General features: G+C 39.9%; 5 protein-coding genes across 6 annotated transcripts; 2 read left to right on the top strand and 3 right to left on the bottom strand.

Annotated features, from left to right (window-relative positions):
• The first annotated feature begins 55,999 nt into the window (after positions 1-55,999).
• Positions 56,000-104,855, top strand: sema3fa (sema domain, immunoglobulin domain (Ig), short basic domain, secreted, (semaphorin) 3Fa). The gene is made up of 19 exons (XM_080890469.1): positions 56,000-56,418; positions 57,806-57,959; positions 84,094-84,254; positions 84,340-84,402; positions 86,658-86,777; positions 88,164-88,253; positions 89,263-89,356; positions 92,323-92,442; positions 93,785-93,924; positions 94,924-95,038; positions 99,462-99,531; positions 100,352-100,496; positions 100,588-100,810; positions 101,102-101,190; positions 101,326-101,367; positions 101,811-101,968; positions 102,149-102,210; positions 102,320-102,453; positions 102,549-104,855. The coding sequence occupies exons 1-19, from the start codon at positions 56,023-56,025 to the stop codon at positions 102,975-102,977; spliced, it is 2,805 nt and encodes a 934-aa protein (XP_080746595.1). The 5' UTR covers positions 56,000-56,022; the 3' UTR covers positions 102,978-104,855.
• Positions 104,856-107,211: 2,356 nt separating this feature from the next.
• Positions 107,212-110,953, top strand: gnat1 (guanine nucleotide binding protein (G protein), alpha transducing activity polypeptide 1). Its single transcript, XM_080891609.1, has 9 exons — positions 107,212-107,443; positions 108,460-108,502; positions 108,593-108,734; positions 108,830-108,987; positions 109,088-109,216; positions 109,323-109,452; positions 109,542-109,695; positions 109,780-109,996; positions 110,094-110,953. Exons 1-8 carry the CDS (start codon positions 107,338-107,340, stop codon positions 109,968-109,970), a joined length of 1,053 nt encoding a protein of 350 aa, XP_080747735.1. The 5' UTR covers positions 107,212-107,337; the 3' UTR covers positions 109,971-109,996; positions 110,094-110,953.
• A 1,551-nt stretch (positions 110,954-112,504) lies between these two features.
• On the bottom strand, positions 112,505-123,795 carry edem1 (ER degradation enhancer, mannosidase alpha-like 1). Its single transcript, XM_080891396.1, has 12 exons — positions 123,182-123,795; positions 119,695-119,767; positions 118,908-119,011; positions 118,531-118,702; positions 118,200-118,383; positions 117,891-118,065; positions 117,353-117,473; positions 116,639-116,809; positions 116,475-116,548; positions 116,244-116,340; positions 114,764-114,949; positions 112,505-114,673 (listed from the first exon to the last, which is right to left on the bottom strand). Exons 1-12 carry the CDS (start codon positions 123,643-123,645, stop codon positions 114,584-114,586), a joined length of 1,911 nt encoding a protein of 636 aa, XP_080747522.1. The 5' UTR covers positions 123,646-123,795; the 3' UTR covers positions 112,505-114,583.
• Positions 123,796-124,140: 345 nt separating this feature from the next.
• On the bottom strand, positions 124,141-131,211 carry arl8ba (ADP-ribosylation factor-like 8Ba). Its single transcript, XM_080891397.1, has 7 exons — positions 130,969-131,211; positions 127,974-128,054; positions 127,811-127,884; positions 127,622-127,715; positions 127,425-127,492; positions 126,930-127,000; positions 124,141-126,835 (listed from the first exon to the last, which is right to left on the bottom strand). Exons 1-7 carry the CDS (start codon positions 131,089-131,091, stop codon positions 126,786-126,788), a joined length of 561 nt encoding a protein of 186 aa, XP_080747523.1. The 5' UTR covers positions 131,092-131,211; the 3' UTR covers positions 124,141-126,785.
• Positions 131,212-133,246: 2,035 nt separating this feature from the next.
• LOC308402762 (tumor necrosis factor receptor superfamily member 3-like) lies at positions 133,247-139,002 on the bottom strand. 2 transcript variants are annotated; one of them, XM_080891858.1, is made up of 8 exons: positions 137,648-139,002; positions 137,491-137,559; positions 137,173-137,295; positions 136,946-137,077; positions 136,341-136,449; positions 136,182-136,252; positions 135,914-136,036; positions 133,247-134,142 (listed from the first exon to the last, which is right to left on the bottom strand). In XM_080891858.1, exons 2-8 carry the CDS (start codon positions 137,522-137,524, stop codon positions 134,006-134,008), a joined length of 729 nt encoding a protein of 242 aa, XP_080747984.1. In that variant the 5' UTR covers positions 137,525-137,559; positions 137,648-139,002; the 3' UTR covers positions 133,247-134,005. The 2 variants fall into 2 exon arrangements, with proteins under 2 accessions (XP_080747984.1, XP_080747983.1); XM_080891857.1 differs by having other exon boundaries at positions 137,491-139,002.
• Positions 139,003-143,229: the final 4,227 nt, after the last annotated feature.

Below are 143,229 nucleotides of genomic sequence, written 5' to 3'. Positions count from 1 at the left end.
TTAAAGCCTCCGTTGCCCTTTTGTGTTCCGAAAACAAAGCAGTAGGTCTTTATTTGTACTCCTAATTTGCTTTCTTTAATGTGTGCAGCTTGACAACTTTTCTGTTTTGCTTAATCTACCAAATGTAGACTAACAGTAATATAATGTGACAGCTATCAGGATTTCCCACATACCAAGTTATTACGAAGGGGGAAATTGTATGAAATGTTTACTGCATATTATGTAATACGTTTGCTCAAATGTCACATTTTATGCAGCAAAACAATCTTTATGCTCCACGATATACAAAATAACCTAAAATGAAATTATATTTTAGCAAAATACAATGTAAAGATGAAGAACGTACACTACCATAACAAAAGCATGTACTGTGCAGCCCTTTGCTTTTAAAGCATTTTTGTGGTCACTGTAAGTCTCTGTCCTTGGGGAAAGGGACAGCTTATGTGTCAGATAAAATCAAGCATTTGATCATATATTCATACACTGAGAGGTCCTAAAATTACTTCCATATTTTCAGGGATTTTTCTACCCTGCTAGCCTGCTGGTATGTTTAAATTAACTTGTATTCTGATTTAATCGTAGGTCACTGTATCTTCAGGCATCAATCAAATGAATACATTTTGAGGGCAACAGATTTAGCAGAGTAGGAGCCATGATCGTTGTATTTCCATGTAAATAGCAGTTTTATTTCCAAGATTCCTATTGATTTGGGTTTCATGTTCTTCGGTGACATCATTTTTAGACCTGTAAACTACAAGTTAAATAAAATGTGCGATTGTACAGTCAGAGTAGAAATTTAGGAAATTTGAAAATGCTGCTTTTACCATTCAGTCCAGATCCTGTATAATATTATTGTATAACAGTGTCAACAATGTCAGTAGGTGTTTATACTGTGATTCATGCACTGAAATAAATACACTGGGTGAGGGATTATCTTGCATTTTATCTCCCCTCACTGTCCCAAAGGGCTAAAGGGAGGCGTTTTGAGAAGGTATCTGTGGCCATTTTCATTTTTTTGTGGACTGATTTCCATTTCTCTTTTCTCAATTCTGTCATAAGACCCCAAAGACACCCCCAGCTTCCAGTGACAGATGCCATCATTATCCAGTCCTAATGGTCTACGGAATGAAAATTAATGTGCAGTTAGTCTGTGAGGATGAGAGGCCAAATAGAGAGGTAGCGCAGGGGGAACTGTCACGTTAGTATCCCCCGTGTGCGTGTGAAGGAGAGCTTTCAGACATTGTGGATGGCAGTAAAAAGTGGACAGGGAGGCCAATTATCCCAGCTTGACGCCTTTTAGCAGCAGGCAGGTGGAGCCGCAGTCTGGGGACACGGCACAAGAAGATACAGTCAGCAGGATTCTCAGATGTTGAAATGTGCTGTCAGACTACAGGGGTGAGAAGAGGAGGGAGAAACATCATTTGGTTGCTTTTATTGGTGGTCTGACACTAAACTGTTGCAGATGTGGAAATATTCTAAATGCAAAAAGATGCTAAAAAATTGGATATATTTACATTTTGCTAATTTTTCTGCCCCGGTATTTACACCCTTGCATCGAAAGGTAATTCACAGCACATCACTTTGTTTTTCCATTTTGCTTTTCCCTCTTCAAAGAGCCCCAGAAACATAACTCACATAGCATTATTAAAGATGGAATGGATTTACAATATGGTAACATGTAGGATGACTGTGTGGTCATCTCAGATCTCGTCTCTGTCCGTTATGACAAATGATCAAAAGCATATCCCACACAGAAAGAGTCCCTTAAGGAGTAGCATGTGTCTGTAGTCACCCCGTGCAAACAAAGAAACTAAACCACTGCAAGTTCATAGGAAACTCATTCTTGTCTGAGCAGTTTCCCCATCTGGTTTGGTCTTTCAAGTGTAAGTTGGAAAATTGTCTGTTATTGATTGTTAATCCACAACATTATCTTGAAAATGTCCTCATAATTGCGAGTTGTGGGACATCCTTCAGAGCGCGGCTCATGCTGAGAAATGTTGGACCCTTGCTCAGAGCAGAACGAGACCCACTGGCAGCCCTGTCAGTGAGAACATTACAGACATTTGGAAATGATGTCATGATCCTGCACTCCAACTCCAACTGACAGAGAAATGACAGAAGTGATAGCACTAAATTAATACAGAAAACAACCAGTTGGAACATTTCCCTCTATTTTCACAGCCTGTTTTGACTTCTCTTCCAAGTTTTGTGTAATTTACAGTTGTCTCATTTAATTATCACTCAGGAGGTTTTGGCATAAGCGGTTCTCATCTTTCTTGCCACGTTGCTTTTCTAGGCGCACTCTGCATTGACACTGCTTGGGAGGACTGTACGAGATTTACGAAGCTCATCTGAGCGATTCAGATTCAGATGTGATTCAAAAAGTCAAAAGTAGCCCTGCGTCATTTTTATATTAATCATCATCAAGAGTGGCAGTTGATTTGAATGCTCTGTGACTCACTATTGTCTCCTGACAGTTAAACTTAATTTCATTGCCTGAGGTAGTGTGGATGAATTTGATTAAAAGAAACGGGGGGGGGGGGGGATAAATAAGCAAAAAGCCTTAAATCCTCTGTTTTTTTGTTTTGTGTTGCTGTTTTGTTTTGTTTTGTTTTACATGGTTTCAAATTAAAACTCTGTTATAAAATTGTGTGCCGAATGGATTGGCAAACCTAATGGTAAAGGACAACATGATGATCTTGTGAGTATCTTTCCTAACTATTGTTTTTTATCTTGACCAACAATGTGCTCGTGAACACACTAACCATATGAGAATTTATGTTAATTGCATTGGGGGTGGGGATCAGGAGGGTTCTTATATGAAAGCTGAATGTGCATAATAAGGAAATGTCTATATTAGCTGCAGGCAGCAGAATAATCCCCTCACCACAAAAGCAATAAAAAAGTAATTATCTAATTGTATGTTCAGTCCTCACAAGATTAGATTTACATGCTGAGGGTTTCTTCGTCTGTCCTCAGGTGCTACCATATGTCGAAACATCTTTAACTCATGTCTTGTCTCATAAGGTGCATTAGTGTGGCTATTACATGTTAAGAGGTGACTTCTTTAACCTATTTCACCAGTCACCTGAGTACTTAAGAGGAAAAATACTCAAAGCAGGACAAAATTAAGAAAAATTCAACTCATCTACTGGAAGAATTGTCTTGTTTCAGCACAAAGCCTTCTTCCGTTCCTCATGGGAAGTCAAGCCTTAAATAAAACCAAAACTTGTTGGCTGCACATCCATGATGCAATTCTTTCATTCTGTCACATCCTAAAGGTGTTGGACTGAGATCTGGTGACTGTGGAGGCTATTTGAGTACAATGAATTTGTTGTAATGTTCAAGAAACCAGTTTAGGATGTTCTGAGCTTTGTGGTGTGGTCATGGTGTGTTATCCTGCTGGAAGCAGCTGTCAGAAGACGAGTACGCTGGTCATAAAGGGAATTTTGTGGTCAATACTCAGGTAGACTCAAACAAAGATCAGCTGGTATTTTTGGGTTGAGGCAGGATAAATGCTTTCATGCTGATTACAACAAATTCTGACCCTCCATCCAAATTTTACAGAAGAAATTAAGACTCATCGATTCACTGTTTTTCTAATCTTCTGCTGTCCAATTTTGCCTGTGCCAATTGTAGCCCCAGTTTCCTGTTAGCTGACACGAGTTCTCTAAACCCTAGAGATCAGAGATAACATCTGATATCTAGAAGATCAAACCCAAGACATCAGCAGCTTCTAAAATACTCAGACCAGTCCAGAAACAATGCCACATTCAAAGTCATGTAAAAGTTCTTCCCCATTCTGATGCTCAGTTTGAAAATCAGCAAGTCGTCTCGGCCATGTCTACATGACTCACTGTATTCAGCTGCTGCCATGCGACTGGCTGGTTAAGTATTAACAAGAAGTTAAAAAGGTGTACCTGACAGTGTGCCTGTACACAGCATTTTAATGAGATTCATAATTACAGTGTGGAGTAGTATGTACCCATATATCACTGAAAAGAGCTTTTTCCCAGACAAGTGCTTTTTTTAATGAATAAATTCTTTCACATGATTTCCATAAAATACTTCCCCCAATGGTTTTTATCAAAACTTAAAGCTACCATTATTTCAGTTACTTGCTAACCTAAAAAAAATCTACAAGTTTACTAAAATGCAAGTAAAGAATAAAACTCCAAAGCTAGGTAAGACAAGCAGTAAGAAGTCTTTAAGGATTCAAGTGAGCTGGCCCTTCCTTGGTTTCAAATTCTGTGTGACTAATAAGGTTCCTCATGGTCATCAAGTCCAGGCACTCAGATATTTATATTTTCATCTTTGTATATTATTAATGTCCTGTTTAATTTTTAATATAATATCAGCTTGAGTGAGCAAAGGGCTGAGGGCAACTTGAGGCCTGGGGTGGAAAAAATAATATAATTTATTAGCTGACTGGAAAGTTGGCCCTACACCCTATTATAACTAATGTCAATATGATGATTTTTTCATTTGTTATGGCCATACCTGGCAATAATGTTGTCAGGATGTTGCTATAATAATGATTGCACTTGGGAATATATTTAATGAGCTTAGCATATGGATTGTTTCAGGTCAGTTCCCTGCCTCAGTTTATTATTGCTATTCACAGTAAGTGGAAATAGCTGTCAGTGCAATCAGCCATTACTACTATACTGTGCACGACAGTTTTACTACTAGTAGTCCATTCTGACACCATATTAGTAGCGTTCTCTATATTATCTCCTTCTCGCACACACACAACTCCATTAAGTTCCCTCTTCATCTGAATTAATGTGCTATACAGTTGCAGTGATGCACACTTGCAGCAAAATTACAGTTAATGTATAAACTTATGCTGCCACAAGGGGAAAAACACACATCATAACGCAGCTTCCTTTTCTTTCTTTCTTTCTTTCTTTCTTTCTTTCTTTCTTTCTTTCTTTCTTTCTTTCTTTCTTTCTTTCTTTCTTTCTCTCCTTCATTTCTTTCTTTCTTTCTTTCTTGCAGTTTGAGAATTAACCTGCTAGTCACTTTGTCTAACAGGTATGATTTACCATGTTTGTATTTCACACTGTTGCTGCACGTTCCAGACAGGTCAGACTCTCCCACGTTATAAATGTTGCGTGAGCTCTTTTAGTAAATTGCACTCTGAGAAAAAAGTAGTCCATGTTCAAGACAGGCTAAATATACTTGCAGCATGTTCAATCAAGACCACTACATTCATTTTGTATGCCTGAAGTCCACTGCCAAACATTACAGTGGGCGCTCACAGACTCACCCCTCCTCTGGATGCCCTGTCTGCTATTTTACCACATACCAAATAAAGCTTCTTCAACATATCTCTGAAACCTTGTAGGTGAGAATGACAATCCCCTGCTGCTACTATACGTGTAATTTTTTTTAGGCTTTTACATAGTACGTATGCACTGGAACTGCTGAAGCAAAGATCCAGGTTGCAGACCCCCGATGACAGAAACATGGCTTTGCTCCTCAGCCTACCTGTGTTTTGGGGCCCTGTAAATGTGCACTGAATCAGAAGGTGCTGAAAGGTGCTCGCAACACCAGCTCTTTACCCCAAACTACAGTTCTACTTAGTCTTCCCTCTATGGAGGAAACCAGAGGACACATGGTTAGTTTCATCAGCAGTAGGTTTACATTAGCTTTCTCCAACTGATAACATGATCAGCAAAGTGTTGTACAACAGATGGAGACGCAGTGCTGCTGCTTTTTCTCATTCCCCCCAACTTGATCTATGCTAAGCTGGCTGCAGGATATTTCCATTACTGTTCTTGGCTTTACAACATTCGTGGCATTTCTATACAACAGCTTTGTTGAAACACAATCACCTGTGCTTGTGCCAATTTCTGGAAGGAAAACGACTGTACAAATCATTCACTATCCTGGAGGCACAAACCAGTACAGTAACATTACCTGCCACATCATGACTGTCAGCTTTGAGGGATTATAGCAGTCTGTAATGTTGCCTATGCTCTTACATAAATGAGAATGGATGGAGCTGGTGGGAAACATGCAAATGTTATTATCTACAATCTGAGCTCAGGCATTCTCATTCACTCTTCTTGATTTCCACTCTAATACGTAGGTCTCAATTTGTGGTAATCTACTAGACGCGATGAGGTTCGAAAACCAGAGCGGGCTCAGTGTTCATGTTGACTATCAGGAGTACAATTTGCTGCTCTGTTAGAAATGAGGAGCCATCATATGCAATTTTATATTGAACTATAGAAGACAGTGGATTGAAAGAAACACCATTTCTATGACAAATCTGAGCACAGGAGGGCTTCTGTGTCTTGTTAATGTAATTTGTCTTTACTTAGAGTCCTGAAGGGCCATTGGATGACAAATGGAGGCAATAAATCATTTTGTCTCTTTCTGTAGCGCAGACCTCAAACAACACAATACAGCAAGGCTGTAAAGTGCCTAATCATGTCAGTTAAATGCCTCCTTATGTAAATCTCCAAACTGCATCTACAACCCTTTATGTTTAAGATGACTTCATCTACCTACCAGCCTTTCATTCCCTTGCTTTTATGCATGTAAGTGCCTCGCACACTCACTGACAGCTGAGAAAGCCTCAACCTGAACCACTTCCACCTCCCCGGAGACAATACTGACAACAACACAGCCACTTGGGTCGGCCGCTCCCTGAATACTGTGTAGGTGTGCAAGCAAAGACAGGAGTGCTGTAATGTGTGTGTCTTAATGGCTGCCTGTTAAAGCTCAGGTGTAGCATGTATCTGCAGCGTTTGTTAGGTGATTTTGCTCTACCTTTTTGTTAGTCTTTCTCTGAAAGCCTGATAATGAACCTCGTTTTTTTTTTTTTTTAAAGTCTTTACTTTATTCTTTTACTGAAGAATAAAAAAGACTGAGTTTCTGATGACAACATAGGTATTTTGTTTCTTTAGTTACTCAGATGATCTGTAGTGTGATTAAAATGTATAATTTTATTTACTTATTCTATCAAAATCCTCACATATTATATTACCCTTCCAAAACACAGCCAAAGATAAGTAAAATGCCTTTTTCTATTTAGTCCTAACTTTTTTTACTCCTCTATATATCTTTGCTCAGTATATCTGCATGCAAATCAATAAGTGCACTGAAAGCTTCTTTCAAGTTGCTTCAGTCGCCCCTGCATTTGATCTCAGATTCTTACCTTTGAAATCTCAGACTTTTTCGGTCTTCCTGCAGTTCTTTTGCTCCCTAATTAGCGTCAGTACAGGGACTCTTGCCTTCTGTGCTTCCATATATTTTTTAAGCTTAACTTTTTGACACAAGCAAAAAGTTTAACAGCACAAAAGAGCCTCCTTTGCAGCATAACCAGAATACAGTGCAGTGATGCAGACATAGATGCACCATCATGCATGTCCTTTGTCATCAAGACAACCTTAATTTAAAATTTTCAGCTGAATACCTATATTACAGTACATCTTAGTCACATCTCATGTAGCATGCACAATAATAACTACTCTATACAGACTGTAATATCAGAATCAGAATACTTTATTAATCCCTAAGGAAATTGTGTAATATCTTTTCCTGAACCTGTGTGTGCAAGTCCTGAGCCACCCCTAATGTCTTTGTGTTTTGCTTCCAGGTTGTTAGAGCAATAGTTCTCCAGTGTTTCTCTGCTTTTTAACTCATTTCCAGTCCAGGTCTTGTACCTGACCATTTTCCGGAAATTATCTGTTGCTCTTATTGATGAGCGACTTAACACGAACCAATGAATCATTCAAGCACAAAAGTCCATAAAAGTTTCAGATATTTTTAATCCCCCCACTGCGCTTTCTTTTTGTACTTGGGTTAACGCATAGTTTTCTTTTTATTAAACTCTGCATTTATCTGTTCTCACACTGTTAGTCACAGGGCAAAGATATTTCTGTGCGTGCCCTGTGCATATGGCAGGAATCACAGTAAAGCTGACTTTGGCTCAACTTCTACTGCAAATTTCATGTAAGCAAAATACACAAATGCTACACTGTTGCTATTCAAGATATCAAAGGAATCTGTTATCAACCATGAATGCACTATGATTAGATTAAGATGTAGGATAATTCATGACCCATTAAGCCATTAGGATATTGGAAGCTTTATAAGTTTTCACTTTGTAGCATGATGAATAGAAACCAGCCACACAGGCTGGGAGAATTTTGGGCAAATAGGGGCGTCGCTGATCGGTCTCTAGGCCTGCGTGATGGGAGCTTAGGAGAATTGGCTTAGATGGTATTAAGTAGAATAAACACATTCATTTTGCCCAGAGGATTAATTTCCAATTTTTTAGTAATACTTTTTCTCTGGTACAGCAGCGAGGATCATGTTTATGGTTTTAAATTAAACTTCTTAATGGTCATTTCAAAGAATTGTCTTAATTTTTAGCAGAATTTCTCATTTATTAGTCACTTAGTTTTCATCTAGCTCTGCTATTACCATTTCCGTTTTTTCACATGATAATTACTTAGTATTAATATTGCTAGTGCTTAAGTCATGACCAAGGGTGAGAAGGTGTTGCCCTTACCTGTGTTTATCAGTGATGTGAACATAATCACATAATTAATCCAATTCAAGTCTATTAGAATTGTAGCTTACACTGACAGTGCTACCATACCAAACCAACAAAGACAACCAAGCTTTTTCTACTTAAAAGAAATACAGGGCATAGTATACAGCAGATTTCTTTTACTTTTTTGTGTTTTTTTCCTTTGCAAATAATGTTTCCTGCCTGTATTATGTGTAAAAATGACATGTTACAGCATAATTCAAATTAAAGTAAAATCAGATGTGGTCATTCTCACAGCCATTGTACAATTCTGCATGTTAGGCCAACTGGTGTCTCTGAACCCTGACAAAAACCTTATGACATACTCGCAGTGTGCTCGTTGCCAGAAAATCGGGGGCTCACGATTCAGGAACACAGAGAACATTAGTTGTCTGTGCCTGGGTGACTTCCAACAAGCTACAGTTCCTAGTTACTCCCAGAGTGTTTTCTTTGACGTGAGCCTAATCACCTTCATAGATCATCAGAACGTATCTGGAGTGGCTGAAGGAGAGCTCCACCTTTGTGCCAGGCCCGGTTGGCGTGACTTCCACTCCTGCAGCTGTTCATGCATAAATCAAATAAGAAAACTCGATGAAGCCTTATTGTGGATAGTGTGTGAGCTTATTGGACCGATCAGCACCAACGAACGCCTGTTTCTCTTCACTTGAAAATCAACCATCACCATAAAATTCCTCCGTAGTTTCTAATATCGTATCCTACAATGCAAACACGCCCACCAGAGCACAATGACGCATGTCTTGAGCTTGTTTTGTGTTACACTGTGTTCTCCTGAAATCTAAGAAGGTGTTTGATCTTCTGTTCTGCATCTTGCCAGGACCATTATATAGCCACGGCATATCAAATGGTTCAACAACGGCATGCTATTCCTCTGGCCTCGCCTTCTATTTGAATATCATCTGTCACACAGTACAAGAGGAGTCCTGCTCCAAATGAAAATGCCTATAGCATATGAAATTACACAGCAATTTATGCCATCTGTAATCGTTATTCATCATCTCTGTGTCCTGTGACAGCCAATAATTAGCAGTACTTTTTTGTCTTCCCTGCTCCTCTGGTGTCTCTGGTGTACCTGTATTCTGTGGGGGTTCAGTCACAATACAAACTTTGTTATTAGAGACAGCGCTGAGAAAGCCTACTACAGTGCATTTTGCTAAAAAGTGATTAAAGACGTAATCTGATGCACTTTGAGGGTTTTATAATAAGTTATGTGATGAATGTAAGTATATCCAATGTTGTCAGTGGTGTGCTGTTAAATAAATGATGCAGATAATACTATAAAGCTGTACTACAGCTCTTTTGTTTTTCATTTTTTGTCACAAAGGAAATAGGTCATGTATTTTTTCTCTTATATTGTGTGTAAGAGCAACACATGTGCCTCTGCTTTCCGTATGAGGGGCCATTTGCTGTAAGGCCAAAGAAGCATCAGGCATACAGCTGAGAAACCAGGAGACTAGCACAGCCCAATCATAAAGTCATAATATAATCATATATACTTACCAATTAATCACTGTCAAACCACTGTTGTGTGTGACTTGTTACAACGTAAAGTATTGCAGTAACATCACATTTGATATGGATAAAATCTCACGGCTTGACCTACAAATAGCATGATAAGCCTAATTCTATCCATTCATAGTGCTATTTTGTAGCTTAGGGAGTGTTAGATAACAGAGATAATTTCTTTCCATTATTTGTACTAACAGTGTTTATATTCAGAATGCATAAACATACTTTTCCCATTTGCATACCTGCATTACTTACGTGCTCTTACCACATCTATGACAAACTTTATTGCAAAAACTAAAGCCACACTTTTTCATTACCTCTAATATTCAGCATAGCTAGCGCTTGGTATACTTAGTTTGCCATATTTGCTTTCTTTTGCAGTAGATGCACATTGTTTTTATGATTTATTATTTTGTGCATAATAAGGCTAAGCTCTAGGCAATCACATAAAAATGTCAGTTTTTCTGACTGATAACAGAGCAAATTAAACATTGGCAAAAACATGCAAAGCAATTGCATCACAGATAAATAAAAGTTATGTCCCTGTCTCAAAGTCAGAGAAGAGGTTTAACCTAAAACGCTGCACTGCTGTACGCCCGCTTAACATTTCTGATTTCTCTGTGGATGACAAGCTTAAGCTCCAGCATACTTCAGATCACTACATCTGCCCAATCTCTGCTCGACAGCTGACATCATGCAGCTGTTGCCAAAAGGGAGGCTTTCCCCCTGAGAATGAGCTTTGCCTGCACCGTACCACTGTCACAGTTTATGCACGGTAACGTCGTAACCTGTTCTCACACAGATTTATGCACACGTGAGCACACACCAACATGCTTGTCCTATCAAGGCATCTGTGAACATGGAAGCCTAGAAACTGTCAAATAACATCTGTAACAATACCTTTTGATCTATTACTTTAATTAAATAGTAAAACAATCATTAACAGGTTCATAGGACTGTGCTGAGGGGATTTTTTTCTTCTTTTTCGAGAATGCGAAATGTAGCCTTACATGTTAGCAGCAGCTCTTATAAAAAGCTGTCCTGCAATAAGCGCCATATGATAAATATGAGTGAATAACTTGTTCTGTTTAAATGCTTCATGATGTACTTATTGACAGATAAACTTCTAAACAAACGAATCACATCCATCATACACTAGTTTATTTTGCTACTGAGGCAACAAAGTGCAAAGTCAATCATCTGATACAGCACATTATTTGGCATGTGCACACAGAGTACATATATCCTGACCACAATTAAAAATCAGAGGCTTTTTGATTAAATCTCGTCATAAATGTAAAATAATGGATTTGAAATTTCTATCAAATCTATTTTAATAAAATTAAAACACTGAAGCTGTGGCGGGACATGCACCTTTATGTCAGCACAGCAATCTGAGCAGAACTTATAGAAGTTTGATGGAGCACCTGGAGTCAACAGCTCTTCTCAGGTCACTACGTCAAATGTGGACCTCATCTGCACCACATCTGGACCTCATCAGGCCTTTGGCCAGTAGAAGGGAGGTGTGAAACAGCCTCACACAGAGCAAAAGGGTGTTGTGGAGAGGAAATGAAGAAGAAGAAGGTTTGGGAGCAGGCTGAGCTGGTCTTACCTAAGATCATGCTGCATTTTTTAATTAAGTTTTTTCCTGGAACAATGAAGACTTATCATAAAGCGAAAAATAATATCGCAAAAATAATAATAATGTTTAAAACATTTAAAGCACATTGTACAGCAATAATAGACAGCCCACTCTATGCAAGTGACTGGTAAGACTTAAATTCAGTGCTGGTCTTCTTTCTGTTTAATAAACTGTGACTCCAAAAGGCTGATTCAGTCCAGCCCCTGTGTTCTGGCTTCACTGCATATACATGTTGACAAATTCCACAGCTCCTTTGAGTTTCTTTCAGGTCATATAATACTACCCATATATCTGAAAGTGTGGTCTTCAGGGAAGGTAAACCAGTGCGAGATGTACAGGGAGCATCATGGTTACTGAGTGTACGCTCCTTTATACTTAGCTATGTTTTTCCTTCATATGATATCATCCATGCTATGTTGCACATTGTCTGAATATACACACCTAATCCTAAACATGAAGTGTGAAACTGTGATTAGAGACTGCTGGTCTGTCACCATACAAAGATATCCTATATACTGGATGTTGTGTATTAGGCTTCTGCTGCTGCTCATATGGGTCCCGACTTAGTTGACCCTCATCAAATAAAAGTCTGTCTCTCACTTTGTCACTTTCATACAGATGGAAGGGACATTTATTTGAAAGAAAGATTTTCAACTTCCTGTACAATTTACCAAACTTTTTGCAGCAGGACTCTGGACTGCCACTCTGTCCAACCTGTTCCCGGTTAACGTGTTGACAGTATATTTGACACATGTCTCACTCCTACTTCCTCACAGCCATAACAGACCTGAGGGCAGAGCAGGCGGCAGCAGCACATTTTGAAGGTTAACTCTGCTAATGAAGCCAGGCTGGGCAGCAGGACCCCAAGGGTTTTTGTGGCAAAGTCATCTATGTGCCACTCTGCTGGAGAGCTGGGCTAACAGAGTCCTCATGCTCGTTACCAAAATCTCTGCAGGCAGCGCTCTGAATAAGCCCAGAGCAAAACCATTGTTAATGAGAAATGACCCCTTTAGTTATTACTTCCCTGAGATGGAGCTGATCAAAATGCATCTAAGATCGTTTCCACAAACTGACCTTTATCTGATGAAGAGTAATCAAATTAATTTAAAGTGTGTTTTTGCTTTTGTTTTGAATTCTAAGAGCAGAAATATGATCATATTTCACAGACGTTTACAGTGCTAATAGTTTAATCAATGTCTTAGATATTTGTACTCCAAAAAAAAAATAAAAAAATAGAATCTTTAAGGAATCATACACCTTCCCCGAAAATCAACTTGAAGTATTTTGAACTCATGAAAAATGTTGGAACTTCTTTGAAATGTACTTTTCTTTTTAAAAAAAACAACAACAACATTTTAAACTAATTTTCAGGGATGCATTTAATGTCACAAGAACCTCATAAGATGAAAAACACATACCAGTGGTATTTGACACAGAACTGAGTGTTTGGGGTCTGTTAGCATGCACTACAAAAAAAAAAGTGACAGAATGTGAGCAATTTGTGAACTGGAGTCAAAGGGTCACAGGAGGAGGGGGTTTTACTCCTAAAACTGGCCTCATTGAGGCAGAGCTAATGTAGTGCGACTGGAAACTCAGTGTGATGAGGTGTTACAGGACAAGAGTTAATACTAATTCAGCGACACAATAAAGCGCTAATTAATAGCAGAATCTTGTTTCATAAACTTTATGTAAGATTTGCAATAATAGCATCAATCTGCCATGATTCTACCTAACACCGTTATGCATTTAAACATACTTTATTGCCATTTTTAATACATTTTTAGTATTACACAAATATCAGTAATGAGTCTGTGTCATTTACCAATCTTTTGTAGAATGATGATGATGAGGTGTTCACAGTCTGTGATGTGCTGTAACTTTCAGCTTGGATAACATTCCCCTTTGGACCTTTCCTGTTATGATTTTCTGTGATAGAAACAGCCATGCTGCTCTAAGTGGGACCTATCTGTGCTCACATCTGGAAGCACACAGGCAGATGAGGACCTTGTGGCATACAAATACAGCTGTCCACTAAAACACAGAAATGATTTATACACTCTGCCTACAGTGTGGTTCTGTGTATATTCTCTTATATATGCAATTCCTGTGCATGGGCATTGGCATCCATGTTTACCTTAAATGTGTGGGTACAACGAAAGTACACTGATGAGAGAAAATGGGGTACTTTTGGTGGTCTTATGAGTATTATTAACAATTTACATGCGGGAATGTTAGCCGGGGCTAAACACGAGATTGCAACTCCTGCCAGTTTATTCAACATTTCAAGAACAATGTTTTTTGTGATTTACAAGCCCATTCTCAGATCTATTTCAAACAATTGGATTAGAGTCCGTTTGCGGCCTAACCCAACATAGTTTATGCCCCAAAAGCAAACTTCTGTCACATTGCTTTTAGACCCATAACAAGAGATGAAAAAGACTTTTTGAGGATTTAACCTTAGTTCATGGCTAATATAGAAGATGGGGGGCTGGGCTGTGGCTTGAAATGGAAACTAATCCAGTGTGAAATGGGCCTTGAGGCAATCCATTGGACCTATCTAAAACAAAAAACATATCACTGATGTCATCAGGATCTCAGGGATAGAAAAATGACATGGCGTTCACCCGTGGCACTTAAATTTATTGTCCCCTTATTATTTTGTTCCATGATGAGGTATCATTAAGTCTCAATAAGCAAATCAGTATAGCAGGCGCAGCACTCATAAATAATGCAACTGTTTGAATGGAGACTCCACAGGCTCCGAACCCAAAGTGAGCCCCCAAAGAGACCTCACAGAATGAGCTTAGGGAGGTTAAAAGGCCTGTCGACAACATAAACAAAATTCTAAATGGAGAAAAAGGGTCTCTCTGCGGTTTTAATCCCATCTTCTCCCTTTTGCTCACCTTCTTTGCAGCTTTCACAGAAATATGTGGTCTCTTTCCATTTCCCTGCTCGCTGAAACAAAAAGAACAGTCTCACGTTGCCAAGTTCTTTTTCTACTTCTAATCCTCATCTGAAGAGACTCTCCAAAGAGCTTAAGGCAGCTGAAAGGTCACAGGCTGCTTTGTTAAAGTTAACACTGACCCAGGAACCAGAGATGCATGCAACCTATTTTGATGTGGTTTGAGTTAAAGTTGCATATTTATGTGTCATGTATGACGAGTTTATTTGCAAGTGTTCTAAAAGCTTTGATTTGCCCTGCTTCCACAAGTTCCCAAATGCAGTTCAACAACCTCCTAAAGCATAGATAATGTGAGCTTTGTACACTGTCTTCTGTCAATACTGAACTGCCCGTTTGTCATGTCAAAACAATCTTGATGTACAACTCCACGATAAAGCCATTTACTGCCTTTCATTCTTCATTCTTTATACTTGCTCTCCAGTAACCAGGTCATTTCTCACTATCTAACAACTCTCAGTCAACCACGTGCATTAGCTTAATCTTTGCTAAAGAATGTGATATTGATTGGTAGATTTCTATACTATGATAAATTTATGACAGGTTATGGACTTCCCTCAGAGGCTGCCAGCTCATCAGCTCTTTGACGTTAGAAGAATAGAAAACTCACATCCTATTCAATAAAAATGAATAATTGATGCTAGAAGCACTTATTACTCCATTCAGGGCCCGCAGACTTGTCAACCTTGAGTTTGTTGTTGGTATAAAGGCATTTTTTAAATTGCTTTGGTTAATTCAGTTGCTGGTTTGCACTACTTGCGTATTATAGCGAATGCATTCCACTAGTGATGTGCGGATCGATACTGAAATATCGATTCCTCCGATACCAGTCATTTATGTTCTAGAATCAATTCTCACATTAAAACATCGATATTTTAGTAATTTAGGGTAAATTTGTAGTTTATCATTAACAGAAACACAGTGGAAAGAAACTATATCATTTGGATTGTCTACATTGGAAGGAACTACTTTCTCTTCCGCCCCTTGGCGTGCGCACTCACAACAATGGCTGAGTGTAATTGGAGTTGTTGGACGTGCTTTACATCCACAAACAGCCGAGATGTGGTTTGCGATACATGTGGCAAGAAAGTGAGGTGTTGTGGCAACACCACTAACCTTGTCAAACACAGAGAGAGAGTAAAGCATATCACAGAATATGACAAGCATATGTTGAGGTGAACTAAAGAGGAGGAGTGGGATAGGTGATGCTAGGGTGAGACAGACGTCTCTCACGGAGTCCTTTAGTGCTGCAGGCAGGCAACGTGTTCAAATAGCACACAACTTCAGGTTTTTTATTTCTATATGATGAATTCTGCATTATTAAGTGATAAGAACAAGTAATCTGATGTCCTGTAATCATTATGACACTATAATTTGAGATACAATAAAAGATACAATAAATAAAATAAGCTTTTGTACAAAGTATCGGTATCGGATCAGTATCGTCGATACCACCCTGAATTTTACTTGGTATCGAATCGGAAAGGAAATCAGTGGTATCGCACATCACTACATTCCACGATTCACTGTTTTAAAAGCTGATCAGATATTCTTGTAATGTCCCTACATCACTAGAATTAAGTTATAAGGTTATTAAACTGTGTTAGTGCTAAGTTTACAGTGAGTCCAAATCAAACCCAAGATGTGAGTGGTATATAAAATGATCATCTGATAGGGAAACTCCTAATATGTAGTCAGGCTGTGAAAGGAATATCTTAAGGATGCTGTCAATTCCATATTTTGACAGTAAGAAGTCAGAGTACTTCCTGTTGAGTGTGGTTTGTCTTTTTTCATGACTTCACATCTCTTATGGACAGAATTTCTAGGTGCAGCCAAGGGTGGGCCTTAGGGTCATGTCTTTATGTGTTTGTGGACTATGGTGCTGTGCTTGTAACCTCCAGCTCAAACTACGTTGGAGTGCAGTGAAGAGTAAAGTAGCTGGGATAATAATTACCACCTCCAAATCAGAGGTGGATTAGAGTCACGGCTTTTCTCCTGTTAGGGCATCTCAGCAGTCTTTTAATCAGCTTCTGGCAGAGGTGGAGGTGATGGCTATGGAAAAGACAGTTTGGGAATCTCTGCCGAGACTTGGTGGATGGATGATCCCAAACAACTGTTGGACATTAAAATATTCCCTTTAAAGCCACTCTAGACCCTATGTTTATGTGGAGTATAGGGAAATAAATAATTATCATCTTTGTGACTTTGTGTAAGCTTGTCGAATCTGATATCATTCAGATGACAGTCTGATTATTTTACCTGGCATCTAAACAGCTTTAACACATGAGGATACAATAAACTAAAGAGAGCTCCCTGGTCCCAAAGTGTCCCTTTATTTGTGGCAGACTGTCCCTTGAGACCCTCATTAACAGTGCAGTGATGACTGAGTGAGTTCTCCATGGTGGAGATCCGCTGGGGGTCTCATAGAGGGTGATCGTGCCAGTAAGTTGGTGTGGGCAAGAGCTACTGACTTGAAAGAGCAGGGGACACTGTGGGTACATAGAATCTCTCCAGCGGCTCTTTTAGTCCCTATCAGGTATCATCACCACATGCCAGAGTTTATATAGCACCAAGCAACAAGTTGTGAGGAAATCTGATCCCGTTAGAAGCGACGGGTTGGCTTTCCTCAAGCAGGCAGCCCTGTGGCTAGCCACCAAGCCATGGTTTCCCCGGTACTTAGGGTGTGTGTTACCTCTTCGATAGTGCTAAACCATCCCTCCCCTCACCTCCTGCCCCCAGTGTGAAGTCTGTCCAGCAGCTCTCAGGTTTCACAGACACCGCTGGTAAAACCCTCTGACGACAGCCCTGTCGGCAGTGTATGAAGTAGAAAGAGGATCATCTGATGTGGGCCGCTCCCTGGATCTGGTGTGCATGGAATGCCTTGCAGAAAGAGAGGAGGACATTTCCACTTCTAAGAGGAGGACACTGCTACTTCTGATACTCCACTCATCTCTGCATGTAACACAATATCTACTCATACACCATGGCAGTGTAGTAGCCTTTTTTTACTCAGACTAAACTTGCGTCTCCTCCCTCTACCACATATCTGACTCCCTCCTATCAACGTATTCAGGTTAGAACAAGTTTAGCTCATCCCTCTAGATAAAAGGGGATGATAAAAATTATCAGAATATGTGGTTGGGAGAAAATGGAAGGCAGCTATAATATAAAACAGCCTCCTGTAATGTCAATTACTCATCTTTTCCTTAAATGATATGCTCTTACTCATTGTCAACCCGCACCAAGGAAGAGAAAAGAGGCGCCATCTGACGCTTGCACGAGAGGTCTCCTGACGAGTCATATCTCCATGGGCAAGTTACAGTAAGCAGACAGAAGCAGTAAAGAAGTAAAATGAGATAAATTCTGTTCGTGTGAAGTCCACTAGAAAATAAAGAGGTAGGATTTAACTCTCAAATGTGATTATGGGAATCATCCTAATGGGAACAAATCTGTTTTATGTGTTGGTGGATTGAGTGTGACAACTTCCTGAAGTTCTTTTGATATCTGAAAAGGGGAACACTCAGATTCTGGCAAGACATTTTGCCCGATCCACACAATGAGCCTTGATTCATTAAGAACTGATTATTCCCATACTTCCCAGTACATGAGCTCATTCTTGATTGCTGTGGACTGTTTTGTTTTTGCACCTCAGCAAGGCATGTCCTGACAGTACGAGATAGAAGAGCTCTGTCTTAAGTCTGAGGATTAGTCTTCGTCAACCATAGAAACTTTAAGTCCCATGCTGTTTCTTGGAAATGTTTCATTTTATGCCCCCAGGCATTTGTAATCTATTTTAGCAAGAGGCTCTCAATATAATGACAAATGCATTCACAGATGCTTTACAGAAGAGCCTTGTCTGCTCTTGTAAACTATCTTTATATGTGTGACAGAATTTCTGACAGGAAGTTTGGTAGTTAAGATGTAAATATTGTTTTAAAAGGGTTTACACATAGAGGTGAGAGCTACGAGTTTATGCATTGTGAAGTAAGTAATGTGTGGCATCGAGTACAGCGGCTACTGCAGTCTCACAGTCACAGCTGTGTCTACGTGTTTACTTTTTTGACTCACTTGAGTTCTTTTTAGAGCTCATTTGAGTAACCAGTGTCATTCAGAGTCACTGTACACTACAATTAAAAGTGATTTACAAACATGTTTTATTTATCTGTCCACTGGGCCTACAGCAACCATGACTGTATGCAAAGGAAAACTGCAGCTCTTCTAAAACTTCTCCACATCCCTTTAAAATTAAAGACTAGTGGACATTCCAGGCTCTAAACCCTTTATATGTCTCACTGTTATATGCCAAATAACACTTTCTTCAGCTTTTGCTGGTAGTAGCTTTAATGCATTGCCCTGCATTAAAATCAGTTTAACTCTGTACCAGCCTATAACACAGTTATTTCACCTGTCATTGCTGAATCACATGGTCTTTGTTCACTACATTACTGCCGGTCTTTTCCTCTGTGCAGGCCTTTTAAGGAATTGGTTGTTCAGCTTTTCCAGTAAGTTCCCTATTTTAATATTATGTTTATCAAATAGGCCTGAAGAATGACACAGATATCCTCATCTAATTGTTGCCAAGAAGAAAAAAAGAGCACATTATTCAATATGTCAAAGTGTTCCTTTAAATAGCTGGCTAAGCACTATGTGCTGATAAGGAATCATGAGAACATTTAAATGCAGTTACGCCTACAAACTGTACAATAACCCGAGCATTAAGGCGGATAAACAAGCCAAAATTCCATGCAAACAGTTTGGAGTGGCAACCAGTCGCTGCCAAGGTGGGTCATGTGTAACTGAGAATCTATGATAACCTGCAACAGCATTGCGTGTCACCTCCTTCCTTGACATTACGTCTACAGCTGGATTCCACCCAACTCACTCATAGATAAGACGTCTGATGAAAACAAAACAAAAACGGAGATCAGATCCCCCCCTTTAGTCTGTCAGCTTTGTGAGAACAGCCATCGATAAGGCCCGTCCATCAAGCCATAAAAAGCAACAACATCTCTGTCTTGTCTGTCTGCAGGAGCCTTATTTCTTCTTCCCGAATGTTTCATCCAGTACAGAGCATTCACACGCAAATAGTAACACATGGGAGCATAGAAAGAGAAAACATACATTTTTGCTTATATATTTTTATTTACTATCTACTACATACGCTTCAGGATGCTCAAGTTGGTATACAGGTTTTCGTGTCAAAACCTCTCAAAAATCATAACACAAACATCACAGTTTGAGCAACTCTGTCAGCATGAAAGAGGATCGCGTGAAATTAAATCTGGGTGCTTCGAATGTTATCCAGGAGATCTAACTCAAATACCCCCATCCCCTTCATGCAGCAACAAAGGGATGCTCTGATGATAATCTGTATTCTGTGTACCGCCAGCGAAAGGGAGGGGGAAGCTACAAGTGAGTTGAAAGCAGCAGGGGCATCTTTAGCAGCTGTTAGACAATGTTTGGGTGGGAGAGTGACTTTTGTTTGAAGTGGCAGATAAGGAACTGCAGACCAGAAAGAAAGAGGATGAGAGTCCATCACTACCCGTGAAGTAAATAGCGTGCAAAGCAGAGGGAAAACAGGAATAACATGTTCATCATAATACACGGGGGTTGAAATCAGACATTGATTGCAACAGGGCTAAAATCATAATCTGATTGCAGTGAGAAATGCTGGGACAGATCATTAAGGGATGAAGATAACTACACTTTGTTTACTACTGTGATTGCTCTTACTGGTGAAGTTAGTGCAGTTATATGTAATATCTGTTTTAAATGTCATTTATTGGCCTCTGGCTGGTGGTTGTATGCGAGCACTGGGAGGTTGTAAGCCCTAATTCTAAATGTCAGTCTAAATAATGTTATGTTACGATATGCTGGGTAGCGAAAGAATCACATTTAGTCTTCTATTTCAGACTATACATAGCACCCTGTTATAAAAAGTGGAGCATATTACTTTTTTAATACCCTTGCAATAAATACCTAATGTATTAGCTTTGCAAGCTAAGTTTCTTTGTCGATCAGCTACTTACATTGGATCATCTGCCTCACCCTATCCTTAACATCCTCCTAACCTTCTCGGTGGTCTTCCTCTTTACCTTCTGTCTGGCAACTCTACATTCAATATCCTTTTTCCAGTATATCAACTATCCCACCTCTGCCCACGTCTGAACCCTCTCACCACTGCTAACTTTGTCTCCATATCACTCAACCTGAGCTGTCTCTCTGATGTACTAATTTCTAACCCTGTCCCTCCTGGTCAGTTCCAGTGAAAGTATTACCATCTTCAAGTCTGCCGCCTCCAGCTCCATGAGCTGCCTTTTCCAAATATAACACAAAATAATCTCTTTACCAGATTTTGTTCCTCTTTTGTTGCCTCTTGCCTGGTTGACAGTGAAAAGGAAAATAATCCAGTCCAGTGGTTCTGTCAGTGACTATGTTAAGGTCAGACTGCAAAAAGGACAGCCTTTAAAACATGAAAATATTTGCAGCATATTGTTGATGATAATGGTTCTTTCTCCAGTGAAGAGTTGTACTTCAGATTTGAAGAAGCACCTGCACCTGATCCAGGTGAAGCCCACTGAGAGGAGAATGATGAGGGAAACTAGCAAGCTCTTTGCTGGTCATGTGGTATCTACTTGACTTTTACATGGAATGAGTACATTTCAAGACATTCAGAGGTAGGTGAACACTAAACTACAAACCCTCTAAAACCAACAATTTTAAAGTTTCTGCTCTCAGAATGTGACTTTCTGATGGTTTTACTAAAAACAATCATAACCACTGATGGATATAGATACTTAAATACAGGCACTACAGTCAAAGGAATATATTTGGAAATATTGGCTTTCTTGCATTGAGATAGATAGAAAGACTGAAACCAATTTCATGTGTGTAAGGTAAAAGTAAACACAGTGAATTAAATATATCATATATTACAGCCAGCAGCCATTTAGCTTACCATAATGATTGGACCCAGGGGAAATAGCTAGTCTGGGCCTGACAAGAATAATAAAAGTAGTTACAGAGTAGAAAATGTGTCCACAAAACCACAGCTGAAGGGTTAAAAAAACACAGTCCAAGTAAAAATGTCTCCTGAAGCAATGTTAACAACAGTTTTTGGCTACACTGTGTCACATGCAAGAGCATCCTGCTTGCAGCTGCAATCAGACTCGTCTACACAGAGCTGCAGCTAGAAAGAGGACAGGACACTGTGTCTTGTTTGATGGGGGCAATACCCGTCAATTTTACCTTTTCATTTTTACAAAGACTAAACAAATGTTTCTAATGTTTATTCATCAGCACAATGACATTGACATTATTGTTACTGCAGTAGGCAGGTAAGTTCTTCATTCTTTGCTAATAGTAGCCAAAGACTGGCAGTGAGACTGAGGTTTTATTTCATAGACGTATGTGGGCTGGCAATATAAATTATTTAAAAAGTCTGCTCAGTATATGAAAACTTTTTACATATAATGTTGATGCACTGTGTTGATGCACTGTGACGCTGTAAGTTTTCACGATATGTTCTCGAGAGTCCATTAAAGTGAAGCTTTTGCCAAAGACAAGAGAGGGCTCAGTGATAAAACATAAAAAGTCTTCTTTGTCAGTGTTTTAAAAAGAGGGGAAGATCTCAGAGGGAAGAAAGAGCTTATTTGAAGAATGAATGCAGGGTCGTGGGAAATGTCTGTCATCACTGAACAGATACTTCAGAACTTGAAACATGACATGTTACACTGAGCAGACGAGGCTAAAGAAATGTTCAAGGGCTCTGAGACTTGAGCATTGTTATTCTATGAAATGTTCCCTGTTACCGATGAAAAATGTTCCGACTTTAGTTTTTAAAAATGTGACTACATGTTTCTTGATTTATGGGATCCATATTTTCTTTTTAGCACAAGTGCATAGCTTTCATTTGCTTTGTTAGCAGTTTTCCTATAGACGTTATGTGTATATATGTGTATACACACACACACACACACACACACACACACACACACACATATATATATATATATATATATATATATATATATATATATATATATATATATATATATATATATATATAAAAAAAACACCCAGCACGCCCCTGCGGGCGGTTTATCCTTCAAGCTCGGGTCCTCTACCAGAGGCCTGGGAGCTTGAGGGTCCTGCGCAGTATCTTAGCTGTTCCCAGGACTGCGCTCTTCTGGACAGAGATCTCCGATGTTATTCCCGGGATCTGCTGGAGCCACTCGCCTAGCTTGGGAGTCACCGCACCTAGTGCTCCGATTACCACGGGGACCACCGTTACCTTCACCCTCCACATCCTCTCGAGCTCTTCTCTGAGCCCTTGGTATTTCTCCAGCTTCTCGTGTTCCTTCTTCCTGATATTGCTGTCATTCGGAACCGCTACATCGATCACTACGGCCGTCTTCTTCTGTTTGTCTACCACCACTATGTCCGGTTGGTTAGCCACCACCATTTTGTCCGTCTGTATCTGGAAGTCCCACAGGATCTTAGCTCGGTCATTCTCCACCACCCTTGGGGGCATCTCCCATTTTGACCTCGGGACTTCTAGGTTATACTCGGCACAGATGTTCCTGTACACTATGCCGGCCACTTGGTTATGGCGTTCCATGTATGCCTTGCCTGCTAGCATCTTGCACCCTGCTGTTATGTGCTGGATTGTCTCTGGGGCATCTTTACACAGCCTGCACCTGGGGTCTTGCCTGGTGTGATAGACCCCAGCCTCTATGGATCTTGTACTCAGAGCTTGTTCTTGTGCTGCCATGATTAGTGCCTCTGTGCTGTCTTTCAGTCCAGCTTTGTCCAGCCACTGGTAGGATTTCTGGATATCAGCCACCTCCTCTATCTGCCGGTGGTACATACCGTGCAGGGGCCTGTCCTTCCATGATGGTTCCTCGTCTCCCTCCTCTTTCTTGGGTTTCTGCTGCCTGAGGTATTCACTGAGCACTCGGTCAGTTGGGGCCATCTTCCCAATGTATTCTTGGATGTTCCTTGTCTCATCCTGGACTGTGGTGCTGACACTCACCAGTCCCCGGCCCCCTTCCTTCCGCTTAGCGTACAGCCTCAGGGTGCTGGACTTGGGGTGAAACCCTCCATGCATGGTCAGGAGCTTTCTTGTCTTTATGTCAGTGGCTTCTATCTCCTCCTTTGGCCAGCCTATTACCCCAGCAGGGTACCTGATCACGGGCAGGGCGTATGTGTTGATGGCCCGGATCTTGTTCTTACCATTCAGCTGACTCCTCAGGACTTGCCTGACCCTCTGCAGGTACTTGGTGGTTGCAGCCTTTCTAGCGGCCTCTTCATGGTTCCCATTTGCCTGCGGGATCCCCAGGTACTTGTAACTGTCCTCTATGTCTGCAATGTTGCCTTCTGGTAGTTCAATCCCCTCAGTTCTGACTACCTTCCCTCTCTTTGTTACCATCCGACTACACTTCTCCAGTCCGAACGACATTCCAATGTCATTGCTGTATAGCCTGGTAGTGTGGATCAGTGAATCGATGTCTCGTTCACTCTTGGCATACAGCTTGATGTCATCCATGTACAGGAGGTGGCTGACAACTGCTCCGTTCCGTAGTCGGTATCCGTAGCCAGTCTTGTTAATGATCTCACTGAGGGGGTTCAGGCCTATGCAGAACAGCAGTGGGGACAGAGCATCTCCTTGGTAGATCCCGCACTTGATGGTAACTTGTGCTATGGGCTTGGAGTTGGCCTCTAGTGTTGTACGCCACATCCCCATTGAGTTCCTGATGAAGGCTCTTAGGGTCCCATTGATCTTGTACAATTCTAGGCATTCCAGTATCCAGCTGTGGGGCATTGAGTCATAGGCCTTCTTGTAATCAATCCAGGCAGTGCACAGGTTGGTCAGTCTGGTCTTGCAGTCTCGGCTGATTGTTCTGTCTACCAGTAGCTGGTGTTTTGCACCTCTGGTATTCTTGCCAATTCCTTTCTGTGTCCCGCTCATGTATTGACCCATGTGCCTGTTCATCTTAGCCGATATGATGCCTGACAGGAGCTTCCATGTAGTACTGAGGCAGGTTATTGGTCGGTAGTTGGAGGGGACCGCTCCCTTCTTGGGGTCCTTGGGGATCAGGACCGTCCGACCTTCGGTTAGCCATTCCGGGTGTCTCTCGTTAACTAGCAGCTGGTTCATTTGTGCTGCCAGACGCTCGTGGAGTGCAGTCAGCTTCTTCAGCCAGTAGGCGTGAACCATGTCGGGCCCTGGTGCTGTCCAACTCTTCATACTGGAGACCCTTTCTTGGATATCTGCCACTGTGATGGTTACTGGACCCTGTTCAGGGAGGTCGCTGTGGTCTGCCCTCAGATCCACTAGCCACTGAGCATTGCCGTTATGGGTTGCATCCTTCTCCCATATGCTCTTCCAGTATTGCTCCGTCTCCAGCCTTGGTGGTGCTGTTCTCTTATTGTTCCCTTGCCACTGAGAGTACACCTTTGCTGGTTCTGTGGAGAACAGCTGGTTTATTCTCCTGCCTTCTATCTCTCTGGTGTACCTCCTCAAGCGGCTGGCCAAGGCTGTGAGTCTTTGCTTGGCAGTTTCCAAGGCCTCAGGTATGGACAGCTTGCTGTATTTCTTAGGCACCTTATTTGTCGCACCTTTCTGCAACTCTGTTAGTTGGCTAACCTCCCTCCGTGCTACTTTGATCTTGCCCTCTAGCCTCCTTCTCCATGGAGGGTACTGCCCCTTGTGGCTGTTCAACTTGTAGCCAAGCATCTCACTGATCACTGCTGCCGTATTGTAGATCAGCTTGTTAGTGTCGGTAATCGTGGTTGTAGGTATTGCCCGTAGTGCTGCATTAACATCATCTAGCAGACCTTCTGAGGGTACTTCACGTAATCTTGGTAACCGGCTACGGGGGATCCAGGTTTCAAGCTTGGCCATGATCCTATTTTTCAGGTCAGTTCCTCTCGCACTCAACGATCCTTCTCCTATCGCACTTGGGGCTATGTACCCAATCTCGGGTGGGGGTGATGATATCTCCCCCCTGACCTGGCGTCCTGACTCCTCCTTGCCGTAGCATTTGTGTTGTACCTCGTCAATCTCTAGCTGTGAGAGCAGTCCCTTCTTTCGAATGTTGGAACACTGAGCTACTAGTTGTTTCGCTGTCATTGTGGATGTTGGGTATCGAAGAATCCATAGGTCCCTCATCCTATTCATGTAGCCCCTTCCGCCGGGGTTACTTGCGTAGTAGCATTCCAACAACGCCCTGTTTTCGTCCCTTGCCCACCGATGCCTTCTTGTTCCAGTAGCCCACTTTTCGTCAGGGTGCCCTGGTTCCTCAACACCTGACGCGGACCTTGTTGATCCGGGCGACGTCCGAGCCGGCATGCCTTCATATTTATCTGTCTCGCTCATGTCTGCGGTAGGCTTGCTTAGCATAGGGGGTCTAGCCTTAGGACCCTTACTGGATACAGACGCCCCAGGCAGGAATCGAACTTGCGATCCTCTATATATATATATATATATATATATATATATATATATATATATATATATATATATATATATATATATATATCATGGAAGGACAGGCCCCTGCACGGTATGTACCACCGGCAGATAGAGGAGGTGGCTGATATCCAGAAATCCTACCAGTGGCTGGACAAAGCTGGACTGAAAGACAGCACAGAGGCACTAATCATGGCAGCACAAGAACAAGCTCTGAGTACAAGATCCATAGAGGCTGGGGTCTATCACACCAGGCAAGACCCCAGGTGCAGGCTGTGTAAAGATGCCCCAGAGACAATCCAGCACATAACAGCAGGGTGCAAGATGCTAGCAGGCAAGGCATACATGGAACGCCATAACCAAGTGGCCGGCATAGTGTACAGGAACATCTGTGCCGAGTATAACCTAGAAGTCCCGAGGTCAAAATGGGAGATGCCCCCAAGGGTGGTGGAGAATGACCGAGCTAAGATCCTGTGGGACTTCCAGATACAGACGGACAAAATGGTGGTGGCTAACCAACCGGACATAGTGGTGGTAGACAAACAGAAGAAGACGGCCGTAGTGATCGATGTAGCGGTTCCGAATGACAGCAATATCAGGAAGAAGGAACACGAGAAGCTGGAGAAATACCAAGGGCTCAGAGAAGAGCTCGAGAGGATGTGGAGGGTGAAGGTAACGGTGGTCCCCGTGGTAATCGGAGCACTAGGTGCGGTGACTCCCAAGCTAGGCGAGTGGCTCCAGCAGATCCCGGGAATAACATCGGAGATCTCTGTCCAGAAGAGCGCAGTCCTGGGAACAGCTAAGATACTGCGCAGGACCCTCAAGCTCCCAGGCCTCTGGTAGAGGACCCAAGCTTGAAGGATAAACCGCCCGCAGGGGCGTGCTGGGTGTTTTTTTTTTATATAACTACATATATATATATATATATATAACTACCCATTTTCCATATTAGAGTAGTCCACAACTAGCAGCTTATATCCAGCACCAGTTCTCAGTGCCAGTGCATGAAGAGTGTCTTTTTTGCACTCAGGCAAAAGCAAGACCAACTTTATCTCTGTGTGGGAAAAACACACACATGTGGTGCCAATTCAGCGAGTTCTGGCAAAAAAAAGAAAGAGGCTCATCAGGCCCAAAAGCTGAACGAAGCTCAAGCTCAGCTTTTGCCAAACTGCAGTATGACATTATCCACAAAGTATTTCAACTGTTTACCTCACAATTGTCACCATGTAAATTTGCTGATTAATACTCATTTATGTTGTATAAACACGGTGAAATAAAGTTAAATAATCTATGCTTTACAGATAAATCTCCTGAACAGAGATTTCTTATCAGACAAACCCATTTCCAATTAAACAAATTAAAGTCTTTTAATCTTTCCAAACATAAACAGTAGTTGCATCACTAACATTTAAAAACAGACTTTACACCACAATGCAATTAGTCTGTTATGGACTAAAATATCTAAATAGCTCACGAGGAATTTACAGTATTACATAAACATTAGAGTATTCTTTTAATAACCTGACATCAAATAACATATATACATATATTTATATAATGTCTGATAACACTGTGTTTTAACTAATGTATGTTTTCACTAATGTAACTAATATTTATACACATGAAACAATCATTGAGAAGCGAGTTTATAAATGTGAACATGAATGATTGCACCTTATCAGCTGTTTACACACTGATAATGAACACTCTGGCTTCAATTGTTAAAAAAAATCACCGCAGTTATATTATATTGTGTTAGAAATATGTCATAATTGTTTGTAGGGGCTGGAATAAAGTGTTACATGAAAGAACAAACATAAATTAAGGCAAGATTATTCATTAAGACATTTTTTCAATGTATTATTAGATGTAGGGTCAGCAAAAGTGCTTCAACAAGCTCTTCTAAGATGAAAAAAATGTAATGCCTGTGGAAAACAGCTCTTGTTTCAGTGTGGCTTTTAAAATGTGGAAACAGTTTATGAAGTCTAAGAGACAAATCAGCGGCTGAACATCTGCCCTGATCAAAGATAGTGCCTGTAACAAATTTTTAGAAGCTAAAAAACACAGTCTAGATTTGTACAATCCCTTATGAATGACACTGGATGTAGAATTCAATCAGAGACAGGCTTTTTGCCTCTGAATAATTATCCCTTGTAATTTCTTTGCGGAGGCCTCGGCTCACTTACTGCTGTTCTAACTGACAGGCGCCCCTGCAGACGGTGAACTGGCAGAGCCAACACACACACACATTCATATACAGAGACAAGGGAGTAGAAACAAAGGGTATTTGGTAAAGAAAGCACTGTTCATTCTTCATAAGAAATCATTCAAAGCTGCGGTTTCCTTTAAAAACAGATTATTATTTGGGGCATTTTTAATTTTATGAGTCATTTTATACCCACCTTAGCCAACAACATGCATTTAAGTATGTAAAAGTTCCCAAAGCAACAGCTTAGATGGGTTTTTTCCCCCATTTTTTTGCAGGCATTGTGCTTGTTTTTTTAGTCTATGAGTTCCCATTCCATTTCACAAATGGGGGCTAAGACAGTTGTGGCACTGAATCAATGTTGGCCTAGTTTTAAGCCCGAACAGGCAGTATATAATTCCACATAATGTGATGTCAAAACACCGAGCCATAAAATTGCAGACCGCTGGTTTAGTAAGAATTTGTTGCCCATATAAATTGTGGGCCGCATATAAAAGCTTAGAGAAACACATAAAAAAGGCCAGGAATGACACAATGCGTGAGCCCAGTTCGCAAATTCCAAATTTCAGTTCAATTGTTAAAGTTCAGCCAAGTCAGTTTCTTTTCATCCTTCAGTTGAAAGATGAAAAGTGTGAAACAGCAATTTTTTTCTCTCTCTTACTGGCATGCAAAAAAGCAACAACACGAGCCGTGCATGTGTGTGCTTGTGTGTGTTTGTGTGTGTTTGTGTTTGTTGTCTGGACAATACTTTCACTCTGCGTCTTTGCATTGCATGCCGGCACTCCAGTTATCTGTCTGCTTTGGCTGTGGCCCGGCTGTTGCTTCTCTCGAGGCTCATGCTTTGGAGATAAGGACAGCAGAGGAATTGAGATAACGCAGAGGCCCAGACATACAACCCCCCCTAATCCCCAGAGAGCCAACACGGTGATAGCCTCATTCCAGCCCTGATTTTAGTGACGGTGACACTACATAATTACCCCGTAAGCACAGATAATCACAATCTGTATCAATGAGCAATTAGTGTAGACATGGGCTGAGGGCTCTCCTGGGGATCCCAAATCAGAAGCCTGCTGGGAGACTCAGGAGGACTGGTGCTTTTATTGTAGCGCTGAAGGACCTTTTGACAAATGCTGAGCCATAAATAAACAAGCCTGCTTCCTTTACAATCCCATTTCTGTCTTAGATTGATTGGTTTTATCTTTCAATACAGACATCTGGTATTGAAAAACAATAAACACGAGGTTGTCTGACCACATCTTTGATTGCACCATCACTCTGATTGTTATTTTAATAGCTTAAAGTGAAACTTAATTCAGCCTAATGTATTTATTTAGTGCAAATTAGCAACATAAGCCATATCAGGACACTTCACATAGTAGGGTCAGTAGAGAGAAAATCAACATTCGATCAGATCAGGCCAGCTCTATACTCCAAACAAAAGGGAATTTGTCCAGATTCTTTAAGGCCAATAAACTACTGCTGAATATTCTCTGCAAACAAATACGTCTCTTCTCACTGTGTCAAGACTTACTTGTTTAATGGAAAGCATGTTGGCTAAAGGAGCATGTCGGTTATGCAAAATGTTGGACAATAACAGGAAAATGTTTATAGACTGGATGGACTTGGGCAGCTTCTTGTTGCATACTTATAGTTTTGCTTAAAATGTTAAATATTAGCTGGAGTGTTTATTCCTGCTTCTGCTAGTTGACAGCTGCGTCCAGCATTGAGTGTTTTTGGTGGCTTTTGTAGAAAGATCCATGTCTTTTTTTGTATCCAAGCCCTCTTGTCTTGGTACAGCTTACTGTCCTGTTCCCCAGCTCCTGACCCCACGCTGTCTCATTAGTGGCGTCCTCAGACCCTTTTACTTGTTGGAGAAATCAACATAACCCAATAAGTCTGTTTACTGCAGTGGTCAAAGGTCAAGTCTTTGAAAAGCACAGACATGTTCAGTGCCTGTTCTGGAAGCCAGAGCTAATGTTGGATTTGTGCGAGTGAATACAAAACATGAAGCTCATGATGATGTTTTCTAGTTTTGCGTAGTTTTTTGGGGGATCTTATATCACTTTCTATATGTCTTCAGTAGAATTTGTTTTAAAGAAAATCATTCCCAGTTTAAAATAGTTCTTTTTATGTTGAAATTTCCTGCATTCTTAACAGGAAACCCTAAACTCACCTCTGCCTCAGCTTGATCAAACCTTGATTATGTATATTCAAGTGAGACAGCAGCCAACAATTTCTATTTAAATGATATTTAATGCAGGCTGGTCCAAGCAAAATTTGATATCCACAACCTTTTAGGCCAGCGTAACTGAATAGTTAAAAGGCTGCAGCATGATAACCACCAGCTTTATTCTTCTAATCTAATTGACTTAATTTTATTTTCTAAGAGGAAACAGTGCACCAGGGTTCCAGCGGGCATTTTACTTCACTTGCATTCACCAAAGTCGCTTAATACAGCTTTGTAAACAGTCAAAAAGCCCAATTTAGATTACATATTCTGAGCGAGAGTCAGTTGCAGTGTGTAACTGTGAACACGCTTGTTTTAGAGCTAAGTGCAATAGTAAGTGAAGAAGGTCCAAGAGTGGTTGTCTCCTGAGGGATAAAATTCCCTCACTTCATCTCCCCTTCCCCGGCGGTGCCTGACAATAAGTGGAGGATTGTTAAAATGAAGAACCATATGTAATCATACTCCAACAGGGGCAAAACAATCATAACTCAGCACGGCTCAGAGTCAAAGTTCAAGAGAGACATGTTATTCATTTTGAGAGAATACTCCAGGGTCTTTGAGAATTACGCTGGATAGACTTTCAGTCGAGAAAAAAAAATAGGAATACGTGACCCAACATCACCGATGCTTGGATATGTCAGAGCACCCATGTTTTTTGACATGACTCCCTCAGGGAAAGGTTATTATTGCCACCCAACCAAACACATACCTGAGTGCTTGAGATGGATTAGTGACAGAGCTCCAGAAGTATTCAGTGTGTGTTATTCTTTGTATTGTAAATTAAGCTCTTCTCAGAAAGGAAAATATGGTGATGTTGTGAACAAAGCCCACCGAGAGTGACTAAACTGAGCAGAAATGAGCTAACAACTGTTATCAAGGAAGCCAGCATTGGAGCCACAGACCTCCATTTTTGTCCAGAAACACTGGAGGATCTTTCATTATAATGAGAATGGCCACAAATGCACCAAATCTACCGCTAAAAATAGTCCTTAACCAACAGGGTCATAGTCTTATAAGAATTTTTGAAAAAAATCAATAAAACTGTATGTTTTAGATGCTTTTAAATACTTGGTACTTTAACACAAACAGATGGACATGAGCCAAAAATATAAACATGAGGCACAATATTTGAGTTAAAGTCTTTTACTGAATTATCCTGTTGCTGTAAGGAAACAAGAAAGTGCAATCAGAGATTTGTCCAAACGTAACACCCAAATACCTTTATTCTGATCATATAGAGATAGACTGACTCACAGTCTATGTTACAATTAGTCCTAAAGATGCTGGATAGGAAAAAAGCTCAGCATTATCTATTGATTATTAAAATCATTGTAAGCTATTAGATTAGGTTTCTTACAATGGAAGAAATGCATTCATCTCAAAAACAGCGTCACTTTTGTCAGTTCAGCCTGATATTGTTAGAATATTACTCAGTGATGTTAAAGTCACATACAGTTTAGCAATGAATGATGACATCTGGCAATTCCAAGCAAACATGAACTCAGCTATATTTGACCTTTGACCTCCTGCTGTTGGACGAGTGTCTGATGACACTGCAACAGCTGTGACTGCTATTCTATGAGCTCAGAGACTGTGTGAATGGAGCATCATGTTTGAAGCGTGAGGGGTGAGCACGGACAGTATGTGAAGGACTCTGTAATTAGAGACCTTCGCTGCATTGGGGGAAGAAGTCAGTAGAGCTGTAAACGCTTCCGAAGAATATCCCTCTCCTTTATACTCATGCCAGCGTATTTAAAGTGCTACAGTAAACATTGCTGCCCCTCTGGTGCAGCTGCTTTTTAAAAGACGTTTTCAGTAAAGTCTGTGCTTGCAAGCTGTGCGTTGCTGTCTTGGCTGTTCTTTCATTTCAATTCCAGTTACTTATATTACCAAAAAAAATGGGTTCCATATTCAAGAAACTTCATCAGCAGTGAGGAGAAAGGTATTTGTTTGAATTTCGTGCATGTGCAGATTTATGTCTGTGGGTGCCTGGGACTGTTTCACTAAGGTTGATTAATTCTGACACAGGTTGACAGTTCTCTTGCAGCAGTGATAAATTTGACCACACATGTGCAGGGGATTGGAGAGCAGTTAAACCAGTCACCTTTCCCCCGTGAAAATATCCTTTAAGGTTTATATCTGTGAAACGGGCCTGTCGCTCCTTATATGTCAGGGTGGGACTGAAACATCCAGCGTGACTGTAGTTGAGTCAGGATCTAGAATGATAATGAGCTAAGCTGAGAATAGGCAGGGTGGTTTTCCTATATCATAACACTGTGATTCACTGCGCACATTAATATACAGCTTATTCAGAAGGGGTCCACTTTAAGGAAAACTGGCAAGGTATGCAGAGGTGTGAAGCCAGGGTGTGAAATTCTCTCCAAGGCTCTGTTTTTTCACCCTTCACACACACACACACACACACACACACACACACACACACACACACACACACACACACACACACACACACACACACACACACACACACACACACACTCAGCTATGCTGGTCAGTTTTTCTGTGTACCAATGAGTGCAATACCATGAGTACACCATCTATAAGCAAGAAATGCAAACTGTACACTGTCCTATATCATTTTACTGAGTTAAATTATAATGACAAAGCCTAACAGGGTGACTGTGACCATGATTTGATGTTTGACTCCTCTACAGTATAAATGTTCTTGGGTAAAATAGTGAACCCCAAAACTGCTCTGATATATTTGTTGTGGGTTTATATGATAGAGGGTAAAGCACCATGTGTATGTTGCTCGCATTGTAAAACAAGCACTATTTATTTTCACTCCACTTTTTAGAATGGTGAGTCAGAACTGGACTGTATATACAAACTAGATTGAAGCTTTTTAACTCAAATAAAAGCTATGTAAGTAAAATAACATTGATTTATGCTTCAGCAGGAAATCTCTGCTGTAGCTATGTCCTGACCTGCCGTGTAACCTGATGTATAACTCCCTATAAATGTAACTACATGTAGCATCTACATGTAGTTAGATGGCCTATTCAGTACCAGCAGTTTCTCCTATGCATTTCCAGTTGCTTTTTCACTGTCATTTTTTTTTTTGTATTTATTAGTGAGATAATAACAATCATCATCTCAGTATAAGGAATAAGAATCATAGCATCAATATAAGGACTCATAAATGACAGTAAATTCCTCGAGGAAGATTTCTAAAACTACTAAAAGTGACGTGAGGTAATGTAGAAATAAGTGAAAAAACTTGAAGGACAGATGTGTTTGACCAAGAGAAAAAAATGACACAACACGAAACAATCAATGGGGATCCAGGAGAGAAAGCAGTCCCAGCATTTTATTTCTTTCTATTGGCTGGCACTGCACGTAAAACACCGGGACAAAACCACACAGTAATTAACACCAGCATAAAACAATGCAACAATGTTAGATACTTATGTAGGCTACTTTGTAGGCTCTACAAAGATCGATTCAATTCAATTCAATTCAATTTTATTTATACAGCGCCAAATCACAACAACAGTCGCCTCAAGGCGCTTTATATTGTAACGTAGACCCTACAATAATACATACAGAGTAAAACCCAACAATCATATGACCCTCTATGAGCAAGCACTTTGGCGACAGCGGGAAGGAAAAACTCCCTTTTAACAGGAAGAAAACCTCCAGCAGAACCAGGCTCAGAGAGGGGCGGCCATCTGCTGTGACCAGTTGGGGTGAGAGAAGGAAAACAGGATGAAAGACATGCTGTGGAAGAGAGACAGAGATTATTAACAGATATGATTCAATGCAGAGAGGTCTATTAACACATAGTGAGTGAGAAAGGTGACTGGAAAGGAAAAACTCAATGCATCATGGGAATCCCCGGCAGCCTACGTCTATTGCAGCATAACTAAGGGAGGATTCAGGGTCACTGGAAGCTGGAAGGTGGTTCAGCAGAAGAGGGGGCTGAAAACTGAAGGCTCTGCCTCTCATTCTACTTTTAAATACTCTAGGAACAACAAGTAGGCCTGCAGTGTGAGAGCGAAGTGCTCTAATAGGGTGATATGGTACTACAAGATCATTGAGATAAGATGGGGCCTGATTATTTAAGACCTTGTATGTGAGGAGCAGGATTTTGAATTCTGGATTTAACAGGAAGCCAATGAAGGGAAGCCAAAACAGGAGAAATATGCTCTCTCTTTCTAGTCCCTGTCAGGACTCTTGCTGCAGCATTTTGGATTAGCTGAAGGCTTTTCAGCGAGTTTTTAGGACAACCTGATAATAATGAATTACAGTAGTCCAGCCTGGAAGTAATAAATGCATGAAATAATTTTTCAGCATCACTCTGAGACAGGATATATCTAATTTTAGAGATGTTGGGCAAATGGAAGAAAGCAGTCTTACATATTTGTTTAATATGTGGGGGTAATGATGAGCCTTTAAGATTTCTTTTTTTTTTTTAAGGTTAAGGAATTTGGTCATAAAAGAGCATCAGATGTTGGTGTTTTTGGTAGTTTTACTATCCAATTGGAGCATACCTTTATTGATTTCTTCATTTTCCACATATATAGTTATTCAGGTTTACACTTAGTGATTAAACAAAATATAATATTTAAAAAACAGACATGTGCACAATATACACCGCATATATTTGTCTTTTGTTATTGCTTGCTATCAGAAGAATAGGTGAGTGGGGACTACGAACACATAAACAGCTCCCAAACTCCAGGATGATGTCTTCAAACCAAAATCTATTTTGTAAAAAGAACAAAAGAATCTACTCCTCAGTAGATTCTTTTTGCATTGCTATCAGCAGTCATCAAAATGTGCTGACTTGCAGGAGTGGTTCCAAAGGCTAGCAGACATCAACGGCATGTCAACTGTGCTCTGCAAGTTGATTACAAGATTTAGACCTCCAGGTGGAACTGGTGTGCGCAGGCCATTATGCTCAAAAAGGCACCGGGGAAGACAGGCCCAAGGTAACCCCATTAATCTTGTGTCGACATCCAGACCCAGGAGAGTAAATAGTGAAATAATGTCATTGATGATCTCCTTAAATGCATAAGACAGGTAATCAGGCTTTGATTTGTTGTGCTACTCTGAAGAACACAAGAAGAAGAAAGTAGCAGATCTACCTTGACAGCATCTTGAATTGTTCATCATAACAGCAGAAATGGACCAAAATGGACCGTTTCATTACAGCTTTAAGTTGGTCTGGATATCAGAATGATGAAACTCTTTTTGGAGCTGTGCAAACTCAACAGTCACTTTATTAGGTGCACCTATTCAACTGCTTGTTAAAACAAATATCAGTCAACAACATGGCAGCAACTCGATGCATATAGGTGCATAGACATGGTGAAGACAGCTTGCCGAACATTTGAATGGAGCACAAAGGTGATTTAAGTGACTTTGAATGCGGCATGGTTGGTCTGAGTATTTACCCACGCAAATATATCTAAAGTTTACAGAAAATGGTCCAAAAATATATATATATATTCAGTGAGTGGCAGTTCTCTGAGTGAAAATGCCTTGCTGATGTCAGAGGTCAGAAGCGAATGGCCAGACTGCTTCAAGCTGATAGGAGGAAATAACTCAAATGACCGCTCATTACAACCAAGGTATGCAGAAGAGCATCTCTGAGCACACAACACACATTGAACCTTGAAACGGATGAGTTACAGCAACTGAAGACCACACTGGGTGTCACTCTAGTAAGCTAATAACAGGAAACTGAGGCTACAATTCACATGGGGTCACCAAAGAATAGCAGGTTGGAAAAACATTAGTTGGATGAGTAGGGTCAGAATTTGGTGCAAAAAGCATGAAAGCATGGAAAAAGCAGTAAAAAAAACTACTTTTTGAGTCATTGTATTTCAATCAGCTATTTTCATTCATAAACTATAAATATATTAATTTGACCTACTGAGTCATTGTAAAAGGTAAAAATAATTATTTCTTATTATTTTCAAAGGACAACAATGGACAAAATGGCTTTTAGTATCAAAGGAACTGGATCTGTAAATGGGATAGTTTCACTACTTCTGGTTATCATCATGCCCATTTGATATTGCTAAAGTAACTGATACTAAACATATTTTAAAATGTAAAAGAAAAATTGGCATACACCTCTGTGCCAACTGTGCCTCCCCATTACTCCTTTTCTACCAGACTGTGTGTTGAAGAATCCAGAGGGGATTATGAGATGCTAGGAAAACCAATAATATGCCGTCATGTTGACAGACATGTTAAGCTGTCTACATCTGTGGCTGTAGCTAGGCATGAGTATCACATGAGAAACAGCAATAGCTCTCCGAAGGCTGATGTGCAGTAAACAGCACACATAAACACAGACTCTGGTATGAAAGAAAATGCAAACTGTAATAACCTATATAGTGGCTAAATATCAGCTTCTTGTAAAAAAAAAGAAAGGCATCAATATAAAAGATTTTAAACAATATGAGCCATTCTGCATTATTTTTTAAACGGAAATAAAGCCCAAAGTGGTCTAACAGATGTGGATATGGCCAATAAATTTCCTCAGCTTTTGCTTGTTCCCCTTGAGGTCTGAAGCTTCTTGTTGCAAAGTCTCAGACATTAATTACAGGCAATGCTAAACATGTCACAGAGCCTGAGTGGATCTGGAAGGAAAGAACGTCCCGTTTAGGAAGTGGAAGTCTCCACACGGTCGTCAGTGGTGAACCGTACGTTTATGTATACATCTCTCATGCTGCCCAGAGGCTGCTCAGCACTCACCAGAGCAGATGGACTTCCTCTAAGGTGCACAGGGCAGAGAGTTTATTGAGCAAGAATCCTATAGGTGTCTGTTTGACTAGAGAGGAGGAAGTTCATCCTACAGACACACATTGGCATGCACACACACACACATACACATGCTGTCATGAACCAGAAGGATGCTATTTTTTCCCTAAACAGGCACATTTGGTTTTCAGTCGTGTGTCCATTACACCTGGGGTCCGTCATCCAGGACTAGACCATTTCACAGATGGTAGAGCTGATGTGGGCTGTGGGCTTTATGCTGTGGGTTTTTGATTACATGACCTGGTTTTTGTTTGAGAAAAGATACAAAATGTGGAAAACATTTTTTTGCCTGCATCTTATTAAAATGTGTGACTATAATAAAGCATGTACGTCACAGTTTCTCTGTGTGGCAGTGGTAGTATCTTAATAATAATAATAATGACAATAATAACAATGAAACAATGTCCTCTAAATTAAAGCTGTTTCACTATTTACTTGTTTGCCGGATCTGTTGAGTCAAACACATTAATGCAACATTCAGACACTGAGAAACTGGGTCATTGATTGACTCTCTGAAAGCCATTAGATTAACACGTGTTGCTTTATTCACTCCTGTAATCCACTCCCACATGTCACTGTCGCCTCTAGGTGACAAACCCATGCCCTTGTCACAGTGCGGATCCACACATGACACCGTGACACTCAAATGACCAGGAATTAAAGAATTTAAGAGGCATAAAATGCAAACGCGTCATTGGTCTAATCCTCATTCAAGCTGTACTTCTCTTTGTTGTATAACTTGACATGTTTTGCATTTTTATTCAAAATTACTTCTTGTGACCGAATGAAAAGCTTGCCTCCTAGAAATGGCAGTTTTATTCATGCCCATGCCAACTTGATGTGCTTTACACTGAAAGCCAAAAAAAGAAAAGAAAAGTAGGATGAATGAAATGCAGAAACTAAGAAAGAATGTTCAAATTATACAAATACACCTCCACGCAAAAATACCCATATTAATCTTTTTTTTTCTTAAAGGACACACGTCCACAAGGTTATGGAACTCAGTGAAAATTCTGGTTTACTGGCCAAATGGGCCATCTGCCTTGCTTCCACTGTTAATTGGCCGTGGGTTCCCATGTTTGCATAGTTTTCTTCCTTTCCGCCTCCCAGGACATATGTTTTATGACTCATCAGGTCTGACAAGTCGAGGCAAGAACAATCATCTTCTTCTCTGTCTATGAACCTATCTTTAGCAAACTAACTAATATTTATGTGTAAATATATATTTGTGTAGTTATTTTTACATACTGGAGGTTTATAACAAAAAAAGCCATAAAAACCAATGAACCCTCTGTCCATTTACTTTCCCTATTTTATGATATCTGTCCCTTATTCTGTGTAAACACAAACTCACATAATCACACACGGAAACACACACCCTACCTCATTAGTGTGCTTGGTGTCCATGGAAACACCAAACAGGTGACAATATTCCAAAGGGGAAATGTTTGAGGAACTGACAAGCCAGCATCCCACATGTGTATCTTGGAAGGTCTCTCTCTGTGTGTGTGTGTGTGTGTGTGTGTGTGTGTGTGTGTGTGTGTGTGTGTGTGTGTGTGTGTGTGTGAGAGAGAGAGAGAGCATATTTCCTGTGTTGGCTGTGAAGCACAGGACTTTAGCCATGATTGCGTTCAGGCTTAACTGTGTCTGGAAAGGCAGGACACTGCCAGGTCAAAATGACAGGACATGTCAGCTGCTGCGGACATCCTCTTGTTTTAGAATCATGCTGTAGGTAGCACAGTTCTCCTTTCTATTATTTCATGCACAAAAGACATTGTTTTTCTTTCATTTTGTCAAGATTATTTTGAATTTGTGCTTTCTGCCATTCTGCCATCATAAATCTTGCTACTTTATTCACGAAAGAATAAACAATAAATGTTTAACAATGGTCAACAGAATCAAAGACTCTGGGACAGCCACAGAAAACTAATAAAAACTGAATAAAAGAGTGAATAGTCATATCTTTATGACAACTACCAAAAGGCTAAAGGAACTATATGGGTCTTATAACTACTACAGAGAAAAAATAGCATTAAATGGTCTTTGTTTCAGTCTGTATACTCAGAAATAATGTAAAGTCAATATTTCCTTCTTCCAAGCGAGTACTTTATTTAAACATGATAATCTCAATATTTTTATAAGCATGTTTACACATACCAAGAAGAAGCCTGGTGACATTAGCTAATGCCCGTGGGTGAAAGTCTAGAAAGTGATGGCTAACAGTTAGTTTAATCAGCCAACAAGATACTCAGATAAGCAATGCTGGACACGACAGCAATAGTCAATAGTTCCCTGAGGTGTTTTCTTTTTATACCATTACAGATTCTATTGTATCCAGAGTAGATCAGCAGACGTCTTTGTGAGTAGCCTTGTTACCACAACAAATAGGGCTGCTTGTGCGCACAGGGGGAAGCAACCAGAGGGCTGGTGCGGTGGGTGTAGGGACAACCACAATTCAGAGCGTGACCAGTTTAATATGTAGGGCAACCTTAATGTCATGCCCGTGGGTTGATGGTGAAAAAGGCATGGCGTGCTGACAGATTTCATGTGGGAGTACAGGTTCGAAGTTCATCATGCTTGTTAGGTTAGAGAAAACGTTCACAAACTCCAAAAGTGCCACAAAGGTCAGAGCGAGATGATGGCCTGAGACAGGGTGCTAACATGAGATCCCTGAGAAAATGACAAAATTTGTGGTTACCCTGCTCCAAATGGTATTTGTTTATGTGCAGCTGACAATGGCTGTGGTTAGCTGTAGGAGTTATGAGTCTTGTCTGTCAAGATGTAAAGAAAAAAAGGTGAATGATATCATCCCGAAATGACATGCAGTCCACAGAGGTAGGAGTTTGGGGTGGATGGATGGATCCCTAAAAATGTCAAATTTTTATAACAAGAGAACTCTGTTTCTTTTAAATTTCCAGGCATCAGCAAAAATTGGTTTGTTAATTATAACCACAATCATTGCCTAAGTTAACATGGTTGGCCAAGTATTGTAACTATGACGACAAAGACTCCTAATCTTAAAGCCAAAGCAAAGATTTTTTCTAAAATTGTCAAAGTTGTGTTGGTACCTTAATTTTATGGCACCCATAGCATACTGTTATAAAACAAATTAATTATTAAATAGATATTAACTCTCAGTGCCAAAAGATTATTTTAGTAAAGTTTTCTGAATTATCCACCTATTGAAAATGCTTAAATATAGTAACCTAAATCAGCAAAAGACTTCTAGGTGCCCATGTATCCTGAATTTCATAATCCTAGTTTTTACATTCATCCTGCTGAGCATCGCATTGCTTTTGTGTGCTTTTGTCTCAGTGAAGGCTCAGTTTCTCCATTTGCCCAAATATAAGAAACTCTTTGCTTCCTGTCCTGTTTGTAATGCATATCTCCACACAGCAGCTCTTAGGAATTTGGGGGATTTTTTGCAAGAAGACAGATTTGACAAGAAGACACCTGGAAGCAATACAAAATTAATCAAGGGCCATGATTTTCATGTTCTCATTTCTGAAGGGGGGTATACTGATGTGTCTCAGTTATGCAACCTTCGGCATCACTGGGACAGGTACCCACTTGCCATTTGTCAATATGCAGGCTTACCGTTATGGTGTTATGTTTTTCTAACCCGTATCAACTAGTTTCGAGTGCCTAATCCTAACCAAGCAGAATTTAGAACCTAAACAACGACAACACACAGCTGCAAAAGGTGTGTTGCAACCTGCAACCTATGCCACCATTACCACCCAGAGCAAATTCTTTTGAGGGGTTCTAAAATGGGATTGTTAATATAACTATAGTTGCTGCATTAAGGTACCAACTTCTAAAGACAGTCACTGGTAAGATATGACCCAAAATTATGAGAAACTGTTGCATTTCTTTCTTCTCTCTTGTCTTGGTGTGACTTGTCTGATCCCTTAAGTCATGAGAGTAAGACCATAAGACTTGATGCATGCATAGAAATATAATTTAGTATTTAAGATTTTTTGTGTGAGTGGTATGTGAGCGTCTTCAGTCAATGCTACTGCTACAATTTCTTCTCTATATGCCCCTTTAGCCAATGCATTTGTGTGATCATCCCTCATGCAGACTTGATGAAAGAAGAGCATCCCAAATAATGTTGTGATAAAAGAAGCCAGTGGACACTAGAGGAAGGAAGTAATCAGGCAGTACAAAAGATTAAAATGCAGCTACAGGTAAACACACGCTAACCTGCATGTGCTCTGACGCACTGAAGTGCAGGGCCTTAAAATTACATATTTTACATGTAAGAGGGATGAGGGAGAGAGTGATGCTGATATTATCAGCGTGTCAGCAGCTCTCTTTCACCACGGTGGGCTGTCAGACATGAACGAGGTCTTCCTCCCTTCCTCTCGCTCGTATGCTGCACTGCAGGTGAGTGTCAGGCTTAAGCTTCATTAATATTAAAAATTGAACCAGGCAGCAGGCAGCGAGCACAGCTGTGGCTGAGAGCTCATTGTGGGTGAGTCGGAGAACTCTTCCAGCTGTGTCAGTGGAGATAAAGGACTATGAAAGACTGTGAGAGCTGGGAACAGCAAAGGACTGGGGAAGGTGCCGAAACAATCTTTGTTTCGATCTGTGAAGTGTCAACAAAATGATCCAGTTACCAAACAGCCAAAGAAACCAACTGTCACTTAAGACTCATTTTAAAAAAATGCAGTGCAACTGGAAATACCCACACAAAAGCAGAGGAATTTGCTGTCAGGGGTTTAGCCAGGTCCCTGCGAATGTACAGTAAATGTGCCCATCTCTCCTACCTGACTTTCTCTATTAACGAGAAGTGACATTAAAGATGTGGCTGATTTCCTACATGGCCCTGGCAGTCGCTTTGCATTACCAGAAATGACAGGTGATTAAAGGAGGGAGGCAGAAAGTAGTATCGTACTGAGTGACAGTCAGATGAGGGAAATGCAAGGAAGGCAACAACCTGTGAGAGGCCGGAGCTTGATTACTTGATCGTTCGCTCTCCATGGATGCTGTGAATACATGCAGGCTACCCAGTACCATTTAATGAGAAAAAGATGCAGATGGCGATAGTCCAGCTGAGTATCTATTAGCACTTGAAAAAAAAACTGTTGAAAGAATTTTATGTCAGCTTGCTGTTTAATTCACTGCTGTACCTTAAATGTGTCAATATCTGTGCAGTGAAGCCAACAACACTTAACACCCCAGAGGAATGAGAAAACTCAGCCATTTATAGGCTTGTAGCATTTTTGCTGTTGGAATTCAGTATTTGTACTTCACATTTAACCATAAAAAAACTTATAAATTCCATGCTGGTGTGTATCATCATTGTTTAAGCTTATGATACCTTTTCTTATTTCACCTTAATTGTAATAGGCATGCAATCTTGCCTGCTACACTAAATGCAGTGTGCACACTCAAAAAAACAATTCTTCACCCTCATATACATGAAATAATAATTCTGAGTAAAAAGCAACTGAAATATCTAAAAATCAAAGGTTTATTTATTCAAATAATCAAAGTAAAGTCTGCATTTTGGGCAAATATTTTTGAGTGTGGTAGCTTCCACTTCTCCCCCCCCCCCCCCCCCCCCCCCCCCTAAAAACCTTTACTACTGGGATGTCAAAGAAATGTGCCTGCTGAGGGTCTTTGTGCCTCAGGGAGAGCTGCATGTGGGGTTTCTCATAGTGTTTTCCGGAAGGGATTAGTAAATTTATTGTGATTACTGATGCATTGTGTTCAACCACTCTTTAACATCTCTTGCTGCAGTCACTAGGGTCTGCTGCACCTGAGGCATGTCACCCCCCCCCCCCCCCCCCCCCTTCCCCCATCTCAACTAAATTGTCGCCAAGCTCTTAAACTTCAACTAATTAATTGTCGTGTTTTACTAAATGAAAACGCTTCACCCATATAGTCAGAACATTTCAAAGAAACGCAACAAAACAAGCATGCCTCTTAACACTTCCCTTACATATCCACTTACATAACATCAGTTAGGTAAGTAAGTATGGAAGGGTGAAGGGTCATGTCAAAGCCAAGTGACCCAGGTCCTGAGTGTCTCAGGAGGGAATGCTCAGCATGGTGTTCTGGAGTAGCTCATGTTGCAATGATGTCTAAAAGTCATAATCCCTCAGGAAAAGAAGGCAAATATCGCATCCACTGTTGAGCCCTCTCTGACCCCTCAGCCAATGTGATGAAATCTTCAAGGCCATTATTTTTCCCTTAGTGACCTCCCAATAAATCCAGTGTGCCCTGTCCTAAACATATTTACAATATCAGTAGCCCTTTATTTAATTTCGATAGTCATAAATCTATTGTTTTGCTCAACAGCAGTGTACATCAGTGCAAGGGTGTAGATAGAGACATGAATTGTTGGGTACTAAGTGCACTGTGCACTCATCAGTTATTAGGGGTAAAACACATGCTAAGAGGATTTGCTGGTATTAGTGAAGAAATCTGATCATTCTCCCTCATTTTTAAGTAACCGATTGCGTAATATTTCATGTTTTTTTACATTTTGTTATTCTTATTGTTGTGATGCTACTAGTTCATTATTTTTCTAGTAAATTAATCTAACAAATGAATAACTTCTATCTCTGTTGTATTAAATAATGAAAACCAGAAAAAAACTACTAATGAGCTAAAGATGACAAAAGGATGGAAATCAGTTAAGAATGCAAACAAGCACTGTGACCTAATTATCTGCCCAATTGCAGCAACAAGTCTTAACAAACAGCTGGAATCCAGGTGTTGCAGCAGTCACATGATGACAAACAGAGAGCCGTATAGCCTGGAAGCACTCTGTTTAGTGCTGCAGTTTGACATGTTTGGGAAAAGTCAAAGGAAGCAACTCCACATGAGCTGCATATCAGCAGCATCTGAGTTGAGTCGGGTTAAATACGCATTTCAAGTGGTGAATGATGTCAGAATTGAGTGTTTACAACAACCAGACCTCCAGGGAAATATGGATTGTTCGCAGCAGTGGGACAACACTCTCCTTGCCCAGTGAATGCATTGATTTTTTTCATGTTCAGCAACAGATTGCAAAAAGTTACGGCAACCAACTGGTCACTCAAAAGTGGAAAGTCCAGCATCCCCAACCTCTATGTGACCACTTTCAATCTCAAGGCAATTGCACAGGTCGCCTGGTGGGAAACAACCTGTCTCCAAACAACTGTGTTCTGTCTCAGTGTGACTGCAATCATTCTCAGACTGGTGAAGGTTTGCAAATAACTGCCACTGAATTTATAAACGCAGTCTGCAACCATGAGCACAACTCATCTCCAATGGGCTCAACCTAACTAGTTGCCAACTGGTATTTTATTTCCTATAGAGAAGCAAGGTTGCTGACTGGCCACTTCATTTAACAGTTACATTGCCATCTGCAGCAACGACGTCACTATTTATGAAGGAATTTCTGAATGTCTGTTTCAAATCTATGACATTTAGGCTGAACTCTGAATTGAAGTAGTTAATATTCAATTTCTGAATAATATGAATTTGTGCATATGTGGATTTACAGTTTTTGTAAATTTTATCACAGTTAATTATCATATTATCACAAACAGGTTACATGTAATTACCAGTTTGGTCCCCCATTCAATCACAAACTAATAGTAATCTGTCTTGACGCACCAAAGTGGTTTTGAAAACAGCAGCTGACTGTGAGTGCTGACAGACCTGGTTCCCGTCTTAAAAGCAGCAATTTAAAAGGCAACAAGCTCACAATAATTTTGGTTGTTTCATGGCCTCCAATCACTGTTTTCCTTAGTGTGACTGTAGCATGCAAAGGCTGCATGGGCCTTTGGTTTTGGAGATGGCAACGCCTTAGCAAGCCAAAGGAAGCCTTAACTGCCTTTGGGTTTTATCATGCGGGATGCATGAAGCATGACACACTGCATGCTGGTCAGAGTACAGCATGGATTAAATGTGGGAGACATCATGCTTCTGCAGGAGTCGTCACAAATCAAAATGCTGAAGTAAGTTTTAAATGCTGACACACATTCCCTGCAGCCATCCTCAGCTCTGTAAATAGCCCAAACCATTTCCATCTTTTGCCAAAACTATCTCTCAATTTTACCAGCTTCATATTTAGATGTAATTCAAATTGACTTAGAATTACGTCAACCGGCGTGTCAGAGATTGCTGAGAATCCATATCTGCTTCGAGTGAACCTAGCACAGCCTTGACTAGCATGCTTGTCAAAGTGAGCCATCCATGGCTCCTGTCCTGGGCATCATGCCACAGGTCTATTGCTGGAGACATGAACTCTTGGGAATGTTGGGATAAACAGTAGGTCACTGTATGATTAGAGCACATGCTCTTTTTTCTACTAGACAACACCAAAAAGAGGAAACGGCAGAATAAGCAGAAGCCTAGAAACAGCGCATCTTAAACATAGCTTTTAGTAAGCTGCAATCAGAATTTCCCCCCAAACACAAAAGAGAGATTTTAGGTTATGGGGGAAACATTGCTGTGTAAGCAAAAATTCAAAGAAGTTATCTCAGCAGCAAACTCTTTTTTGTTTTTTAACTGGTTTTATTAATGATTTCTTGGTATTCTTGGAGAAAAAATAGCCCTCCTTGTGAAGAAATATAAAAGTCTATAGTCTGTAAAGACTGTCTGGAAATTGAGGCTACAGCCTACAAGCACTTAGTTTAATATGCTATCAAGACATGTCTTGATGCATGCTCAATCATCCAGGTAAGGAAATCCCAGAAAGTTGATTTTGTTTATCTGGGCGTAGAGTTTTCAGTGGGAGAAAATTTTTGTCACTCATTTAAGTGACTACTACAGTCTCAGCTGACTGCAGGTTTCTCCAACCTTATAAACAGTACATTTGCATAATGAAACTAGGCCAAGGGCATTTACGAGAAAAGGGAAAGGGAAAAGGGAAAGACCATCGAGGAGGGGACCTGCGATTGCAGCCATTCCCCAACTCTATGTGAATGGTACTCATGGCCATTGATCAATTGTCACTGATCAGTGGTTGTTGGTCAATGGTAATTACAATTTGCATATTAATGATCAAGAAACTGACCTCACATCCCATTGTTCATCAGTGGTGCTGGTTTCAGTCACTATGCAAAGGAACTGTTTATAAGGTTGGAGAAACCTGCTGTCAGCTGAGAAGTCTGAGAAGCTGAGAAGTCACTTGGATGAGTGACGAAATGTTTTTCCCACTGAAAACTCCAGATGAACAGAATCAGCTTTTTGGGCTATCGAGACATGGAAACAACTAGGCTCAGCTCAAGTAAGACTTTAGGCTGAGGTTAGGTTAAGGAAAAAAAAAATCATAGTTGGAGTTAAAACATCAGACCCCAGTGTGCTTAAGAAGGAGGTCTTTTAAAAATGCACATATGTAATGAGTTGGGAATGACAGACCTGTCTCACCATTGCCTTAAACAGATGCTAAAGGACATCTTGTGCATAATTTGTGGCTTTCCCCCCCTCAGCCTGTAGCCAGAGAAACACATGACATGTCACTTTGCAAACTGCTTCATTTACAGCAGGGGGACACCTGTCAATACTTTCCTGAAGACCAAGAAAAAATTAGTTTTAAAAAAGCAAAAGGACTAAGCATGAACCCATATGAATAAATCTAGTTTCAATAACATAAACCCATTAAGTCATTACAGTGTCCATGAGCTCCTGTGTGACAGTGCTGACAACCAACATGAAAAAAGTGATGTAATACAGAATGATGAAAAAAGACCAGCACACAAATCCTATGAAACTATAGATGTGCTAATAACTGAAACGGGTTAGCAGTTAGGTTGAGGGATACCTATAAACACATCCACAATATTCCAAGTGGAAAGGAAACTGAGTGCATGCAGGAAGCCCAAGAATGGAGCGCATATAGAAGTGTAGATTTATTTAATAATAAGCAGTATACATCTGTGTCCCTGTTAGTAAAGGAGTATTACTCCTCACGCTTTACATTTTAAGAGTGCACTATGTGAGAATGTTATCAAGTTCAATGGCAAAGGCATGTTCAACCATAAGAAAACTGTTTGGATTATTCAGGCTCTTTTGAGTAAAAATGTGTACAGGGCAGGGGACACGGCCTTTGAGGCAGCCACACAGCCTCAAACAAGAGGCAAAAGAAACAGCCTGGAAGCACCTGCCTTTTAACACAGCAGGTGTTTTGTTTTGTTTTTCTCCTTCACAATTTAGTTGGATGTGCTTGTGGGTTTCTGTGATTGGCAACCCAGAGGTGAGAGGTTTGACAGAGGCTGGGGGGGCGCACGTAAGTCTGGCCGGACCCACTTGGTATGCTGTGAGCTCTCAAGGGGCAGAGAGAGAGGACGAGGTTTCAGTCTCAGCTAATCTGGCTGGCAGATGACTGACGTCTCCCCGTCCATCAAAGTGTGACCTGGGGCATACTTTTAATGAGATCCATTCCACATGACAGGCGCCACCTCTCCCTAGGCTGTCTGCCTGATCGCCTCCACTGTTCCAATCAGATTGCTGTCTACATGTGTTGCTGCTTTATGTACAATGTGTCTCCCCGTGCGCACGAGCACAAGTGAATGTGTGGAGGAGTGTGTACTGAAAATGTTTTAGAAAAGGAAGCTATGTTGAGACCTCCAACGAAAACTGAATTAACTTGTCAAACTCAGCACCAGCCTGTCAGCTGCCTGTGTTTCAATCCACTTTTCAAGTTCACTGTTGTTTCCAGTAACATCTCGTTTTATTTGAAAATGAGCTTGTCAACTTTATAAAGCAGTGCATCTTTATGCCTTTACAGCCACTGCAAAATCACACAGACTAGAGATACAAAACAGTTCACATTGTGTAACTGCTAGATCTGTCTTTAGTATTATTAATTACTATTCAGCAGTATTATCTGTCAACCATACTTTATGCTAATAACATACCGAAACATGTTCACACTGGATGAACTGACTTAGGCAGTTCATTTGTGTCAGAAACACATGGAGTTTGGCGGTTGTGCAACCTCTGGAGCACATACTGCAAAGAAAAATCCTCGGACTCAGACTGAGAAAGAAACAATGAAATAATATATGCAGTATGCATGCACGAGAAGAGACACATGGAGTGTGGGATTTTGGCAAATCCAGTATTGCTCAATAATTCATCAATTCATCAACTATCACTCAGCTCAAAAGATGGTATCCATGTGGTGTAAAATAATTGAATAAATGTGTCTCCTCTGTCTGGGTTAGAAGCAACAGTCCACAAATGACAGATACATACAAACTGCGGAAAACACAGCCTCCGTCCATTTCATTACAAATCTGAAACCACGGAGACAAATTATCTGGCCGACATGGTTGCACAGAGAAGACAATGGGGTTAGCTTTCTTTGGCTGGCAACTACTGGAACAACAGCTTCTTTTTGCAGAATCAAGAGCCAGATGTGCCCATTACTGGCAGCTGTCTGAGGCTGGACACTATCCCCAGTGGCAGACCATAAAACTGTCAACATGTTGTAAAGCTCAGGTTTAATGTTGATAAAGCAACTGATATGATATTTTAGGTTTTACCAAACTAAATGTTTTTCTTTTCTGAGTACAGTTTTGCACTGGACTTTCTGCACTGCTCCAAAAATGAGATGAACCACAGCTGTAAGGAAAGCAAAATCAGCTGTAATTTGAACATGAATGACTAATCATCATCATCAGTGCTGCAAACAATTTTTTTTTGTCAAATGTGTGAGACAAACTGGTAATTTGAGTGTGAGGAGGAGGGGGCATTGATGGGAAAGCAGACACGATAAGAAGCGATAAGACTGAGCGACTTTCTTCTGGGATTGGATGTGGAGCCCCTGACAGTTGTGACATCCCTGCAACATTTCCAGTTAATTAAATTGCTAACTAAGCCTAGCAGAAAAAACATAGTTAAGAATATGCTCTTGATCTTTCATGCTGTCTCCAGACAACTTACTACAGGATCTTTACCAACACAACTGGTGCTGGCAGTTTGGGGAACAGATGTCCAGACAGATTTGTTCTCCTTCTGCAGAGCTGAAACAAACGTAAGCTCATTGTTACATGTAACCAAACAGCACCTTCGTGTTAGACAGAAAAAATTTTCTCTTATCATCACAAGTCGCTATATCTGCTTCAACTGATCGTAGCACATTCAGACTCACGAATGCCTTTGTCTTCTGGAAATCATTTAATCTTTTGCTTTTTTCCCCAGCCATTCATCTCTGATACTTTAGAGTCTATGGTTTTCATCAAGATGGATTTCATTAAGGTTTTTGTTTGTTTGTTTGATTTTTTTTTTTAAATTTAGGTATCTCATGGCAACAGGCTCTCAGTTTAGGCAGTGAGGAGAATCTGAAATAGCTAAATTAGTGCTTTGTTTGCTATTGTTGTGTTTGCTTGGCATCTCACTTTCTTCTTGTCTTTCATGAACACAGATACACATGCAAAGTCCTTCTCTATTTCTCCCTTATATACGCACACATGCACATACACACACAACTGTTTGGTCCCCTTCTCTCCTATGTCATTTTGAATTCTTGAGCCACCTGTTTCACAGCCTCATCAGGGCGAGTGATGACAGGAGGATGAGATGGGGAGGGTTGGGTGAGGGAAGGGTGAAGGACAAGGGACTCAGCATAGTCCAGAGTAGAGTAATTGCAAAAGCGAGATCAAAAAATTCAAGCGTCATAAATATATATATATATTTGTATCCAAACTTTCAACCCTGTACCAGTATGAGCCTGTCCTTGTTAGTCAGACGCTGTAAACAAGAGTCGATAGCCATGCCAGCTGCTCCGTGACTCCGTATATGCACAGTGGAGCTTTAAGCTTAATGCTGTCATCAGTATGCTAACATGTTAGAAGCAACAATGGTACCATGCTGTTGCAAGTATGGATTACCATGATGATTTTAATTTAGGGCTAAAGTTATATTGTAGTAAAACTACAAATGCATTGCAATAAATTCGTTTTATTTTCAATCATTACTAAAGGGGATCTATTATGTTCTTCCTCATTTTCATATTTACTCTTAAAGTGGCAGATGGTCATATTAATCGTGGTCAAAGCTGCAAATGATGAGACAGCAGGAAATCATTCTGAGCCACTTGACGTTAGATGGTTTCCTTTTTTTATATACTTGGTTCACTTTGATATTAGATACAAAGTATTTCTAAATGTTAATCCAGACCCAGGAACACAGACCCATCTATGAGCCCAGCAGCACCACCAACTTCTGGTGGAAGCTTTCTGTTTACAAGGGGCAATCAATAAGAAGAAAGCTTGCTTAAAAGGAAGGGGATTAAAGATAAATTAGCTTGTTTCAGATAGTGGATGAACTGAAGAGCTACAAAAGGCCCAGTACAAGATAAACAGGAAACTTTCGTAGTACAGTCCAAGAATATATAGATAAGAATACAATTAAGTGTAATAAATAAGTAAATACGTATGGTAGTTGGAAATAAATGTAATTTTTGTCTTTGCTCTCATTTCTTTTCTCTGTTTCCATGGCCTATTTCCTTATTTGGACCCCAATACAGGCTGAACTGCTTGCTTTTTGCTAGATTGAATAGTATGCTATATAATAGAGCTCCATCCCAGTTTTACATACTGCCCCTTTTCCCTCTGCTAGCTTGGCAGCATAGAGAATGAGAAAAATGAGGACCTCCATCCTAGTTTTGTCTTCGTCTCTGAGTAGCTGAAAGAAACTTCAAAAAGAAAGAAATGGATTAATAAATTTGCACAATTAATTTTTTTCTCTTTAAGTAATTAAAAAACATCCATCCATTCATCTGACCAATTAGCCATCCATTTTATTCTGTTTATCCAATTTAGTGTTGTGGTAATTAAAACTAGACTATGTCAGTAGCAATTAAGTTTTATCTATTCCCCATTCGAGACCACAGACAACAGTGGGTAAAGTAGGACAAAAAGAAGTCATTTTAGTCTCTTGTTCTGGCCAGAGACTTGCGGTAAGATGCTGATGAAGAATGACTGACAGACTAGACTCTCAGGAAACTCAAGCCAGAAACACTGCATGGGAAAACTATTACAACCCACACATACACAGACACCCTCCAAACAACCACAGGTTGCACGGCTGGGTCACCTTCATCCATGACGTCATGCTAAATAGAAAACTACTATTATTATTTGCAGTATATTTTATTGAGAATAACAAAAATGAGGGAGATGATATAATGCACACTCGATAGTGGTCTAGTGAATTCACCAGAAAAGCAAGGGGCAGGATCAGACCCTGTGGAGCCTGTTAGGAAACAGCTTTAATTCATACCAAATCATTCCACCACAGCTGCCCTCCTCCCTGTGTTCCCAGGCAGAAGACATATGAGCCAGATACAATGAGACAAACTTGTGTCGTTTTAAAAAAAGGCAGCTGTCCCATTTTTAGCCCCACAAAGCTCCAGCTGAGTCATAGTCAGCTTCTCTGACAAAAGACAGAGGAACAACTACAAGCAGAAAAATGACAATCAGCCAAGCACAGTGAGATCTGGATGGGGGGAATATGCAAGAAGAAAAGAGCAGCATTAATCTCTAGCATACAGCTCAACAGGCACATCATATGTGAGCAATTGTAGAAAAAGTACATTTTAAACAGAATTTACATTACAGCATACACATCTAATTAAAGATTCACTTAGCAAGCAAAAGCAATGCTGTGTGTTTGTTAGCATTACACTGAGGCTATTGTTGCAACATTACGTTGTCTTGCGTCTTTAATTGTTAAAGTCAATATGATGCCAGGCCAACAAAAATTGGGTAAATGCGAGTTATTTTTCTAGTCTGGGTTCACAAGTAGTGTGTGGTTTGAATGGAAATCTAGAAACTGGGACTGAATGTCTTTCCTGTCGGCCTGAGTGCACTTAAAGAATAATAGACAAATAGTGCTGTATTTATTAAGAGAGCACACAATGTGGTTTTACTATTAACAAGAGAAAAAAAACTGGAACTACTCCAAAAACAAGAAACTGACCTCACAGTCAGCATTTTTTTATTTGAGTGCTTGGTTCAGTTACATTTTTCTTATTGTTTTGCTAAGTATATGAACAGAAAAATGGCCTAATTCCCACTAAATCACTTTTACTTTTCCACAGTCAAGAGAAACGGTGCTTTTTACAGACATCTAGAACTGCTGATGTTTTATGTTTCTGGGTTTAAATACAAATTGACATGAATGAGCTCATTCTTCAACACACTACCGCAACATAACATAATGTGAATGTCTAGAGGAGTTACGTCAAAACAATCGTACAACTTTAGTAACTATTCCCAGGATGTAACTGTTTAAAAGCAGCCGAAGTTTCCAGGGTTGATTCAAGTTTTTCCTCTGTTTGCTAGGTTTGTGAAGGAGGTATGACTCTGCGAAGTGCAGTGTTATCCTTTTCTTATTTAAATGCTAATGAGCATACTGCCATACCAGTCAAAGCGCTACAGAAACAGTGTGAATTTTTAATATCTTATCACACCAAAAGGTAACAGCTCTCCCGGTGAGGTGGAGGGATGAGTACATGTTCCCTCATTAAATTCTACACAATCGATGCGTCCCTCGGAGTGTGCCATGGGCCAGTCTCCGTGTCGCAGCATCTTCGGCTGCGCGTGTGTGTATTGCTAGCATAGGGTTAACGGTCAGTTGTGTGAGGATGTGCGGCACACATCTGTCTGTGCCATTTAGACGTGTGAGTGTGTGTGGTGTAAATGCAGATGTGCACAGCAGTGCGGGGCTGCACTTGTTTCTTCACCTCATCAGTTATGAACAGCTGTTAATTTGCCAAAGCCAGAGGACCGAGGTTGAGGTTGTCGCAGCCTGTTAATAATTACTTTCCAGGAATGATGAAGTCATTGGTGGCAAAAGGTTAGAGGAAGAATTCAGTAAATATAATGAAACTCATATTAGAAAATGACCTCTGCTCTCATGCTGTCTGGATTTCTAGTCTCTACGGGCACCTGTTTCCATTAAAACCTCCACTGTAAATGTTAGTGTAGTTTCAGTTTCTTTTCCTGTTATTTATCATAATGTTGCAGTGGATAAATAAATGCACAGTGTTTTGTTATTAAAAACAAAATGCTCAGAGAACCCTGAAAGAGTGATAGCAGTAATCTATGCAGTGTTGCTTTCATGTCCTCCAGGAAAATGACAACATTTTTAAATAGATGTGTGTGTTCAACTCGGTGTCAGAGTGAAGAGCGGCAAAATTAGTGTTTGCTGTTATTGTTCTTTAACAGGGATATTAAAAAAAACAGCCAACAGGTGAAGTGATGTAATAGCTGTAACAAAACTTAAGAGTTTCCCACAGTGCAGTATTCAAATTCACATTATTAAACCTGGTTTCTCCCCATGCTGAGCAAAAGACTTTTAACATCTCATTTCAGAAAACCCCTCTAAGTGTTTCACTTCTGCGGTCTGGCACCTAATGCTGATGTTTGGTTTCAACTTTGTTGCATTTTACTCCTCAGATAGCTGCAACAGAAAACTGGATGAAGAACTGGAAAGCATGAGGGACTTTTCATGAAGGCGGGCGCTGCTCAAAGCCAGGGTTCAATAATTGCTTTCTTCTAGTCTCACGCAAGTGACAGATGGTGAGGCCACCAGAGGCCTGAAGATGGGAATAATGTTGTTGATTAAAAAGAAATATAGGAAACAACATGCAGCTGTTGGCTTTAGGACAGAAGAGTAAAGACAAAAAGAAAGAGCAAAAAGAGGAAAAAAATAGTAGATCAATTTGGGAATAAAAGACAAAAGTAGTAATGACACAATTAAACTTGGCTGGTCCACACACATTTCACTGGAGGTCGTTTGAACTTCTTGTACGTGAGCCTTAGAGAAAGTTTTTTTTTTTCCTACTGATTTATTCATAGTGGGTCTTATGGGAGTTGAAGTTTTCTTCCAGATATCTATAAAAGTTGTTATTTATTTGGTGTCTCCAGCCTTCAAACACAAATAGCCACCTGTACATGTTAAGCTGTGTGCTTCACTGTGTTATATCCATGAGAACGAGAGTCTGATGGTCTTTCAAGATTGCACAAGATTCAGATGGACTGAAACGTATCAGTATCACCCACCCTATGCGCACAAGCTCGTGAGTATGGGGGTAATTGTTTCTCAGAGCTTTTTGCACATATCAGGGGAAATTTAACACTTCTAATGGCAAATGCTGATGCAGAGCACTCCTCCTTTCTCTGCTTTGAGCATCAAAGCCAAGAGGCACACTATGAAGCCTCTTTTGCATAGCCTGATGCGGTGATTGTCTTTCCAAGACATCTTTCAGAGGACAGAAAACTCAAAAATCTCACCCAGAGAATCAGTGTAGTTTTTTGAGGGTTTTTTTTTTTGTGGAACTAAAGGGTACTTTAGTGGCTTTTATGTAAGGAATTACTGCAACATAAAGTTGAGGACAAAGTAACATAATAAATATGCAATTGTCACTGTTTTTTTCACACATTTTACAGAAATATTTTATGATCCTTCATTCGTATTAATAAGTTAACAAACACATAGCAAATGACAAACCAAGTCTAGAGCTGTGACTGAATGGGCATTTATACCCTCTATGTTCCTGTACTATTCTACAACTGCTCTGTCAAGCAATTGCAATATCCCCTAACATTGCATGAAACCTAAGCTACTGCATGTAGCATTTATGGAATAATAAGCATGTACACTGGGCATCAGCTGCATTGTGTGTTGACTGAATAAGAAGCAAAATAAGCCGGTGTGATCTGGGTGGGAGATCAAGTGAGATTAAAAGATTTAAGGCTCCATTTGCCCATGAATATCTGATGCCTGTCTGAGGCGAGAGCCAGGGATCCACTGTCAGGTCGCCAAGGTGTTTGGGGAAATCTACCTCATCTGCATCTGGCCATTTTTTAAACAGTTTCTCATGTGAATAACGTGAGCATGCTCTCATCTCAGCTGTTCTGTTTCTTTCTTATCTGCCTGAGTCAAAAAAGCTAGTGAGTGATTCATGGGGCATTCAAAAAGAGGAAGTCCTATTCCATACAACGACACTGCCAGGACAAGACTACTGGACACGCAGGATGTGCAGTACTATAGCTCTAAAGAGCTGTGTGACTATTATTGCTGTAGTTTGGACAGCCCATTCAGACATTATCACGGGTTCCCTGCATTCAGTGTTAGATTCTATATGTGTTTATTATTATGAAATCAAGTCTTGTGGTGTTGAATTAGAATTATTAAGCTAGTGTGAGAGCTTCAAAGGAACTTTTGTTTTTGTTTTGATCTACCACAAACTTTAACTTAATTTGCCTTGTTGTCACACAGATAAATGCTTACAGATATGAAAACACTGAGTGAACATGAATAAAAACTCAGCATTATTCATGATCTACTATTAACACTTAAAATTCCAGAAGATTCTGAATATATGGAAAATGTGATATGTTTATTACAGGCAGTGGGAATGCAGATGTTCCCTGATGCAAGTCATTAAAGGTAAAAACTGATTCTTCTGTGAGGCTTACTTATAGTTAGTGGTTGTGACAGTTGTAGCAGAGGGTGCGCGACAACTCTTCTATGCAATGTGGAAAGTAACATGAAAACTCACTAACTTGCAGGCGTCATGCTTTCTTTTGAGTAAGTTTACCTTTGTAGCCACCTGGAGTGTATGAAGGTGCAGAGCAGAGACGTTTTCTCTTCAATTTTGAGCAGGGACGACGCACACGGATGCTAAAGGTAGGTTCCCTCCCCCATGGGTGTGTCCACAGCCGGGAGACCTCAGCTTATCCACCTGCAAAAGCCGCTTCCCAGCACTACACACTTGAGCGTCGCTGCGCACGGTTGAAGATCCTCCCTTCTACGCACCAGGAACAATTCTTTCTTGGTCACCTTCTTGACTGGAAAATACAGATTCTGTTAATGCGATTTAGAGATCACTTCAAGTTAAGGCGGCCGCTTCAAGTTGATTTAAACCCAAGCTTTATTTGGCTCTGGGATAATCGTGTGGGATCTGCGGCGGATACACTGATACTCCTGCCTGCGGACAGAGGAGCTCAAACAATCTGTGGATGGTTTTCAGTGCTGACCAGCTATATCATAATATCCTCTGGACGTCACCATACGGTAGGTCATAATCTAAGTGCTTTTCAGCTACATGACAAGTTAAATTAAGTATTTATTTTCTGACAGATGCGCTCTTAAATCAATAGGAAGCCACATTTAATGGAATCGAGTAATAAGAATGTCTCCGTGTGTGCAAGATAGAATCTGTAATAAATAGAAGATGTATTTGAAATGTCTGTAAAATAATTTTTCCTTGAATATTAGAAATTTTCGTGTTTAGCACAAGCTTGCGCATATTTATATTTTGGTGTGGCTCTCCGGCGCGTGTGGGAGGTCGTTTTTAATGAGCGATACTCTGAAATACTGTTTTGAAATATTGCAACAGCCAAGAGCAGCGTGTGTTTAATCACCAGTGCGAGTTTCTTTTAAAGACCTTAAAAGTTCTGACTTCGTGTGATGTCGTACCTTCAGAGGAAACGTATGTGCAGTTTTCAGCGGATTCTTTTTGACCGCTTAAAATCCCCGTTAACATTATAAATGACACGTGGTTCATGTTCGTGTCCTCATAACTCAAAAGCCAAGTCAGGCTTTATTTTGGTTAACGGTCGGCTTTGGAGTTCTGCCTTCGGGGCTTAATGTGGAACTTGATCTTAAACCCTGACTGACAGTTTGACCTCATGCTCGGATCCGCGTTTACAACATCTGTGGCATGCGCAGACAATTACGGCAAAACACCTTCGCCAAAATTGTTTTTTATTGTTTCCAAATCTGGCGCTTCAGATGGCATTTCTCGTGACTTTTTGCGCTGGCGTTACGCGCATTTGTGCCGCCTGATCCACACGCGGATACCTCTTCAGATTCTTTTATGAGGACATTATCTTCAGCTCTCTTTGTGGCGGATAACAGCATGTTGATGCGCTTTGTGATTTAGTCTGTGAGCACTGCCGGTGCGCGCCAGGCGTGAGGGGGCAGCTCCGTGTACAACGGGTGAAACGAAGCTCTCGCTATAAACTAACAGTTACTGTTTTAAACTCTTAAACGTTTATTTATACACACGTTTCATTGCACTGTTTCGAAAAGTAAAGATCTGCAGAGAGTGGCTAGGGGCGGGCAGCGGTATTTTCAGCTGGAAGGAGATTCCAGCCCATTCCCTGCTTAATAAAATGAAACGATCAAGTTGCGATTCCACCATATGATAGGCAACCAATTTAAAAAGGAAAAAAAAACTACACTAATTCATATCCAATTTTTTGCCATGTATCTCACTCATTGCTTGCTGTTCTGTGTGGTCTGACTTTAATGAAGGCAAAAGTAGCTGCATAATGTACCATTGATTGCAAGGAAACAACCAAATTACTTTAGTAACTACGAGTTGGTTACTGTACGAGTTTTGTGAATTGAAAGGGCTTTGCTCATTGTTTGATGGTCATCCCTGTCTGTCCCTCAGCTCCTGGATTCTCCTTTGTCCCTGTTAACAAACAGAGGAACAATGTTGTGGGACAAACTGTGCTGGTTGCTGGCCCTACTAGCTTTATCATCTGGGGGGCTGCCCCCTCCCAGCGAGCCCCTGTCTGCTCCCAGAATTTTCCTGTCCTTCAAAGGTAAGATATTGAAAATAATGCAGTGTCTGTGACCTAGTTGGTGTAGTTCTGTGTTTCTCTTCAGACATGCAGATTTGATTGCCACTTCGGTCAGCACTCTTTGATTTCGTGGGTTAACTGCTGGCACCGACTGAATTCAGGTCTTGGCAAGCCTGCCGTTTGTCCCTTCAGTGGTTAACACTGAGTTTGATTGTGTGATTGTGTGAGAGAGGCTTGATGAGCGGGATGAGGAGATGCGCTGCTGATTGTCCTGACTATTCAGGGTAAGAGAATATGTCTTCATCCAATCGCCTGGATGCAGTTTGTTCCCTAAACAGGCCTTTTTTGTGACCTCGGCTCTCTTCTGAAATCAAGTCAGATTTAACACTTGGCTGAGCACAAACTCAGGGTACACATCCAGCATGTTATGAATGTTAGCCAGTGCCATATGAGACCCTGTGTGTGTTGATCTGTCCCGTTAAAAGGCCTCAGTGGCAGTGTGTCGAGTGCTTTGTCATTCCATTGTTGGAATAGTCATTGCATCCATAACTGTTCTTGACATGTTATAGTACTTGTCCCTAAAAACACTTTAATAATTCTCAGATGAGGTCAGATCCTGGTCGTTTTATGAGATTACTGCACTTCAAATCTCATCTTTGTATTAGAAATTTGCCTAAATGTGATCATCTAGGAATGCTGAAGGTAAAAAGCAAGTGGGGGGGGGGATTTCATTTTTCTGAAAATGAAATCACAGATATCTCAGACGGTAACTTATGTTACATGTCAAGTGTTTTTACAGCACTGGTGTTTGCTTCAATTTCAATTGTGTTACTTGATATTGCAATCTTTATGCTAAGCTGATTTTAAAAAGCTCCAGGGGCTTTTCCGATTCTCCGGTTTTTCTCCTCAGATATTTTGTTTATCTGTTTGTTTTTCTTCATCCCTCGAATCCCATCTACTTCTCTTTGTCTTTAATCAAGCTGGATTTCACACACTAATGGTCGCACATTTACTTGGTAGAAAAGAGTTCATTTATTTTCTACTTCTTTTAATGAGTTCCTTTTTGTTTTTAATTAGTTTTCGAGGTTACTTTATGCCTCACAGGGCAACTTCAGATAACTGAAGACTAGAAATGCACCTAAGCTCTGCATTCCCTAATTGTATTGGTTTTGCACAGTACCGCTGGGAATACTTGTGTAATGTGCTTTTATTAATGTTTTTTTTAACTCGTCAGTGTATCACACTAGCGCTACCATGCAAATATGTTCACTTTAAATATTCTCCGTATGATAACATCCAGCTGTTTTAACAAGCATCTCAATTTTGGAGTTAAAATAAAACACAGAGATACTAATTTATGCTGCCAAGTGTTCCCAGCTGTTGTTTTTGTACTACAATGCTGAATTTGCTCATTATGACCCAGCTTCACATATTTATCCATAAAGGTTAGACAGTATCGCTTTCTACTGATTATTTGCATTTTGTGAAGCTGGAAGAGAAGATTTTGCTGCGTTTGGCTAAAATCCAAGTTTGTTACAAAAAAACTCCACAATTTGTCTTTGCCTTTCAAATGTTTGCTCCCTATCAAAGCAAAAGACTGTGGGTCATACACATAGCTACACACAGTTGTGCATAATAAATATTACAATAAAATACACATACAACTTTAGTACTGCGTTTTATCCATTTATTTACTTTCCTTCAAACCCATTCTACATGCACTTCCACATATAGTTTATTAACGATGAGATTTAACTGTGTTTAACTGTGTTTTATATTGTTGATTCTCTTGGGACTGCAAAGAAAAAAAGTCCTGCACTATTATTGCTCGACTCTGGGCTTTTTTACTCGGCCTTCTAATTTTTAATTTTGTTTTTTTGTGTTGTTTTGTTTTCTTAACTGTATGGATTGGTTCATAATTTCAGTTTTGCTCTCTCTGTCACATAAAATAAGCAAAGGTTTGCCTTGTAAACCACAACTATGAACCTAAGCCGATAAGTCTGACTAAAGCAGCTACTGAGTATGTTAGGGCAGGCTGAGTTATTAACTGTGATAAGGGCCAAGTGTGCAAACAGAGGCTAAGACCAAAGGAATGTCCATTCAAAGCAGAACATCAACCCAGACTTCAAAAGAGCTGACAAACACATGCAGACACACACATAGCATGCATCACTCTGTCAAGCAGCACATAAAGTCCCCCTGGATCCTTTACTCTCCTTGTAGCTGTAAAAAATGTGAAGTTTTAATACTCCCATCTAAACTCCCATCTACAACAAAAGTCACATTTATGCAGTTATGTACATGCACTCTTTGTCATAAAGACTGAGCAAGAATGGGTTAGATCAGCTGCTGAGAACTCCTATATTTACTTTTAAACAAGGCCTATAATCACGTGCTATTTTAGTGTGCATGGCTCTGAGAGGTTGTGACCCTGCAAACAGAAGCCAGTCACACCCGAGGTTAACTGCCCTCAAACTGTGGGAGAATGGCACCATATTAACAAGTAATAGCTTGTTAGGCTAATCCTCAGGCACATTTGAAAGTATTTAACTTTGTTTTTCTTCAGCCTCTGAACACCTGGGTGCAAGGTTACTTCTGAGAAGAAAGCAGCAGAGAAACAAAGACGAAGCCAGGCCGTCCTGTAATTGGACTAACTCTCGGGGACAGTCCTAATGTGGCTTCAGTCTTTGTACTCTCCCTCCCAAACAGACTTTTTGTCCCATCTAATGAGTCGATGATTGTCACGCCTGAACAAAGACTTCACTATCTGCTCATCTCTCCCAGCAGTTTTCAGAGTGAAGATCAGAAATACTGGCATGTCCCTCATGTCTTTAATCTATGGATAATTGGAATTTTGTTGCTTGTTCTATTTCTGACTACACAAATGGAGTCCTTTCACTGACTCTTGTGACTATAGGTACATTTATATGGTACATGTCAAGAGAAATTTGTCCTACATACTACATGCATCTTTTTGACTCCTGTGTTTCAAGTAAGCATTTTAATAATAACCCTTGCTTCACCGTGAGATAACACATCATTTTCAACAGATTATCAAAGGGACACTAATGAAACCCTTTTCCCCTTGCACCTCTTCCAACCTGCTTGCTTCTTATGTAGTTTTGACACCGGAGACAGAGTTAAGAGCCTCAGCCAAACCTGCCTGCAATCAAGTCTTAGCAATCAATGAGCTGCTGAAAGCTTATCCACAGCTAACCTGCATGCTTGCACATGATCCTTGGCTGCTCAGGCTGGATATTAAGCCTGGGAATATGTTTTTGCCTGATTCATTTCAGTAGATGTTAAAAAAAAACACGTGCAACCTTCTTAAATTGTCTTATTCGGTCTCCTTCAATCAAAGGCAAAGAGGTTGCACCAAACCATCATGTTATACTAGCAAATCACCGGGGAGATGGCAAATGCATTCAGCCAGCGAGTTTATAATTCTAAATCTTCTTTCTGTTCAGTTACAAAACTAATGCCTTTAATTAGTTTTCTCATCAGACCACATTGCACATTACATTGGATGTTATTGTATTACATGCAGCATCAACGGAGATGTTAAACATAATTGATCACACAGAGAAGCGTACAGTGTACATTACCACAATACAATCATTAATTTAGCATTGAATAAATAAAGATTATCCCTGATAGTGAGGGGTGCTTATGTTATTGCTTTTCCTAGTGATGAATTATTTTGTGTGTGGAGCTATGTGACTCACCTAAAGGTGGAGGGAGCTGAGAGTGTTGCTCTAAAGGGATAATTCAATTGATCTGAATGTGAAAGTTTTGCACAGAATCTTTAGTTCAGTGTGCTGCTCCAGGGTGACTCACCTGGTTTGTTGTTTCACTCTTTCAGATAGTTTTAAGTATTCACATCCTTTCCATTTCTTCATTATTTTTATTTGAAGCAAACTGGAGTTAGAAAAGTTTTACATTTTCCTTCTACATTTTTTTTCACCCAATATCACGAATAAGTAAAAATTTAGAATTAAATCATTTGTATTTTTAAAGATAAGTAAGAATATTAGGCAAAATTGAAATTGCGAAACATTTTTGTCAAACAACTGATGTTTGTTTTTAAGACAGCTTGTAGTAGAAGAAGAAGAAGTAGTTTTTGGCAAACATATACACGTTTTGTCCCAACTAAAGTTCACATTTACACTGCTCTAACCGTATACAGCATTGTCAAATTCAAACCTTGTGTGCGACTCTGCCTTCCGGCTGTGCATGTTTGCTTCTTTCCCAGCACAACGTCACTGGTACCTGAGGTTAACACATTTAGCACAACCCTTCACTTCCCCAGCCGACATGAAAGCAAATTCTGTGTGAAGATGTAGGTTGGAGGGTTCAGGGCTTTTTTTAATATATATATATATAAATGTCCCAAATTCATATTACTATTTAATTAGCTGAACTATTTCAATATACTCCACTCACTGTATGCATCCATGCAAGACTGCACCTGTTGGCAGTTTGTAGGTTTTTCCTAGTATCTTCATTACAGAATGTAATGGTATCAAAAACGTTTCCAGAATGTAATATGTGCTGACTGTGGCACGCAAGCCCTCAGCAATTATTACTACACTTTGCTACTTTCTCTCAAGAGACGATGTTTGTGGAGGAGGGGAGGGATGTGCATCCCAGCAACCTCTGCTCTGCAGGATACATTCTGTCAAACTATGATTATTCAGGAGAGAAAAACAGAAGGCGACAGCTCCGGTGCTAAATATAGTGTCCTTCCTGTCTGTTTCTTTCTCTTTTTATCTTCCTCTCCTCCTCTGCCTCGTCATCCTCCTCCTCTGCCTTTACTCTACACTCACACCCTCTCTCTACTTGCCTGTTGATGAGACTGGCAGTGTGAGCAGCGGGAGGAGATCACCCCATGTGCAACCCACAGCAGGAGCATGTCGTTTTAGCACGTGCAAAACGCAAAAAAAGGGGCAGCTGTTTTGCCCAGACTTTACTTAAGAAGAAGCTACAACGGTGAGCTAGCAAGTGAATGTGTAAGTGGGGAGTGGGTGGACATCTGAAGGCTAAAGAAGGTTTCACGTACCAGCTCAACTAACATGCAGTAAGTGCTGAAGCTTGAAAGGAAATTATATGTGTGCATTATGTAGCCCTTTTATAGTAATTTTCACTCTGTAAATTACTGGCTCCCCACTCTTTAATGATGCCACAGAGACTAATACACACACACATCATTGCTCTCAATGAAAGGCACCACATTGAAAACATTTTCCCTCAATTTAAATACTTTTTCTGAGCTGGCATGCAGAACCCCCTGTCCCCCTGTGGTGATAAAAATGCTCAACATTCAAATGAAACTGTAATCACCCTGCTATTTATGATTCCTACTTTTAGGCATTTTAATCATAGTTTTAATTATTTGTAGAGGGGAGGAGCAGATATGATCATCTAGCTCCATCAGGATAAGCTTTTAGAGCAGATGCGACTAAAAATGAACATGCAGGGCACCCGGACTGTATCTTTATGTCATTTCAGAGTTGAAACTTTTTGAGTTACCGACATGAGTTTTGCTATAGGTGCAGACAATGCCCTCCCTAACTATAAATTCACATATTTTAACCTCAATTTGGGTCTAACTATTTTCACTCCCTATGTCTGGGTTTGAGCTTTATGACGATGAAAATTTGTGCTTTGATAAATGTATGTTTTTGTGTGCATGTGCAAAGTTTTCTCTGGTGACTCACAAAGTACACGTTAGACTATATTATAGTTAGAACTACATTGTAGGAGAGAGGCCTCGAGTTTAGGATTTTTCTTAACACTGTTGGCATTTTCATTGTTTTCTTTTAAAAAGAATCGCTTTGTTTGACCAATAAAAACAATGAAGTTTTATGACAGCCTTATGAAAGGTTTCTACATATAATATGAACATGCATATATTATATTAGATAGAACGGTTAGTGTCTGTGTGCCGCAGCTGATTGGTGCAAAATTGATACCATGATGAATTCAAGTTGCCCAAATTTTAGTCATTCCACTGGACAATATTGACCTTGACTCATTTAAATTGCAAAACTGGTATCATCATACTATGAATCATAATCATTAGCTTTGGCACAATATCACTTTTGTACACATTCAACCTTTAAGCTTTGTGTTTGGGATGCTCCACGGCTGTTCGGCATGCAGGGGATGCATTAACAGCTGTTACAGTTTCGTGAGTTGTGTAAAGGGGGCAACACTCAGCAGGGACAGAAAGACAGTCACACTATGATGGATGCACCTCCATGTGAAGGATGTGTAGGGGAGTGATAGAAAGTCTGAACATGTGTACATCCTGGTGTTTGTGTTTCAGGTCCCTGCTGCACTCTCTTTCTTTCTTTCGTTCTTTCTTTCTTTCTTTCTTTCTTTCTTTCTTGCTTTCTTTCTTTCTTTCTTTCTTTCTTTCTTTCTTTCTTTTTTAATCAAAAAGTGGCAGACAAGATAAAAATAGATGTCAGACATATGCTTTTTTACTCCTTCATGTTAGAGAGACATATTGAAGAAAATTAGTTATTGTAGTCTTTGTAAGGGATAGTTCAATAATAAGCCGGTAATTTTTGAGGTGTGATTTTAATCCTTATTAAAGGCAGATTATTTAGCAGGCTGTGATGAACCTCACCACCCGCAGAACAGGCGGGACGGCGAGGGAGCGGAAGAGTGCTTAAAGATGGAGTTACAGAGGATGCTGCGGTTTTCTTAAGATTCAGAGTGACAGGGAGGAATGGGAGAGTCTTCTAATATTCATTTTAAGTCCATGCGGTTATGTCTGCATTGTTTGTTTGTGTGTGCATGTGTGTGTGTGTGCATATGTGTGTGTGGGTGCTCATATGCTTGCAGAGCTTCCTCTGTAAAGAGCTGCTATCTATGACACTGCTTTGGTTTGGTTGCCATAGCAGCATCTACCTGTCACTCCTCACAAACTGAATCGGGTTCAAATGATTCTCTCTACAGAGATGAGGTGGGATGCAATCACAGCTTTGTGCTTATTTCCCCAGATGTTTGCTGTCTCGTCTACTCTCAGGCAACCCTGAGGTAAAGCAGCAGCATCCAGTCTTCAAGGCTCAGTTAAGACAAATGAGACAATACATTTGTTAAAACAATAGACTTTGATGAGGTTGTGGTGTGATCTTCTGAAAAAATAGAGGATTGGGCAACGAATAAATTAAGGATTTAGTTCTGTGCAGAGGCTCCACCGGGACTAGACTTGCTCTCCAGATGTGACTGAGGTGTGGGAGTCTTCACGGGTTCACAACTCAGACTGAAATTAAGGAGACAGGGGGTCAAGGGCACCTTTCTACTTGTTTATCTTAGACAGCTATCATTCATTTTTATTTGTCTGTCAGTGTTTGGATCTAGTTACCGCAGTGCCAGTGACCTCATTCCTATGGTGCCCATTTTGAAAATATTAGATGGTATACTTTTCAGGGTACATACATTACTGTCTTATATGGCTTTAAATGTATGTGTCTGTGTTACTAAATATAAACTACCTTGAATAGCAACGTAATGTTGCTTTATTTTTACTTTGGAAGGCTTTCAAACATTTAATATCCATCCATTCATTTTCTCTCGCTTATCCAATTCAGGGTTGTGGTGGGGGTGGAGCCTATTCCAGCTGTCACAAAGCAAGGGGCGGGGTACAGCTTGGATAGGTCAACAGTCTGCTGCAGGGCTAACTGAGAAAGACAAGCATTCACTTTCACATTCACACCTAATTCAGAATCACAAATTAACCTAGCATGCATGTGTTTGGGCTGTGGGAGGTTGATAGAGTGTCCAGAGGGAACCCAAACAGGCCCTGGGACAAAATGCAAACTCCACACAGAAAGACCTGAGTGACCATAGATCTGCTGAATAGCTTTTTCCAGTACAAATAATACATAAATTAAGCCTTTCAGATGTGAGTGAAATTTCCCCAAACTTATTATCATGTGAATTAGAAATTAGCAACTTTAATGTATCCCAAGCAAAAATACTAAACTTTTGCTAAAAGAAGCGTTCCAAGTGCAAGGATTTGTTGTTGTTTTAGCTTTTATCAATAGTATCGGTTATGGCTGAAACAGTAATATTTATAATCAGAACATATTTTCTCCAAAATCACTATCCAATGTTTTGTTTGAGACATGTACATTTATCTGCATAGTACATTCTGCAGGCAACATTTATAATCGGCTTGATTAGTCAAGCAACACTTCCCACTGTACTGCTTGTCTAGTGTTCAAACCATTGCATCTTACAGAAAGGATTGATCTCGTTGGATTAGAACACATACAATCTTGGAGTCTTCATCCTTTTGGGGGGCTTTTCCTGTCAGCCTGGTCCTATCTGCAATAACAGGTCTGTTTGAGAGTGACTTTGCATTAGAAGCGATGATGTGTAGAAAAGTTATCAGTGGTATCATGTGTCTAAGAGGATTTTCTGCAGCTGCATCACTCTACTATTATCTGAATCTGACTTGAACTGTGATAGGCTCAGTTCCCGTGATATGTTCAACTTTAATGAAATCCAGTTAAAAAAGAAAAACTTTAAAACTTCATTTAAAGTACATAACAGATATCAGTATGCATAGCACAGAACTGTAGTCGCATACACAAGATAGTGACAAATAAAAGTTGAAAAATCAAAACGTATAAAGCACATAATAATGACTGTAAATGCTATAAAAGCCTTTTGAACTTGCCTTGTTCCAACTCAGATATCTAGGAGGACATACAGAAAGACAGAGAATGCCAGATAAGGGTTGAGAGAGAAATGAGGATTGTCGGGAAGACAGGCTGAGAGGAGGAAAAGGTGAAGGGAGCAACAGAGCTGATTCAGAGAAGGCTCTAAGAGTGCTAATGGACTACAGGGCATCAGTGTCAGGTTTGCTATCTCAGCCCGAGCAGAGTGGATAAATGGAAGGATTTGAGAATGAAAAGGAGGAGAGGAGCGTGGGTGCGCAAAAGGCATACTCGGGTCGAATTTTGCGTCTGCTTCCCATTAGTTGTATATGAGTGTTGGATAAGATGGTTTACTTCAGCTTGTGCCTTCATGGACAGCCTCCACAGGTCAGTCCTGTGCCAATGGCCTGGCTGTAACCTTGTGCTGCGAAGCCTAATGTTGGAATCCATAAAAACTGCTGTGTGTTTATTCACATGCACATATTGTCATACAGATTGGCTTAGGAGTGCTCTAAGAAATTTGGACTAAAGCCCCAAGTGTGTCACACATGTCTTCACCAGCAACACAAAATGTTTTGAAAGCAAAGTACAAACTTGTACAAATATTTCACAACCATTACACATTGCCAAGTTGGTTTTATGGGAAATGCTTGCTTTCCTAAGTGATGGGCCAAAGCTGACTTTAGGCAGAAAGCCGAATAACATCAAATACCTGTAATCGTATGATTTTTTTTTCTTTTGCAGGTGTGGGAGATGTAGTCTGTTAAAGTCTCTGAGTATACACACTGGATAACTACCAAGTAGCTGTCTATGTGATTGTGGCAGAAATGAGGCCTATGGTTGAGTCTGACCATGAGTCTGTGGGAGGCTGCAGCAGTCTCACTATTGGATTAAAAAAGGAGGAGGAGAACATTCCTCCTCCTCCTGCCTCCTGTCAGAGTTGTATTTCATCATTTAGTTACTAACCTCTCCCTTCATATGCTCTACATACATTCTCTCTGCATGATGCATAACTGGTGAAAACCGAGCCTCTGTCAGATGCTAACATCATTACCAAACCCACCTTCAAAGTTTGAGATGTAAATGCTCAGTAAATAGCAAAGCTTTCCTTGTCAGATTGATTTCGCTTGAATCGGATTTGTATTTCCTACGTTCCATTAGCTGCTTTGGCTTCAGGCAAGGAATGACCGAGTTTCAAGGTCAGAGCTTTGAGTGAGATCACGCTTGTGTGGCCGAGAACCCCCCTGAACCCATTTAGTCCTGGACGAGCAACAGAGAGGAACTGGGCACAATAGGAAGGGCAGAATGGGGTAGAACATGAGTTTTCCAAGCTGTGTTTTCTGGGTTTATACACTGATGTGCTTCCTGATAATGTGTCGATTGTGGATGGGAGGATATGGCCTCTCATCCGTAATCATTGTAGCGTTTGCATTGACACGATGCCAAGATTTTTCTCCATGCCTGGCCTATTTACGCCCCTTTTCCTCCAGCTTTGTTACTCAGCCCTGTTCTCAGGAACCTTCTCTAGGTGTCCTTAATGGTATGTTGGCAGTGTTGTCCATGGTGTATGCGCCATATGTGTGTGCCTGTGTTACTGCATACATATGTATGAATGAGAAATGGGAGTAAAGGCCTCCTATGTTGCTGTTGTTATTGTTGTTGTTGGTGTCGACGCCTCACTCATCCCCGTGAATGGACTGCTTGGTCTCAATAGAAGAGGGGCGTTCATGTGGGTTGGGTCCATCATTCATTTACTTCATTCATGTCCCCAGGGAGGCAGAGGGGGAGTGGCATACATTGGCATAGCATTAACGCTCAAAGCATCTCTGTCTGTCCTTTGCCTCCCTCTGCTCACACTCCCTCTGCCTCTCATCATTCTCGTCTCTCACTTTTTCTCCTCTTGGCACAAATGGCAAAACAGTCATTACTCAAAGCTTGGCTATGATCCTGGGCTTTCATGTTCTGTAGGATTTCATGTTAGATGGATTGATGCTCCTCTGGATCTTGTGCTTCACCACACTACAATGATGGAAGACCACAGACAGCCTTTCAGGAACCTTAGAAGAGGCAGCACCTCTTGGCACAAACACAGAGGCACAAACTATTTTCCATGGCTGACAGATTTAGTTTTAATGCGGTCAGTTCAGCTGAGAATCAGACAGAGGAAACAAAAAGTATGATCTCCAATCCAAATGACGCTTCGTTCAAGTGTTATCGTATTTAGAAAGCATGAGATGCTTCGAATTCATTCGCCTGTGGCTCTGATTACACGAGTGCCATTAGCAAACAGGATTGGTGCACAGTGTGAAATTTACCATTTCACTACCGTGGCGAGATTACACCGTCCTATTAAACCTTCTGTTCATGCGTATTCACAAATCTTTGCAAGACATTATGAGCAAATTAGACCCTAAAAGCAACAGGATCCTTGTTTGCTTTTCAACATTTTTTGCATGGTTTGGTTTTTAACTGAATTATGTTTATTTTTGCAGTGAAAACTAAATGGTAAATAGATACTGGTGCTTATATAGTGCTTTTCTGCTCAATTTAAGCTCTCAAAATGATTTGTTACTACAAGCCTCATGCACACACATGTGCTTTTTTTCACTACCTTCAATTTTTTTAACCTAACATTCACAGACTTACTGAATCCAGAGTTGCCCATGATGAATCCACGTCTTGCCCACAGATACTTTGACATACAAGTTGAAGGATCTAACCACCGACCTTTTGATTAGTAGACGATCCCAAGTCACAACTGCCCCAAAACTACTGCTGTATGTGTAGTCAAGCTGATAGTCAAAATGTAGCACATGGGAGCAGCAGATCCCTGGGTTGAAAACTTGCTGTCTTGCTCTTTTCCTCAGCGCCTGTCCTTATGAAATAAAGACTCAAATACCCCACAAAATTACAATGCTTCAGTTCCACAGAGAAGCCCAGCATTTTTACAAACACACAGAGTTGTCCAACAGGAAGTTAAGCCTAGTGGGTATTGTGGACAGCAAAATGAAATTTCTGTGTAGTAGACAAGATATAAATAATACAGTATGGAGTGCATGAGAAGTGTAATTTTTCCCTTAGGATGATAGCTTCCTCATGCTCCAGTGCTTCAAGGATTTTAAGTGTTAAGATTGCCTAATATAACCTGAGTGAGTTATTTTTTTTTATCTGAAAGTGATAATGTCTGTAAAGGTTATCTCAACGCTAAAGGTAATTGGAAAGGTCATTGGGGAAAAAGCACTAAGAATATTTCCTCAGTTATGAAAACACATAAATTGTTAAGATAAGAAACTAGCTGCGGGGATTATGTATTGCCTCGCCTACCAAATATGAGATAAACTGCGCAGCATACACTTATTGTATCGCAGTAGTCTCTTGACAGCCTATTTTCAGATTCAGTTTAAATATCTTTGTTGCAAAATATTTTTCTATTGCAGGACCCAGTTGCATGACAATCAAAAGACTATCCCTCAGCTCTTCCAGCTCTATCATGTGTGAGTGCTGCGGATGATTCACTAGTTCTTCAGATGATCATAACCAGACTGCTGGAAAAGCTACAAGAGAAAATATGGCAAGCTGCAAACAAACAAATCTCAGGCACAAAAAAAAGAGAAAGAAACTTGTCTGCCGTTCAGATCTGATGAATGAAAAAATGATAACGAAGACAGGAGATGGGAGTGCGAGTGGGTGAGAGGGGCCACTCATAAAGGAAAAAAGTCTCTCTCCATTCCTGATGTAGAATAGTCTGTGTTTGGGTTCCTTATCAGTGCAGAGCGGATGGCTAAGCACTGATTTATGACAAGGTATGACAGTGCAAGATAAGAGCATTTTTAGCCTCTATGTGTCTGTGCAATCATTGGCCTCTTTCAGCACCCCATGCAAGGAGGGATGGAGGGTGACTGTGACCAGCATTTCCCACTGTCACGCAAGGCGCCTCCTTCCAACTGATAAGCGCCCTACCTTCCTCTCATTCTGTGTTGCTCTTCGTGTTTCTCTATCTGTCGTCATCGTTCTCCTATCAAAACGTGCTTCCAGCTAATACTTTCTTTTGTTAAACATGATGGATGTAAAAGTGCAGACAGCAGTATGTATGCTGCGACATATGAGCCTAAACCCAAATAGCTACGAACCACTGAATTTTAAAGCACAATGTAATGTGCTGGTGGAGGCTTAACTGTGTCATGACTGCTTAACTGCTGAAAAGGTCATTTCAACATTTCTTATCTACCTCCACTGCATACTAAATCTCACAGAGCAGAACTGCCAACAATAACATACCAGAAAATTCTTCACCATTTTCTGATCCGTTGCATCCAGAGTTTTGTTCCACATGGTGTATGTAATTGATAAAGCTTGCAATTTGAACACAGGCCAATCTCACTTGCCCATTTCATGCCTGGAGTGCAGTAATTGCTGCACGGCATTGACACAAAGGTCTTATGTGACAGGCCTTGATGTGGGCTGTGTAGGGCAGACAAGTTATCTTGTATCTGTTTTTTCTATGATTTTATCCATCTGTTCTCCATTCCTCACTTTGAACTCTGCCAATTTTGATACCTCTGCCTCCTATATCTGCGAAAAATCTCACCATTCAGTATCACAGTTTCACTTGGGAAACTTCGAATGAATTTGAACCTAACCGTAGCTATTCACACATTGTTTGAGCTCTGTTCTTAAACAGACACCCCCTGAATGCTGACCCTCGTGGTCATGGGTGGGAAAAAAAGGCCACAAGGGTCACAAGGTAGGATGTCCCAGCTGTCTATCAAACATAAAAGCTGCCAAATTACCAAGCACTGGTGTTTAAAAATTTCAGAGTGTGTGCGCCAGTCCGCAAGAGAAGCAGAAAGGATCGTGAATTACACAGACAGACAGTAATCTATAGGTCTGTCAGCCTGTCACTCAGCCTGACCTTGGATAGCTTTACTTTAATTGCAGGGTGGTATGAGAGAGTGGGGCCCACCTTCAGCAGACAATTCACTTTATCCATTAAAGATATAATGGCTGCCAACGTGTTTCGTCTTGAAAGACATTTTCTGCTTTTAAAGCGCATGTTTAACCTGCTGGAATGTAAATGATCATTTTTAGCCTGTAATTATTTTCTGCAAGGCCCCTTCATTTTTAAATAATCCAGGTCTTCCACTTCAGAGCTTAATATTTCTGTAGTCACATGTGGAAGTTGATATTGCTTGTAAGAAAAAGGTAACACTAAAGCTCATGGCATTGAAATTCACTGTTTGTCTGTGAGAATATAGTTCCACCTGTAGTCCCTGCTGCAACCGTGATGTATTTTTGCACTTTAAAGTTAGGATTAGCTCTCCTGCCACTGTGTCATTTTGTTGTCTTTGCAGAGACCCTTTGTAAACCACAGATGCAAAACAAGCATGCATTAATAGATCTCAAAGATATCCCGAAACCGAGTTATTTCTAAAGCTTCTGTGGCTCTACGTTTCTTTCAGTTACCCCTCCCCCCTTTCTGCTCCTACTCTCCTCTCCCACATTCTTACTATAGCCTATGTCTATCATACAGGCGCTAAGAAAATATGAATACCCCTGACTGATGGTCATCATCTCCCACTTTGTTTTCCCCACTCATCTCCTCCTATTTATGCCAGATAGACTGACAGACAGCAAGTAGACAGTTAACATGGATGCTCTTTCACTCACAGCACCCAGTCAGCTAATTCTCACCAGTTGGCCTTCCCTACTTTCTTTTCTTCCCGCAGCTCTCACCAAACTTTCCCGCTGATCTCATTCAATGTCAGAATCAAACCCCCGTGTGCACGCATGTGTTTGTGTTGATGTGAGCCGGCATTGAATCTCTCTAATGCTTGCAAATGTACTAAAATCCAAAAAGGGTTAGTGTTTAAAGGGTGACGAACAAAAGATGATTGATGAAAAGAGGCAGTGGGATGCTAGACTCAGTGATAACTGCTGTTGTCTGCAGACAGAATATAAGTTTGTCTGAAGTGTCAGTCCTTGCATAAAAGCCACAAAACATAAAAGAATCACAGAAGTGAAGGCTGCTGGACTTGGTAGACACACAACACAGAATCAGACGCACAGAGATATAGTTGCTGCCTCAATTTGGTCTTTTTCTCAGGGGGATTTAGTTATAGGAGATATTTGGTGTAAGCAGCTTAAATCAAAGAAATGAAACGCTTTAAAACAACATCAGGCATTAGTGGGGCTCAACTACTCTCGCCTCGGCCATAAGAAGAAGCATAATATTGTTTCTGGGCTGCTCCTGAGTAAAAGAAGCTCGGGTATTACCTATAAAAACTGTTCAGGGAATATATGTGTATGTTTGAGTATATGTTCAACTTTCAAGAGAATCTTTGCAGGTTAATTAACTTTTTTTTAGCCAATTTTGTTGTTTCAGTACTTGTACTTGGAGGCAGAGTTTTGTTTTTGTTGTTTTTTTTCCTCTGAATGTAATTATCTTTATAGTCATCTTGTGGGATCAATGCCATTGATCTGCTGGTTGACCAGTGCACAGTCTGGCCTCTAATGGAGTGGATTACTGGAGGAATGTTATATTTGATTCGTCTGGGAAAGATCATCTCTTGAGGGAGTGTTTTGAAAAATCTTGACCTTCATGGAAGTTTCAGTCAATAATTGCTCGTAGTGGCAGCCCATAAATATTTATATTTATGGGAATATTTTTGTAATATATCTCAATGTAAACAAATGATCATTTATCAGTGTACTCCAATTCTAAACGAGACATGAATGTCAACAGCAGCTAATATCTGGTGAAATAACTATTAGAGAAAAATTCAGGAAGATCCCCAGATGTCACTGGTGCTCATCCTCTTGGGGATGTGTGGAAATTTCTAGAAAATTCAATGAATATTTCATCCAAAGTTGAGATATTTCATACTGATATTGACTGGCCAATAGAATACCATTGTCATACCCAATGCTATTCTGCTACTGTCAAATAAATGGTGTCAGTAGTCTGTCAAGAATGTGACAGTGCAACAGATGGTGCGGGAAACATTTACAATGATATTTCCTTTAATTGGACCCTTTAAGCTGGCTTCAAAAGGACACTAAGGTCTTATGAGCTACCATGCCTGCTTCTGCCATTGCACCAACGCGTAACTCCACAGTTTCTGAGAACAAAGCCTGTCAGACAGCTGAGGAGGTCCAAACTACAGCAGCCCATCGGACGACCACACCACACCGCTCAACAACCAGCCGCATGATTGTCGAGAATTATCTGGTTGTCTTTTGCCTGTCATGCAGCATTAGTGCACAAGGCTGAACTGGGGATGTGTGGTGACACGTACCTGGTCGGGGGTAACCCCGCTATTGTGTAGCTGTGACGTGGGGTCAAGTGGATGTATGCAGCAGCAGGGTATGTGGCATAATGTCAACTGAGCTGACTCAGATGGGCTTCTGGCACTTCCACATCAGTGGGTTGTAGAATGATCATTTCAGAGATTTTGGTGGCCTTGAAGCTTGGCCTGTCTGATCATTGGGGTGTAATGACAGTGTTATGTTAATATTACAAAGTTTTACTGATCATCTTATTTTACACAATCAAATATCATAGTTGGTGAGTAGCAATAAAAATACATTTTATGTTCTTTTTTTTGTTGTTTTTTAATAAAAATGTTAAAACTTGTTCAAAAGGCCTAATGTTATTAGACATGCCACTTGAGAACCCTCTTTATACATCTAATTTAAATGGGTGAAGAACAAGAGTGACAGCAGGAGCAAAATACATCTTCACTGAACACATTTCCCGAATTTCTCTACCTTTTCCACCTGCAGCATGCTGGGTGCCAAAGAAAAGAGAAAAAGATTCGGCAGAAAAAAGGCATTTGTTATCTCAGTGGGCTGGTATGCAGACAGAGGCTAGTGGATACTAGCAGGATCAGACAAGCCAAAGAATATGAGAGGTGTTTGAGGAAGCTTGTTGATAAATGAAAATGGCGTTAAGCAGGAATGATTTAATGTAAATAGGGGTGGTATAGCTGCTATAATATATTTACTAGAGCTGTATGCATATATCTTTAAAGAATTCCCACATTGTTCTGGGTGGTGGGCAAGGCTGATGGAAATGTTCAGTGTGAAGAAATTGTTGCTGGATAGAGTGGAGAGAGTGGACAGCTTCAAATACCTCGGAGTTCACATCACGCAGGACCTGTCATGGTCCTGTCACATCAACACCGTGGTGAAAAAGGCCCGACAGCGTCTCTATCACCTCAGACGCTTGAGAGACTTCCAACTGCCCTCCAAGGTGCTCAGGAACTTTTACTCGTGCACCATAGAGAGCATCCTGGCGGGAAACATCTTAACCTGGTTCGGGAACAGCACCATGCAGGACAGACGAGCTCTACAGAGGGTTGTGCGGTCAGCTGAGCGCACCATCCGCTCCGAGCTCCCTGACCTGCACTCAATCTACAGCAGGCGGTGCTGGACCAAGGCCAGGAAGATCGTGAAGGACCTCAGCCATCCCAACAACAGACTGTTCTCTCTGTTGAGGTCAGGAAAGCGATTCCGCTCCCTGAAGACCAACACAGAGAGGCTGAGGAGGAGCTTCTTCCCGCAGGCGATACGGTCTCTCAATCACACCACCACATAGTACTGACCCACACATATGGTTCTTACACACACACACTGGACATTCTGGACATTGTTTTTGCACAACACTGGTCACTATATTCTTCATTTCCGGTTAATACTTGTACAGCTGCTGTTATTGTGTATATATTTATTTAGATTTAGATTTCTTCATACATTCTTATATAGTTCTATATTGTGTATTGTGTATTTTGTTGTACAGTTATTTTATTTTCAACTTTAATTTATATATTTTATCTTATTCTTCCCAGTTAAATTTACCCTTCATTCTAATTTGTGTTGTACAGTTATTTCATTTTTAACCTTAATTTATATTTTATTCCTTCCTAGTTAAATTTACCCTTTTTAATTTTTCATATTTATTTCCTATCTTATTCATAGCCTTTCCTTTTTTGTTTTCTTTAGGTCACGAGCAGTTGTCCAAGCATTTCACTACATATCGTACTGTGTATGACTGTGTACGTGACAAATAAAATTTGAATTTGAATTTGAATTTGGATGGCAACGTGATAAATGATCTTGAGATATTTGTTTACATGTCGCTCCTCTCTGGGAAATGATTTGGTTTCATTTTGTAAATTAAAGGAATAATTCAAAAGTAATTTTCTCAAAAATATGAATTTAAAAGTTCATTCGTTTTGATCCCAGCTGATATAAATTGTTACATTGTTTATTGGCTTATCTGGACATGAATTAAGAGTTTTTCCAATTGGACAATACTACAATGCTTGATTAATGCACAAAACCCTTTTTATCAGATTTGTAATGATATTTGTGGTGTCACAAAAGACCGTCAGTTCAGAACCTCAAATAAGCAGTGGTTTCCTGTGACCTCCAAATCTGTCTGACCACCTTCCTCTGTGGACGGTGTGGTTTTTAAACAATGCAACACTGTTTTCTCCATTCCCCCTGAGAGACAAGAGTCCCGATTTCTACAGCCGCTAGATATTTTTGTCACTTACATTAAACCTTTAGGAGGATTTGCTGAAAAAACTTGTGCCTGCACCTTCCCACATATGGCTGCCTGTGGAGTGAACTGGATTTCCAGAAGAGAAGAGGAATAAAGTTTCCAGTTTCTGTCCAAGATATTAAAGTTGGACTACATCATACCACGTGACCAGTTCATCTGATGAGGCTGACCACCACCCAAGGGATTGTTCACCAATACACTGTTTGTTTAAGCCATAGTTTCTTAGATGCAAAATAAATAAATAAAGGAAATGCTAAAATGAGTCTCCATAAACAAAAACGTAAACACAAACTTTACCTGGGCAATGAAGGAATACACTGCTCTGTTGACCTTATGTTGCCACAACAGGTGTGATGTGTCCAAACCCGCAGGAGGGTCTTGCACTTTGACGCTGGTAGTGAATCTTTTGGTCCTTTGAGTTGTGAGTTAGGGCCTCCATGGATCATTCTTGTTCAGGTGCATCTCGTGGTCAATAAGATTGGGATCTAGGGAGCTTGGAGGCCTGTCTGCCATAAAGGAGTGTGTTTATTTTGCATCAGTGTTTACGTGTTTGGTACCTACCAAGAAGTAGACCCCACATGAATGCCAGGACCCAAAGGTTCCCATCAGAACATTGCATGCAAGATGATTAATGTTAATCACTTCTAAGCGCTTCACTTAGCCGTCAGTGTTTTTGTTGTTGTGGCTGATCTCTGTGTATTTGTGCTGTTTGTATATTGTTGATGAAGATCATACTTGCTCATTACTTTGTTGACTTTTAAGTCTCTCTTCCATCTCTTGTTTTTTAACTAACCTGGCAGCGGAGGTCCTAATCAGTGTTTGTGTGTAGCTGGGCAGACAATCAGGGTGTTTTCGTCCTCACTCCAACTCATGATTAGAATTGAAGAGCCTCTGTGTGCCTTTGTGAGCTTTGTTTTTGGCCCTGAAGCAGCTCTAGAGGAGTCTCAGCCTCTCTGCCTTGGCTGTACAGAGGAGCTTTCATAGAGTTTGACTCAGAGTTTCTATGGCTCTCTCCTGCCTGCTTTGATAAATGGAAGTTCTTAGGTTTGCTGTCAGCCTCCTCTACCCTCGGGACTCCTCCTTCCATTCTCACTCCTCTACCGTAACATTTGCTGTTGTGGGTGAAAAATCACCATAGGGAATAGAGTAGATTCTCAGTGCTTGACTGAGAGTGGAACACCCGGAGAAGGTAGAGGTGGCAGTTGTCCCCAGTAGACCCTGAGTCAACACTTGCTGCTAATGGTCTCTCTAAATTTACCTTCTAATTACCCTCCTCTTATTGCCCCCAGCTAACAGCATACTGGCAATAGCCTTGCAACACAAGGAAGCCAAAAGACATGATGGAAATTACACTTTGTTCAGTTCTGGCTAAAGTCAGCAGGAAGGGAACTGATCCACTGACAACTTGGCTTGAGAAAGATGCAAATTTTCCTAATCAAATCAAGAATCAGGAAAAAACTATAAATAGGAATCAGAAGATTCCTTTGAGAGATCTTTATACATCTGGCTCTGTGTTAGTGCAGCTGACAAAGAGGGAGAGTATTTATTCTAAGTGCCAGGCCAAAGGTCAGCCGGGGAGAGGAGGATTTTTCACTCATTCACACCCGCTCTGTCTCATTATTCAGCCCTCTCCATAATCCTTCTAAACTAGGTTGTCACCACTGACCACTGCCGCCATCCTGACCAGCCCGCTGCAAGCGATGGCACAGCTACAACAACAAACAGCTTTATCACAGCATAAACACCATCCCAGCCATACGTGTACACAAACATTCGTGCATACAGCAGCCAGCCACAAGAGCGCACAATGCTATGGCATAAAACCGAAACCAAAGTAAGGAACAACCAGTTATTTTCTTTAAAATCTAGAGATTAGCGTTATAGAGGAAGAGAGTCAACAAAATTGTGCCCTCCCCCATTCAGACTTTTCAATATCCCACCTCTCACCGGTCCCATCCTCTTTAAGCACCCCACCCAAACATCATCATGACCACCCAGCTCTGCTGAACGTAAGGAGGCCACTGTGAGCTTTCACCACAGACCCCTCATGTCCTTTAACCTTTCACCCTCAACTCTGCTGAGGACAGCTGTCTGTGGCACTGTGTACAGAGAGAAAAGCCAGCGTTCTGGACCGGGAACCGCCTCAAGCGTTTGTATTGGTTATTTAAATATGTTTCAATCAAAACTCTTACACTGTGTTTTAAAAAAGCCTGAAGTTATTTTTGCTTTTCTTTAAAAAAGAAAATCAACAGTAATAACTGATTGATGTTTGCTGTTCTGTCTGAGGGTTCAAAAGCCATAAGGCAAGTCAATCCTCTTCAGTCTCTGGATGTAGTTGCTCTTGTTTCTGATCACGTCATATAGATACCATATAATGCAACTTTAACAAAGGTCAGGTTTGTGGACCAGATACAGAGAAACTGCATGACCTTTGCTGTCAGCTGAACCAGGGATCTTCTTCTCCCATGTGCTTTAATTAACCTTTTCTGTCATCTGTAACAGCAGAAATAGATTTGTTATAATCTCTCATTTCCACTCAGGAAGTGAACTTAAATCAATCTTTCCCTGCCTTCGATTTGTGCAGTGGGAGACAGGTGTCTCTGATTTGATGTGAGGATCAGAGAGCTCTACCTCTTTCTCTGTGAGCACACACACACACACACACACACACACACACTCGCGCGCGCACACACACACTAATACCGTGTATCAGTAGCAGACAAGCATGAAGAGCATCTGAGTGACAGCATCCGGAAGCTCTAAGATAAGATGTAATCTGGTGCCAATTATTTCTCCTTGACAGGCGCAGGTAAGCAGCAATCAGCTCCAGTGACATGTGTTGTGAGTCAATAGACCTTACCCCAAAGGGTGGTGAGAGGCTGATTATGAGGTTCTGAACTGAGGCAAACACGAAAGACAAACACCAAGTCGGGTTGAGCTGATAAGCATTCCCACCGCTGTTCAGATGCTCTTTTATCCCCAATGACCTCTCCATTCTGTGCAAACACACAAAGATACACTGGCCCCAGACATTCAGTATTCACTTGAGAGATGCACTGAATGAAAGAAAGTCCTAGACTGCATGCGTCTTCAAGCAGATTAAAGTCTTCGAACCTAAATGGCAAGTGTGTCAGTGTTTTCCGAAGTAACTCTGCTAATCCACAGCTCATTTTTATTTATTTTAGAACTAGATATTTTCTTTAAAGGTAAGCTTGCTCAAAAAACAATGACACTTCTTTTATCATATCTGTATGTCACACGGGCAGCAGATGAGTTTAGCTAGTGAAACGGCCTGAATTCCAGTATGTTTGTTATGTGGCTATAAGCGCACAAATAAACATGCTGTCGTTGTTTGTTTAATTTGTGCTCAAACAGCAACACAGAATTTTTTTTGTTTTACTTTAAGTTGTTTGCTGTAATTTGATGTTGAGTATGTACAGTGTATTCCTCCTTTTAAAACCACTTTTTGTTTATACGGCGATAAGGTAAAGTGAGTATATGTGGACATTTAGTGGTTCATCGTGTTGTCAGCTTGTCCTAAATGTGGTATCTCTTGGATGCCTTGTGGGAATTTCCTCAGATTTAGCATAAACATCCACTTGGACTCAAAGATGAAGAAATCAGAATTTGGTGGTCAAAGGTCGGTATGACTTCATAGTATGTGTTTGGCTTGTGCTAAATTTACACAAATCTAAAAAGATTAATAAAAGAAAGAAATGATGGCTTGTTGCATCCGATGTTCAAAGGTCATGTCTTAACAAAATTCTAACTGGCTAGTTGGGATGTGCAACCACACCACACTAATTCTAGTGGAACATTTGACAGTCACAGACAAGCTAGTTTCCTTGCTTGCAGTCATTATGCTTAATTACTATCACCATACTTAACAAATGCTTACCAATGAAGTTGATCATCCTATTGGGACTCTAAACAGGTAAAAGTGAAAGAGTATTTTCAGTAATCTTGCACAACTTGGATTGTCGATATGGTTACAGAAAAGCAAGTTCAGCTGTTCATAGGGTATTAATTACAGTGCTAGTCAAGGGAGTTTTACAGACAGTCTTATATATAAAGTTACTTTTAGGGACACATCCTTGCATGCTTGGCTGCAGACAAGCTGCAACAAGGTAGAACCACACCTTTACTTTGGAGAATGTGAACATAAGTAAATTTGGAAATTTAGACCACATGCCATGAATGCCTGGGCAGGTATGCGGGATTTTCTGTTGCCTGCTCCCTCGTACTAAGTGCAGATTGATTGTGAGGAAGGGGCTTAAGCTGAAAGAGGCATTAAAGAAGCAGTAGTGGTGTCTGTGTGGTACGTGTTTTATTATCTATTTATAGATACAAAACAGGGGTCATTTATGTCCTTTTGAGGACCCTGACTAGGGTTGATCCAGGAACAACACACCATGGTACAAATACTGGCCTATAAAAATATAAAGTATATAAAAGCCTATATACCTTAGCTTCAAAGCAGAGCAGAGGGATCACATAGGTGACTAACTAAAGGATCAGTTGACTAGTCTGTGTTATTCACATTTCTGCAGAGTCGATTGAGTTTTGTTCAACAAACTGAAGGCAATTAGAGAAAGGTCATAGAGAAAGAAAAAGACAATGTTCTGCCTGCCTGACTGTCTGGTAATTATTACAAAGACCTTGCTGGGAAGCTGGGTGATATACACGAGGTTCTGTGGTCTTTAAAAAAAAATGCAGGACCTGGTGCACTATCATTGCACTTGTGCCCTATCATTGCTGAATGTACCAGCTGGTGGTAAATTCAGCCATTTAATTCCATGTTAAATGCCTGTTTTTGGTTGTTTTTTGGAGCGTTTTTCTTTGCTTCAAACAACCATTTAGTCTGAGCTCCTTAACACACAGGAATGCTTTTTGAGAAGATGAATTTGTGCTGACAATAGAGTGTATGTGTGGTTCGAGGTGGACTGTTACCATACTTCACCACTAATCTCACCACACCTCAGGCATTATTTCAAGGTAAATGTGTTTTAGCGTGTCTCACCTTGCAGGGATGTAATGTTTCTTCTTTGTGAAAGCTTGCCACGTCATTTGCACCGACTAAAATGTCAGGATGAGAGGAGCCAGTATACTTTAGAAATCTCACGTCGTATTTTGAGTTGAGCTGAGTTCATTCACAAGCTCAAAAGAGAGAAACAAAATAAACACGACGACGTTAAACTGATCTACTGAACTTGCCATTTTCTATAAATCACAAAAGGTGATCACGTATTGCTTTGAACATAATTCTCAAATTTTCAAGTCAAACAGATCATGAAGTTTTACTAACGGAGTTCAGATGGTGCGGTATCTTGAACCCACTTTGTGTGCTGTCCTAATTGTTGTTAAGAGTTTTTAATTGATGTCATATACTTTACCCCATTGCTCAGCACAATAACTGAGATATGCCAGAATTTAAAAAAGAGAATACTGTCATTTAAGAGTGTTTTAGGCCTGCGAGTTTTAACTTTGTGCAATATAGATATCTTATATCTGATTTCCAAGAGTTTATAATAATAATAATACATTTTATTTAAGGGCGCCTTTCTAAAGCACAAGGTCACCTTACAAAGAGAAAAAGACATCAATGAAGCAGTAGATTAAAATAGATTCTAATAAATTAAAATACAGAAACCAGCAAAATACAACCACAAACAACAAATTAAAAAACAGAACAAAAACATTATTTGACAGCAAGTAAAATCTGTATTAATTTAGTTAATTTTTACAAAAGAAGTGATTTCATCCACCATTTCAATCTTTGTTCTATTTTAGCTGAAGGAGCTGTAGTCCTCATGTAGACAAACATCCACAGCACATGGAATGAGTCCGAAGTGCTGTAGATGTTAGGATGCTGGTGATGTGTAAGTGACATGTAATCTTGGACAGGTACCTCAGTTAATATCTGTTAAATCATGGTTCCCATATTAATACATGTTGAGTTTTCCCAGTGCAGCTTTTTTAGTATACAATTGACTGGTCATTTTCCCCACATCGGGATTAATTAGGTCACTTCTGACAGGATGAAATTTGATTTGCTTTGGGGTGAAGCACATCGATCCAGTGATCCTGGATGGGAGATTCACAAGAGAGAAAGATGACAGGCTGTCAGATACTTGAAGCTGGTTGCTATTAACAGGTGATATGTTTAGGCGAACGTTTACTTGTAATGTAGTAGGTTGTCTGTCTGTCTGCCCGTCTAGTCTGGTTTGCAGTGACCTAACTGTCTGATTTATGGCAGCCGGTCCTCTCCCTTTCTGATGCCCGTGCATGTAGATCTGAGTGCAGAGGTGATAAATGTGGGGTCACGGCTGAAGTTCCAGTATCGTTTGACTGCTGGGCTTGCCACAGCAGATAACAGGCTGTGTTTAGTTGACTAGCAAACGAAGATGGAAGATGTTTATAGAACAAGTCTGGTGCTCGACTGTCTTAGGATACTATCTATGTGTTTGTGAGTGCGACTTTTGCATGAATACAGTAATCCTGGATTACACATGGCAGTCTTTCCTGGAAACCCTCAAATACACTGAAAAAATCAAACCTCAGAAAATATTCATCTTATTTCTGATTTAATGCTTTTTCAGGATTCGGGGAACAGAATAAACTTAAAAATAAAACCCCTGACGTGTACTTTCACCACAGCATGGCAAAATCGCATATCGGGGTTACTATTAAACTGTTTAATGTGTTTGGAGGCATCTTATGAGAATTACATGGGTGACAGGCACGTCTGTTTCTGTTTACTACCCGCGCACCATGATGCTGCACCGTGACTGCAGCATTTCACAGTTTCTGAAGGAGCTCAGCAAACCAACAGCGAAGAAGCTCTCTAGGAGAGGATTCATGTCAGTATTTCCACATGTCCCGTGCAGGTGGAGAACTTCATGCTGTCTTTTATTTCCCTAAGTAAGACTTTCTTCCTCGGTCGGGTTAAGGAAAGTCGTTATAGCTGCCATATGGAGTCTTTTTCATCTCCAGTGACTCTTAGATTTGGCTACACAGAGCATAAGAGCATTTGTACGGTCCCATTAAAGTGGAACCTGAACAGGCCTTCCATGGGATCCTTGGGCTTTCTCTACAAACAGAACAATCTTAGCTTTCACAAAGCAAATTCTGAAAGACAAGAGAAACAGATACACTTATCAGAGCTGCTCCAAAGATAATAAGAGGATCGGGGGAGGAATCTGCTTTTTGTACAGCAGCACTGAAAGTCACATTTTCACACCACTGAGCCTCCCCGTGCAGTATGTGAGCCATCAGTTTAATTTCAAAATAGATTTAACAGCGATATGGAGGAAAGTATGCTGCGGTGTTTTGCTTCCCAGGGAGCACATCGGTTCATTCGTGGCTAATTCACCAGGGGAGATTGTTACAAAGTCTATCATCCCCTTCACAGCTTGTTACAACTGAGGTTCAGACTCCACGGCCCTGAATGTTATCAACCATGTGGCCTGTTGTAATAAACAGCGTGGTATTTGACTTCTTACTGTTCCCATAACTTGTGACTGATCTTTTGCGTCTCTCTTGCCATTCATTTAGGATTCCCGTGAGTTATTTTTTGTCTGCTTGCTTTAGTCAAGCCCGCCGTACCCATATTTAGTCTGACCATAACCCCATTATGGCAGGATGTAATTGAGGGGTAAAAACATAATCTGTAAATTAATCTTGGATAGTTTGATGGTAGGCTTGGCATCATTAGTATGTTGCCATGTCTTTAACAATAGAATACTTTGTGTGTTTGTGCGTATGTGTTCCAGAAAAAGGCAGCCGACACACAATTCCTGAGACTATGTCTGTGGTTTGGGTTTTCTAGTTTTATTGTGTGTTTTTCTACTACAGTAATTGCAGGTTCAGTATGAACAAAAACATTTATTTTTGCACTTTTTTTGCCCCTTTATAGAGCTGAAGTCTACCGGCACTGCTCACCACTTCTCCTTTTTGCTGAATTCAACCGACTATCGGATCCTTCGCATGGACGAGGACCATGACCGCATGTATGTGGGCAGCAAAGATTATATACTCTCTCTGGATCTACATGACATCAACAAGGAGCCTCTCATAGTAAGAAAGTTTCTACCTAAACACTGAACTGCCCAAGCTCGGCATGGGTTTACAGCTAACCAGCTTGTGTATTTTTCACTGTCAGATCCACTGGCCTGTTGCCCCCCAAAGGAAGACTGAATGTGTTTTGTCAGGGAAAGACATCAATGTAAGTATTTAAAAGAAAAAGCAATTCTGACGAATGAAAAATCCCAAACATTTTCTAGTTTCATTTATAAAAACTTACTATTGTTAATTGATTTTCATCTAAATACTGAATTTTTGGTTGTTGCAAGTTTTCAAATCAAATCATCAGTGCTGAAGGCAGACTAGCATCATACAAGTGATAGCTTCTGGAGACACCGTGCTACAATTATCCTTATAATGCATTTAATGTGGTTATTCAGTAGCACTCAGACTTCAGCTGGACTTCAAACTGAAATTTAAAAATTCAGATTCTACACTCTGTTTATAAAGATGGCTATATGGGTATCACACTATCACAAGTAAATAAACACTTTGTTTCCAGGGTTACCCCTGTTCAAATTTAACAGTGTGTTTTAATCCTGTCTTTTTTTGGTGATGCTCCCAATTTTAATGTTGGACTGGGGTTAACAGAGGACATTTTCAAGCTCCTCCAAATGTGTGACTGGTTATGAAGCTCTTATTTACTGCCTCTGAATCCCTGATAGCTAATTGCACACAGATGCCACCAATTTAGCTGAAGCAGGAACTTGAACCTTGCAAAAAAAAAAATGCACCAGTCTAGAAATGCCAAATTATTATCATTATTTTCCTTTCTTTCCACACCGTAATCATTTTACCTTTTGTTGTTCAGACAAGCTTCCAAAATGAATCGGTCACTGGAAGCCTCAGACCCATATGAAGTCTTAAAAGGGTTCAGAGACATTCAGACATCTCCTTGCACCTCCTGTGCAGCCCCCACAAAGAAGGGATGGAAACTCATCATTGAAATTCATTTAAAAACCAGATTCCTCTCCTTTGATTTCGTTCACACGTTGATCCCCCTCCTACCCTCAAACACACACATATGCACTTGTTTTATCCATGCTAGGGGTGAGAGACGGCACAGTCAGGGTGCACCAACAGTTTGATGAGGCTGTGGATAATAATCCTTCTCTTCCTGCTGGTATAAAGCTCAGGCAGCTGTTTATCCTACTAGAATGTTCATTTATGCACGTCTGGTGACCCACGCCTCCAAGCACCTCTGGCTACATTGGCCTATGTATGTTCATATGCGCCTGTATCAGCTTCTGTGTATGTGTGTGAGGGGATGGGTTTGAAATTTCATCAACAGAATAAGAGAATAAGAGATAAGACCGGCTACTGCAAGACATCGCAGCAGTCTTGGCCGCTCTTTAGTGAATGACAAATGATGACAATTCAGAAGCAATTCAGAGGGGATGTTGGTTCAGGCAGGAGGTCAAAGGCAATCAGCCCCACTGTGCTCTCTGTGGGGGAGCACAACTGTGCACTGAATGATACACACAGGCCCGCATGCGTAAACACACGCACAAAAACACATCCTCTGAAACCTCTGACTTGTGCATCTGTCATGCTGTTAAAATCTGCCAAAATGGCTCATCCCCCATCCTGCATACAATCTTTTTTATCTACTTGGTTCATCCTTTCTTTTTCACCAGCTGTCACTAGCAGAAAACATGACAGACAAATCTGAACAGAGCTTATCGGCTTGAACATTTCTGTAGTTGGAATTTTGATTTGGTGGATTGTGACCAGGAAGGCAGACAGCTGGTCAGGCAAACAGATTGGAAAAAACCTAGAAAGCACAGAGCTGTGCTCACTGAGAGCACCTCTTTGTCTTTAGTCCAAAAAAGGAAAACATTGGCATTGCTTGAATTTCGCTACTAAGAAATTAAAATTCTAAATTCAGGCCAATCAGTGTTGAGCTTTTCACATTTTTGGCTTTATGGTTTGTCTAAAAAAAAAGAAAAAAAAGAAAAGTTAATTGGATTTCAAAACCTTTTCATTTCTTCCCATTTTTTCATTCAAGCACTCTTATTTGCTCTAACCAAAATCTTTCCCATTTGTCAAATTTGACAGAACACTGAATTGGGTTTAACCTCAATCCCTGAAGCAACCACACTTAACATCGCAGAGGCGCTGCTTTCCTTGGTTTCAGCCACACACTTAAATGGTGTTTGGAAACATTTTCCCTGTGAGAGTGTGGTCCGATTGGAAGCCAGAGCCAGCCTGACACAGAGAGTGGAACAGCGCTGCCAAACAAAAGCCAGCCAGCAGAGGAAGTGATAGATGTGATGTTTTTAAGGCAGACAGAGGAGTTATTAACCATCAGTAGGGCACTGTATATTAAGCATCTCCCTTTATCTACTGCATTTTCATTATCTTGTGCTGTCTGTGTTTTGTTTTGCTGTCTCTCAGGGGGAATGTGGTAACTTCATCCGTCTGATTGAGCCCTGGAACCGGACCCACCTGTATGTGTGTGGGACAGGCGCCTACAACCCCATCTGCACCTATGTCGACCGAGGACGCAGGTCACAGGTAACCAAAGACACAGCCAGGCATCCATGGAGACATTTTGACCTCTACTCTCTACTTCCTAAAGAACCATATCAGTCGATCAGTCTCAGGTCAGAGACGCTCCTCCTGCTCTCGCGCTTTAGTTTCATGGGCTTTGCTTCTCTTCCATAATTTTCTGCGTATTAGTTTTCATCGATTTGCACTCTTTCACGGTCTGGAGGACTCAAAGAAAAAAGCTTGGTTAGACCTCTCCAGATCACCATTAACATTACAAAGTTGAAGTTGGTAAGGCAACAAATAAGAGCAGCTAAGTGCTGCTGCTTAGGGGCCATTGAGGCTATAAGCTTCTCTTACCATTGTGAATATCACGATGACACTATATCTATAGAAAATACCTCTGCTTGTGGTCCTCCATCCCCACCCTCACCTGTTTATACACTGTGGCCCTGTGGCCTGTCTTGCTGTCTTGCTGAAAACCTCTGAAAAGCAATCATTACTGATGGAGCCTCTCATCCATCATCAGCCTTGTAGCTCACCCCTCCCTCTGTCCCTTCCTCCATCCCTCCCTCACTCGATGGCCACGCAGAGCTTCGGCAGCTGCCTACCCAGTTATAGTCGACACACTTGCATTCACCGCTCTGCCTGTTTAGTCTCACTGTTCAAATGGAGGGTTCAGATTTCAATGTAAAGGTCAGTCTGTCTCTTGTCATTCAGTTTCTCCCCTAAGGCCCAAACGCTATGTTACTTCACACTGTAAAGATTTTTCTCAGTAACAGTAGATGTAAACAAAAACCAGTTGTTCAGAAATTCGTCCCCGTCTTATACAAAGGGCTTCACACATTTTTTAATCCCCAGTTCATGCCCAAACTTTGTCCCGTAACTGCAAACGTTTTCCTTTAACTGCATCAGCTTTTATGCCTTTTCGAGGCGGCTTCACAGCTTTCTCTGCAGGCTGATGAGCTCCACATCAAAAAGTGTAAAAAACGTGAACATTTAGTTTGGTTGCTAATAACAGTTACACTGTGAACATGCGTACACGTATTTTCTCATATGTTGATGTAATTATATTCAGTGTATATGTTGTTTGCGATTTAATGTGTTCTGTATAACCTGCATGCTTTACAGCTGCGTTTGCATGTCTCTGAGTCTAATCGCACATGGGTATCAAATGATCAATGCCACTCATCAGGCTCTCTTCGATCACCTTTGACCTCCACTTTGACCCACTCACATTTGTATTTCCATCTTTAAGAACTACTTTTTTTTATTCGACTTCTTTTGTCCAATCCCTTTTTGCTCTGACATATTTACTCTTCTTTTTATGTCATGGTCGGCATCAGTTGACTTTAATCTGGGATGTTGTACGTCGGTAATGAGATGGCCATTGTGCCATGTCTCTGTTTTTAGGGGTTCCACTACCAACAGGCATCCCAATCTGGAGGGAGAACAAGTCGAGCAGCAGACTACAGCGCTACATCACAGCCTTTGGAGGCGAAGGTGGGCTGAAAGTTTTGTAGAGTTTTATGCCCACCTGGAGTACTTTTTTTATTAGAGTTGGGGGAAATAATAGGGGGAAAGCATAACTATAAATAAATTTCTTCTTTTAAATATCTTGGGTTATCGAGGCAGCTTGCTGAACTACTGAGCCTCCAATCAACTCTGCTTTCAAAACTGAACTGAACGAACAAAAAAGTTCTGCATCCTGTTAATGACTAGTATTTTTTTTTTTTTCAGACCTTTATCTCCAGTATTAAGCAGCAAATGTACACAAACAAAATATGCGGGGGGAAAAAGTTCCCCCTTTCACTAAAGTTTTCAGACAAATGCACAAAATCGTTGACCCAAACCACGGTTGTCATCTTCATTGATTTACGCAAATGGTAGCGTTTTCATCACCACACACATATTTATGAGTCATACTGTATCTTGTTACTAAAAAACAATATCCAAGCTCAGGTTACAAACACAGCTTTACATCTTTTTTGCCTTACATATTTCCTACCTGTCAGACATCATCAGTGAGCTTTGAAGTGCCTGAATGACCTCCGTGTAGACATGTACCCAGTGTTGACACAGATGTTCCAACATGTCCTCTTGCACTGTGGAATAATGAATTCTTGTTTGAGCCACTAACATGAGAAGCATGGTGGATGAGTTTTGAACTGCTGTCAGCGTTTGCCTCCACCTCGCCATCGACTGATAACCGCTTTTGCGCACTACTTGTTCCCATTAGCAGAGCCATGTAAGCTGCCTATAGGGTCACCACTCACACTTAATCATTATTACCAACTTAACCAACTGATCACATTAGTTTGATGACGCCATTGCCTTTTTAAAACTTGTAAGTCTTGTAAAGTAAATGATATAGCCAAACTGCCCCCCCTCCCCACCCAAACACACACACACACACACGCGCGCGCACGCGCGCAAACAAAAAAAAGTTCCTTAAACATAATAAATCTGTTACCATGTGGTTAATGTTTTTCTTCACCTTTTACCATTACAGGAATACATTTTCCGCCTTGAACCTGGTAAAGTGGATTCTGGGAAAGGAAAATGTCCCTATGACCCTAAGCTGAACAGCGTCTCGGCTTTGATCAGTAAGTATCAGCTTTTGTTTTTCCTTCCAACGACGTGTGCAGGCGTGAAAGACATAAAAGATCTGCAGTTTGTGTTTGGTTTGTATTGCTGAATGGGACTACTGGTGATCACTTTGACACTGCAGCGCTGTGTTACCGAATTTTAAGGAGACTTGACGGTTGTGCATGATGTGATGATAAACCCTTTTAATTAGTTAATTGTTCATTTAAAAACAAAAAAGGGCAAATAAAGAGAGCTTTTGGGTTTTTTTCTTTAGATTGTGTTTAAATTAACCAGTATTTCAAAACTAAACACTGATTTTAGATTCACACAAGATAGAGAAAGTCGATAAATGATCACATGTACACAAGTAAATTAATTTACTGATAACCATCTCAGTCATTAGTCAGTCAGCTGTTTCAAGTCTAAGCAGGTCTGCAGATACGTGGTCATTTAGCTGGTCAGATGGACGTGTGCGCTCTCATGTCAGTAGGTGGTCTTTTGTTACCAGCTGCTTACAGGTGGTTAGACATGGCTCCAGGTCAGCGACCTTCTGCCCTCTGTGTGTGCATGTGCTCAAGCGTGCATACGTATGCGTGAAGGACAAAGGCGGAGAGCGTCTCTCTCTCTTTTGCTGTGCCATGTCAGCTCAGTTACAGCTGACCCAAGCAAAACTGTAACACCAAAAAAATCATCTAAATGTCGTCTCACATAGTTGGCAGGGCAGAGGCATACCGCACTGACACAACAGGAAGGTGGAATTTCCCTGGTTTAGGATTTAGGTGGGTTTTTTTACACTACTGCTGTAATCAAACCTATACTGAAACCTATACTGAAAAAGGACAATCTTGACAAGACACAAATGAACAACTACAGGCCGATCTCAAATCTCCCGTTTTTAAGTAAGATCATTGAAAAAGCAGTTTCCCAACAGCTCAGTTACTTCTTAAAACAGAATAATTGCTACGATGCCTTCCAGTCAGGTTTTAGACAGAACCACAGCACTGAAACCGCTCTGACAAAAGTGTTTAATGACATATGTCTGAATACAGACAGTGGAAAAATGTCAGTCCTAGTTTTACTGGATCTCAGTGCAGCATTTGATACAGTTGACCACAACATATTACTCAAACGACTGGAGAACTGGACAGGTCTTTCAGGAACTGTACTAAACTGGTTCAAAACATACGTAGAAAACAGGAAATACTTTGTATCAATAGGTAACTTCACATCTGAGCAGACAAGTATCACATGTGGAGTTCCCCAAGGTTCCATCTTGGGACCCCTTCTGTTTAACATCTACATGCTCCCACTGGCACAGATTATAAACAACAACAAAATAAACTATCACAGCTATGCAGATGACACACAAATATATATCACAATGTCACCAGGAGCCCGAGGCCCTGTACAGGCTCTTGGTAAATGCATTGAGGAAATCAATGACTGGTTGTGCCACAATTTTCTCCAGCTAAACAAAAACAAAACTGAGGTAATAGTCTTTGGCGCCAAAGAAAAATGATTACAGGTCACCAGAGAACTTCAATCTATAGATCTAAAAACCACAAACCAGGCGAGAAATTTGGGTGTAGTGATGGATGCAGACCTAAACTTAGAAAAACACATTAAGACAATAACAAAGTCAGCTTACTATCACCTCAAGAATATATCAAGGATAAAAGATCTGATGTCTCAACAGGACCTGGAAAAACTAGTCCATGCATTCATCTTTAGTAGGCTTGATTACTGTAACAGCATCTTTACAGGTCTACCTAAAAAATCAGTCAGACAACTACAGCTCATTCAGAACTCTGCTGCTCGAGTCCTCACTAAGACCAAAAAAGTGGACCACATCAGTCCAGCTCTGAGGTCCTTACACTGGCTGCCTGTCCGTCAGAGGATAGACTTTAAAGTTCTGATGCTGGCCTATAAAGCTCTGAATGGTTTAGGACCAAAATACATCAATGACCTCCTGACCCAGTATGAACCATCCAGATCCCTCAGGTCATCTGGATCCGGTCTTTTATCAGTTCCCAGAGTCAGAACCAGACACGGAGAAGCTGCATTCAGCTTTTATGCTCCTTATATCTGGAACAAACTCCCAGAAAGCCTCAGATCAGCTGAAACACTCAGTTTATTTAAATCCAGGTTGAAGACTCACCTGTTCTCAGCTGCATTTGAATAAAGCACCAAATCCACACTTTAAGCTTAAATTTCAAAACTTACATTTAACTACTGATTTTATCTACTGTTCTGATTTTATCTGTTTTGATTTTATATACTGTTGTTTGTTTGTTTGTTAATTAGTTAGTTAGTTTATTTGCTTGTTTTATTCAATTTTAAATCATGCTTTTTATTTGTTCTTGTTTCTAATGTCTCTGTAAAGCACTTTGAATCACCTTGTTGTTGAATTGTGCTATACAAATAAACTTGCCTTGCCTTGCCTTGCCTTACTGTTTCACAAGCTATGCCTCCACTTCACTCCTCATAAGGTTCACAGTATAGAAAGCAAATGCTCCAAGTTTCTGCTTTTTTTTCTAGGTGCTGCACAGAAAGTTTCTGTTTACGCCGAACATGTCAAATCTGACTGGCTTTCCTTGATCTCTAAACTATACGCCATGAATCTGTCTGATGTGAAGTTGACTTTCTAATTGCAGCTGTTCTTTCAAATTTCACTGATTAGCCCAATAAGCACGAGTACAGTAATTATGAGAATAGCATTTTTGTCTGAAACGTGACACAGACACCTGTGAGCTGAGTTTAATCAGACTGAACATGTTTTAATTTGGCACTGTCCTGAGTTAAAATTCCTGCCTTTGAATGGCCACATCTGCCATGCATGCCATCAGTCAGATGCTGGGGAAATCTAGAGGGATGGCGTCACTTTTTAATGAAGTTCTGGCATGGTAGATAGCATGTTCTGTATAACGTGAAAATGTTTTCATCCATCATGACTTCACCTTGGCATTTCATCTGTGATTGACAGATGGAGAGCTGTATGCAGGAGTGTACATTGATTTCATGGGAACAGACTCGGCGATCTTCCGTACACTGGGGAAGCAGACAGCCATGAGGACTGATCAGTACAACTCCAGATGGTTAAATGGTAATGTCTCAACTCACAGCTTGTTCTGCATCCAGGATTTTCCTTGACTCATTTTGCTGTAGACCAGTTTTTATTTACTCCTCAGTTTCTTAAGATCATTACTGTAATGTTTTAGGTTACCAAGTTAAACCTTGGGGTTAAATACCATCCTGCTGATAGTCAATTGAGAATGTTCCCTTTCCAGTCAGTTTCAGTTGACTGAATGATCAATTGACTCAAAGCATGCCATTCACTACACTAACTGTTCACTGCATGCCTGCAGCAGAGTCTGACAACAGGGTCAATAGTGTAGTTGCAGGAGAAAATTAGCGCAAGTCAATAATGACTCAGAGTAGCCTTTGCTTTGTGAATGAACTGTGATTGGCTCAGTGACATAAATGCTGTTCGAGAGCTTTCATTTGATATGGCCAAATCAGTCACAGCATCCCCCCCCCACCCCCCTGAATCCTGCAGGCTCCCAGATTTTCCTCTGACCCTGTTGCCCTGACAACAATCCCCTGGCAGTGGTTCACTGAATCGGGACACCTGAGTCCTGCTAATCAGCCATGTGAGATGTCACAGATATCCCCCCTCCCCCATTACATGGTTCCTGGTTATCCCCCCTCCGCTTGGTTTGGTTTGTCCTCATTTGGGACCCTGGTCTGTCACAGTGGGGAGGGGCACTCTGTGTTGCGTGTCCAGTGTTGACCCAGTGAATCAGCCAGCGGGAGCAAACTGTGATGCCATATTGAGCATTGTTACTAGGAAGAAATAAAGGGACAAGTTTAGAGTGTCAAAGTGCTGTTTAGTCTTTAGGCTGCTGTTATTTTGCCCATAATAGTATTAATAAAAATAAATAAATAAAAGCATTTTATTTCGAAGGGTTAAGCTGTTGAATGAAACAAGATTTTCAAGGTCTCAAGTATTTTTCTTGATAATTGACAGCTTTCCTTGTTTATCTTAAAACAATGGTCAGGTACACGTGTAAACTAAAGAATACAAAGTCAACATACAGCCATGGTCAGAGGCAATTTTGTGTGCGTTCAGGATGTCCCTCTTCTTTTCTCTTGAATGCTATTAGGAAGCTTTTTGACATTTGGCACAAAGGTTCACGAGGACCGAAGGAACTGATTTGATTTGGTGGTCAAAGGTCTCTGTGACCTCACACGGCACATTTGGCCACAACTCAAAAATCTGCACGTGATTTCACAAAATGTTTAATGGGAGGCTACTTTTAGTGTGACATCATGACATTTTGAAAAACACTTTTGTGGCTGTAAAGAGGTTTTAAATATGTTGCCTGCACACATAATGTATTTTCCAAGACTTGTATTGAACATTTTCTTTCCTTTTTTGTCTACAGATCCCACATTTGTTCATGCACACCTCATTCCAGACAGTGCTGAAAAGAATGACAATAAACTCTACTTCTTCTTCCGCGAGAAAGCATCTGAGATGGGCCAGAGTCCCATGACGCAGTCCAGGATAGGGCGGATCTGCCTGGTGAGTTATCACACCAGTCATCAAATTTAATGCTTATGTGTCTCCGTAATGGTTAGTTATGCTCTGCTGGCAGTTTGAGGCCCATAAAGGAAGTCCCCCATGATCATCAGAAACTGTTTTCTGACTAATAATTACTATGTACAACAGAGTGATGCTTAGCAAAGTATTTGTCATTTGCCTCAAAGGCCAAGTCTGAGATCCTTTATTTCTTTTCCTCAGGGTGAAAGGTTTGAAGAGCAGGGTTGACTTTAATCCACGTCTGTAGGCATACAGAGACATCTTTGCAAAGCCTGTGTTTAATTAGCATTGTAGTGTTGTAGACACACAAACAATTGAGCTGTGTTCAAAACTTTCAAAGCATCTGCACGTAGACTTCAGAAAAATGCATCTGAAGGGTTCTGTGTTTGCAAGCTGCATCCCTTAAGTGTGTAATTCAAAAGAGATGAAAAAACAAGACAGTCTAGCTGTTCTAGGAGGCTTAGAGCTAAATGCTACTTTCAGCATCCTTACAGTCTCACAGTGTTTGGTTATTTTTTCTATAAACAGTTGCTGTGTTTTTCTCACATCTTGTGTGTTAACAGTCTTGAATGTTTTAGAGGTTAAATAAGATTATATATATCCTCCAAAAAGATTAAAGTCAAGTCAAGTTTCTGGACGATATTAATTGAAACATTTAAAGCACACAAGAAAATTGGAAACTTTTTTTTCCTTGTAAATGTTAGTAGATAAAAACGAACATTAAATTTTATTCTTCTAACCCCTAAATCATTCTGACTGTGAAATGCACTGATTTCATGTATCATCCCAGTTCTTTGCCTCAGTAGCAAAGGTTTTCTGACCGCCTTGTGAAGACTGGCCAAGCTAAAACATAAAGCTATGTCTTTATTTATACAGACCAGTTGTTCCAAACAGCTGTTGGTCAGATATTGCTCAAGCTCATCCCGTTGAGTAATTTTTGGAGCAGTGTGAGAATGACTCCCGCGTGTCTCTGCTTTTCAGAACGATGATGGTGGACACTGCTGTCTGGTGAACAAGTGGAGCACATTTCTAAAGGCTCGTCTCATCTGCTCAGTGCCCGGAGCTGATGGCATTGAGACACACTTTGATGAACTAAGTAAGTTGAATTATTTCCCAGGATCCCTGACCCTTTTAGAGCTTCTCTGATGCTCCCTTTCATCTCTGGATTTTGAACACCGCATCGCGTCACCGGTAGTCACTCTAAACCTAAAATTTAAGTTTGCATATTTAAAAGAGAAATGAACCATTTTCTTTCTAAATGTGTCGCATGTTGCATTTTACAGCTCAGTTAACGCAAGTCAGGGACCGTATAGTGCATTTGGTAGGAGTTAATGTAAAGCACATAATGAATGCATCGCTGACCTCACAGAAACCCTGGCAGATGGAAAGTGAGAATTCTTAAATGGCTGCGTAACCGCGACTATTCAAAACAAGGCCCTGCAGATGGACTTGTTGTTGACAGATTCCGTATCAACAACTTCATCATTTGTAGAGTTCTCTTCACATTTGCTTTGCATACTTTCTCCATGATGTTAATCCACATGTACTCGGCATTTGGTGCGGTGCGTGTGGGCCAGCAGCTTACTGTACTATAGTCCGGGGACACATCCAGCAGCATTTAGCACATCTCTTCTTACGTGCTGCAATAGCAGGAAGAATCCCCGAGAAGCTGCAGCTTTAGATTAAGGTATCACTGACTCATACATGTTAATCTTGACATGTATATTCCTTTGAACCTCCTGTAAAGTAGGTGTCATCCTAAAAAAGGTAATGTCCATAATGTCAGAATGTAATCAGCCTGCTTTCAAGCACCATCAGTGTCTCACAGCCTTGTTTTTAGAAAAAGGAACCACATAGACACACATGCAGAGTAATCAAAGTAATGAGCTGCAGGAATCAGTCCAGCACATTGTGGATCATCACAGCCTCACATGACTGACGGGATTAAGGAGGGATTTGTAGTATCCTTAACATTGTAATGACAGGTGGAATGAGCAGCACTTACATTTTATTTTACTACACTGACTAGCTTCTGCTTGCTGGGAACTTATTTTCACAGTAATGCAAAACATATTTCACGACAGTACAAAACAAATTCTATAATCACCTTTATCCCATGTTCACATTCAGTCTGAATTGCCTTGTGAGTGCCGCAGGTGAAACAAGAAGTTCTGATAGTCCAAGTTTGCACCTATCCAATATTATTATTAAGCAGATACAAACTACTACAGACTGTTTTTTCACTTAGCTTATGTATGAAAACACACACGTGTGTGTTAATTTAGAATTTATCATTAGATGACAAAAATTCCTGTTCATAAACATGGAAAAAATGAACAATAAATACATATATTTATTATTATTATAAATTACAGGCACTATTAACATCATGTTTGTGGAACACTTATTTACAGATATGCATCGCAACACATCCCAGTGACCTGCAAAGTGCCACTGCACTAAAAAGTTAAGCAAAATGTACACATACACATAATGTACATGTAATGTGCCATGCGTTTTAGGATTAGCTGCTACACATAATGTATATAATTTGTAAGGGTCCTAAATACCTAGACAGATGTTGATAACCCTGGTACCCTAGATAGTTTATAAAGTTTCATGGAAATCGATTAATGAGATATGCTCATACGTTATGATCATTATAGTAAGATTATTATTACTAATATTACCTGATACAGTACTTAAAATGAATTTACAGAAAGGCCTGAATAACCAACTCTTTAAAGTGTCTTTTAGTACAATGCTGAACAAACAAAACAACAGTCTTAACTCAGTTATACAGCTTTCCCTGCAGTTGTGATAAGGGAAAATGCCAAAACATTTAGGAGTAGAATATGTTTATTTATGTCTTAAAGTTGTGCAATTTGACATGGGGGTCTATAGGGATTGATTATCTGATTAGCTTACCCTTTTAGGAACGCCAGTTTTTGGAACGTAGCATTGGCTTCAAACTTTAAACACCAGAGGGTGCATTTTCTGTAACCAATTACAACTCAGATAACGGCCTTGATGTGTAAAGTGTGCAGGCTTGCGTTCAACAACATAAAGCACCACCGACAAAACAGCCTTCTTCATGCCTGAGTCTTTCAAAACCCTGATTTGTACACCTTTTCAACTGATTATATTTGTACTTTGCCTGAGTTCAACATCTAAGCCAGTCCACAGTGAATTTTGACAGTAGTATTAAACATTTCATCAAGCGACGGTGCAGGTATGAGCTGAATCTATAGTAGGCCTAATCTTGTGCAGTGATGAGGCTTTGCAGATGTTAGTTGTGTGTTAAGAGCACTCAGTGTCTGTGACAGAAAAGCACTCTTTTGTCAGTGTTGCTGTACTTTTAGCGGTCCATCCACTGTCAGTTGTAGCCTCGGTGCAGATGAGCACTCGTGATGAGGTCATTCTGAGTCCTGAGGTGCAATGTAACATCCCACAGCTCTGTGGTCGCTCTTCCCACAACCACAGACAGTCTGGTAAAAATGTATTCTGTCTCCAGTCCTGCTGGTCCTGATGGAGCCCAGCAGAGGCATCGGAGTGGTTGTATGAGGACTCGGGGGAGAGAGTGGAGTAGATTCAGATGGTGAGCCTAACAGAAGAGAAAGCTTTCAGTGTTTTGCCGAGAGGAGGGAGAGGAGGAATATAAAAGCAGAGAGAACGAGGCACACAGACACGAGTGGTGAAAAATGTCTGCCAGACAAAAATGAGAATTAATTTGTGACCTATAAGGTTTTATTGCCTTTTTCCAAAATGTAATTATGGAGAGAAATATTCTTTTTTTTTGTTTTCTTCAGTTAAATCTAGTTATTTTTTTAGTCACTGAACTCCATAAAACATCCTCACTCTTCATGTATTTTTGGGGGAGAGGATTGTTTTTAAATTTCCGCCACAATCATTTCGACTGGACATTTTAAGAACACATTTTAGGTGCACATCTTTCAGAGTGGGTATTAGGGAGATAATAATATACAATCTGTCTTTATTTGACAGTTTTTCTTCCACACAGTGACTGTTTACTGAGTGCATAATTCACCTGCACTTTTATTTTTACTGCACAGCACCTTATTTAGCCCAGCCCTTTGTGTTCTTTCTGCGCTTACAGCAATTAAAGATGTTTCTCTGCTAATGTGATGCTGACAGCGCCTCAGAGACTCTGTCTGATCTGACACATCAGAAACAAAAGTTCGAATTATGCAACTTGTTCCAGTTCGTTGCCGATTTATGACTTTTCTCTTTTTTACTGCGCTTGTTCTATAGCCAGGAGGTCTGTCAAACTGGCGTCGGACGGGTTATGAATTTCTGCAGTGTTTGCCAAAAGTTAATTTTTTGCTTAAGCGAGGGGCCATTACCTGTCATTTTCATACCTTGGCATGTAAGGAGATTTTTTTTTATGTTTGAAAAGATTTTAAACTCCTGATCAAAAGGGAGTTTGTTTATTAAGGAGCTCTGCAGAGTCAGGAATGATGTTTTTATGCAAGCCATGTGGATTTAAGCTTCTTCTTGTTTATCCAATGCACGCTGAGTAAAGTCGAGGGTACAGAGATTAAAGCGTGTGTTATTACATTTCACCTTCAGTTCCACATGCATAACTTTCCTTTCGCTCTTTAACATGCTGCTTCTTACTTTCAGTCAGTTGATATTTGAGCGAGAAATCTGAGCAGGCCGATCCACACTCTTATTGTTGCTTGTTTTCAGCTTTTCAGATAACCATGGGTTATAAAAAGAGAGGCTAGGATTTCATGGCTATTCACTGAAATTGGTATTTTCTAAAGACTTTTGACTATAGGGTATTTTTTTGTCCAAGGCCTTTTCAAACAAGTGATTTGAGAACTTGTTTCTTCTTTTCCATTGATGAAAAACCATGAAATGGAACTGGGTGTTTTTCTGCTCTACCTGTCTACATTAAATGTATTTCAGTTTTCCTTCTTATTGTTTTTCCTTGCACTTTTCTCTAATGAAACCATCAGAGGATATGTAGGGCTCAAAACTGCCTCAGTCCCACAGTCACTGGATCCATATGGCTCCTATTAAAGCCATGTTTCACCCGAGATCTCTTTTTCACATATATTCCCTGCTGAGGCCGAGGAACTGTAGTTTCAGCTTTGGAAGAGTTTAGATTCAGGATCTCATTGAGACTCTCGTAACCGCAATTCATGATGAGCTCACAGCGAAGGAAGAAAAAGTCTCAGTGTCACAAGTACTATTACTTTGGGTTAGTTAGGTTCATTTTAACAGTTTTATTTCTTTCAGATTTAAACAGGTCAGAGTAGGGAGGAGTATCACAGGAGTAATGTTGTGCATTTGCACTCATTACATGGCCATTTTGTGCATAGTAGTTCTGTCTACTTTTCATGTATTTTTGCCAGCAAACCTGCAGAATGTCTACTAATGTGATATCATTTAACTGTTGCAATCGACTTAGGGATCCAAGTACTTCGTCATGCACTGCCTGTTATGGTTTATGACTCTGACTAATTGCTATAAATCTTTTCATTATCTTGTAGGAGATGTGTATATCCAGCCAACTCAAGACACAAAGAATCCTGTCATCTATGGCGTCTTCTCAGTTTCAGGGTAAGCATGGCTTTTTCAAACTCTCTAACTTTGATGCAGTTTTGGATAGAAAGTGTGTTTTGGTTCCCTCCTGTGGTTTTTATTCCTTTCCGCTGAGCCCGAAGGTGTCTGCTCTGTCTGATGTTGAAATGCGGCGTTGCATTTGTGTGGGCCGTCACATTCAGGATGCAAAGACGAGACAGAAAGTGAATGTTGAGCCCAGAGGGAGTAGCGTTCCTCTGGGAGGCTGACTGAGCCTATAAGTTCCTCGGAGGTCAGGTTTGATAGCAGGTTGTCATTCAGCACACAGCATTAAAATTCAAGTCAACCAACCAGACGTGTAAACTGAGATTCTGACGGCACACAAAGCAGGAGGAGGTGCGCGCAGAGTCATAATAAACATGTCCTGATTAATGTATTTGAGAAACAAATACTGTTATTGTTTCCATCTTCTCTTTAGGCATCAGGCATGTTTAAACCCAGCTGATAAAAACACATGTGGTGCTAATGACAGGGGCCCATGACAGAAGTTACAAACATAGTACACCCACCACACAGCGGCAAGAGCCTGTACTCTGGCGATTCTCTGCAGTATGTGGGTGTTTGTATGTCAGTGTGTCAGACAGCTTGACTCTACTTGAGTCAGTTTGAGTGTGTGTTTGTGCGTCATAATGTTTCAGTGTGTTCCTGTAAGTATGTGAGTACGTGGGAAGGAAGTAGATTCTACCAGCCACGGAGAGCTATCGCACTAATTATCCCAGGGAGTGAGAAAATCTGAATCCTCGAGCTGCTGTCTTTATGTGTTCACCTTTTCTTTTCTTTTCCTCCTGCCCTCCTCCAGATCTGTGTTTAAAGGCTCGGCAGTGTGTGTGTACTCTATGGCTGACATCCGTATGGTCTTTAATGGGCCATTTGCCCACAAGGAAGGCCCCAACTATCAGTGGGTGCCATACACTGGGAAAATCCCCTACCCTCGACCTGGCACTGTGAGTTAAAACATATAATATATATGTTACTAGAACCATGAATAAGATAAACAAGTAAATTGCTCAACAGAAATTTTTGGTTTCTTACTAGTGTCCTGGAGGCACTTTTACCCCCAACCTGAAATCCACAAAGGATTACCCAGATGAGGTTATCAACTTCATGAGAAACCACCCCACTATGTACAACGCTGTATACCCAGTGCACAAGCGCCCCCTGGTGGTCAGAACCAATGTGGACTACGAGTTCACCACAATTGCTGTTGACCAAGTGACAGCTGCCGATGGGAGCTATGAGGTGCTATTCTTGGGCACAGGTAAGTGTTTTAAGAACAAAACTGGGCATTGTCTGATGATTGCACAGTAATCTTACACGTCTATCATTGTGCACTGTTAAATTCTGTGGCCTTGGCTTTAGCTGGGAGGTTTGCATACGCATGTTGAAACAATCTGTCTCTTAAACATTAATGAGTCATAGTGTGGCTTTCCAAAAACCAGTTCTCTGTTGCAGATATTTTAGAATAACAATGAAGAAACCAAGGTCAAGGTATTAATAGCCAAATAAATCAACAGAGCTCAGCCAAAGTTACTTCTTCCCACTCTTTCAGATCGAGGTACAGTCCAGAAAGTGATTGTCCTGCCAAGAGATGACTTGCAGACCGAGGAGCTGGTGTTAGAGGAAGTGGAGGTGTTCAAGGTCAGTCTTGCAGCCTTAGTCACTTTGCTACTAATCCTCTTTTTGCCCTACTCTACATTTATATACCATGTTTGTTATCTGTGATACAGAATAACAAATCCAGCATTCACATGTTTTTTAATTATGTCACTTCAGGTTCCCACTCCAATCACTACTATGAAGATTTCATCAAAAAGGGTAAGTTAGTGTAATTTGATTCAGACCAAACAGTTCAGCTAACAGCAATCAGACAGAGAACACAGTCGTCAAATTCAATATGAAAATACACAATCTAAGGAAAAAAAATGCATGATTAAATACAAAACATTGTAGTACGCAACCAAGACCTGATATCCAACTATAGATTTTGTGTAATTTGGTGCAGCTTATACTGAAAACAGACACAGGACTCTAGGTTAGGTTAGAGTATAGCCTAACCCGGAGCCTTCTTATGTCACTTTGAGGATGATGGCTTAGAATCTCAGTGCAAGTAGCTTCAATCAATTATTCATTCTTTAAATATAAATCTATAATTCTTCCTTGAAACATTAGCGATGTCCAGAATTGTAAAATAAATGGCCTTTGCTCGAAAATATGTTCCTGTTTTAATTTCTAATTTGTATTTGTTTTTCTTTTAACAGCAACAGTTGTATGTCGGATCAGTCCTGGGTGTGACCCACTTGGCTCTCCATCGATGCGATGTGTACGGGGAGGTCTGCGCTGACTGCTGTCTCGCCAGGGACCCGTACTGTGCCTGGGACGGCAAATCCTGCTCCAGATATTCTGCCTCACAGAAGAGGTGAGGGTCAGGATTGTGTAGACAGGGAATATATAAATGAAGCAGACGAAGTGCAGCAACAAAGTATTTGCACTTCATTACTTCCCACCTCTGCAGTTGGAGTATTTATGCAGATTTCTTATTTTTCAAGTGTGTTTCGGTTAAATTTTATATCTGTGGCTGTTGATTTGACCCCTCTAGGCGGAGTCGTCGGCAAGATGTGAAGTATGGAAATCCTATCCGCCAGTGCAGAGGTTATAGCAGTGAGTGTCACGTTGTACTAAGACTATAGCATTTAGACACCAGCATTTTTTCACTCGGGAGCTATCTCACAAATAAAATTGCAACTGTACATCATGTGTTGTTTTGTAGCCAATAAGAACCCTCTGGAGACAGTTCAGTACGGGGTGGAAGGAAGCACTACATTCTTGGAGTGCCAGGCCAGGTCTCCTCATATGTCTCTCAAGTGGCATGTGCAGAAGGAAAACAGTGACCGGAGGAAAGAGGTGAGTACAGCTCTTATATTAAACCTTCTATGATCTTTTTTTCTGTTTATCTTTTTTAAAACTTAAAATCTTTACTGGCCTTCTGTTCGTCCCAGATTCGCTCAGAGGGTCGCATGCTGAAAACAGATCAAGGACTTCTGATCCGCTCTCTACAGTCATCTGACGGCGGCATCTACCAGTGTACGTCCACAGAGAAAAACTTCAAGCACACTCTTGTGAAACTGCAACTGGTGGTCCTTTCTAGTCGCACAGTCAACAACATTTTGGTGGAGACAGGCAGCCCGGCTCTTCCTCAGCTTCAGTCCAGTGCCTGGACTCCAAGTGCCAGTCAGTATAAGGACCTGCTAACCATCCTCAGCCAACCAGAGATGGGGCTGATCAACCAGTACTGCCAGGATTACTGGCAACTGGGAGACAGCAGCTTCGGGAACAACAAAGGCAAAAGCCTGAAAGAGCTGAAAGAACAGAAGAAACCTCGTAACCGCCGGCATCATGAAGAGCAGACAACTCCAGCTGAGACATGAGAAGCTTGATGTACATCGTATTCAAACAACCCCCTGTCTACCTTTACACACAACCTCCTAAACATTGCAACCCTCCATTTAGGGGAATGACTCCAGTCAGATAGAAAAATCAAATTCTCATCAAAGACAAGACAGAAACTGCAGAAACACAACGCAACAGCATCAAACAGTTTCTATGTAACTGTCGGGGGGAGGGGGAAATACACAATATTTATTGTAGGTTGTAAAAAGTAATTATTTGTACCTATCTAGCAACCCTGTTTTTTGTGAATAGATCAATCTGTGCAAATATTGTGGTTATTATATTATTATTATTAGTGTTATTGTTTATTAAGATGTGTTATTTTGTTGAGAATATCTTTATGTTTGGTGTTTTTAAGAAACAGCGACACTAAACCCAGACATTGGGAGTATCCATACATGGACAAGAACTGATGGACATGTATTCAGAAACTGCTAAGTGAAGACCATGTTGGATCCTTTGACTGCTGGCAGTATTCAGTGTCTAAGCTGAAAGAGGAGTCGGGATGTCCGCGAATGTCTCGTAACTCTCTGAACTTCTTCACCAGATCTATGTACTGTATATTGGACAGTTTGTTTGTTTTGTTTTTTTACTGCGAAGTACAAGCTGTTGACAGAAAAAAACAATAAAAATGGCATTTCACAGGACATACACGGATAATGGAAATGCCCAGAGACTGCAGCTGTGATGTCACGGACGCACAGTTATATGTGAATGAAGAGCCCTCTGTGGCAGGTAGAACGTCTTTCCTTTCACGATGTGGTCCAGTCGGGCCTCAAGTAGAGCTGTTACTCATCTTCTTCCAGAATCGGTTGCTGCCAAGTGTTTGTTTTGTTTATATGTGAATATCACATCTCAGTGTCGTATCCTTAACGTGATCTTTGTGATAAGCTGTTTTCTTTTTTGGGGGGAAGGGGGAGGGGGTCTTTTAATGACACAAAAGCTGATAACATAACATTGCCTTCTCTTTTCTCTCTTTGGGAAAAGATATTCCAGCAGGCAGCTATGTGTGAGTTTGTAACAGTTTGTGATTATAAAATGAACAAAGCACCTTCTGTTGTCGAATTGGTCATTTCAAAAATATTAAATACTTCCCCAATATCTGTGGCATTTTACATAGTGTATTCATATAAGGCAAAGCATTCAGTTTGTAGGCTTAACAATTTCTTTTTAGTTCTCTTAATCCATTCCTGACATTTCTATGCTAAATATCAGTTCTCAACAGGGGGAATATGTAAAATGTAATCAGTCTACAAAAACTGGGCTGATGTTCAGAGCTTTGGAGAGTAATGTTTCTGATTAGGGATGTGCTTAATGTATCAACTACTTACCAACAAAGATGTTTGCCAGTACAGTTCCGCCACAGACGTTATATAAAAGCATGGAAGTGATTAAGTTCTACAAGGTGTCACAAATACAAACACTAGCAAAGCTGATTGCCACCAAACCTGAAGAGAAATCTTTCCCAAAATCTTTAGAAGGTGGCTTTTCATTGTGCATGACGTGTACAGTGTATGTATGTGGTATTTGTCTAAAATTCTACATTGCTGTGGATGTCAGTGAATGTCTTTCTTGTTGTGGGAATATGGAAATGCTATGGATGTGGTCACACCTTTTTATGGTGGGAAAGGCTTGAAGGCAAGATTGTGATTTTTATTCTCTCTCTCTCTCGCTCTCTCGCTCTCTCTCTCTCTTTTGCTCTCAAAAAAATTAGAAAAGCAAATGATTTGCAGACTTTGAGGTAAAGTTATGTATGCACAGTTGGTGTTATTGTAATGACTTGTAAAAAAATTATTACCTTTTCTTCCTTATCATTGTTGCTGACTAATAAATTAAAGCTCTATATTTTATAATAACACACGTTCTCTTCTGTTTGCCAGTGTTGATACATGCTTCCTGCCATGCAGGCACTTCTTTCTTCGTAACAGCCTTATAACCATAAGTAAGTAAATACAGATGTGGTTGACACTGTTCTAAAAATATCTGGGAAAAAAACCATGCTGCTTACACATCAATCATAGTAGCACCAGAAAACGTCTGCATTGGCTTTCCCACCTACTCTGTTACTTTTCAAATGAGTGAAAGTTTTTACTTTAATAGCAGACCTGATTCTGCTGTAAAGATCTATTGGAGTGGAAATGGTAGTATGAAGAGCTAACCACGCAGTACAAATACTCAATGAAGTTGTAAAATTTGCAGATAAGTAGACCGACAGCAACATACTGAAAACACTTCTGAAGACAGCCTAGTAATAGGCCTGAATGTTTGAGAGCTCAAACTATGATATTATATCAGGGACAGCACAGTCTGTTGGGATTTACATCTTTACTTTTCTAAATTCTTGAATCATCTGGATATGAATACATTAATTTTGTGTCACTTTACCTAAAATATTTCCACAATCTAAACAAGAGAGATAAAAGAACCAAGCTTGAAGCATGTTTGTGTTGTATCGTGTATCTTGTCGATCGTGTCGAGTTGGGCGTTCGTCTTGTAATCGGAAGGTTGCCGGTTCGAGCCCCGGCTCAGACAGTCTCGGTCGTTGTGTACTTGGGCAAGACACTTCACCCGTTGCCTACTGGTGGTGGTCAGAGGGCCCGTTGGCGCCAGTGTCCGGCAGCCTCGCCTCTGTCAGTGCGCCCCAGGGTGGCTATGGCTGCATTGTAGCTTGCCATCACCAGTGTGTGAATGTGTGTGTGGATGATTGTGTATAGTGTAAAGCGCTTTGGGGTCCTTAGGACCAAGAAAAGCGCTATACAAATACAGACCATTTACCATCTTCCAACTAATCAAGATCATGTGTCTTTTGTTCCATTTGCAATCTGACTCCATATGCATGAATACAATGTCAGTCTCTTACTGCCCAAACTAAACAAAAGCTGTATGGATAGCTTAAACACAGTGCCGGTAGCTATTTTCCTGAGAGAGGGAAAAGGCCCAGAAAAAAAGTTAATAAAGCCTAATTGACCATGTTAACATGTCTAAATGCACTGGGTTAGTGCTCTGGGACTGACTGATAGATATTTCCATTAACACAATAGTTAACAGGTGTACCTAATAACGTTGTGGTCAATGTATATCAATAATATTAATCATATTAATAAATAGGACTCTATTTAAGCACAGTAGTTGATCAGGTATCTTATTCTTTTTTTTAAATCTTGTGCACTCCTTAGTCAATTAATATAAAAGTTTGGTAACTAGTATTTGTGGGTGGCAAATAAACCCAACGGAGCAAAAAGTATAAGATTTACTCTGAAATGCTACAAACCCAAAGTGTAAAGTGGCTTAGAATGTAAAGAAGTGACTAACAAATTTCACTTACCGGTATACTAAAGTAGAGCTCCTGAGCAAATTCTCTCATTGTGCTGATTGGCTACAGTGTATTCAGTCACAGTGACTTTATCATTTTGAGCTCCTCAAAAGAGCAAAGTAAGATTGCTTTATTGAATTTTTAAGGAAAATGTATTTCATCCGTAACACATCAGTGCACATGCTGTACATGCAAGCATGCATAGACAACTGAACGTGAGTAGATTAGGATCCTTAACCAGCTTCAGATTGAGGTCAATAAGATCTGTCGGGTGAAACCCTAAAGCCCTTTAAGCACTTCAGAACTCACCCTTCAGTCTGTAGTATGTAATAAGAAATGTTAGTATTTCATATTTGGACCTGGAACTGAGCGTCTGGTTGTGTATTTCGTTGGCTAATTGATTAAATACAATTGTTTATTTGTTTGTCTGTTTAAAAACAAATTACAAAACCTTTATCTATCTTTAGTCCCTTAAAAGCACTAAGCACACAACATGCAAACATGCACTCATTATCTTTCCAGATTTAATAATTTAACTTACTGCTAATGTGGAATTGATTTTGTTTGGTTAACCAAAATTGCACTTATATAAAACACCTAGCATCACAAATATTTAGCCTCACATGGTCCTGTTTGAAGGCACCTAAAAACAACACAGAGAGATAAGCACTTGAGCCGCTGTTCATCTTCTGCTGAGCACAGCAAAATCCCCATAAAGGTTAGATAGGTTAGATCCTACACTGATGTATGCCCGAGTCTTCCCCTGCACCTTTCGCTCTGCCCTAAAAGCACTCCTGTCCTTGTGCTCTATTGGTCACCACTGATCAGGTGGGTAGAGGATGCCCAAAATCCTTTCCTAAGTCAGGAAAATGCTCAAACATTCTCCAGTGTTTGCAGCACGCAGTTGACTCATCAGCTGCACAGTTGAAGGCTCCGGTCACATTGTTGACGAGCAGCTAGGACCTGCCTCCATTTTTCTTGACACTTGGCCTTGAGCAAAGGGGGCCCACGCCGGGTAAAGTAGGATGGGAGCTGGAGCCAGCGCTGAGGAAAAACGCTCCAGGGAGCTGGAGAAGAAACTGAAGGAGGATGCCGACAAGGATGCAAGAACTGTCAAGCTGCTGCTGCTAGGTAAAGACAGGAGAGCTGGTAGAACCAAATGGCTAAGACGCATTAGTAGAAAACAACAATATCTGCTTATACATATCTAAGGGCCCATGGTGATGATAATTAGAGCACTTTTAATTCTAATTAAAGTTTTGTCTGTAGCATGTTCTGTTCGCAAACTTGAGTTTGCAAAGAAAAAACATACAAAACTCCCTTTTTTCTTGATGCAATTTTTTTTCATAATATACTTGATGTCAAATAATCATACAAATAAAGTAGAAGTACTGCTATGGATAGATCTTATTTACCCCAAAACCCTTAAAAACTTACCAAATTGCCTAATTTTAAAACAGCCTAGGTGTTGATAAGAAGTTACATGTCTGTGTCATGTAAAGGCCTAATCAACTGTGTCCCTAAATTGCTGAGACACCTTGATAATCACTCAAGCCGATCCTCTGTTAATCCTGAAACAACAGGTCCTTCAGCACAAAGGGCTTAACCGTGAAGGACAAGGATACTGTACCACAAAACCCAAACACAGCCTGTGGCTGTAGCCCTCAAATATATTTTAAATACACTTTAGGCAATGTGTCAATAAATCAATGAGAAATGTGCGTTTAAAAAGTCATTTCTGTGAAGATTTACAGTTTTAAATAGATCAGCAGCTTAACCAGTAATTTCATACACCACACTGTGTTTTGCTGTATAAAGAAATACTGATTTTTTCAGGAAAGTCATTCAGTATTACAGTCAGGTATATTTATCTGACAAATGGTCATGGATATTGCGTCATTTATAGCTTTTTTGAGTCCTCTAGTAATGTAGGTCAGGGATAAGAAAAGATTAGACCTGAAGTAAGAAGTCCCTTTATCTGATGAAAAATTGCAACGTCTTCTGTAATTAACTCAAAAATACAAAATTAGCACCAAAAATAAGGTCAAAATTACCCACTTATCTTTCCCTAGATCCTTAAACATGATGAAAGCATTTTTATAAATATGTCATTCAAACAATTCAATTCTTGCTCTTCTTCCATACAGGTGCTGGAGAATCAGGCAAAAGCACTATTGTCAAACAGATGAAGTAAGCTGACTTTGCATCTGAGCATTGCTGACCTTCTTTTAGAGTTGACTATGAGTTGCATTTTTTTAATGCTACATTTTTTCTCACCAGAATTATCCACAAAGATGGTTACTCGCTTGAAGAATGCTTGGAGTTCATTACCATCATCTACAGCAACACCCTGCAGTCCATCATGGCCATTGTGAAGGCCATGAACACGCTCAATATCAACTACGGGCACTCTGATCAGCAGGTAACCACTGCTGACACTCATTTCCACATACATATGAAGCTAAACAGCTTTCGTGGTCCTTATAGCTCACTAAACACACACATGCCTCCATGCAGGATGATGCCAGGAAACTCATGCATCTTGCAGACACCATTGAGGAAGGCACCATGCCTAAAGAAATGGCAGATATCATTCTGCGTCTGTGGAAAGATTCTGGCATACAGGCATGCTTTGACAGAGCTTCAGAGTACCAACTCAACGACTCTGCTGGATAGTAAGATATCACATTTACTCAGGTTTAACATTGCTACATTATTTTAATCTCTTGTATCAGGATGTGTCATTGACTTATTCTCTTCTCCTTCCCCCGGCAGCTATCTGAATGACTTGGAGCGACTGATCCAACCAGGCTACGTGCCCACTGAGCAGGATGTGCTGCGATCAAGAGTGAAGACCACTGGTATCATCGAAACTCAGTTTTCTTTCAAAGATCTCAATTTCAGGTGAGCCAGAGCAATGTTTATCAAGAGAATAAGACAAACAAATCAGCCGCTGGGCTTCCTGTGTGCACGGTGGCAAACAAGGCAACATGCTCCTGTTCTCATGCAGAATGTTTGATGTGGGAGGTCAGAGGTCAGAGAGGAAGAAGTGGATCCATTGTTTCGAAGGCGTGACCTGTATCATCTTCATTGCTGCTCTGAGCGCCTATGACATGGTCCTGGTGGAGGATGATGAAGTGGTATGACAAGTTAAACTAGATACTTGATATTCTTTTATTAGTGTCCATGTTTTTGGAAAGTCTCTTCACTGGGATTTTTTTTCTCCCAGAATCGCATGCACGAGAGTCTGCACTTATTTAACAGTATCTGCAACCACCGCTACTTCGCCACCACCTCCATTGTACTCTTCCTCAACAAGAAAGATGTGTTCGTTGAGAAGATCAAGAAAGCACATCTCAGCATGTGTTTCCCTGAATATGATGGTGAGATAATCATTTCAAATACATATTTAAGATAGTGGCAAGCTAAGTAAAAGCAAAACTTTATAATTACACTGTCTCACCCAGGCCCCAATACCTATGAGGATGCTGGTAACTATATCAAGATGCAGTTCTTGGACCTGAACCTGCGCAGGGACGTCAAAGAAATCTACTCTCACATGACCTGCGCTACCGACACAGAGAACGTCAAGTTTGTGTTCGATGCCGTAACCGACATCATCATCAAAGAAAACCTGAAGGATTGCGGTCTCTTCTAAAAAAACACGCAGAAAACCAGATGAAGGTGAGCAAAGTAGAAAAATGATTTCAAAGATAATCAGGATGAACTGTTGTCATCGGTCACTATGGTTCACTCCTGTTTTGTTTTTTGTTTTTTACAGGGTGCTGGTAGAGCCCTATCACATTTCACAGATCTTTTTCTCAATTCAAACTGAGGCCTGAAGATGAAAACTGTCCCTGCAAGCGGCCATCCTCAAATCAGCGAATGCAAAAAAGAAAAATCTATTTTTTGTGTTCAAAATTAAGTTCTAGCTTTGACAAAGAACTTTTTTTCAGATAGCTCCAAATTCAGAAACTTCCGTGCAGGTTTCAGATGAGTTGAATTTCAGTTCATCTAAATTTTCCTCTCAAGTCTCTTGAACTGGTCTTTGGGGGGTGGCATGCAGTGTGTAGTTAAAACATCAGGAGCTTCTGTCAGCAAACAGTGATTTTTTTTTCCTCATGTAATGTGAAAACATTTCCGGCTAATGCATTGTCTGTGTGTTACGGTAAGTGATCAGTGTACGGCTAAAAGGGCAAAGAAGATGACCTAACCACCTGCATATGCACTTCAGCCTCTGTTAGATATTTTAACAGAACCTTTCACTAGAAATGGCTTTTATGTACAAACACACTACAGCAGTTTGTAACATAACTCGAGCATGTCACAAATCGAACCTGTGACATGCTCGAGTCACATGAAAGTGTTAGGAAATCTAACTCTTTACAATAGTTGAAAATGGCCAGTGTATATAATTAAGCAGATTTCTGTTGGACAGTTAATTAAGTATGGCGACAGCATGTTGATATGTAACAATGTCGAGGGATAGATTTGTCAAAGATTTGTTTAAGTTAATTAAAACTCTGGGCCTTTGAGCCAACAATTCTGTACAGAAACCACTAATTGTATTCCTTGATCAAACTTATTAAAGCTTCTGTAGAAAACTCAGTACTTCTCAGTCTTTCACAAATTAAAAGCAACTCTGCAGTGTTGTGTTTAGAATTTTACATTTATTATTTTCACTGAATATTTCTTACTTAAATCATTGAAACGTGTCATTTTTACAAGTGACCGCCTTTAGTTTTTCATAAACGTTCAAAGAACAGCTCTGCGTTGAAGATTCTTTGCCTCCCTGTTTTTTAAATACAGTAACTATTCAGCAGTTACATTTTTTTATATGTAGATTTTCAGAAGCTCAAAATAGAATAATTGACAACTCCATGTCCAACTGAAGCTTGTTGCTTTGTCAAATTAAGAGAACTGAACTTGAGTCCAGGGGTTGAACTTGCATTTCATATATTTTCAGTGGAAATCTCAAAATTAGGACCAAAGGGATCACAAAGTAAGTCAAGAAGGTCATCATTAGGCCGAAAATACAAAATAAATGTCTCAAAAAGGAAAAATGTTACAAGTGAAAAATCTACTATCTTCATCGGCAGAAAAAAGCTCTAAAATGTATTAGAAAACAATTAAAAGTCAAAAAATTTCAGCCATCTGCTCCAGAACTCAAAAACAGATAGACAAGATTAGACGTTGCCTGAAAACATCTTACAGAGCCTGCACAGACGAAAGGTCGTAATTTGAAGCTCACCGCATGATGAGTCAAACACGGTGGAGGCAATACTCTGGTACGTGCATGTCTGCCAGTGGAATCGGAATCAGACAGTGCTTCACAGTGCAAATAAGTACTGACCCAAAGCATACTGCAGAAGCAAGACAAGAATTTCCCAATGCAAAGAAATGAAATATTCTTGAACGGCCAGGTCAGTCACCCGATCTCAACCAAATGCGGTATTTTTCTCAGTTACTGAAGGTAGAAAGTCCAGCAAATAAGCTGCAACTGAAGAACTCCATGGGCTCTAGCCATTGCCTGGAAAAAAATGTTACTTAAAATTCATCCTTGTTTAAGCAATAAAAATTGCTTTTGTTCCAAAGTAGTTAATGCTATACGTTGTAAAACCCATTAAATTAAAGCTGAAGGTTCTGCACTTCAATCACATTAAGATTGTACGACTTAAAACCCACTGTGATGGTTTATCCTCCTGAGAACCAGCCTGTTCATTTATGTCCTCTGTGGACATTTGTTTTTGGTCTATATCTTTTGACCCTACTAAGTCTGATGTACTCAAAAGAGGACATCTGGGGCTTTCCATTGATATCTCATGTGTTTGGGTGGCCTTTTTTAGCTCCAAAGAGGAAGGAAATCCCCCAAAAGGTTCAATGGGAAGATTCCTTTTTCCTCGATTCTCAAGTGTTTAGAGAGGCAAAAAGAAAAAAAGCGTCATCATCTTAGGCCTGTAAGATGACATTGATGGTCTCTTCTGCTCTAAAGGGGCAACTAATCAGGAGAAAGCTATCCTACAGAACGGGAGAAGGGAGCTAAAAGAGCTTGTTTCAGAAAGGAGGAACTGAGGGCCTGAACCAAAGCCATTTGATCAATATTATTTCAAACTGTGAAAAATTCAAAGTAACTATTAGAGTTCATTAATAAAAATAAGGAGCTGGAAATGAGACTAATAGATCCCCTTTAATGTATTAGAGCCACAAACAGACTTTTCATTTTGATTAAACAAATTATGTGCTGAGCTTCAGTGTACTTGAGAATGTAATTTTTTCTCCTTGGACAGAGCAAAGGAAACTGTTTCCCTCTGCAAACGTAGGATAATTGCTCTAATAAACAGTACAGTGGCCTCTTTTAGCAAAGTTATGAATGTTCTCTCAAGCTAATAAAAGGCATATTTCCAAACTCTCTGAATAAACATGTAAAAGCTCTACAATTGATAGCTCTGAGCAACAAGTTTGTGACATAGCTGTGATTAGCATTCTGTGCTTTCCAGACTATCAGCTGGTATCAATCATTTCATTTAACTCCTCGGAAGAGGAGTTGAAACGTGTACATTACCTGCAACTAAAACTTTGAAGCGATCGGGGTAATTGCCTTTAGAGAACTTAAATATCACTGATATAATGCAGCACATTATCAAAGAAGATGAATAGCCATCTCCTACAAATAAAACATTTATATTGTAATGTCATTGTGTAATGCAGTCACTACAGTCAATATACAGTCAAGACGTTTGGCAAAAGTGGAAAAAAAACCCAAAACTAAATCTGTACACGAATAAAACATCACAGCTAATTAAAAAAAAACCAAAAAAAAAAAACCAACATTCTCTGTTTATATTTGTGGAAGAAAATCAGTTTTCACAGTACAACTGTACTTCAGTGTAGCCACTCATTTGCAAGAAAATCAGCACCATCTCGAGATATTGTAGGCAACGTTTCAAAGTTTTATTTCTTATGAAAGTATTCATTGATTATGTGTTTATTTTAAACCCTGAGTTCTCACCACGTGGTAATCATCCTGATAACAGAAATTAAATTGCAGGAAAGTCTGTATACTGACCGTGTCTGAGAGAAAACTGATGAAAAATCAATTTGCACTTCTTGAAAATTAACTATCATTGGGAAAAAAAAAAACAATACATTTTATGGCTTGTTTTTTTACATCTAAAAAACGAGCTTCATGTCATAATCAGTGTAAAACTGTACATACATATGGAATGACTCTTTTTGCAAAACATTACAGTGGCCTTTTTTCAGCCAAGTTATTCACAACATTATCATATACATTGCACAGCATCCAGAGAAACGAAGACAAATTGAAGGCACTTTAAAGAGTCGTCATTAATCTCCCGCTCATACAGTTGTGGCACTGCTCTGTTCTTTGTAAGACATTGAGTAGCTAGAAGCCTGAGAGATCAATGTTTAGCTCAATACTAATCAGAAATTAATTAACAGCTAACAAGCAGGAGGCAGTTTACCTTTATGTTGTCTGTAACTCCCTGGATACTGAGGTTTGATGTGATGTGCAAAACACAACTAAGACAGAAGACAGTTTAAAATCCTTGCAATATGGCTAGTGCGGTTTAAGAAAAAAAAAAAAATTCATAGTGGCAATAGTTTAGACTCTTTTGCAAACCAGCCTCAGGTGTACAAAAAGAACGACATTCCTATGACCACGATCTAACGCAGCCTCTGGATTTGACAGTTCGTACCTGTTACTATCATCTGTTAATATACAGCCCTTATGTAGAAGCACTGATCTAGTGCGAATCACCTGCAAGGAGGCACCATATCCTCATGTTTAGAGAGACTTTTGTTAAGTTGAGTGTTTTTATAGGCTATGCATTTTCATGTGGCTAGATGGCACTGTTCCCATTAACACAGCATTATGATTCCCAGCTCAGCTGAAAATTCAAATGTGCATACACAAACATAATCACACACATTCATACCTGAACAGACTTTTTTTTTTGTTCCATAAGAATACAACAGTTATTCACCACTTTCTCAATGATTTGCCTGCCAAAATGCAACAAAGGATGAATCCTCATCTTCTCACAGAAAAAGTTTGGCAACATTTTCATCCAGCAAAACAGAAACAAAAAGCTCAAACTTAATTTAATCAAATTGCTTTCTCAGGATTACTTTAGTGTGAGTTTCCCGAGCAGCACAACAGACAGGAAGAGGATTTTAACCAACAAGTGGTCAGTTCATCTGTGCAATAAAGGCCTGCCCCTGCCAATTTCATTACATCCATCCCATCACTCAAAAAACTCCCACCATGTGATCTATTTGCCTCATGTAGATGCTCTTTAATGGGAGAGTGTACCGTCGCTCCTCTGGGATCCTGTTACACTGCAGAGAGTTTTAAAAAGAAAACAATTACTGTTGAAATATTTGTAATGTGAGAACAGTGGCCTAGATTCGACAGGAACATGGCCTTACATTGCTGATGTTTCTTGGAGCAGGCTGGTTGACTGGCTCTCTTTCTGTCAGTGCTCCCTCCTCACATGGAAAGTCATCATTCCATTGTTTCTCCCTGAAGCGTTTGTCTATAGGCACAACATGACCCTCGGTTGTGAAGATGTACTTGTTATCGGATTTGTGAAGTGGGTTGTCTTCATCAAACAGCTGCAATGCATAGGAGAGGTTTTTATTTACACAGTATGAAGACAGGCAGGACATCAGTACTAACACCTGGCTCATACCTCATGGAAACCTCAATGGTTTGGTCCCCACAGTTAATATGTCCATTCAATACTTACCCGTTTAAACAGCATAACAAAGATGATGCTGTAACTGGGCGTGGTCATTTTGGGCAACAACAGCTGCCTGCAAGTCCTTATCTCAGCTAATTTTCTAAGCCAGTGCACTGTGAGTACACTGGCTTAGAAAATCAATCTTTTAGCCACGTAGGACAGTAAATTACTTCATGTGGTCATGGTATGTGAAAGCAAGACAGTTTGACAAAGAGGATTTGAAATGCTGAGACAAACTGATCATTAAGTGGAATATGAGGCCTGGGCAGGCAGGCAGCACACCTTAGAATCAGGAGAACATACACACACAGCTTCAGGGGGCCACAAGCTACAGGTGATTTAGACTTCTCGTTACATTTTGAAGAGTCTATGACGTAAACTACACAAGTAGCTGACGCTGTTGCCAGCATTCACGATTGTGTGTGTGTTACACATTAATGACCTTGTGGTTGTGTCCTGGAGTTTTATATGCACTGCAAGCCACAATAGAGACAAGTAAAATCCGGCAACTTTTTCCCTTCTGCGTCCTTACTCTTTGTTGTGGTCAGTGGGTTTTTGTTTCTTTGTGTGTGTCATTTCGGGTGCAAACATACTTTCCCCTTAAGTTTTTCCACTTATTTGTACATTCCTAATAAGTTCAGCAATGTCCCTCCAGGAATTTGCAGGCATCTTTAAATATTTATATATTGAGCCGATTGTTATTATTCTCTCAATGATAAATTCAACTGTGGTAAAATAGTAGTTGAAACTCTGTGAACACAATACTTGCACAATGTGTCAACATGACATGTAAGTTACATTTCCATGTACATGCACATTAGGTCATGTAACAGGGTTTAAGAGGGATTTGCGGCTATGATGTACCTATGGTGTGGATTCAGTGCAGAAATCTAAAGCAACTGGTATGGTACTCCCACTGCCAGTCCCAAGCCGGGAAAAATGGGAGGGCTGCATCAGGAAGGGCATCCGGTATTAAACCTGTGCCAAATCAAACATGCGGATCCACCCTGTGTAGCGCCCTCTGGGGAAATAAGGGAGCAACCAAAAGTACCATCTCTTGCAATAACTTGAATAAAGATCTATCTCGACTATATACTGCGCTCATATATAATTTTATAGCCATATAAGACATAGCTTTCTATCTGAATGGTCAAGCTGCAACTTACCAGATAAAGATATTTGCATGTCTCGCTGAGGAAAAAGCTCTCCATGCGATCCTCTTTGGATTTATCCACGACATGATGGAGAGTGGCATACCCACATCTGCAAAGAACACAATTCCGCTCAGCCAAAAGCAAACACAGAAGAGCTTTAACAAGCTCAAAAAGAGTAAACAGTGTATTTTTCTATTATTATTTCTTGGACAAAAGCATCTACAACTTTAAACTTAATCTCACCTGACTTTGGCATTTTTCTCAAGGCTCTGTAGAATATCCATTCCAACATGCAGATAGAAAGGATTTTTGGTTGCCTGCAGAAGTTAAAAAAGAAGACTTGTGTGAGATGTAACAGTCACTGACAGCAGCACCAAACGCTGTGGAACAAAGACCATGACTGTTACCTGGTACAGCAGGTAAGTAGACTCTACTAGTTCTGGTCTTAAAGGGTAGAAAAGCACATCGGGAGCCTGCAGCTGCCAGTTGTATCTTTCTGGCAGAGCTCCAAAGCGCTTCCAGATGGCATAGTAGAAGGCATGCAGGCAAATGGCATCATCTACATCGCCATTCAGTACCTATGAGGCAGAAGTAGAGCTTTAATTTAGATTAACAAAACAATGTATACACCATGCTGTTTACAGTACAGGATTTTTTAGATTGCTATCAATATTTGGGGAATTTAAAAAATTAGCTATATAACCTGATAATTTTTGTCTTTTAGACACACAAAACAAAGATTCTAGACTTCTAGAGAAATTTCTCGAGAAATCTAGAGAAGAAGATGAGAAGAAGACTGAATTTCCCTAACATGTGTTATATGTAGTTATTTGTGAGTCTTTACTAGGATAACATGACAATGCAGTTTAAAAATAATCTTGTTTTAATAGCATAATAAGTATTACTGACTCAGAGAGGATTAGTTGCCAGGCAGGTTGCAAAGTGCCCTCTGGTGGACAAATCATGCAACATCAACCCTCATAACATGGTTAAAGACCATTTTTTAAAACATTTTTAATTTAAGAACTGTTTTACACGGCAATACAAATAGATCAGGAAACAGACAATATAGGCCGATACCTCGGTCACGTTCTACTCACAGCTGCCACTATAATCCTCACCTGAAGGCCAGGAAAGAAAGCCTGAAGTGAGTCAATCCAGGTGTTCATTATCTCACCACTGAACATGTTCACATTAACATAGAGAGGTGGGTCACCTTCTCCTTCATTGCACGACTCTCTCCTGGGGAAAAAAACCACAGAAATAATATGTAATACTAGTCCCTATGCCTCTAAATGAAATCACAGTGAAATTGTGATTTTATACGCTGCAAAGAGATTTTAATCATAAAGACAAAAACACAACTTCAGATCCTTAACAGGTGTTTATCGGTGTTTACTGATGAAGAATAAAGGGCTGATGTGTATCTCTGTTAAGTCTCATGACAGCTTTAAGTTTCTGAATCTAGTTTTCCTTCCTTCCTGAAGTTTCCTTTAGTAAGAAACTAAAACCAAAAACCATCAGCAGTTTTATTTCCTCTTTGCTTGTTTAATCCGACAGTGACTGATTTACATAGCTGGGATTCATTTCACATTTCATTTGCAACCCAGTGAAGCTGTGCAATGCTGCTGTGTCACATTTCTTTAGTGCTGAACTCACCCTCGTCTCATGTGATTCTGGATGCTTTCATAAGCAGCTGTAAACATACGGTAGTCCTCTTTTTCTCCAAAGAGGATGTACGACTTAAGCAAGTACTCATAGAAGGAGTCCATACCAGCTCCAAGACCACTCTGCTTGCCAACCCACTGCCCTGTTTGAATATTAACTACATTGCCTAAAAAGAGAAATTTAAGTTTATATTCACATTGTGTGGCCATATAATTTCAGCAAATAAACAGAAAAAAAATGAAAAAACAAAAAGAAAGTTTCCAGGGGAAGTCTTTACGCTGTACTAAACATCATACATACCCAAAAGACCGGTTTCGTTGCTCCTCAGGTTCCACAGGGCTCTGACAGCTCGTCTAGCTACCCACTCAAATGTCGAATCCCCAATTAAGCGGCTCAAAATTCCAAACTCCACCAGCAAGGACCCGGCTCCTGCAGTGCAGGTCTCATTCACACTGTCAGGAGGAACTCCGTTCTTCAGGTTCACCTGTGATAAAGATACAAACAAATCAAATCTAGTGCATTTACAGTGACCAATGACAATTTCTGCTCACATGATAACTAAGGTGTGTGCTGCAAAGTGAGACCGAAAGAATATATACCTCTAATTTGTGGTCACAACAGTCTCACTCACCCTGGGGTAGGGAATGCCTGTGCTGGTGTTCTCAAAGGCTGGCAGCAAACGCACAGCCAAGTCATGAGCCAAATGTAGCAGCTCATTATCGTAACCTTCAAAGCCCACATTGCCAAAAGGATGTTTTGGGTCAGTCAGCAGAATGTGTGCTGAAATAAGGCTTCCCAAGATCCTTCAGTTTAAAAAAAAAGAAAGAAAGAAAGAAAGAAAGAAATATAACACCAGAGTTCTACACATAACCAGATATTTAAAAGCTTATCGAAAGCAATTATCATGATAAATGTTACACGAGTCATCATATCAAATGTTTTGCTTTAAAAATGCGTACACTGACATATTTTGATTCCTACAGACTCTGAAAATAGTGACATATGTACCTGATGTTTGCCTCAAAAACTTGCACAGTTGAGTCCTTGTCAAAAGATACAGTATCTATAACCAGTTTGACGGCTCTTTGAAACTCTGACACGTTGCCGAGCACCTGGTGAGAAAAACCACATACTGTATAACCACAATAAATCAACAATCAGCTGTCAGTTTTAAGACTGACACGGTAACACTTGCACCTGGCTTCATGCAGGGGAACTTAAAAGCTTGGCAGAAAACCCACAACTTACAGAGGAAGTGCTAACAACGTTGTTCTGAATGTAGTGCAGAGCAGAGAAACTCGTATATTTACTTTGAATTATGCTACTGATTGGAAAAAATACAACGACATCGCCTTGGATTAAACCAGAAGCTCCCAGTGTGAGAGACTGGAGAAATTGGCTAAAGACTGTATTTGTTATGGAAAGAAGAAGAAAAAAAAATCACTGCAAGACTAAATAATTGTTTTGCATTGATGATAGAATGGTCTTTAAATTATATAAATGGGAAGTGACAGCAGTTTTAATAAAAAAATAAAAAATAAAAAAAAAGATTTCATTGATGTTTAAAACAAAAATGCCAAAACTGGAATTGGAGGCTGATTTAAGGAAAGTATTTAGGTAAAGATATGTGAACATCTTCACTTTATTCATGTTCGATCTGGTATTATGTCTAAAATATAAAACTAAGCCAAAAAAAAAAAAAAAAAAGGAAACTGAAAACCCACAACTCACAGAGGAAGTACCAGTCACCATTGCTTTAATGCAGTGCAAGCAGGGCAGTAAATAAACAACCTACCAACAGAGTGTCCAAGGTGTCAATGAGAGTAAGGGAATAGTTCCCCAAGACATCATTTATGTTGATATTTGATCTGAAATAAAAGAAGTGAAACAGACTGTGGTTTCACACACAAGTGGGAGACATACATTATACTGATCTCAAAACATAAAGCGTACTTTAAATTCAACAACAAAGTGATATTCACAGTTTTATCACTGCATATGAGAACAAGTCTTCCCATTAAGTAGAGCTGGGCGATATAAGATTTTTTCATATCACGACATGTTTTTTTTTTTTTTTTTCATTTCAGGCAATGACGATATCTATCACGATATAAGCCAAATAACTATATTTGTAAGATTTAAATGTGCCGTTGCTCACAAGTAAAATGTGAAATAATCAGCAGCTTGTTTTTATTTAAATATTTATTTCCCATAATAAGTTCAACAGGGTAGATGTACTTAAGGAACATGAGACTATTTCAGATAAATAAAGGCAAATATTGCAAACTACACAAAAGGCAGCCGCTAAAGCGTTTAAGTTTCAAAATAGAACAAACGAAACAGACTAAATTGTCAATTCCACTTAGAAACAAAATATTAATTCTAAAAATAAATCTTAGTTTGTTTTACAGAAGAACAGACAAAATTGACTAACTTTTGTCAATATCAAATAAACTGAGAACTAAAAGAAAATTCTCAATCTCTCCTTGTTGTATAGCTGAGCTTTTCAAACAGTTTTAACAGTTACTTTAGTCTGACAAAAGCCGAATGACGAATTAGCGCTTCCAGTCAGAGACCGAGGCTACATCCACACGTACACGGGTATTTTTGAAAACGGAGATTTTCCGTTTTCGTTTTAAAAAATAATCCTGTCCACACATAAAGGGAGAAATGAAGGAAAACGCCACTATGAACATGCCAAAGCAGCAGGTGGCGCTAGATTCCTAACCGTGCAGAAATGTTGGCCAATCAGAAGTCTAGAAGCCTCGGTGGGAAAAAGTAAACAAAGCTGGGGCATAGAAGCAGAACCCAGTCGTATGTGTGGAGGGACAGTAACTGTGTGTATATGTAAGCATTTAAACACTGCAGAGAGTAGAATTAACAGTAACAGTATTGTAGAAATTCATTTCACCGAAACAATAACGTGGCGCACAGTGTGACGTCAAAAAATGCGCACACCTTTGACGCTGCGTTTTCTCCGTTTTTCTAGTCCACACGTAAATGCAAAAACGGAGTTTTCAAAAATATCCACCCTGGCCGGAGTTTTTAAAAATCTTCGTTTTCAGTGACCAAAAACGCCGTTTACGTGTGGACGAAAGGTGCAAATGCATAGAACAAATGCATCTGCGTTTTCAAAAATACCCGGGTACGTGTGGACGTAGCGCATGCAACAGTTTATTGTATTTCCAGACTTGCTTTCGGCACAATTTACAGTGCGCGCTATTCTGTTTTTTGTCAGACTTGAAATAGCCAAAATACCTTCACACTACGGAACTTCTATGGCTCTTCCGTTCGACAATCTCTCCGGCATTGGAACCATCATCTGTTTTCTCTTCGGTCACGCTCGGTTGATTTTTCTAGTCGGCACACTCATTTCCTCCATTACCCGGGCGGTATGGTGGCTGGCTGCTTCCCAAACAAATACACATGTGCGGCTTGGTACTTGTGCTGTACGTAACAAGTCACGTGACGTGACGCTGCGGCTGTGATTGGTTAGGCTCTGCGCTACTTAATTTGGATTGGCTGTTCTTTTTTTTTCTTTTTTTTTCTTTTTTTAAAGAGGACAAGAGCGGCGAGGTCTATCGCAATAGTTTAATTTTTCTATCGAGAAAAAGTTATATCGCGATACATATCGTTATCGTTCTATCGCCCAGCTCTACCATTAAGTAGGGATTTTTCTTCTGATTTGACAACATAAACAGTGTAGGACTGATAAGAGGGTATTAAAACATGAATACTTATTTATCAGTGCAGCTCACAACAGGGCAACTCAAAATTATTAATTATAAAATAATTTGCAGATAATCATTGATCATTTTGGTGTCATGAAAAGGAACTAGCCATTAAAAATGATAAAATCCCTTCTTGTCTTAGAAAACACTTGAGAAAGTCCCCCCCCCCACACACACACACACACAAAATTTCTCTTAATGTTAGTGATATATCTCAAAACTTTTTCTGATACAGCTGACTGATTGAGGAAATCTATTCTGCCTTGAACCATAAAGCTCTTGAACGCATCACAGAAGAGGAAAGGAGTCAGAGATGCTGCCTTATCAGCATAATTTTCTGCATCAGATAGTCTTGATATTGGCTATATCAGTGCTATGCACAGACACATTTACACTTTTTGTCCAGTTTTCTGACAGTTTTCTTTACAGTGGTAATAATTCTTGCATTGTGAATGCATCCTGTAATGTTTTTGTATGGGGATCACCCTTTGCACTACCTACACTTTAGCATACCTCACACATCATACTAGTTGCATATCTTACAACAGGGACAGCTCTCATTAGTGAGGTACCATCTATTCGCTTTTGTAGTTTTGCACAACCTTTGGTTACTCCGTTATAATATTCCTCTAGTTTCCCTATTCAAATCTGTATTTGGTGGCTTTTGTGTTTAATGCTCTGTCATTCACAAGCTACAAATGTCAAAATTTCCTTTGAGAACAATGAAGTATCTAGTTGTGGTTCTGCGTGTAGTTCCAGCTGAAGGGAAAACCTGTTACAGTTTGAAAAGCATTGTTTCTTTTAAAGGGACTGAAGGGAAAGCTGATGGATAGCACTGCTGACTCAGCAGTGGCAGATATGATCACAACTGCATCAGTAAGTAAGTTTTTAATTAAACAAAGTTTAAATGATTTGGAAAACTATAGCAGGCTTTGGAGCTTTTTGCTCAGTATCAGACTCAGTTTTGGAGAAACAAGACTGTAGACTAAATCTCTCCAGGATCTAGAGGCTTTGTCAGAAAACAAACAAGTATATGTCACCCAACCTTGGAAATAACACTTACTGATTAATTCAAGACAAACATGAGGGTAAAATAGTTGTTTCACTCTGTTTTTCTTAAACTATACATTTGCTTGAGATCATTTGATTTCATAATTTTGAATATGTTATGAAGAAAAACAGGCTATACTTCACAGAAACCCACAGGATCCCTGTTAAGACTCTTTAAGCTTGGAAAGTACAGGACTGTTCAGTGAGAGTCATCTGACCTAGGCTGGCATTGCCACAAAATAATAAGAATTATGTAAATGCTTTCTATTTAGAGAAAACATGGTTTGAACTCTCCTCCGGTTCCCACTTGTAAACCCTGACCCGTTCTTGAGTGATTCTTGAGCAGCGACATTTTACTACAAGCCAGTTTGATTACAACTGCATGCAAACTGCAATGTGCAGAAGACAGTTAAGATAACTGAGCGCCTGGAAGCGTGAACTGCATTTCACAGTAGCAGGTCCAGTCAGTTCAGGTAATCGGGGTAACAGTGAATGACTCACGGGTTTTGCACGTCTGGACCCCTCCCTTCACAGTCAATTGGATTCAGCTCGTCCTCGGGAAAGGCATATTTCATATAATTGTCATATCCGAAGTAGAACATTTCTTTGGCCATGTCTTTCATTTTGGCCTTTAGTGTGTCCGGGAAAGAGCTGTATCTCCGCACGTACTCGTCCTTGTTGCCATCGAAGAAGCTCAGGTAGGACCTCTTTGGGGACTCCTCTCCCGCCGACGCACAGGTGGTCTCCGTCTCTTCATATCTGGGGCCGTGTATTCGTTCAGACCACGAGTTATCTCGCGGCTCGGTCTCCTTTTCCTCCCTGAACAGCAAGTCCAGTTTGTGCAAATTGAAACCGAGATGGAAGTTGAACCCCCAGCTAGGTCCCAGTCCGAAAGCTAGCCACAGCATGCAGCTGAGAGACAGTCTCAATACGACAAGACCAACAAGTATTGACCTCCATTGCATCTTTGCCCCGCGTCGGTCTTGAAACGCATAGTTTAAGTCCACATACCTCAGAGGGATGACCAACTGTCAGCCCCGCTGTTTGTCCGGCTGAACTACAGGCGAGAAGGGGTTGTGGAAGTGAGTCCGCCTCGCATTTCCTGTCAACAAACCAGCTCCTCCCACATCCTGATAGGCGATTGGTGTCGTGTCAGCGGGTTCTACTAGTGATTGGTCGTAGAGATGTCAATCTCGACGGTGCGTTTCGTGGCATTCCAGATTTGTACGCCAATAAGAAAGAGCCACAAGAGTGAAACATTTAGTTTTCAAACCGAGAAATTATTTACATTTCGAAAGATGTAAAGTTGGAAAGGTCAGTTAAATGTAAATATATTGAAAAAAAGGGGGGAAAATGAACATTTTGTTCTATATCTTTAAATGCTTTCAAAGATCCCCAGAATTAATACGCTCTTTTTATTGGTTAAGAAGCCATCAATTAGAACATTATCGTAATTAAATGGTAAAAAATAATAATAATAAAGCTGTTTTGACTTATCCGCTGAATACGAGCTGCAGAGCAACTCAACCACAACAATAATACTGAGTAATTACTATATGCATACAAGCACATGGCTTTGACCGTATGTAGGAGCTTGTACCTGATTTTACTGTATTACTACACTAAGTGAGTATGCTGACCTGTAAACCCTACCAAGGGTCACCTAATATAGATCTGATCACAGGTATAATAGGCTAGGTAATTGATAACAGCTATGTAGAGCTTTTTGGTATGTAGTCATGGCAAAAAAAGAAAAGTATATCCTGAGGTTTTACATATTAGAATATAATAATAACAATAATGAAAAACTGCTCCTTAGCAGTTCTTTAAACTGGGTCAATACAACCGCAGATGAATTTCAAAACATGCAATATTACATCATGTCATTATTTTTTTCACAAAAACTAAACCAAAATGCAGAAGCAGTGTGTGAATAAGTAAATAAATACACCCTTACTGCTTCCATAGGAATTAAGAGGGAAAGTTTCAACAAGGTGTTCATAATCAAATGCACTTGTTTAACTGATCATTAGAAAGTGTGAGCACCTCTATTAAAGCAAAGGTTTTGGCAAGTACATTGATTGATTTGGCAGACTAACAAATATAAAGAAATTAATCAACAATAATGTTAAAGAAGTAACTGTTGCTGAAGATCATTTCCAAATAATCTCACGCAAATTCACCCAACAGTCAAACGATATAACGCCAAGAGAAACTGCAAAAGACACCTCAGACTCTGCAGTACTCAGTTATGATGTCAAATATAAAAGTTCATGACAGTACAATTTTTTTTTTAAAAGACGGAACAAATAAAGTTTGTTTATAAGGGTTCCCATGACCTAGGTTTGCAACATTACAGCTGAACAAAACACAAGATTTCTGGAACAATGTCCTTTAGATAGATAAGACCAACATGGAATTGTTGGCCCTGCACAGCACTACGTTTGACAAAAGTCAAAAACCCTACACCAACTGCCAAACTGTTGTTATCACCTGTTGGCTGGTGATAACTTGGAATAGTTTCGCAGCCACAGGAACGTAGTATTCTCTGAGTCAACCATGATCTCTTCAATACGCTAAAGTATTTAGAGTCAAATGTGAAGTCGGCGGTCTAACACGTAAGACTTGGCTGAAACTGGGTCATGCGACAGCAGCAAACCTACAGCAGAGTGGCTGAAAAAGGATCAAGGTGTTGCAATGGGATCTTAAGAGATTTGTACATAGGCACATGCAGGCAAACCTTTATAAAGACAAAGATCCTCCACAACAATGATGAAGTCACACAGAAAATAGTTACTTCAGGATAATACTTTTTAAAGTTGTTCTAAAAGCTGCTGAATCATGGCGTGTAATTAGTTTTCACACTCCTGCATTTCGGCTTAGTTTTTGTTAAATAAATAACGACACAGTGCAACATGTCATGTTTTGTAGTTCATCTGAGGTTGTATTGACCTTATTTTAAGACCTGCTAAGGAGATTATTTTTATCCTGTCCTGATACATAAATTCTTTCCACTGAAAGAGGGTGCACCTTCTTTTTACCATGACTGTAGTACTTCATATAAAAGAGCATATTAATGTTTTTCCCCACCCCCATACAGTGACTGTTGTTTTGATGAGTACATTCTGTTCAACTAGGTAGAATATCAAACCAAAGGACAAGAGAAAAACAAAAAAAACAGTGTTTAAATTAAAAAGCATGCCTTTTTTTATTCTAGAATACATTGAAGTGGTGTTTTTATGATGTTACTGTAGGCACACCTTGCATGCTGCTTTGCTTCAGAGAAGAGACACTGCACAAGGCACTTTAAATCCTGCCTCTCTCTCAGCTTTGAGGCAGCACAAAAGGACATTGTTCCACTGAGGCTAATTACAAATAGAGGCCAATATGAACCACACAACCCCATACAGTGTTGCTTTTAGTACATTCAGAACTTTAAATAGAATCATATATTCATACACACACATCCCATTTCAGTAAAAATCATACTAGCTTGATATTTTTTACAGATCTGCTTCAACTGACTTGCTTAAATGCGCATTTTCTAAAACAACTGGCACATCTTTGAAAGGAGAAAACCTGATCAAGGGAAGGCTGACAGTCAAGATGATCACAGAGCCGAGCTAGGCAGAAAGAGGAAAACCTGCGTGTTCACATCAGCCGTTTCTAAGCATCATACCTGACTGTCTGAAGAACCTCATCATACTGTGAGATCTGTTGAACTGAATAAACCCTCCTAGAAGAAGGTGATGTTACACCAACAAGGGTAACAAGCTACCTGGCAGCATCAACTGTGTAATGCCTGAAGACACAAAAAGGTAGCTTAAAAATAGTTTCTCACTCCTAATTAAAGTACAGCTTTACAAGATGTATAATGCCAATTTCTTTCTTAAAGTTCGGTACCAGAATTGTTGTAGTGCATTGTTGGGATTTGTTTAAGAATATAAAAAAAAGGTAAAATGCAAAAAAAAAAAAAGTCACACAAGCAAAACAGTGCAGCACGGTGAAGTGCAGGTGAGGATACGACTGTACATCATTGCAGAGTGATGAGGGTGTGACATGACGTTAACAGGGCAATAACAGCTGGAAAACAACTTGGGTTTTTTCAGCTCCTGCGTGACTTTGAGTGCTGGATGAGCCACTGAAGTGTGATATCTGCAAATAAATGCATAAATAGAAATATGCAGGGTCAGATTTAGTACTGCAACAAAGAAATCAAACGATTGTAAGAAATAATGCCACAACTTACCAATGTTGTCTTTCTCTTTGCAGGAAATAGAGTAACAGCATATCTCCCTGTCCTGTATAGCTGACAGATTCCTAGAAAGGTAAAGAATAGTTATTTATATATAACCAATCCCTACATTTTAAGACAATTTAATTTAAAGTAAAGGTACATAGAGCAGATTTATTCCCCTTTCACCAGTCAGCCATACAAGCCCTGCAATGGCCCTAAAAGAAACCCAGGGGGCGTCCACACCACAGTTTGAAAATGACAGCGTTAAAGTAGTACTAGTAAGAGTCTCAGCACATTTTTGACAACTTGACAGGAGAGGAAACCAGTAAGATTACAGCTGGATATAAATAAAGACAGTTCCCCTTTACCAAGAGATATACATGAGAAAAGCATCCTAACGGTTCTTTAAAAAACAAAACGAAATGAAAAACTGCGAACACGTCTGATATTAAGAACCTACAATGCACTGATGAAAAGTTGAAATGCCTTCAAGATTTTTCCACTTACATTTTCTCAATGAGCTGCTTCTCGTCTAGTGCAGTGGGGAGATCCCTTTTGTTACCCAGTACCAAAACCTAAAAAAGGGCAGGTTAAATTTGAACTCTGAAACTCCAGTGGAGTAATCCAGAGAAGTCACACACAGATCTCTGTTACTGCTTCTGAAATCACACAAATATCTAAATTGGTTTAAGTGGAACACTTACGGGAATTCCTTGCAACTGAGGTTTGTCTAATAAATTATGAAGCTCATTTCTCGATGCCTCCACCTTTTCTCGATCTGCAGCGTCAACCATGTACCTTGACAAGATCAAAATCAAAATTAGTCATCATTTAACAACAATAGTGTTTGTTTTATGAAACAAAAGGTATGAAAGGCAGTCGGGGATACTCACACGATTGCATTAACTCCCCGACAGTAACGCTCCCACATGCTCCTGAACCTCGGCTGCCCTCCTATATCCCAGATCTACAGAATTAAGACCAAACCTTTAGATAACTTTTCCTAAAACCACTCTGGGGATGGGTTTTGTTTTACCAGTTAGATTAAAACTGAACCTTGATCGTGACATTTCCTTTAGTGACCTTCCTCATGTTGAACCCGACTGTAGGAATCATATCTTCACTGAAATGCCCAGACTGAAAGGAAAGACAAGTTTATCATTTATTAAAAGAAAAAAAAAAACAGTAATTTCAAATGCACATTTTACAACATCTGCACTATATAACCAAGTATAACAGCGCAACTGGTCACTCACATATATACTGCATGTGTGCTGCACTGATTAACTTCCTTAAAAAAACAGGAGTCATATACATTAAGCTGTGTGCTTATAAGAAATGCATAGCAACATGCTGCATGGAAATACACGCTGCGGATTACAAATTAAGTGGCAGTTCTAAGAAACGTTTATAAGTTTTTACATTTAAACTTCAAGTGACCTTTAACAAGCAATTTATAACTTATGGTAGCTTATGAAAGCGTGACTGACATAACGGCATCCTAAGGTAAAACCACAGCTTTAATGTTTAACGTTTGTTTTTGATTCATTCATGAGGAATAATCCAATCATAAAAGTGTTTTCACTGAGTCTTTATTGCAAAGGAGGAAGGGACTATAAAAAGTAAAACATTCAAAGTTCACTCTAATTTGAGTATCATAAAAGAAAAAAATAAACAGAGTGAATCATGTTATTGAAATGACAATAAAATAAAACGTTTAGGTTTTTTGTGATTGGCCTTTTGTTAATGCTTTGTGTAAACTGCAGTGGAAAGAAAATGTGTTTGTGTATGAAAAATCAGTGGAATTTCCCTTTTAAGTTCACAAGCTGCAGATATCCTTCTCCATGCTTCGTGAACCTGCACTGCCGGGTGCACGAACATTTCACAGCACATGACTCGCCAGAGTCACCTGACAAAGCTAAGTGGAAATGAGTGAACGGTCTTATGACTGAGAAAGGCGGAACCACCCCTGCATAACTACTCATGAACTCTATTGTTAGTGTCTGGTAGGGTATTTTTTTCATTTACTCAGCGTAAAGGAAGGGGAAGAGTACGTTCCAACCCCAAAAACCTTGATATCACCAGATAAGTGTGGGCACCAAAGAAAATTTCTATAGAGATGTCGTCTTCTTCGCAGTAAATGCCTGATAAAAATCTGTTTTTTTCAGCACGCATATAACCTCAGCACAATTCAGTGTTTCTTTTAAGTGTTTCAACTGTGCAAGTCGGAGTCTTTAGAAAGAATTACTTTCACTTTAACCTAATTTAATAAATATATTCTTTAAAAAAAAAAAAAAAAAATTCACAACTTCCAGTAGCCTGAGTGTTTGCGTAACAAAAAGGACCAACACATAAATATACAATGTATAAAACTGAGCTCACATAATAGTAGAATACCAATGTTGAATTAGTGGCCGTAGCAAATAAATGATTGAGAATTTTTTTGAAAGCAGAGGTTATACATCATCAATACACTGACTATCACCTAGTAAAACTGATTAAAAACATAAAAATACACCAGCCAGAAACCAGAATGCCAAGGTTTAGCAGAGGAAGTGCATACTTGTTTTTAACTCTGGCAGCGTAGATAAACATCTCAAGTGCACAAATGTTTTTAAAGAGCTTCCTCTAACATCCCGGCAACATATCTCTTTGAAAATTGATTACTCATCCATACTTTTGATAGCAACTGTTACATAAACACACACAAGATGCACATTAGACAAAAGTACAGAATGAATCCTGACTGATCTGAAGCTATTTCGTTTTAAGACGAAAGGCTGCACCAATCAGACCTTGCCTACACCAGATACATTTAATCTGATTGGTTATCTGACAGCTGATGGAGTAAAAGGCATGCCTGCCATCTGTTGCCACCCTCACTAGGGCCCCATATGTGAAACTAAAACAACCAAAGGTTAGGGGAAAAAAAGAAAGAAACCCATTTTAGCAATAATAAGGCAACCTGGATTGCCCCACCAGTCTTTGAGAAATAACTGCAAAGTTACATGAGAAACCAACACCCCTACCAAGAAGCTACAATCTGCTGTTGTGTTTTTGTGTCTTTTTTACATAAGTGCAAAAATGTCTTCTCCTTTTGTTTACGTGTGCTTGACTTAAGTGCAGTGTTAATCTAGTCCCTTTTTTAGATGTGTCATGGAAATCTGACACTGCTTTATAATCTCACATTTAAGCATTAATGCTACAGAAACTGAGAAGCTGACTTTTATAAATACAAGAAAATAAATATAAAAAATAAAGAAGATAACCCACCCAGACTCTGTTAGTTGTCCTCATGATTTTGGAAACCAGTCGTGCCAAAAAGTGATTTGTGTGTTTATGTTTTTATGTGCAACATATTTGCTTATATTGGTAAAAAGGTTGGAGTCGGGATCATTTTCAAAGGGGTTATTTATTTAAAAGGAAGAAGAAGAAGAAGAAGAAGAAGAAGAAGAAGAAGAAGAAGAAATTACCTGTAGAATATGTTATGTTATAGATGAAATAAATATATGAAATAAAAAAGTTATTGTGGTACATTTTTCACTGCCCAATTCATTTACATTAGTTTAAACACTCGCAATTATTTTTTGGCAGATGATCTCCTTTGACAGGACACCTGTATAACACTGGTACAGGGGACCTGTACTACAATGACACATAAGTGATCGTTCCAGTTTGGCTGCACCGCTGTCAACAGTTACTGTCAGCGTGTTATTACGTTAACTTCCTGGTAACTAAAGCACTCCAGACAGCTTTTAACTCCTTCGTGTAAAACTATGTCAAATACTGCTTTTGAGCTTTGGAGTTTAGACCATAACATTGCATCCTAGTAGCCGGTAAGTTGCAAAACTAAACAGCTAAATATAAAACAGCAACTCCTCTTGACTGCGGTGTGTGTTATGGATGCTGGCTCCACCAACAGAGCAAAGCACACCCCAGAGAACCGGACAGTGTTTAGCCCACTTCTAGCTTAGTAACCTCTATGCAATTATGCGAGTTAAGGCTGTTAGCCGTATCCTAGCAAGGCGGCTAGTAGCAGCTGGAGACTTACAGCGATCACGTTTACAAATGTTGTTTTCCCCGAGTACTGCAGGCCGACCAGCGTCAACTCCATCTCCTCCTTCCAAAACAGAGACTTGATCCAGTCCAAAAGCCGGTTTATTAGTGCAAGCATCTTGAGGTCGGTGGTCAGCGCTCCCCTGATGGTGGTACCTGTTTCGTCTCCCTCCCTGTCAGATGTGCCGTTTTTCCAGTGGGGAAGCGAAGAGGGACAAAAGCAGCTGTCATATGACCGATCAGCCAAAACGTGCTCATCAGCGCCTCCGCAGGGACGCAGAAGAAGTGCACCCTTTGTGTAACGCCCACTGTTTGCGTTCTTTTTGTCAATAAGAACTTTTTATGAACAAAAAAACAACAGTCACACGTTTATTATAGCACGTCACAGCAACACTACAACAACCACTGCCACTGAAGGTGAGACCAGAGGTGTGGACTCGAGTCACATGACTTGGACTCGAGTCAGACTCGAGTCATTAATTTTATGACTTTAGACTTGACTTGAAAAAATGTTCTAAGACTTGTGACTTGACTTGGACTTTTACACCAATGACTTGGGACTTGAATTGGACTTGAACCGGTTTACTTGAAAAGACTTGATATTTTACCCCAAATATAAAATTTAACATGCATATTATATAGAGATTGAAAATGTGACGTCATTCACGGGTAGAACCGCAAAGGATTCTGGGAACTCGTGGCAAGCGGTACTAGCGCACGCAGGCTTTCAATTAAAATCAGTTATACAGCGATAAAAAGAAACACAAAAATGTCAAGAAGCCGTTTTATTATTAACTGCAATAGCCGGTCGCATGACAGCCACGGGAAGCCGACGGGTAAAGAGATCGGTTGTTATCGGATTACGTCGTTGAAGAGAAATTGTTCATGTTTCCGAAGTAACAAAGACGCGACGGATGGCCTGGATTGCAGCCATTCAAAGATCAAATATAACGTCCCAGAACACTCCAGCTCACAGGTTAGTCTGCTCCAAGCATTTACACAAAGGTCAGTCTGCTGTTGTAGTTAATGCGTCATTTTTCTTAACATAATTGGTGATATAGGTTACAAGCAAGAACAGAAATTGTCGCGCTATGCTCCTTTATTTATTGTGCATAAATAGTGAATTGTCCTGACACAATATTGCGTTTCGCTTCTGTTATTATGGTACATTGACAAAAACATATACTTTTATTCACAGGATAAAACAGGTTTTTTGTATCACTAATTGCCCAGTATGATTACAGCATACAATATTGTTGTCACTGCTACATTTCTGTGATGGGTACCAGAAATTATTTCCACTACTAATTAATTACCGTTGAGCTCAAAGGTCCTATTAATAAACGGTTAACGAATGTGTATTTATGAAGACGATTTGTGAGACTGGTAAACTTATGATACGTACGATGGTCTTTCGTTCTACACGGTGCATTTCAAGGTCCTGTACCCATCCGTCGGTAAACTGTACCTGGGCTTGTTGCAGTGACCTGAAGTTACTAAACTTCATGAGTGTATGCACTCACTCCAAGAAGCGTATAATTATAAATATGCATATAAATATGCTACAATGAGATAGCTGACTTCATCTAACTAGCAAATGTTTTCCAGGCTACGTTGGTGATACAGTTTTTTTAATGTGTATGATATTTTTGTCATGCGATTTTAAAGCTGGTCCTACAACCGCATCCAAGAATAACATGCAGCTTATCTCAGAACTGTCGGTGAAAATTATTCTTGGAGCTAAGTTTAATTGAGCTGCATTTTAAAGAGGTGCAATTTCACAATTTGTGTATATTTTCTAAGTTCACTATTTTGTCATGTGTTGAGAAAAACACAGATTTAAAAATTACATGGTCTAATATTTACATTTAGCATATAACTGCAACATTATTTTTTCGTTTGTTTTTTTTTAAGACTCGAAAGGACTTGAAATTCAAAGTTTCAGACTTGTGACTTGACTCGGACTTTTACACCAGTGACTTGAGACTCGACTCTGACTTGCCTGACATTACTTGAGACTTGACTTGAGACTTGAGGATAAAGACTTGAGACTTACTTGAGACTTGCAAAACAATGACTCGGTCCCACCTCTGGGTGAGACATTGAATAATGTCACTTTATATATATATATATATATATATATATATATATATATATATATATATATATATATATATATATATATATATATATGAAAATGAAGAACTATGATAACATATATTAAATAAATTATCTTAAAAACTAGAAACACAATTCACAACTCTAGTATTGCAGCATGATAACAGAAAAAATATATAAAAAATAATTAATATTTATAAAACAGTCATTATGCAGTTACAAAAGAAATATATATTCATAAAAGAAACAAACATGTGCTGTTGCAATTAATAGATATCCAGTTGGAGCTTGACTGTTAAAGACAGCTTTTGACAAACTTTAACAATGTTTTAAAAAGCAGTTCTTGTAACGACAAAATGTGTGCAGATTTTTCATTAATCATATAATAGATCAACAAAGGAAAAATGACTAAAACCATTTAATTTATTCTGATTACAATTTATCTGTTTTGCTATACTACAGAAACAAAATAAACCAACCAGATTTGTTTTCGTTTGTAGAATTTCTTTAACTCTACCTACCTAAAACATTCCCAACAGTGTGTTTATTTGCAGTATAATAAGCATAAAAAACTTGTGTAGCTCATCTGTAACTCATGCCAGAAGGGCACAAACTGCAAGGCCCACCTCAGGGACGAACACATGTGTTACAGACCAAACTGTAATACCCCTGAATATTCAGCAAGAAATCATCTATTTCAAGTATAGACTTGAGATAAACTCATTACCACATCAAAGTGAGGTTTTAAATATGAATCCATACATATGTGTTTCTGCTTAAGTCATGCTAAAGATCAAAAGGAATCATCAAGTCTGTTCTACAAATGTTTTTCACTTTCCCTTCTAGATCCTGTGCACTGACGTCAAGCAAGATAATTTTTAGCATACTGGCTGTAATTGAACAGAGTTATAATATCATCTTAAAATAATGCTTTCTAGATCACAAATGTCACTGTCCTTGGATCCATCCTGGACAAACTGAAGCCCGCTCTCTTCCTTTGGTAGGTGAAAGTCACTGATGTTAGTAGGAACAGCCAGCATGGGTTTGTGGTCTAAAGCAGGGAGAGAATTATTACCATCAATGATTTAGTTGAAATATGACATTATTTCCTCGCTGCACACCTACGCATTCGATAATAAACATCACACATTTCATTGCTGCCACCCCCATTTTCCACTTCACTTCCACTTCATTTTTCATTTTCCAAGTCACAGGAGTTTTCTGATTTGATCACCAAAATGCAAAATTTTAGGCGAACAAAGGCAGATTTATTGTAAACATTTCACTCCTGTGAAATAGAAACATCAGAGAGGAGTCGATCCAAAGGAGAAGGTGTTGCTGCACGTAAAAACAATTGTTCATTAGTGACTTTCCATGTAACTAAAGTATAATACACTGAGCTCCATCCATTGCCTTACAGATGTTCTATAGTGCAATTTGTTTTAAACAAATAAGTGGCATAACCTTAATCACTTTTCATAGTGAGAAATGGGAGCAAGATAAGCAGACTTTGACGTTTTTGACAGAAGGACATCATGGCTAGAGTTTGACTATCCATCAGCTTTGTAACTGTATTAAAGGTTTTATCACAATATGCTCAACTTTTTTTCAAAAAAGTTATGTGACTTTTAAGACTAACCTTTAATTATTATTAACTTAATGAGAGGTTTGGTTATTTTAATATTCCCAAACCAGACTTAAAACATGTCCAGCTTAATTTAGGGTTTTTTTGCCCTGTAGTGGACACCATGCACACAAGGGTTTGAATGTCTTTAATGTAAGACACAACTCATCTATCCATCCATCCATCCATCCATTTTTCCTCTTGCTTATCCAAGAAGTGGGCACAGCTAACAGATATATTTATAAAAACTTCCCACTTTATAAACTACATTAATGCAACTGTTAATTAATAATGTAATTACAAGGAGGTATTTCTGTAGTCTATTGATACTAGATAGTGGAAAAGGGGTGGGATTAAATAAGCTTATGCTTCTTCCTGCTCCTTTTTGAACATGGACGTTATTTGGAGTTGTGGTTGCTCGTTTTCCTTTTGTTTGCTTTGTTCATTTGTCTCTTTTAATTCTATTTTTTTTTATACTTTTTCAACATGTTCAAAATAAAGATTCAATCAATCAATCAATCAATCAATCAATTTGTGCTACAGAATTTTTGTATTTATGTGTTTGACTAAATCTGCCTTAGAGGATTTCTAAAAAGAAGAAGAAGAAAAGGAGTGTCACATGTGCACAATTTAACTGAGTACATCCTGATTCTGCTCTTATAGGCTATCAGATTATATTCCAATGTAAATCAATATTTTTTCAGTAAACTGGCATATATATAGTACAGTGATGATCATAATATCACTATAGCATGATGTTCACTACAGTTGCATTTTCACTCCTGTCAAAGATGTTGTAAACTTGTGAGAAGTGTCCCTCTGGACAGACTTTGCAGGCAAATATTATAGTGTCCAGTAATTGACTACTATAGTAGTTGTAGTGCATTAAAGTTCTATAGCCAACTGCCACCGTGGGAATTTAGATGAGTCCTTTTATCTGATGATCTGCATTTGAATCTTTTTTTTCTACTGTTGATACGTCACAAAAATATATGAAAATAATTCTGGGAAGTTCCCCTTATGATGGTATTTTTTAAAAAGAGCAGTAGCAGTGATATTTAGGTTGAGTCACATCAATTTCTTCTGTTAATGAATACTTATTTTGATTGTTTAAATGCCACATGTGGTTTTCGGAAGGAAATCTGCCCATGCCAGTGATTCCACTTTGACATACTGATATGATTTTCCATGAACTTACTTGCTGTGTGAATCCTTAGGTACTTTATACATGTGTAGGACATGAACAGAAAGAGGCTGAGAGACAGCAAAATGACACTAATGCCAAGGATCACATGAATTAAGTCTCCACCATCTTTGGGCCCTGGTGAAAAGTCAAATCATAGTTAAGTTTCTTGATTGCAGCATATTGTCACTATGTTCTGTTGTCGTGTATCACAAGTGTTACATGCTGAGCAATCAACAAATTACAGCCTGTGTCAATAAAATGTGTGAATATGTGTACATACCGGGTCTGTCACAAATTGAGTTGTGTGTCCTGTTCCCTGGAAACCTTTCAGGAAACCCCAGCACGCTGCACCTGTTTAGCACAAAGCTTTTACATCACTGGCATGTTCACAACTTCTTTTACTTATCACTGCGGCAGAAGCTGTTTAAATCGATCTTACTGTGTCAGTGGTTTGCAGTCATTCGTTTGCACATCGAAATATTGTTTTTCGCCACATATGGCTTCACACTGATACGAATATTCTATCACCCTTGCATTCGAGGAGACGACTGGAACAAAAGAAAGAAATACTATTTCAGTAAACATGAAAGATACTTTGGGGGGGACATTTGTGGTTATAGGGTGACAGATTTTGTCAGCTTTGGAGATCCTGTGATTTATTGTCAGTTTCCGCCGTGAGGTCAGTCATGAGTCTAGTGATGAGGTTTTATGAGTATATATCTGATGACATATAGTAAGGACTGCAGCTTAAGACAAAAGGGAACTGAGCATTCACTCTTTGCTAAACACTCTTGACATTATGAACAGCTCCTCCTTCACCTGATCAGTAGGCTCAGGTTGAACAGCAGATGTGGAATAAAATTACAAATTAAAATAAATTCTTTCACATGGATCTTTTTTAATCATGTAATAATAAACATGTCTTGACTTTTAAGGGATTAGTCTAAATATCCACAATTACACAGATGCAATAGTCAAACCAGTGTTTGTGGCAGGATATATATTTTACTCGTAGCTGTAAAAACTCAAAATGTCCATTCTTACCTGTCCTTTTTGGTTTCTCTCCTGTGACGCATTTGTCTTTCACACAAGTCGAACAGATGCTGTTGGAGCACAGGAAACCAGCGGCACAACTACAGGTTGCATTTGTGGTTGATGTACATTTCACAGCATAATCTGTAGACAGACAAGAATTGAAACCACTGAATTCAACACAATATTGCATCTTTTGCTAGTTCTGGTAAATGCCTTCTCAGCTTCTCTCAACTTACGCTGACATGTCTGACATTTTTCACATCTGTCAAAGAGGTTGGGAAGTTGTGAGAAATGTCCATCTGGACAGGCTTTGCAGGCAGTTTGTTGTCTGTCAGAGCAAAACTCTTCTACATAAGTGCCTTTAAAACCAGGAAAAAGTTAAAATCAGCGACTTTCAGTATTTTTCAGTATTCTTGAACGAAAAAGTTCAGCTTAAACACATAATCTGATCATTACATCAAACAGATCACTACTGTAATAATTAGATCAAACTAATCAAAACATTAGATTGAAAGACACTCATCTGATTTTTAAAAAAGTTTGTTTTTTTTTACCTGGGGGACACTTGTTACAACACCGTCCACTCATCTGAGTCTGTTGATCACCGCAGCTTTTAACGCATCCTATAGTCCAAAAGGCCACAAATAATGCTATAAGTGCCATGGAGAGGTTCAAGTGAATCATTGTGTCCAGTGCTCTGTGTGCGCTTACAGGTTTTTATATCGGTGGCTGACGTCAGCATGACAGAGAGTGTGACTGTGTAGTCAGGAAGTGAAAGACCACTAGTAAATATAGATCACTTCACGAACACGCTAAACTGAAAAGAAATTTGCTTAGTTCAACTTTTTTTTAACTGCTGTAAATTTACCAGATTACTTGCTATTATATTTTATTTTATTGTACAATTGAACTGGATAAAGCTGTACTTCTAAGCTTATCTACAGTGAAGCTGTTGGATTTATCCAAAGCAGACAACATTTAATGCTTGTTGTCACCTCTAATATAAATCTTTCATCTAAGAGACTTTCCTTTAAAAGCATGTGTTGGAGGAGCTTGTTTTCGAACACATGCAAGAACGTCTCAAACACTCCTGAAATAATGTCACACTCTCACAAATGACAGGTGACAAATTTCATGTGACAGCCTCTTTGTGTTTATGACAGCTTCTTTCCTAGATTCCACTCCTCTGTGGTGCTCACTATGGCTGTACAATAGGTATACCTGTGTATTAGGTATACCTGTTAAATAGCTTGATGATGCAAATATCTAATCAGCCAATTAAACGGCAGCAACTCAATTTTGATACATAGACATGGTCAAGAAAACCTGGTGAAGTTCAAATCAAGCACCAGAATGTGTGAGAAAGGTCATTTAACTGACTTTGAACCTGAAATAGTTTTCGGAGCCTGACGGGTTGATCTGGGTATTTCAGAAACTTCTGATCTGCTGGGATTTTCCACACAACCATTTATAGGGTTGACAAATTTACAACCAAATTAAGAGCAACTCTGAAAGAACAACACATCCATTTTTGGACTATAGCAGCTGAAGATTACACCAGATGCTACTCTTCTCAGTTAAGAACAGAGGCTACAGTTCACAGGGGTTCACAAAAAGAAGATTGGAAAATCGTTACCTGGTCTGATGAGGCTTGATTCCTTCTGTATTGTTCAGATGGTACGGTCAGAATTCGGTGTAAACAACGTGAAAGGAATTATTCTGTCTTGTATCTACAGGTCAAGCTGGTGGTTATGCGATGTGCGGGGATTATGTTCTTGGCACACTTTGAGCCAAATACCAACTGAGCATAGTTTAAATGCCACAGCCATAGTGTTGCCGTAGTGTTGCTGCCTTTATAACCAGAGTGTACCCATCTTCTGCTGGCTGCATCCTACGGGATGATTTGCCATGTCACAAAGCTCAGCTCATCTTAATCTAGTTTCTTGAGCATGACAATGAGTTTATTGTATCTTTGGTATATGATGGAGCAAAATTCATATTATGGATGTTCAGCTGACAAATAACCTGCAGGAGGTTTTCCACAGTCCTTCACTGTGGGGCCAGGCAACATGTGCACGGCAACTTAAACATATGGAGGAACAATATGTTTAGCAATGAGTCCAGATTTTGTCTATGGAAACTGGCTTGTACGATTAATGTGTAGAGAAGATGCAAAGAACACTATGCTGATTGTGCACATATAAAGTTTCCCTTTAGGTTTTTTTTTTTTTTGGGGGGGGGGGGGGGGGGGGGATCACACTGATGTTGTAGAAAAGATGATGATGGTGTAGAAATCTTTACAAAAAATAATAACTCACGAAAACTATATACTTGGCTTTATAGGTATAAAGTACAGAGCTTTGTTGCTTTCCTTTGTGCTTTCTCTCCAAAGGTGTTCATTAATTTTGCTTATTTATTATTAGTTTTTATATATAGTTTTTTTTCCCTATAGTATTTATCTAATGGTAATACATTTTACTGGATAAGATGTATGGGTCTTTAGTTCTATGCAAAGCCATACAATGGTATGGCTTGTAGACTAGAAGCCTATGAAGGTCTGCCACTTAACATCAGAGGCTGAAACCTCAGATTGCTGTCTGTGGGTATATATTTTCACGGACCGGCCTTTAAGGTGTCGCGGATAAATACAACAAAATAAAACTAGTACTGGTACCGAAAAAAAGAAGATTTATTCATAACACACGTGAAAAGACCCAGGAAAACCGAGTTAACGATAAAAACGATAACAAAATAACGCTGAAAACTGATAACGACCCTGAAAACCATACATTTCACACCTGAGCCTCAACTCTCACTGCCCGGTACCAAACGACTCACGGACCAGTACCGGTCCGAGGCCCGGGGGTTGGGGACCGCTGACTTAAGTGATCTGCACTTCATATCTTCCACTTTAACCCAGCTTTAACTGGTCATTCCAGCACAATGGTTATTGAATTTAACGATTTAAACTTCAAATATACATTACCTGTCAACATTTTTAGAATGCCCCAATGTTTCCAGTTTTGGTTCAGGGTGCCTCTCACTCTGTACAAGTCACCAACCCAGTATCCAGCAAAACAGCCACAGGCCATCACACTTCCTCGTCCATCTTTGACAGTTGATGCTACACACTGTGCAACCATCCTTTCACCTACTTGACGGCATACAAAGATCCTGCTTGATGAACTGAAGATTTCAAATTTTGATTCATCAGTCCATGATACCTTCTTCCCATCTTCAGCAGTCCAATGGTGGCGTTTCATGGCCCAGTCAAGCCTCTTTTTGTCTTATTCTGACGCTTTCTTGTTGCAACTCATCCTGTCAAACCTGCAGCTCGAAGTCTTCACAGTTGAAACTGAGACTTGCTTACTACAACCAGTTTTGGTCAAGTTACTTGAAAATAGTTATTAGAAACTACTTACTGATTACTTCTCCAAAAAAGTAATCCCGTTACTTTACTGATCACTTATTTTCAAAAGTATTTAGTTACTTTCTTACTTAATTACTTTTTAAAAGTATATGCAACATTCTCTGACTGGAAAAAATTTGTTTAACATTTAAACCTATTTTCTACCAAGTCCTGTTGTTCTTAAATCTTTTTTCACCTGTCTAGCAGGAGTGGGACGGGTGGAGGTTTGCCCTGTGCCACAGTGGTAATGTCAGTGGGGGATACAGGGGTTTCTCTGTGAATTTCACATTCCCATGCCAGCGTGATAGGTACTGTCTCAGATTTGAAGTTTTCAAAGTAGAAAAAAGTTTGTTCCCACGCTGAGTCTACAGTAGACGCTAATGTTTTTGTCGCCTTTTACAGAATCAAACACAAAGTAATGTCAGTACTTCCAAGCTTTAAACGCCGCATGGTCGTACTCTCTCCAACACTCCATATTATAGTTGCTCTACATACGTCTGGTGCTACCACGGACGTCGCACGCTCATGCATCATTGTCATGAGACGCTCTCACAAACAAAATCACAGTTTAGTAACGCAGTCATGCAGTGTGCTTACAGGAAAGTAACAGTAATCGAATTACTTTTTTGCAATAGTAATCCCTTACTTTACTCGTTACTTGGAAAAAGTAATCGGATTGCAGTAACACATACACATCTCTGACTGCGACCAATATTAATCCGTGCTTGAGGCTGTTATCGTATGAGCTGCCTATCAGTAACTCTCAGAAGCTTGTTCTCTGATTCAGTTGTGGTTTGGGGTCTGCTAGACCTCTTCCTGTCAGAGTTTGGCCCAATTTCTGAGTGCCTTTTTTTAGTAAAGGAAACAGTACTCACTGACGCTTAAAGTGTCATGACGGTCTGTCTCTCTTCTATTGTTAATTGCCTTTTTCTCGCCATTTTTGTAACAACACACTACTTTCTGCAGTACAATACTGTTCTGCTGATGCTCATGAGGGTATGGTACCACATTGTGTTCCAACACTGCTATCATGCATTTGGAACACCTGTAGGAATTAGTAGCACCAGCTTTCAAGGCTTGATCAACCTCCATTGCTGCAGAACAGCAGTTAACCCATTTTGTGTTCCCTGAAAACACAAAAAGGCCTTTTTGTATAATTCTGAAATGCACATTGTTTTTCAGTTTTGGGTAACCTTACTCTTTTTTCTTATCTCTGCCAGTTCATCACTTACCTTTTTTTTTTATCATTTCAAGCTAATCATTGGACTTGAATCACTTGAATTGCATTAAATAACTGGAAAAATTGGGGTGTTCTAAAAGATTTGACCGGTAGTGTATGTTATTCAAAACTCTTTTGTTGTCCAAGCACCTACTTGTCTGTCTTCTATGAGTCACTCAGCCTCTTTTCTCTGTTTTTTTTTTTTTTTTAATTTGCTGTCACTCCCCCTCTTTCAGGCTGTCTGTCATTCAAGGTCATCTGTAAAGGTCTTATGCAAATTCTACAACCATCTGCTCACTCATCTTCACCTGTATTTATATGCCTGGTGCTGTAGTCACTATTTTCTCCCTTTTTCTCAGATTCTGCCCTGTAATATTGCTTCTCACTGGAGTCTAACTATCAAAATATGTAAATTTTACATTTTCTTACATGAACTTTGCACTCTCTGCTTTGTAAGTAATGTGTATCTGTTTGCATTTTTATTTCTGCATTTTTGTTCACTTATACTTACTTTTGAAAAAGATCACACATTACATATAATTGTTGGAGCAGATGAAAAATGTATATACAGTGCTCCCTCGCTATAATGCGGTTCACCTTTCGCAGCCTTGCTGTTTAATGGATTTTTTGTGCAATTTTGCACGCTTTTTTTTTACAGTGCATTGTGTTCTGTGTCCTGATTGGCTGTAGACCATTTTCAATCAGTATCCTCTGTGCCACGTCTCCTGTACAGTACAGAATGCGTTCAGCTTGTCAAATTTACATAAATCGTCGATCGCTAGCAGTGTGACTCTGATGTGCTGTACTATATGTTTCTAAGTTTTCTCCCCAACAAACACAATGTCGATGAAACGTTTTGCACCGTCAAAGGCACCTGCGGTAGCACCCAAAAGGCAGAGGAAGATGCTAACCATCGCACAGAAAGTTGGACTTCTGGACATGCCAAAAGAAGGTAGAAGTTACTGTATTTTACAGATTATAAGGCGCATTAAGCGAAACAAAACAGTCAGATAAGTCAAACTTTACTCAACTCATTCTTCTTGCTTCCTCCACTTCTGTACCATTGATTCATTAATGTAGAATTATCTCGCAGCTGCTCTATTCCCATGTTTTGGACCTGAAAACAAGGTTTGATCTTTGGTTTCATTCTATAATACTGGACTGATTTTTCTACAAAGGTTTGAACTTTGAGAGTGTTTAAACAATAGAGAAAAGTGTGAAAATGTTCATGCCTGTCTGAGAAAAGTGTATAAGGTGTGTAGTGAGGGGTTAAACAGCCTTAAAACATCTATAATAATTGTAAAAAAAAAAATAAAGCTGGCTACTTTGCGGATTTTACCTATCGCGAGTTATTTTTAGAACGTAACTCCCGTGATAAACGAGGGACCGCTGTAATGATATGGAAATTTTGGCGGGAAAAAACTATTTTTTACTTTTCTGATCCTCTAGAATTGTTCAACATGTTCTTACAAGTGTACTAACTTAAATTGTATATATAATACAAAGCAACTAACAGAAGCAATAACAATATTTTATAGTTTTGTGCCTGGAAATCCCACAGCCCACAATGAGTGAGTATGATAATCCCTGCTGAAACCCAAAGGTGACCACAGTGAACTCAAAAAAGTAAGGGATGACTAAAGATGTACATGGTATGTACAGAAA

Source organism: Rhamphochromis sp. 'chilingali', assembly GCF_963969265.1.
Source record: "Rhamphochromis sp. 'chilingali' genome assembly, chromosome: 9".
Lineage (NCBI taxonomy): Eukaryota > Metazoa > Chordata > Actinopteri > Cichliformes > Cichlidae > Rhamphochromis > Rhamphochromis sp. 'chilingali'.
Note: the sequence above shows the minus strand (reverse complement) of the source record. Positions and strands in the feature narration are given on the sequence as shown.

What these genes read in the sequence shown, in the direction of transcription:
- arl8ba (XM_080891397.1), bottom strand. Translation starts at nt 131,091, where the DNA reads ATGCTTGCACTAATAAACCGGCTTTTGGACTGGATCAAGTCTCTGTTT. An exon ending in CGGGGAGTTAATGCAATCGT is followed by an intron (nt 127,716 to 127,810) that starts GTGAGTATCCCC and finishes GATCTTGTCAAG; the next exon opens with GTACATGGTTGACGCTGCAG. An exon ending in CAAAGAGAAAGACAACATTG is followed by an intron (nt 126,836 to 126,929) that starts GTAAGTTGTGGC and finishes ATTTATTTGCAG; the next exon opens with ATATCACACTTCAGTGGCTC.
- LOC308402762 (XM_080891857.1), bottom strand. Translation starts at nt 137,620, where the DNA reads ATGATTCACTTGAACCTCTCCATGGCACTTATAGCATTATTTGTGGCC. An exon ending in TTGTAACAAGTGTCCCCCAG is followed by an intron (nt 137,296 to 137,490) that starts GTAAAAAAAAAC and finishes CTGGTTTTAAAG; the next exon opens with GCACTTATGTAGAAGAGTTT. An exon ending in CTCAATTTGTGACAGACCCG is followed by an intron (nt 136,037 to 136,181) that starts GTATGTACACAT and finishes ACTTTTCACCAG; the next exon opens with GGCCCAAAGATGGTGGAGAC.
- sema3fa (XM_080890469.1), top strand. Translation starts at nt 56,023, where the DNA reads ATGCTAAAGGTAGGTTCCCTCCCCCATGGGTGTGTCCACAGCCGGGAG. An exon ending in CCTCTGGACGTCACCATACG is followed by an intron (nt 56,419 to 57,805) that starts GTAGGTCATAAT and finishes TCTGTCCCTCAG; the next exon opens with CTCCTGGATTCTCCTTTGTC. An exon ending in AATTTTCCTGTCCTTCAAAG is followed by an intron (nt 57,960 to 84,093) that starts GTAAGATATTGA and finishes GCCCCTTTATAG; the next exon opens with AGCTGAAGTCTACCGGCACT.
- gnat1 (XM_080891609.1), top strand. Translation starts at nt 107,338, where the DNA reads ATGGGAGCTGGAGCCAGCGCTGAGGAAAAACGCTCCAGGGAGCTGGAG. An exon ending in ACGGGCACTCTGATCAGCAG is followed by an intron (nt 108,735 to 108,829) that starts GTAACCACTGCT and finishes GCCTCCATGCAG; the next exon opens with GATGATGCCAGGAAACTCAT. An exon ending in TGGTGGAGGATGATGAAGTG is followed by an intron (nt 109,453 to 109,541) that starts GTATGACAAGTT and finishes TTTTTCTCCCAG; the next exon opens with AATCGCATGCACGAGAGTCT.
- edem1 (XM_080891396.1), bottom strand. Translation starts at nt 123,645, where the DNA reads ATGCAATGGAGGTCAATACTTGTTGGTCTTGTCGTATTGAGACTGTCT. An exon ending in CAGAATCACATGAGACGAGG is followed by an intron (nt 117,474 to 117,890) that starts GTGAGTTCAGCA and finishes TTTTTTCCCCAG; the next exon opens with GAGAGAGTCGTGCAATGAAG. An exon ending in CATGCAAATATCTTTATCTG is followed by an intron (nt 114,950 to 116,243) that starts GTAAGTTGCAGC and finishes TATGCATTGCAG; the next exon opens with CTGTTTGATGAAGACAACCC.